The following is a 143,623-nucleotide window of genomic DNA, read 5'->3' as shown; positions in this document are numbered from 1 at the left end:
CCCCCCCCCCCATTCCAAGTGTTCTCTCTTTCCCTAGTTTTCCTTGTGCTGCACTTATCTGTGTAACTGCCATGTTCCCTCAATAAAATATAAGCTCCTTGCTTGTCATTTTTGTGCCCCTAGTCCTTAGCAGAGCACCTGATTCAGAGTTCATTTGAATTAGAGACATGGTCAGAGAATTAGGCAGTGCCACTGATGTTCCAACAGGTTCTCACCCAATCCTCAAAGCATGCCATGCTCTGAACAAAGCACACAGTTAATCCTTGGCAATTGTTCCCAAACCCTGTCCTGACAAGCCTGGCCATATATGCTCCACTTGGAAGGATTTGGGTATCAGCCACATTTCTGAATTCCCTTGACTTTTCTCACAACCCCACTTCAATCACTGATAATTAGATTTGGGGTCTGTTTCAATAGCAAAAAGAAGAACCAGGGGATGATGAGTGCAGTTCCAATGGTGGAAATTTAAACAACTCTAAAAGGTCACTGGACTCATCGTTTAATGACCAGTCTTGGTCACCAATGAAACACATTTCCCTCTTCCTGGTTGAGAAGTGGAGGGCTACAGGAGTGATATGGTATATAAGCTGTTAGATATAACTCAATAGGCTACTCAGTTTTGCTCATCTGTTTTTCTTTGTTTCCAGGGAAGTTTCTGTGGTGGAAGCTGGTGGGAGGCCAATTTCAGAAAATTTCTTTGCTAAAAAGTAAAAATGGAATCAATAAAAATATTTTTGTAAAAAATTAGGTCTGGGATTCTGAGATCATGTTATAAGAATGTTTGCTAACACAGACTCTTCCAACCTTTGAAAGATCTTGCCAATTTTAAACTTAATTTTGATCACTTGGGTCCAAGGAAAATTCTTGGACCTGGAATTTCCACTTGACAAAGAAATTAGCTAGCCAGATAAAGGGATCTGGATATAATTTTAAAGTCTAAAAAGAATGTTCAGATGAATATGTGAACTTCTCAATGTGGAGACTCCCACTGATGATGCTGACTATAGACTACCCATATTTCTTTCTCGTATGACATGTTTGTTTGAACAATAATTTGCTTTTTCCCATTATGTATAAAACAATGTTAACATTTATTTTTTAAATTTTTGATACCAAATTCTCTCTTCCATCTCTCCCTTCCCCTCTCCCACCTTAGATGCCAAGCAATTTGATATAAGTTTTGCTTAACTTTTCTCCACTTGTCCACATGTACCAGTACACTCCCCAAAGTTCCACCAATAGCTTGGGGCTCATCCTCACCTTTCCATGACCTTGCTGGGTGGGGGTCAGAATTTTAATGATTTTTTTTTTGTAACCTGTTAAAATCAAATTGTTTTTAAATTTAAAATGAATCTTGGGAAATTCGGTCCCCCAAAAGGGGAACCTAAGGAACCCCCTCAGAGACCATTTTCTGCAAATGTTCATTTGTCAGAAGAGGAGGCAGAGCCTCTAAGAGAGTAGAGATTTAACAAAGCTCACAGAGCTATTAAATGGAAAGCCATTCCTTAATCCCAGTTTCTTGGGTTGATACTCTAGTAGCCTCTCTCCCATGATGGTCATTTTGCCAATATGGCAACAGCGTCAGAAAGAGAGAGTAGGATCCTAGGATCCAAGACTTAAATGGAAAAAGAAGTCCTGACCATTTTACAAATAAGGAAATTGAGGCCAGAAAGGAGAAGTACCTTACTCAAGATCCCATAGCCATTGGAAATCCAAGACTCCAGAATCCGAGGGTGTGAATTATTTTAAGCATGCATTTACTTGGGCTCCATAACATTATTGAAAGAAACAATTCAAACTACAAATTACCAGTTTTCTTTGTGAATGTTAAAAACTCATTTGGGTGATAGCTTGGAGAATGCAGCCCCACCTTCAGATTCGGGAATCTGTTCCTGCTGTTCACTGACAATCTGCTTGTGGCCTCAGGACTAAAAAAACCGGTTCTACCATCTTGGGAGAAGTAGTGCTATTTATCAGCAAATAGGTGAACTCTCTGTACTCCTATGGGAAATGATTTGTCCTCTTTCCATAAAGTTTAAAAACATGCATTTAAATCTTCCCATAGAGGAGTTTTTCACACCTGCACCCTTTTTGGAGCCCAGTAGATATATAGATCCTCTACAATTTCAGGGTGTGTGTGTGTGTGTGTGTGTGTGTGTGTGTGTGTGTGTGTGTGTGGTGTGTGTGTGAAAAAGGATCCCAATGACTTCCTTGTAGGTCAGTGGCTTAAATCAAAGCCAGGTCTCTCAATGCCTACCACCCCATGACAGGGCGACATGAATGGGTAGACTCTTCCCTTAGAAACTGAGCCTGTTCTGAGGCCAGTTTTTGCTCGGTGTCATCTGTCCTCCTCTCAATGATGCTGACTTACTTTATAGGCCAAGGTGGAGCAGTGTGGGAACTAGGTCATGAAGGGAAATCCCTTCCAGGATCAGGAGCGTGCAAGGGCACAGCTACTATACACTTTAAACAGGCTAAAGGTGCAGGTACTAGTGAGCAGATGAAGAAGTAGAACCATGACCACAGAGAAAAGACTAGTCTTAGAGTCAAGAAGACCTGGGTTCATAGCCCAAGTCTGACACATGCTGCCTGTGTGACCCCGGGCAGGACATTCTATTCCTCCAGTACTTGGGACAGTGCCTGGGTTTGTTTATTGCCTGATTGATTGACCCTCTAAGATCCTAAACTTCCAGAACAGTGTAAGATGAGATACTATAGCATGAACAATGAGATTCCAAGGTGAGGCAAAAAGCACAACTTTGGCACCCTTTGCACTAGTGACTTATTTAGCTTCTTTGGGCCTCATCTCCTTAAAATTGGACTGCCCACTCCAGCTTCTGCCTCCAGCTACTCCAACTCCCCATTCCTCGTGACTAGAGGATGCAGTGATCTCACCTCCAGCTGTTAGAATTTTCTTCTTCCTTCCAGCTCTACCCCCAGGGCCACCTCCTCCAGGGGGGGTCTCTCTGATTCCTACAGGGGCCAGAGCTCGACATGCCTCGATTCTCTTCTCAAGGACAATGTCATTCTCAGAATGAACTCTATTGATAGTCATAGTCTAGTGAAATGTAAGTCCCAAGAGGACAGGTAACTTTGGATTCATCTGCAGGAGATGAAAGGACAACGCATTGAAGGGTCTTAAATCCACATGCCTTAAACTGGATTTCAATGACTGGCAGGTAAGCCCTCCTCAAATGGATTCTGTCTGATTTTCTCCTTTCCCAGAACATTTCCCTGATAGATATCTGCATCTCTTTTTCTAGAAGACTATTATGAAGAAATCCCTTGTAAACTGTAAAGGGCTCCCTTGTACTTGCGTGTCTGTCACTTCCTAGTTGGGTAACCCGGGCAAACCACCGAACTTCTGTTGGTCTCAGTTTTCTCATCTATAAAATGGGCATGGTAGCAATAGCACCTACCTGCAGAATGAGGTAATATTTAAAAAAAAACACTTAGCACACTGCCTAGGACTTAAAAGGCATTATGTAAATATTATTATCATCCATCACTGATAATTTTATACTTACGTTGAATACATATGTATGTTAATATGTGTCTATATTTATACATGTGTGTATATTCACATACCCATGTATTCAACATAAATATAAATTAAAATTAATATATGTCAATTACCCCCCCAAATAGAATGTAGGCTCTTGAGATGGGAAAATGCTTCCTTCTTTGTACCCATGTTCTCCACACCAAGGGGCCTACCTGTCACACAGTAGGAGCTGCTAACCCCTTGTTGATTGGTTGCTATAGAGACACAGAGTAATTGATGCTGTTTTTGCTGTTAGCGTTATTCTTTTTAACTAATATTTGGGGAAAGTCAGATGGAAAGGGTCCAGGCGTAGTTCACAATCTTCCTTTTTGGTATTTAATGTCCAATAAACTTTTATTCAAGTAGGTATGGTCATTTAATGTTCAATGAACATTCAGGTGAATAAAATTATTGTTTTTGTAATTGAATAAATGCATTGGTAGGCAGCCAGGTGGCACAGTAGATAGAGTACTGACCTTGAAGTCAGGAAGACCTGAGTTCACATTTGACCTCGGACACTTTAATAATTACGTAGCTGTGTGACCTTGGGAAAGTCACTTAATTTCATTCCCATGCAAAAAAAAGAGAGAGAGAATTAGGAAGGTAGCTCACCCTCTATAGATTCACTGAAAGCACCTTTGTGACTGCTCTCATAGCTTGCAGAACAATGGGGGTGACAAATGCATCTTGCCCTGTTCCCACATAGTTTTATTTTCTTCTGCTATAACATTTCTATCTCTTAATTATTGTTCTCAGATGTTTTATGGATCGGCATCATGTCCAGGTGATTGCTGACAGCAACCTGACTGAGACAGTGATGCTGACTCAACTACGACCTGTCAGTGACAATGCTAGGTGTCATACTGGATAGAGCATTGGCCTTCGAGAAAGGAGGACAGGAGTTTGAATCCAACCATGCCCTTTTCTAACTGTGTGACCTTGGGCAATTCACTTAATCCTGATTGTCTAACATCCAGGTCCATCTTTGGTCATCCTGATTCCTATCTGGCCACTGGACCCAGATGGTTCTGGAGGAGAGAGTGGAGCTGGTGGCTTCACACAGCCCCCTCACTCAAATCCAATTCATGTGCTTTTCATGGCATCACCTTCCTGATGTTGTGGTCTTCTTCAAAAATGAAGGACAAAAGCATTATTATTGTACAATGAATTCTCAGGGATATTTGGGAGGGTGGATTTAGAATTTGGGAGTTGTTCATTCCTAGGCCTGTGAAAGAGAATGTTCTGGATATGGATTTCTGATCACTGAAGGCAGTCTTTTTTGGATATTCAGTCAAGGCTGATTTTTTCCCACCTGCAACTATAAATTAAAATTTCCCCCATTTCTTTGTAAAATCTCCACCTGACAATCAGCTTCTAAGGGTCTCAGTATCAATGAGCTGGGCTTGCATTGCTATCATAAATGTCTCTGCTTCTAAAAACAAACAGACCCGTATGACTCAGTCACTTAGCAGAGGCTTCTGAGCTGACATGCTGTTTTTGTTATTTTTATGACAATTATTATTCCATATGGGAACTCCCTTCACAAACACAGATTACCACACAGACTTTACTCCATACTTAGAAAGTTGCCTGAGGCTCAACCAACTTGCCTGTGGTCACACGACTGGTAAATATCAGAGGCAGGACTCACACCCAGGCCTTCCTTCATGCAAGTTCTGCTTTCCCACATCTGCCTCACCCTTAATCAGTATGTATAAGGCCTAGAATTTCTGCTCCTGGGAAGACCTGTCTCTTCTTAGCCAAACTCAAACTTCCAGCAGGCATCACTTGTGGGTGATGGTGGCCAAAGTAAGAAATTTGGTTAGACAAACCAGGAGCCTTTAGGAATATTTCTCTCTATTTTATTACCCATTCACTTGCTTCTAAGGACCAGACTCCATGCTTTTCAATGGGACTAAGGAGGCAAAACCCAGATGAACCCAGGTTCTTCCCTTCCCCCTGGCTCTTGGCTGCAGAGGACTAGTGATAGCCTCCAATGGGTGCACATGCTCCTGTCCTCCCCCACAGGCCCCCCCAAGGTGGATGTGACCAGGAAGGAATGAAGACATGCTGTGGTTATAAGGACGGAGCTTGCACTGTTTCCTGTGCTGATGTGGAAACTGATCCTGCTTCTGGCAGATCATTGTCTTCCTTCTGTGCTTAGTTGGGTCCTTGGGTCTGTCCAGGTGGAGGTGCTGAAACCAGACTAAAAAATGAATAGGATTGCCAACCAAGCTCCCTGGGTTCTCGATGGTCTTGGCAGGACCTTTATAGACTCAATGTTAGTATTCACAGCCATTGAAACCCAGGAGATCATCTAGTTCTACTGTCCTCCCTCACATCACAAAGGATGAAATTCGGGACCAGGGAGGAAGTGATTTACTCAAGACTTCATAGTTGACAAGAAGCTTTACCTGGGGTGGGGTGACTTGAGCTTTGTACTAGAGGGTTGAATGTAGTGGGACTAATAGCACATGAAGTTATAGCCAAACTTGGAACTGAGGAGCAAGAAAAATTGTTGCTTAATGCCATCTCCTCTTCCTCCCTGATACTCCAAATGAGTCCCTTCCTAATCTGTTTCTACCTTGCTCACATCCCTGGCAGCTGCCTTCCATAGGGTTCCCATCATGGGACCCTGTGTCCCTAGGGCTGGGTTTGTCCTTTATGTTTTTGGTGGTATATGGCCCTTTAGAATTTTGGTGCCAAAGATGGGGACCTACCCATCTTCTTCAGCTCCAAATCCAGAAGAACTCCTTCATCAGGGTCTCCCATTCATCTGGCACAATGCCATTCATAAAGCAAGTGCTACTCAGGGACCCTAGGAAGTGACCGCTGCTAGCAGGGTGTCTCTTCAGTTGAAGTGAATGTTCATTTTTGCAGACGCAGAGACTGAGGGCTCAAAGAAAACTGAGGCAGAGATTCCAACAGGTTTCTTGTCTCTGTGTCCAACTCTTTTCATTGCACTCAGTTTCCTTTTTCTGTAAAATGAAGGAGCCAGGTTGACTGATCTCTCAAGTGTCTTCTGGTTCTAATGTTCTAGCATGAACTCTATGACTAAAATAGTGCTTGACTCACTTGTGATTCTCTTAGTTGTGCTGCCTTTGTGGCCTCAGAAAGAGATGGGACTGGTGCCTCAGGATGGCACCTGTTGATAGGATTCATGACCTTCAGGTGTTTGCACCAACTGGTAAGGAAAGGTCAGAGACTACATTCCCTTGACTCATCATCCCTTCATCCAATTCAGTCCAACAAACAATTTATTAAGGGCCAACTATGCCAGACCCTAGAGATGCAAAGACAAAAACAGAACAACCACTGCCCTCTAGAATCTTAGATCATTCTAGTTGGGATACAATATGTAAAATAAACAAGTAAATACAGAATAATAAAAAGGTAATTTGCAGCTGGAGAAAGTGAGAATTCAAGAAGATGGGGAGATCTGGAAAGACTTCTTGTAGGAGGTGGCACCTGATTTGGGTGAAGGAAGCAGGGATTCCTTGAGATCAAGGGGAGGAGAAAGGATTCTGCAGACATGGGGAAGATTACCTGGGCAAAGAGGGCAAGTAGAGTGTTGAGTACAGGGAGTGACAAATGGGCAGAACAGAGAAGGGGTAAATGGAGAGCACCAGGAAATGGCTAGAAAGGCAGGTAGGAGCCAGATGGCAGAGGGTTCTAGATGCCAGTCTGATGACCTCTTTCTCTTCTTCCTTTTCCTACTCATCTTTCTCCTTCTCTTCCATTTTCTCTTCCTCCTCCTCATCACTCACACCAAGCTTGAAATGGTTATAGTTAGAGCTGGAGGTGACCTTCAGGATGAGCTGGTCCAAACTCCTCATTTTCTAGTTCAGTGAACTGGACAGTCAGAGATGGGCAATGATTACCCATGATCCCCAGGGGCTATGTGACAGACGTCTTGGTCTTTACACCAAACCTTCTCCTTCTCCACATGGCTGTATCCCTGATCAGGAGAGGAAACAGAGGCAGCTTCTTACAGATCCTCCCTTCTACTCAGGAGTCCAACCTGTAGAGATCCTCCTCCCTTCTCCTTTCTTGGAAAGATTCTGTCAAGCTCTAACCTGTCCTTCACCCTGGCAACAAAACAGGAAGGACCTCATTTCTAAACACAATTAAAGGAAACAATTTCCACCCCCATGTCCATTCCACCCCCCCCATGTCATCTGATGCATTTTTGCCAAGAGTCACAAATAATTGCCCAAGTGACCTTGGGAAAGTCATTTAACTTAAGATGGTCCTCATTTCCCTTATCTGTGAGGTGGTACCGGACTAGGTGACCTCTGAAGTTCTTTTCAGAAGACATCTGTGGTTATATGATCTGTTTTATCTGATTGAAGACTCTCAGGTATTTATTCAACAAACATTTATTAACTGCCTACTATATACCCTCTGTAACTCTTATTAAGCACCTACCATGAGCCAGGTATTGTTGGGTGCTGAAATTAAATGCAACTGTTCCTGTCCTTGAGTTTATCCTCGTCAGTTTAGAACATCTGAGAAACAATAACTTTCCAATTAGTTTATGTTATAAATGGCTCATAAATACTTAGTCCAGAGCAATTAATGGTTTTTATTAAGACATCTTAATAAAAGAATCACCTCTTTATAAGGAAACTGGGGCACGAATCCCCAAAATGCTAAGTCTTGGACTTTTAATGGCTTGTCTTGGACTTTGAATGGCTTGTACTTCCTCCTCCATGCCAGTCATTGGTTGGGGTCACAATCTAATTGATACAAAGGGGAGGGAACAGTAATCTCTTTGAGCATGCTTAGATTAACTCTGAACTAGGTGGGGAAGAACTGATCTAATCTCAGGTTTTGATCAGGTTGAAGCTAAATCTTTTGTTTTACTCTCACATACCTGCCCATAGGCACCAATACAGGCAGACATTAGTCTTTGTAATATAAACTAGCAATCTTTCTTCACCTTCTTGTGGAAGCCAAACACCCCCATATTCTTCACAGTTTATGCTTCATAAACCTAGACTCTTCCAGTGTGGCAATTCCCTTCACCTAGACAGAATAAACTCTGCTCTGGTTTAACAGATTAAAGCCTGGAAAGTTACCCAAGACAACAAGGAGAGAATTGATTCTTTTTTTTTTTAGGTCTTTTTGGGGTTTTTTGCAAACCAGTGGGGTTAAATGGCTTGCCCAAGGCCACACAACTACGTAATTATGAAGTGTCCGAGGTTGGATTTGAACTCAGGTCTTCCTGATTCCAGGGCCGGTGCTCTATCCACTGCGCCACCTAGCTGCCCCTGAGATAATTGATTCTTGAAGTTAGTAAGGGTTACAGTCAAAATGTTAGCACTTGATTTTAAGACCTAGGAGCTCTAGCTACTAGGTCACACTGCCTTAACAATGATGTCATTAATATATATAACCCAGCAGTGCAATGTTTAGAGCAATGGTCTTGGGACTGGGAAGAACTGAGCTCAAATCCAGCTTCAGATGCTAAGTAGCTCTGCACTCCTGGAGAAGTGACTTAACCAGTTTCCTCAATCTGTAAAATGGGAATAATGATAATAATAGCACCTCCATGCCAAGGCTATTAATGAATCAAATGCGATAATGAATGCAAAGAGCTTTGGCAAATCTTAGATTGATCAGGAAATATTAGTTGTCCTTGAGTGTTTTTCTTAGGATTATTCGGAGTTTTTTCTTAGTTTTGCAACTTCCAGGGATTGGGAATCTACCTCAAGGTCAGGAAGACATTCGAGTCCTTTTTTTTTTTTAACATAACCTGGCAGAGTGCCAGGTCACTCTCTATAACTGCCAGTTACAAAGAAAGTACCCCCTGCTTTGGGAGAAAGACTTCTCTTCCTTTTACTGATGAAATCATTGATCCAGGAACAGCACATGCAGCTGCCACCCACTGCTCTCAGCAACTTCCTTGGGGATCAAAGAAAACAAGTTTTATCAGTGTTGCTCACAGAACAACCTTACTTATTACCTATAAGTTTTCTCAATTTTGTTAAATGAGGAGGGTCACTTTTATGGACTCTAAGGTCCCTCCCAGACTTAGAACTATGATGCTAGGATCTTTCATTCTTTCTAATTCCTGAGAATAGTCACCATGATTCCCCAGAATCTTGTGTTCCTCAAGCTAAACATTCCCCATTCCTTCAACAGCCTCTCTGTGGCATGGTTACAAGTTCATTGATCTTGTTTTTTCTCCTTGGGCTTTTTCCCTCATATTTCTTTTTCCTCTTTAAGTTATGAACTTTGGGAACAGTGTTGAGTTATGGATCCCCCAAAAGCACCAAGTAATGTTATCAACCATGCTGTGCTACTCTTCTTTGTTCATCAAAAGCATTTCCTGGACCATTTCCCCAGATTCTCCAAAAAAGCAAATCTCAGAAATTCCCAAATCTACTAACAATCAACAATAATTTATTTTTAATTTTTGCAAGGCAATGGGATTAAGTGACTTTCCCAAGGTCACACAGCTGGGCAATTATTAAGTGTTTGAGGTTGGATTTGAACTTGGGTCTTCCTGGTGATCTATCCACTGCAACACCTAGATGCCCCCATCAATAATTTGTGCTGGAAAATTGAATCTCATAAAGCAACCAGGAAAGGATTTCTCATTTCTGAGTTATCTTCTTTCCCCCCAAAGTTTAAGTCCCCTCAAAAAGGAACTGAGTTGTGCTAAGTATGGTGTGCAAAGAGAGAAGTTGATTTAGGCTACTCACCTGGGCAGGTAAGCTGAGCACTCAGTGATAAGCATAGATTCAGAGGGCCACCTAGTCTACCCCCCCCCCCCATTTACAGATGAGGAAACAGGTCTAAAGAAGAGGTTTGACTTGTCCAGGGTCACGAAGCTCAATGACAGAGTCAGGACCATAATCCAAAAATCAACTACCAAAAAAATGAACAGGGACATTCAATGAAGTAAGGAATTTTCAAACTTTCCTGATTAAAATAACCAGAGGTGAAGAGAAAATTTGATCTTCAAATACAAGACTTATATCTTGGTTTGGAAAGGCAAATCATAAGGGACTTAATGATGTTGAACTGCTCATATTCCTGCATGGAAAGATGATTGGATAATTCTTTGAACTTTCTCATTTATTAGGGCAGTTAGAAGGAGACTATATAGAAAAAGCAGGAGCAGGAGTTGAATTTGAAGGTATCATATTAAAAAGATAGAGTTAATGGGTGAATCAGGAATACACTGGGAGAAAGAGAAAGGAGAGGTAGAATGGGGTAAGATTTCACACAAGAGAGTCAAGAAAAAGCTTTTGCATTAGAGTAGAAGAAGGGGAAGGTGAAGAGGAATGAGTGAGCCTTTTACATTAGAATTGGTTCAGAGAGGGAATAACATACACATTTGATTGAGTATATACATTTCTTTTACCCTAGAAGAAAAAGGAGAGGAAAATGATGTGAAAAAGGGACTGGGTTGGTGGGGGAGAGGTGTGAAGGTGATAGAAGAGAAGGAAAATTGTGGGAAGGGGTAGCCTGATGCAAAACACTTTTGAGGAGGGACAGGGTAAAAGGAGAGAGAACAGAATAAATGGGGGTGGAGGAATAAGATGGAGGGAAATACAGTTAGCAATAGCAACTGAGGGGAAAAACGTTGAAACAAGTTTCTCTGATAAAGACCTCATTTCTCAAACATAAAGAACTGAGTCAAATTCATAAAAATTAGAGTCATTCCCCAATTGATAAATGATGAAGAGATATGAACAGTTTTCAGATGTGGTTATCAATGAAATCAGTTTAAATCATTTAAAAAATGATGAGTATTCTAACTCATTACTGATAGGAGAAATGCCGGTTGGAACAGTTCTGAGGTACTACCTTCTACCTGTTAGATAGGCTAATAGGACAAATGTTGGAAGGGATGTAGGGGAAACTGAGACATAGCTGCAATGTTGGAAGAGTTGTGAAATGGTTCAACAATTCTGTAGAGCAATTTGGAACCATGCTCCAAGGACTGTAAACCATGCCTACCCTTTGGCCTAGCAGTACCACTGCTAGGTCTGTATCCCAGAAGAGATGAAATATGGGAAGGAAAGAATCTATATGTATAGGGATGCTTATAGCAGCTCTTTTCTGGTGGTGGGAGATTAAGTCCGTTAAGTCTGGGGTCCCAACGGTGGGGGATGGCTGAACAAATTGTGGCATGTGATTGCGATGAAACGCTGCTCTGTTGCGGGCAGTGATGAACAGGACGCTGACACGAGCAGATACAATGGGAAACATGCGGGATACAAAGTAATAGCCATGTTGCAGGATAATCAGCCGGGATGATCCGCCTTCTCTCAGCCATGCTGTGACCCAAGACAACTCTGAAGCACGTATGCTAAAGAATATTATCCACCCCAAAGACAGAGCTGATGGTGATGGAATACAAACTGAAGCATACCTTTTTTTCACTTAATTTTTCTTGAGACTTTTTTTTTTGCCTGAAGGGGAGTTATGAATATTGTGGAAATGTTTTTCATGATTACACATTTTTAACCTATATCAAGTAACTTGCTTTCTCAATGAGGGGGAATGGGGTGGGAGGAGGGGAGAGAATTTGGAACTTACGATTTTGGAAGTGAATGCTAAAACCTGCTTTTTGAATTTAATGGGGGGCGGTAAATTAAATTAAACTGATGACCCTAGAGCAAAGTCTAGTCTACCCAGAGACCTAAGGCTGAGGGAGGGAGACCATGATAAGGACTAGTCCTGGGAGGACTGGGCCTGGACTCCAGAGACATTAACCAAGAAGATGACTCTCAGCAAAGAATGATCAGAGGATCAGAATTCCCAAGGGGAAGAGGCCATGGAGTCTAATGCTTTTTCTAATAAATAAGGAATTGAGCTTAGAGGAGGAAAGTGACTTTCCTAAGGTCTCACAGTTAATAAGCAGAATCACAGATTTAGGGATCCAGAGAAGAGAAGCCAGTAGTTCATACTTCTCATTTTACAGATGAGAAACTCAGACCCAGAGAAGAGAATTAACTTGCCCAAGATCATACAGATTATAGAAGAGATGACAGAGCTGGTCTTGTTCAGTCTCCTCCTAACAGATGGAGAAATTAAGTCCCAGGCGGGTTAAGTAAACTTGCCTGATCACACTTTGCTCATATTGTAAGATTACTGGAGCCAACTACTGTGATAGGATTTAGAGATCTCTTGTGACTGCCTCACCTTCTCTTTCCTTAATTATTCAAAACCACAGTTTACTCCCTGTTGGGACTGGAAGAAAAGCTCTTTATAAGCCTCAAGAAGGGCTTCAGAGGCAGCAGGGAAGAAGAAAGAAAAGGAAATGATGTCCTTGCTATGGGATGTCTGGGGATAAGAAACAGGCTGAACAATAGGGACCCTGGCTGACATTTCTGCATCACTATGGGGACTGCAAAGTGGTTCACATACACACTCCCATCTGATTCTCCGAACAATCCCTGGCAGTAGATGCTTCATTATTCCCATTTATTTCAGTAACTTGTTCAGCATCATACAGATAATGACTTGGAAGAGTTTCAAATCCAGGTCTGCCTCATTTTAGGACTAGAGCTCCATCTGGTTCTGCTATCAACCACCAAAGTGATGTGGGAGATAAGACTCTCCTCCCCTACCCCTGGGCCACATTTTCTCTAGTGGGATATAGGAGAAAGAATGCTTCATTGGGGGTTCAAATCCAGCCCCTACTCAGCAGTCTATGTGACTTGCAACCTTACTTGGATTCAGTTTCCTCTAGAGAATGAGAGGGTTGGGCAAAATGACCGAAATCTATGATCCTATGATACCCAAGTTACTTCCCATTTCTGATCTCAGTTTTCTCATCTGCAAAATGGGAATGCATTCATAGCATCTGACCTCCAGGGTTCTCCCCAGATCTAAATTTGAATCCATGAGCCCACAAGCTACTCGACCTCAAAGTCTCATTTCAGTTTTCTAGCATACTGAAAAAAAATATCCAATAAACATTTCAGTATAATATAAACAATTAAAAGTTTATTAAGGGCCTACTATTGCTGGTGACTAATTCTAATTTCTAAATATTGGGGATACAAAAAGAGGCAAAAGACAAACCCTGCCCTCAAGGAGCTTATCATATAAGGGGGGGAGACAATATGCAAACACACATATACAAACCAAGTTCTATACAGGATCCATACAGTGAGAGGGAATGTACTAGAATTAAGAGGGGTTGAGGAAGACTTCCTGTAGAAAGTGAGATTTTAGTTGGGATTCACTGTGGATAAAAGGAGCAGTCATGGAAATCCTGGAGACTGGGGTGGGGGTGGAAGGATGAAGAAAAGAAAATTGAGTGGAAAGAGAACCAGCTAGGACCTGGAAACATATCTAGAGCTCCCCCCCTCCCCGAAACAGGAGCCCTGACTATCAAAGGTAGAAGAGTCTAAATGGCCCAGAGAGATAGACCAGGGAGCCCTGAGACTTGCCTTGACTTCCAGTACTGACTAGCTGAGTGACCTCTCTTTGTATCAGTTTCTTCAAATAAAATGGATTTAAGAATAGCACCTGCCTCCCAAGGTTGTGGTGAAGATCAAACAAGATAATAATTGTAAAGCACAACATCTGGCAATACTGGATATTATATAAATCTTTCTGTCCTTCCTTCTTTTCCTCCCTCCTTCCTTTCCTCCTTTCTTCCCACCTTCCTTTGTTCCTTCCCTCCTTCCTTCCTTTCTTTCCTTCCCTCCTTCCTTTTCTCCTTGCTTTCCTCCCTCCTTCCCTTCCTCCTTCCTTCCTCCCTCCTTTCCTTTCTTCCTTCTCTCCCTCTTTCCTTATTCTTTCCTTCTTTCTTCTCTTACTCCCTCTCTCCCTTCCTTGCTTTTTCCTTCATTCTTTCTTCTCTCAATCTCTTCTTTGCTTCCTCCCTCCCTTCCTTCCCTCCCTCTTCCTCCCTCCCTCCCTCCCTCTCTCCCTCCCTTCCTTCCTTCCTTCCTTCCTTCCTTCCTTCCTTCCTTCCTTCCTTCCTTCCTTCCTTCCTTCCTTCCCTCCCTCCCTCCTTCCCTCCTTCCTTCCTTAGCCAGGGATAAGCTTTACAACTGCTCTAAGAGCCAAGAGAAAAATTGGCCCCTGGAACATCTCAAATGAGCTCAGTATGGTGGTTCCCACTGAAGGAAAAACAAAAGTTTGCTTGGTCCTAAGCCCTGGGCCTTAACTCAGACTGACAGCTGAGACTAGGCAGAGACGGGAAGAGAAAGCTCAAAGCAGAGCAATTCATCAAAGAAAAAGTCAGTGAAGAAGGGACCAGGTGCTCCTTCACACACACGTGACCTCTCTGTGATTTGGGTCTTTTTCTCCTTTGTTTTCTGGGGGGGGGGTATGAATTCAAGTGATTTGATTTCTGTTCCATATATCACTCTACTCGTTGCCTCCATCCAGGGGAGTGGGTAGCATCAGAGGGTCGTGATGGAACAGGCTGGGCTGAGGCTACCTGGGCTGCCATGTCTCCTCCCTCTCTGGGAGTCTCAGTCCCATAGACTTTCATCTAGAAGTGGCCTCAGAAGTCACCCAGCTAGTCCAGTCCACTGGCTTCACCCTTGAAGAAGATGACTGCACCCCAAGGACCTGCCTGGTTCAAAGTCACACCCTACAAGGTAGTTCTGCAGTTGCACTCAACTCACTTGAGAAATAAGGAAACCGAGGTGCAGACGGTTCAGTGACTTGCCTAGGGTGCCATAAGTAGCTAGTGGCAACAGTGGGACTTGAGATTTAAATATTAATATAAAGTTAAATTAATTTGAAGGGCAAGTGCCATAGTCTCTGGCACCATCCAAAAAAGCTCCTATTCTCCAGTATTCCAAAGCAAACTTCCTGAAACCCACAAAAGGGGATCCTCAATCCCGCCCTGAATCTATCCCAAAAGGAACCAGAGGAAGGGGCACTTCTAGGTCCTCTGAACTCTGGAAATGTCTCATTGTAGATTAGCACAGGGCGCCCCCTCCTGGCGCTGGATCGCTCCACGATCCCCACCATGTCCAAGGCCTTGGTCTTGAGCTGGGAAAGACACTCAGAAGCAGGTTCCCCTTGTGAAATCCCTCCTCTGTAAATTCCCAAAGGCCCTGGAGATGGAAGGAAGATGTCTCTATGACAACAAAGTGATAAGGAAGCTTGAATGTAAAGAGGCGAATGGCAGAGATTTAGATCTGGGTGAAACTAAACAACATCCACTTTACACAGAAGAAAACATGAGACCTTTGCCAAAGGAAGCCGGAGAAAGGGTCCTGTTTTTGCAGGAATGGAAGCGTGGGATTGACAGCCAGGCTAGCCCTGGCCTGCCTCCTTACAGGCCATCTGTCCGGGGTGGCATCCCAGTTTCCTCCACTAGTCCCAAGGTCACACACAGTAGCTATGGCCCCATGCTCAGATCTGGAGGATCTCCAAGGGCTGCTCTGTGTACACACCTCAGTCTCCATCCAAACTCATGGCCCGTCTAAGCCACAGCAGAGGTCTCGTAGGGGCACAGAAGTAAAGTCCCTTGGGCCATCCCCATAGCAGGGGGAGAGCCCATGCAGTGGGTGGTGTGTGGCCTTGGGACAACCCCTCTCTGAGGTTCAAATTCAACATCAATAAATCAGAAGGACAATTCTTTTGATGCATTCTGAGCTGGGCTGTTTTGTGCAAATGTCCCCAGTTTGGCTTGAAATGCCATTCTATACTTGATTTTGGAAAATTGTTGGATAGTTCCTCACTGCTGGGAGGGCCCAGTGCAGCCCAGTGTGCAGGATAGAGTTTGGCAAGTAGAATCAGAGAGACAGGGTTCAAATCCTGCCTCAGAGACTAATGAACTGCTGACTAGGAGGGAGTCATTTCCACTCTGGGCCTCAGCTCTGCCATCTGCAAACAGAATACATATCACTCGAGAATGGGAGATTCCAGCTTCCAGCTTTTTTATTTGTTAGTCAGTCATGTCAGATTCTTGATGATTCCATTTGAGGTTAAAGACACTGAACTGGTTTGCCCTTTCCTTCTCCAGCTCATTTTTCAGATGGAGAAACTGAGGCAAATAGAGTGAATTAACTCGCCCAGGGCCACAGCTAGTTAGTGCCTGGCATTCTATCCACTGAGCACTCAGTTACCCAGAAAACTCTTTACAATTCCCCAAAACACCTCACAAATACACAGTCTCCTCTCCATAACCCAGTGAAATCAGTATTCCATTTGATACCCATTTGTCAGCCCAAGCAACTGAGAGTTAAAGGACCTAAGTGACTAACTGTTAAACCATAAAACAAGGTTGGATTCAAAGGCAGATCTCTCCTGGTGCTCAGCCCAGTATCCCCCCACCTCCCAAAGCTGCCCAGAGGCTCCTCTGCTCTGGGTTCAATGGCTTCAGATGTCTTTAGGCACCCAAGTAGATGTCACCCTCATTGATGCTTGAATACTTTGTGAATAGCAAGAGGCAGCCAGACCAAGGGAATAGTGGGCAACTCGAACTCAGGACTGCCATCAACAGAAGGGGCAGGCAGTCTAGTCCTGGGGAACAGGATGAGGCAATGTGTAACAACTAGAACCTTCCCTGGATTTAACTCAAGAGAAGGAATATTTCCTAAGTAGCTCCTCCTTGCAAGACACTGTGCTAAGAATTGAAAAAGCAAAGATAAGCCAAGTTTGCCAAGCCCCCAATCGAATGGGGGATACGATACAGTGCCCCAATAGGAAATAAGCTAAATACAAAGTAAACGAGAAGGAGTATCAAGGGACAAAGAGACAGGAAATTGGACAATGGAGTCTGGAAGAGGGTTGGGGATCCCCAGAGAAAAAAGCAAGGTAGGACCGGATTCCAGGTAGGAAAGTTTTAAAGTGATATCGGTCCTCAATGATCTTTACATTGAGGTGACACAAAACAACAACAGTAATGGAAATATTTGGAGGATGAAAATGAAGACAAGAAGAAAAAGATTCATGATTTCCCCTTTTGTTCTGGTTCTTCTTTCACTAATAATGGAAATGTGTTTAACATGATTGTGTATGTGTAACCCCTATCACATTACCTGCTACCTTGGGGAGCAGAAGGGAAAGGAGGGAGGAAGAAAATTTTACAAAAATGATTGGTGAAAACTATCTCAACATGTAATTGGAAAAAAATTATAAATGAATAAATTATTCAATAATAAACAAAAGGGAAAGAGAGAAAGGCAAACCTGAAGCATTTAAAAATGAAAGGCCTGAGTCTTGCAAGTCCATCAAGTCTTCCATCTCCAGCTGGGTCTCATTTGCAATAAGGAACTATCCAACAATTTTTCAAAATCAAATATAGAATGACATTTCAAGACAAACTGTGGGACATTTGCAGGAAACAGCTCAGCTCAGAACACATCAAAAGATCACAAAAGAAGCCTCACACCAAGCACAGCAATAGAAATCTGTTTATTTAATTGGCCAGGCTCACCAGGGTTTTTCCCTCATTCCAGAAAAGTAACATACACAGTGACTGCAGTAATGGAATTAAAGATGAATACTAAAACAAAGTCCAATGCTGTGTGATGCTCACACTGTTCCGGAGAAAAACGGCCCCTTCCTTTCATTGAAGAGGTGGGGGTCTATGGGTGTAGAATGAGGCATACTTTCCCAGTCAAGGCTGGTATAGGTTAGTTGGTTCCCTATTATATAAGAGAAGGCTCATTGCATTGAAAGAAACAAAGGGAAGGGTGGAGATAGAAGTATATCTGGAAATGATTGAGGGTTTTTTAATGATGCAATAAAAATTTAATTTCAAAAATGATGCCAATTCAAAATAATGCAGTAAGCACTTATTTAGCACCTACAGTGTGCATGATATGCCAGATAATAGGAATACCGAGGAGGGGGAGGGGAAGTTGGCAATGAGTATTACCACAGTGTGGACCCTGCCAAGCATTTTTAGAGATATCATCTCATTTGATCTACACATCCTCCCTCCCCAGGTAGTCCTAGTCACTGGCCCCTCTTTACATGTACATAGAAGTTAAGCAGCTTGGCCAGGGTCACACAGCTAAAAGGCATCTGAGACTGAATTCAAACTCCGATTTCCCTGACCCCAGACCCAGCACTCTCTCTACCGTGCTACTCTGTCAGCCCAGTGAAAGACCCCTCACCCTCAGGAAGCTGATAATCCTCTACTTGGACAAAATATGCAAACAAATAAGCAAATATATAATAATTAAAGGAAGGAGAAACAGGAATTTAGGGGGATCCCTGTGGAAGGTGATCCAAGATTTGAGCCTTGAAGGAGGCAAGGAGTTCTCAGAGGCTAAGATGAGAGAGGCTCATGCCAGTTCTGAGGGATGACAAGAAATTCAGAGTTCACAGATGGCCAAGAGACCAGTGTGGCTGGTCCAACTAGTTCAGGAAGGGGAGCCACATGCAAGGTGGCCAGTCAGCTGGAGCCCAATTATGGACGGCTTTGAATGCCAAACTGAAGACTTGGTTTTTTAACCCAGAGGTAATAGGTAGCCACTGAAAGTTCTTTTTTTATAAGTGAATTTGTTGATGTCTTTTTTATCACCTCTATCTCCCATTCTATTCCTTCCCTTACTCAATCACATCTACACCAGAGTATGCTGTGGGTCATAAAATGTTTTACAGATAGAATTTTCTTGGAACCTCATCTCAACCTGGAGAATTAGACAGTTCAACTGTTATCACTCCTATTTCAAATATGTATAAGATGAGGTCCAGAGAGGTCAAATGCTTTACCCAGATGCTTTACTTAAAAATAAAAATGTAAATAGTTAAATAGGGCCTGAAGCACTCTCTCCTCTCCCCTTCTCAGATTATGGCCAAAATAGCAAATGGGAGCCAGAAAATGAGGCAAATCATTAGATCCCAGATTTAGGCCTGAAAGGAACCTTTAAAAACCATCAAGGCCAAAACCCTCATTATATGATGAGGAAATAATGGTCTTCAAAAAGAAAGGGAGCTTGTCTAACCAATATTTGTTGATTGACTATTTAAGCCTCCAAGGTCTCATGGTTCATTTGACCCAAACCTAGCAGGTTTCTTTTCTGATGCCAGACTTTCTCTTAATCAAAGGTGAAGTTCTTGAACAGAAAAACAAATCCTGAAGCCAATTCCTTTTTCACAAATGGCAGAATGTGCCCCAAAGTATTCTTCCCTGAGAAAGAGGGAGACCTTTCATCTGATCTTTGCAGCTAGCCTCTTCTGCTCCCATTGCCATCCATCAGCTCAACTCCTGCTTCCTCCAAATGGAAAACAGCTGTGGGATGCCACTCCCTACTTGTGGAGACCTTGTGCTCTGGTTCTTGAAGCCCCATTTGTTGAGATGGTGGCAATGTGCTACCTTCCCCAGTTCAGAAATACGGGATGGGAGGAGAAGCCTCCCAAGAGAGATAACCCTTATCCCCAACACTTTCTTTTCCTAAAAACTGTTCTCCTTCACAATCACTGAGAAGTGAGAAGGTTTTGGAGAAGCATAGATTAGGTTCTAGAAAGATGGCTTATTATATAGACCTGAATCTATAAAGAAACAAACAGTAATTGGGTCCAATCTATCCATTACTCAATGTTAAGCAAATGTTGTGTATCCCACGTTGTAGTAGTTGCTATTAATACAATAACAGAAGTGAATAGCTCCTGCCCTCAAGGAGTTTACATTCTGATAGGAGAGGCAGTGTAGATCTCTAAGTATATTCAGAATATATCAATCAATAAACATTCATTACCAGGTTCTTTATTAGATTTTGGGAATAAAGGGACATGATGAGGTATAGTCCCTGCCCTTGGGAAGCTTCCATTCTTTGGGGGGAAGACAATGTGCCACAGTGATACCAACAGAGCAGAGAAAGGAGGGTGAATGCAGATGATGACATAGCTCATCATCTCTGACAGGAGGCAGTTCATCACCCTTCTTCCTGGGTCTGGCTGCACTGCCTGCCTCAGCTTGGGCCTCCTTTCCCAACACTTAACTCAGTCCTTGGATTTGTTTATCCACAACCAAACCATGCTTTGGTCTAGCACGACTCCCTCCTGCAACCTTCACAGACTTCACAGATTTATAGTCCCCCATAAGGGACCTCAGAAGCTATCTAGTTTACTCCTTTCTTGAATAGCAGCCTCCTCTCCAGCTACCCAACAATAGGCATGAAACTTTGGCCAGATGAATTTGTGTGATGAGGAACTCACTCCCTTCTTCAGGAGGCAGTTTTTCCCACTTTGGGGCTGTTCTGGTTGTGATGCTGAAGCCAAATCCACTTGTCCATTGTATTCCTCCTTCTACTCCAGAAAGTGAAAGCAGAGTTGCTAAATCCTTCAATATTGAAGGATAGCTATGATGTTCCCTCCCCTCCCCCACCAGAGTCTTCTTTTTTCCAGGTTAACCATGTGACCCTTGGGTTCTATGATTTCCAGGTCCTTCTGGAGATATTGGCCATTGATCTCCAATTTGTCATCATCCATTCTGTAAGGTGATGTCAAGCACTAGGCTTGAGTATGATAGGAAAAGGGAAGAATACTTTGGGGCATGTTCTAGGCTCCCTATGGTCTCTGGGTTTTAATTTATACTATTCTCCAGGATGTCTGATGCCCCATTCCTTCAGTGGACATCAGCCCACACCTCCAGGGCTGGCCACATGGCCTCAATGAGAGCATTCTGTTGCAATCAGTGAAGTCCAAGAACCCACCATCATTTTTGTCTTTTCTTTTAGACTATCAACTCTTAGTATGTCTGAAGTTCACTACGACGCCCCAACTTCTTCAAAGGAACTATCTCTCTCAATCCAATCTGTATGTATGCAACTGATTTTTAAATTTATTCATAATACTTTATATTTATATTTATTAAATGTCATTTGTTTACATTCATTCAGCATATACCCAGTCAAGCTCCTTGGGAATTCTGATTCTATTATTAAATATGCCAACCAGCTTTGTGTCATCTGCAAATTTAAGAAGCGAGACATCATTCCCTCCATCCCAGCCATCCAAGTCCCTCACTCCAGGTTGAAGGCAGCTAGCATCCGCTGCTTATCCTGCCACTTCATTTGCCTTTCAATTCTCCATTTACCATTTTTATCCTGCCTTTCTTACTCAGATATCTTTCAGGGAAATAATTTTTGTGGAGATACAAATTGTTGATTATTTCTGCAGTTATAGCAACCCACTCACTTACTCACTCACCCACCCACTGTCCTCACCTCAGCAGTCACAGTTCCTAAAGACTCCTTAGCCCTGCCAAATGGCTCAGTGTCAGAAACTGCTAATATTTTATCAGTGGAAATGTCATGAAGGATGAAGTCCGACCTTCCCCTTTGTTGCTGCCTACTAAGGACCATGAGGACTTTCCTACTGATGGGCAACTGATATGGCTTATATATGTTGTCTTCCTTTAGGAAAATATGAGTTTGTGGAGAGCAGGGACTCTCTCCCATTTGTTTTTATTTACTGAGCTTAGCACAGTCCCTATTATATAGTAAGTGTTTAATAAATACTTTTTATTTCATTCATTCATTCATTCATTCCCATCTGGAAGTTCCCTAGGTCATAGCTTTAATCTCTTCCCGGTGCTCTGACCTAGAATGGTTTGCCATGCTAGGAGAGATGCTCAATTGTTGATTGTTTAGTGGGAACTAAAATTAAAATTAGGGAATTGTTCTTGAGCCTGGGGGATGCAAGGACTGTTGCAGTTTTTTGTTTCCTCGGTGCTTGGGATGGTTGGCTTTTGTCCTTCGTTATCGAAGAGGACCAAAACAACTTCACTATGTTAGAATCTAGTTGCAGAATGTTCACCTGTGACTGATCAGACCAATATGAGTTTGGAAGACTCAACTACAGATCAGACACAAATTCAAGTGACAAACAGTGAATGCCATTCTCTTCCCTAGGTCTCAGTCTCTTTCTCAGTAAAATAAGGGAACCGGCCTCTAAGGCGTCTTCCAACTTGATCGCCCTGATTGTAGGGATCCTAGCTCTAAGTCTTCTATCTGGTGAAATGATTGGGTGAGGAAAGGCTCTGGAGAAATGGTCCTGCCTAATTACTGGAGCTGGAGGTATATGTTGAATTGTCCCTGTGGTTAGGTCATTTTTGTTTTTGTAAATATTAAGAGAGTGGGAAATCGAGGATGCAGCCTTCCTGTCATACCTGCTGCTATGATTGACTCACCATCTAAGAATGATAAAATAGGACCATTCACCACTGACTGTAGGTTTTGTCTGCCAGGGTCATTTTGCCAATAGGAATACTGGTCCAGGACCCGAGCTCCCATACAATTCAGAGAAATCATGTGACGGGAGGCAGGAAAAAAGCCACGGAGCATTTTGTTTGACCCAGATGGTAACGTTTTGGGGTCATGAGTTGACAATGGCCTTTTCCTTCTCAGAACCAAAGGAAGAATCTACTCTCACTTCTTGAATACAACCATATAGAAAAATAATTTGCATTGTAATTGTGTGTGTGTGTGTGTGTGTGTGTGTGTGTGTGAGAGAGAGAGAGAGAGAGAGAGAGAGAGAGAGAGAGAGAGAGAGAGAGAGACCTCTTCCTAGTACACTAAAAGCTCCATGAGGTCAGGGATGTTGTCTTAAGTTATTGATGCAGATGCAAATAAGCAATTCAACTGTATCAGTCTTAGAAAGTAGACTGGGGCATTGAGAGATTCAATGACTTTCCCAGGGTCATACAGCAACAGGTCTGGAACTCAGGTCTTCCTGACTCAAAGCCATCCCAGAACCCATTAGCAATAGCCAGATACTTGCTAGTCTTTTAGGAAGCCCTTCTTCTCAGAGTGATCATTTGAGACCTTCCTGTCACCTTCATGTCCAGGAACTTTAGAGAACTCACAGATCTGAAAGGGACAACAGAGACCTGAAGGCAAGGTCAGCTAGACTGGATGCTTTATATCATAGGCTTAGAGGCTGGGAAAAATGTCTGTGGAAGTCTACACCTGAACAAAGTATCCCCTTGAAACATTACCAGTGAGTTTCTGTCTGACTGTGGGTAAACCCCATCACCTCCCAGAGTTTCTCGTTCAGCCTTGGTACAATTCCGATTCTTAGTTGATTTTTCCTGATTTAAAGTTGCCTTTTTCTATCTTCCACCCTCTCCCCTACTACCCCTTCCATGCAGAAGTCCTTCAAACACTTTGAAGACTGCTGTGGTTTCTCATGCCCCCCCCCCCAAGCCTTCTTGGATTTACTATCCCCTTCACCAGTCTCTGAGGGTGAGCAAACTGACCCATTTAAGCTACTCTGCCTGGTGGTCCTGGACACCAGCCCCACCTTCATTCCATCCTGTAGCTATTCAGTCATTTACTCAGACCATTTCCTCAGGACAAGTAGTCATTCCACTATCACTGATGAAGAAAATCATTTATTATAGAAACATCCCCTTTTTTGTCTGTCTTCCATGCTTCATCATACAAAGAGATAAACTGGCTCAATTAACTGAAACCCAGGCAAGCCTTTCTGCAGCATCACTTTTGACTTCACCCCTTCACCGTTGTATGAGTCAACGATCGCTAATTCTTCAATATTTTTCCTCCATAAGATTTTGCAGATCAATTTATATTCTAAATTGCTGCTTCCCTAAGCTGCTATATTTCTTGGCTTAGCAAGGGGATAGGGGTCTTTTGACCTCCTCGAGCTGGTAATGATAACGAATGATTAACTAATAAAATTATTATATATAAGCAACAAAAATAAATAAATTAAACTTATTTAATAAATAGCAACCATCTTATCGTTATCTATTTCTTTATCAGTTTGCCACATTCAGGAGCAAATAGCTCATTTGGTTAAGAAGTGAACTACTTGATGGGTTCCTGTTTATGGAGAGAAGAGAACTTAGTGGTCATCTGGAGCAGTTTCCCTATTTTACAAATGAGGAAAGTGAGGTATAAGGTGATGCAATGACCTACTCAAGATCACATAGATAGTAAAATGGCAAAGCCTAGAGGAAAACCCAGACTTCTGACTCAAGTCCACTGTTTTCTCTATACTGTTACCCTCCTAATTCTCTTTCTACTGCAGCGGTGACTGATTGTTTTATTATCTTTTTCCTAACCAATTATTGGTCTAATAGTCTACAGATGACAGATCTCCAAATGATGCATTTGTTTTGTGTTTCTTCAGAAGTCATCAGTTTCATTTTTTTGTTTTTCTGAAAGGAGAGGAAGAGGTTTTGGCCTGGTCCCAAACCTTCCAACTCGGATTTATTCGGGGTGGCTTTCTTGAATTCTTTGTCGAATTTTTGTAGCCTTCATCCCTGATGGTAGACTTTGATACCTAAGCAACAATTATTTCATTTAGGATGTTCCACCTCCTGCCTCAGCAGCTGCCCCTCTCCCCTGGTCCGTGGTCACATTCAGGAGGCACAATTTCACTGCTGCCTCTTAGACGCCATCCCTTTCTTCAAAGCTCAAAGGCCATTTTCTAATGCAGCCTTTTCTGATTTCCCCGGCTGCTAGGAGCAAGCTCAAAAGGACTTGGCATGTATTTTGTGAATGGTTCATGCTTCCATCTACTCACACGTCCTTTTCTTCTCTCCAAAGAATACCGTAGGCAGGACCCATTTTATTCTAATCTTGGCCTGTCTGATGCCTAGGTCTGCTAAACGATGGTCCATCGAGCTTTGAATGAATCGAACGATTCATTAAAAACAATATTGAACATTAATCCAGGTAATCCACTTTCCTTAGATTAATGACTTGTAATGAAATTAAAAACAAACAAACCTTTCCCCTCAATTCCTCTAAAAGGCGTCTGGGGATGAAGGCAGGGGAGGAGAGGGGTCATTCTGGAAGATGGACGGCCTAGGAAGGCACTGAGATCCTGTTGTGTTTTAAGAAATGAGAAACAGGATGATTTATGGGCAGACATCATCATTGACCAGGCTCTGTGCCCCTGGCCAGGTCACTTGACCCCATGGCCTTGCAAACCAAAGCAAAGCAAAGCAAAGGGTGGTCTGGTGGAGGCCTCGGACAAAGTGATGCGCAGTGAAAGGTGCCGCACCCGGAGGACAGTCAAGGCTACAAGAACCAGAAGTCTGTAAAAGGAGCGTCGAAACGCTCAAGATGCCTTCCTAAGGCAAGGGTTACTGGAGGACCGCAAAGCACTGTCCGGTGCCCGAGAGGGGGCCTGGCCCGTGCGGGGCTCGGCCTTTCCTCTGGCTTCTTTGTTTTTGTAAGGCCGGGGGGGGGGGGGTGGGTTAAGGGACTTGCCCAAGGTCACACAGCTGGGCCATTATGAAGTGTCTGAGGTCGCACTTGAACTCAGGGCCGGCGCGCTATCCACTGCGCCACCTAGCCGCCCTTGGGCTTTACTTTTCCAGGGCCCTTTGTTCCCTGGTTTGGGGTTTTGTTTTGTTCTTTTAAATGGTGGCTGGGGGCGGGGAGGAGAGAGAACGGATGCTAGTTCACTGAAGAGTCGAAGGAGGAAGAAAAGGCAGGGCGGGGGGCGGGGGGCGCCCCGGGGGGGCCCGAGTCCCCGGGCCGGGAAGGAGCCCCCTTGGCCGAGGCCGGCCTCTGCGCTCGGGGAGGCGGGGGCTGGGGCTGCCCCGGGACCGGGCCAGGCTGGCCCTGCGGCCCGGCACTGCCTTCTCCGCCGTGGGCCCTGGCGGAGCGGGAGCCCCCAGAGTCCGGGGCCCCGGCCCGCACCCCCCCGGCCCGCAGCGCCCCCGGCCCGCACCACCCCCCCCGGCCCGCACCCCCCCCCCCCGGCCCGCAGCGCCCCCGGCCCGCAGCGCCCCCGGCCCGCACCCCCCCCGGCCCGCAGCGCCCCCTGCCCGCAGCGCCCCCGGCCCGCACCCCCCCCGGCCCGCAGCGCCCCCGGCCCGCAGCGCCCCCTGCCCGCAGCGCCCCCGGCCCGCACCCCCCCGGCCCGCAGCGCCCCCGGCCCGCAGCGCCCCCCCCCCGGCCCGCAGCGCCCCCGGCCCGCACCCCCCCGGCCCGCAGCGCCCCCCCCCCCCCGGCCCGCAGCGCCCCCCGGCCGGGCCCACGGCTCCAGGAGCCCCTCCCCGGGGTCCCGCCTCTACCTGGCCCAGGCCTGGGCGGGGGGGGGGGGAGGAGGAGGAGGAGGAGGAGGAGGCGGGCCGGGGGCGGGGCCGGGCCCAGGCGGCTCCGGGGCGGGGCCGGGCCGGGGCCATTGAGTCCCGGGATCCCGGCCCGCAGCCCGCGCGGGGCCGGCTCTGCGGCAGGTGAGCGGCCGGAGGAGAGGGGAGCCCCGGCGGCCCCGAGGGGACCAGAGGGGCGCCCCCGCCCCCTCCCCTGCCGGGCCGCGGAGACCCCGACCAGGATCCCGCGCGGCCGGGACTGCGGGTGAGCGACGTGTGTGTGTGTGTGTGTGTGTGTGTGTGTGTGTGTGTGTGTGTGTGTGTGTGTGTGCGCGGGCCCGGGTCTGCCCTCACCCACGTGTGTCTTTGTCCCGGGGGGGCTTGTGCCGATCTCCGCACCTGCCCGGGCTGGGGGGGCGGAAGTGGGCGCCCGCTGACACTGACAGCTGCCCGGCCCGAGGGGACTTCCCGCCCCCCAGGGAGAGGGGCCGTTCAAGGTCACGGGCGCCCCGCGGGGGGGGGGCGTGGGTGTGCGACGGAGAGCCGGAGGCCCCGGGGCGGCCGTGCGTGGGGGGGGTGAGCCCGAGTGTGGCAGGCGGGGGGCCGTGGGAGCCGCGGGGCGGGGCGGCTCTGCGCCTGGCCCCCCGCCCGGGCCCCCCTTTCCAACTCCTCAGCCCGGGGGCCCAGCCCCCCCAGCCCGGAGTAAGGCGGCCTGAGCCCTCGGGCACCCCTGGGAGACACGGGGGGCCAGGGGGCTTGGGACTCGCCTGAGGGCACCCAGTCGGGCGGCCCCGGGGATGCCGCGAGCGCCGGGGCCCCAGCACAGCGGCTCGGGCGGCCCGGGAAGCTGCAGGCTGGCCCGGCGGGCCCCGGCCCCCAGCGCCCCGGCCCCGGGCCAGGACCTTCCTATTATGGGAGGAGAGTGTCCCGCGCAGCCAGTGAATGGCCAAGAGTTTTGCTGACTCCCCCCGGCCCGAGTTTTGGAGGAAGGTTCGGGGGTGGGTGGGGGGTTACACAGGACTTTCCAGGCTCTCCCTTTGCCTCGGTTTCTTTTTCTTCCGGCCAAGTAGAGCGGCTTCTCCTGTTCATGCCCTTTTCTTCCTGTCTTCCTCCTCCTCCTCTCCCTCATCTGCCTTTCCTCCTCTCCCCCTCCTCTCCCTTTCTTGTCCCCCTCCAGCCCGTCCCCTCCGTCCTCGGGCTTTGCACTCAGCTCCCAGTGCCAGTCCCCACCAGGCCGCTGGCTAGCTTTAGCTCCCACAGTTGCCCCTGGCACCTAGACTCTTCCAGCCGGAATCGGCCATCCTAGCCCTCATTTTCTGCAGGTGAGAAACCACAAGGGCCAGAGCTGGGTTCTCAGCTGCTTGGAGAAGCCCCGTCTCCAGTTGCCCCTTCTCCTCCCTCTTTTCAGGGTTCTGGGCTTATTTCAGTTGGCACCCCCTCCCCCTTCTTTAGTCTCAGGAGTGAAGTCCCTAAAGCATTGACTTCAGAGAGTCTCTTCCGGCCATTTCCCAGGTTGGATGGGGAGGTGGAGCCACATCCCTTTGCCCAGCGGGTCATTTAACAGAGAAGGCCACTGAGGCTCCGAGAGGGTGTGTGAGCTGTCCAAGGTCACCCAGCCACAATCACAGATCTGAAGCTTTGGAGCTGGAAGAGACCTGGGTGAGCCCCCAGCCCAAAGGACTCACGATGAGATGGCCAGAAGTGAACCCAGTCCAGGACTGGAATTCAGCTCCGTCATTTCTGCTCCCGGATGAATGGCCCTTCCTTCTGGCATGTGCCAGAGCACTTCACCAAGCTTTCGAAAGTCCACCCGGAGGTCTACTGGGCAGGCATTGCCATATGATGCCCGGCCCACCCTTTAGTGATGGATTGTGCAAATCACAGGGGTTAGGAATGGAGATTCTGGTGCTTCTATGGAGCCACCACCAGGAAGGGAGTATGACTTGGGTCTTCAGTACTGGGTGCTGACCTGGCTTTCGCCAGGGTGCTCATCCGCAGATGGAGAGAGAGTCCATCTGGCCCAAACCCCTGACTTTAGATGAAGAAAGTGACTCCAGAGAATTTAGGTGACTTGCCCAAGGTCATGGAGTGGATGGGAACCTGGGTCCCCTCCCACGGGAGCCAGGCCCCTCCATGGGAACACAACACATGGTTTTCTTTGTCAGAAGGGCTTCTCCTTGGGAGGGAAGCTGGATGCACTTGGAGCAGAGTGACCCTTCATTCCACCACCAGTCCCACCCCACTAGCTGGGGTTCAGCCACTTATCTGAGAGGCAAAAGGCCTAGATTCAGATTATTGTTAACATTCTCTGCCTAATTATTTTCAAAATTAAAAATAACCAAATATGCATTATTTTGGCCCATTGGTGCCGGTTGCTTAGCGACACAATCCAGGGTGAGTTTTTTCCTTTCTCGGTAACCTCTGCGTGCTCTAAGCACCCCCCTGTGCCGGAGAGAAGCCTTCTGCCCACCTCCCATCCCCCTACCCCTGCTTCTGCCAATGGATGGTCTAGTCAGGAGAGATACGAGTTCAAATCCCTACTCCGATACTTCCTAGCTATGTGACCTCTCAATCCTCAGTTTCTTCATAGGGAGAATAGGGTATAAAATCCTTTTATCCCTACTTAGAGAGAATCAGAGACAGACCATTGGCAGGGACCTCAGAGTCCCTGGGTCCAACCCCATCATTTAAAAATGAGAAAACAGAGGCCCAGGCAAGGCTGGTAGCTCTCCCAAGGCAAGGTCTGGTGAAGCCAGCACTTTTCTACCATGCCATGCTGACCACCCCCAAGGTTTCCTGAAGAATTTATTCAATTGAAAAGGTTGTAAAAATGCCGGAAATTTGTCCTCAGCCCCCCTCTTTGGAAAGCAGGGCGTTACTTGCTTGGAGATGAAAGCTATGGATGTGGTCCTGCCTCTCCCCATTGCCATTGCTAACATCAACATGGGCCATTCACATTCCCCAAGCTCTTTGCCTCCATCAACTCATTGGATCCCTAAAGTGGGGAGGGGTTACAGGCTCATTTGATGGGTAAAGAAACCAAAGGCCAGGGAAGGAGGGTGAGCTGGCTAAGGTCACATAGCTAGTAAGTCTCCAAGCATCATCTCCTGACTCTCAAACCAGGGCACTCTCCCCTATCCAGGGTGGGGGGGGGGGGAAGGGAGGAGCCAGAGGTCCTCACATCAAATCCTTCCTTCCTCTGCCACTCACAGATGACAACTGTGGGCAAGACACTGACCTCTCTCGGCCTCATTTTTCTCACTGTTAAAATAGGCTGCTTTTTATTGGGGGGCAGAGATCAGCCCAGTGGAGGAGAAGAGGAAAACTATTAAAGGGAGGAGCAAAGCCTAGATATAAGATTCAGCCTGTACAAAGGTGGATTAGATAAGAGAGGGAGAAGGAAGGATGAAATGGAGGAAGTTGGACAGGTCTGATGGGGCTAGCCTCTAGAATCTTGAATGCCTGGAAAAGAAATTTAATTTCATAGGCAACATAAGTTAGATCTGGAGTAGAATACTCTTGTATCCTCTTCAGAGCTAAGATTTTAGCCTAGCATTTGGTTAGATCTCTTATGCTGTTCTCATGGGCAAGATGACAAGATGTGATGGTAGATCACAGTCCATTTGGGTAGTGTTGGAACAGGCTGAATAGCTGTAATCAATAGGGCCTTTAACTGGAAGTTAGTTTGTTTTCAGTTTGCAAAGAGGTCTCCAGTGAAGTGCTGCAGGGATCTCTGCTTAGCCCTATATTGTTTAGGTCATTGTTATCAAAACTTGGATAAAAACATAAAGATGGAAGGCTTATTGAGTTGACAGGTGATGTAAAGACAGGGGATAGGTCACATATTGGGTAATGGAGTCAGTATCCAAAAAAGACAAGTCACAATCCTGATCTGAATCTAGAATGATGAAATTTCAGAGATCAATGTCAAGTTTGATACTTGGGTCTAAACAATCAACTTCACAAATCCCAATATAGGAAATGCATGACTTTGCAGAAGTTAGTCTGCAAAATAGCTGAGCATTAAACACAAGCCAAACATGAAGTTCAGTTGGGATTGTGGCAAGGAGCATGGGTTCTCAAAAGCTCTTCCGAGAAAGTACACACCCTGACTGATCTGTCATTGCTGAGAGCCTTCACGGATGAGCTTGGGGACAGACTGTGTCTACTTGTCAAAGACGGGTCCAGTAAAGCAAGGAAAGGTTTCATCACCAACAGGCTGCCCACAAGTCCTTGCTATTTCAGAGTATTTAGAATCTGGGAGGTGTCCTCTTACCTGATCAGAATACAGCTGATTTATTGTAGTTAATTCTGGATGCCGCCCTTGGGAAAGACGTTGATAATCTTGGCCTCATCCAGAAAAGTTTAGCCAGGATGGTGAGGGGTTCTGAGAATATGAAGTAACTGGGGCTGTTCAGAGTGAAGGAGAGCTCCGACCTGAAGGTCTTCAGACTGAACAGCCACATGTGATCTCCCCTCTCACCAAAATGGCCTACTTCCTGTTCTCTGTGGGAAACATTTAAAAACCTCCATTTTATAAGTTCTCTAGAATTATTAAGATGAATATTTCTTTGCTCTAAAATACCCTTTCTGGGGCGTCTAGGTGGTGCAGTTGATAGAACATGGACCCTGGAGTCAGGAGTACCTGAGTTCAAATCCAGCCTCAGACACTTAATAACTACTTAGCTGTGTGGCCTTGGGCAAGCTACTTAACCCCATAGCCTTGCAAAAAAAGAAAAAAGGAAGAAAGAAAGGGAGCTGCCTTCCTGCCTTGATGACTCTGAAGGAGAAACCCAAGAGGGGATGAAATGGTGGCCTGGTTATTCCACTATTTGGGAATGGTTCACTTCATCCAAACTCTATTTTTACATATTGGGAAATTTTTTTCTTTGTCATTCTCGTAGGTGTTACCTGAGAGAGCCATGTCTCAGAAAATTGGGCTCCAGGCCAGTTTGGGCAGTTCTCTCTCTCCATACTGGTTGAACTTGGATAGGCATTTCTGCTAGACGAATTGAAATGCAGTAGACAGAATATGGTAGTCATCATTTTTTTCTTCACCTCCTGAATCTCTGTGTTCATGCACTGGCTGTGCCCCACACCACAGAGGTACACTCACTTCTCCTCTGGCTCTTGGAATCCTCAGTTGTCTTCAAAAGTGCCTTGTGGTGATAAGGCCTTTCTGGATCCTCTCTGACACCACTATTCTCTCCCCCGAAACCACTTTGGTTGCATTTCTTATTTCTATGTTCATATTTTTAAAACCCTAAGCTTCTTGAGTACAGGATGGGCTTTGGTTTGTTTTTTCTGTCTCCGGCATCCAGCATGATCTACTTTGTATACAGTAGGTGCTTCATAAATGTATTTTGAATAAAAAAACTATCTTGAAGGAGATTTCTGTTCTCGGGTGGGTCAGACTAGCAGCCCCTCCCAACCCTGAGTGGGGGAGGGGGAGCTTGAACAGGGAGCCATTTTGGCCCAAACTGGGACCATCCTGGAGCACTCTTCCTATCCATTCCTCCTGTCCGTCGATAGGAAATAAATCCAGCACCCCCCACCCCCCAGCACACCACTCTCTCCCTGACTAGTGGTCCTAGGATGAAGGATGGTGTTGGCAAGAGGCATCTCGGCTCTGGGGTGGCAGGAAGAGAGATGATAATGAGGGTGGCTCCTTGGAGCTCTCGCTAACGGAGATGAGAGTGTGGGCAAGGAAATCCCGTTCCCTCCAGGAGAAAGTAAAACCTTCAAGAGAGGGATGATCTTACTCCTGTCTTGATGCCCCAAGCACTTCCCAATGGACCTGGAACGTGGGAGGGCCCTCAAAGATTTTATTAAGTTGACTTGATTGTTTAGGGGAGAGAAAAGGGAGCAGAGAGAGGGATGAGTCTGGGTTTGGATACAGGACAGCGATTTGGAACTAGAAGGAGCTCATCTCATCATAAACCCTTTCATTTTTAAATGTATTAATATGTATTTCTTTTTTCCTGAATGAGTTTTACCCACTCTTTTAAAATTTCTTTACACATTTATTTTTATAAAAGCAGTTTAACTCACTTCTGTTATGGATGAGAAAACTGGGACCCATGGAAGTTAAATGACTTACCCGAAATCACACCGGTAGGAAGAAATATCAGAATTGGTGTGGTTCCGTTGTTTCAATTGTGGCCTATTCTTGGCAAGATCCTGGAGTGATTTGCCATTTCCTTCTTGAGATCATTTTACAGATGAAGAAACTGAGGCAAACAGAGTTAAGTGACTTGTGTAGGGTCACACAGCCAATAAATGTCTCAGGCTGGATTTGAACTCAGGTCTTCCTGACTCCAGACCTGGCTCTCTTATTGCACTCGGCCCATCAGAGGCAACATTTGAACCCTTGTCCTCCAAACTTTGTGATTCCCCCAGAGCTCGTAACAGACTAAGCTCACCCGGCTGCTGGACTCATAATCTCAATATTTCAGCATTCATCCCTGTAATCCTTCGTTCTCCTATTTCCTCTTCAGGATTCTCTTGCTAATGTGGCTAAAATTGTCGTGTCCCCAGCAAGAGTGTAATGTCTACAAGAAGGTACCAATAATGATCAGACTGCAAGCCCCTGATCTCAGAGTCCTCTGAAGAACCTGGCAAGGGAGGGAGGGGAGATGGGCGTGCTACCCCCATTTTACAGATGTGGAAGCTGATGCCCAGGGAGGTGATGATGGGCCTTGCATACCAGAGCAGGTTAGCACAGGTAGTATTTGCCTCATGGTGTGCATCCTCCAATCTAGATTCAGAGAATGTTGGGCTAGAAAGGGCCTCAGAGGCTGCCGATATGTGACCAGTACCTGCCAGGAGGCTGCTACATTCCCTCCAAGCCTGTCCAGTCTTTGCCTAAAGACTAGTGATGGGGAAGCCATGGCCACCCCACTCCCATGCCGGGGAGTTTCTCAGACTTCAAGTCCAGATGGATCTTTCTGCATCCTCCCCCATGGGTCCTGGTTGAGCCAAGATGATCTAGACAGATCATGGCAGCCCCTGAAAGCTTCGGAGACAGCCGGCAGTCCCTCCTGGCTTCTCTTCTCCAGCTGTACCTCCTCAGGCCTTCTGTGGCCCCTCCCAACGCATTCTATTTCTGGTGAAAATGGAGAAACAATGTTTTATGGAAGGCCCCTGGGAGGGACCCCTCCTCCCTCACCCACACTGCCCGCCTGCCTTAGGGACTCAGTTGCACACCCTTTCCATTAGCCCTGCTGGTTAATGTACCGGGTATCAGACCCTCCTCCCCATTGTTGGAATGGCCTGTCTCCACTAATTCTGAAACAGGAGACCTGCCATTAGTCATTTTTCATTAACCATTCCTCGTGACCTGGCAGAGGGAGGGGGAAGCTTCCTGTTTATTCTCTCACCATGAGGGTCTGGAGAGAACCAGCACCCACTGTCCCTCTGGCTCTGGCTCTTTTTCTCTCTCTTTTTCCCTTTCTCTCTTGCTCTCTCTCTCTTGTTTTCTCTCTCTCTCTCTCTCTCTCTCTCTCTCTCTTGTTTTCTCTCTCTCTCCCTTCCCCCTCTTTTATGAGGACTGTCATTCAGATCACACAAAGCATCCATCCCTCTGGTTCACAGGAAGGGCCAAGGGCAGGAGAGGGCGGGCTTCTGGGTAGGATGGACCAAAATCACAGACTTGGAGGACTTCTGCGGTTTGCTTCGTCTTGCTAGAACACTCGCTCACTTCCTCTAACAGTTTGTCATCGTGTTGTTTTCCATGAGTGGGGGGCAAGGTGGGTTTGCTCCTCAATAAGACGCTAGAGATAACTATGACATGAAAAGCTCGTGTTTATTAAATGTGGAGCCTTAAGATTCCCAAAATATATTTCTTCATTATCTCCTTTAATCATCCCATTGACCCTCAGACGTAGGTGCCATGATTATTTCCTATATTCCCACTGGGGAAAGAGAGGGGAAGTTACTTTCCCAAGGCCACACGGCTAGTGTCGGAGGGGAGCTTCCAGCCTGGCCCTCCTGGCCCACTGCTATACCCATCCCTGCTTTATAGCCTCTGAATGAGGGCTGTGCAATGTAGGTTACTGGGTCCCTTAGTAAAATAGGGAAGGATTTCAGAGGGAGGCAGAGTACGCTGTAGGGAAAAGCTCTTGGAAGTGGGAGTCAGAATTTGAGTTTGTATCCGGGCGCCAAGGCTCACACACTGTGTCTGCTGAGCAAACTGCCGAATCTCTCTGAGCCTCAACTTTCTTATCTGTAACATGCGAATAACGTTGGTACCGCCTGCTTTGCAGGTCTGTTTTGAGGAAAGCCTACACATACACACACACACACATGTATATATGTATGCATGTATGTAGAAATAAATGATAGCTGTTCTTACTATTGCTACTGATGACTATTAGTATTAAAAGACCATGTCAGTTATTGTTACTGTGAGGACCGCAGCCCGCCCTGGATGACTCCTGTCTGCCAGTCCTATGGGGGAGGGTGGTAATAATTCAGAGACGATCTGCTTTCTTTTAAAAAATTCAGGCTGAAAGACAGCTCTAAAAAACGTGTAATGGAAAATTCAGAGAAAGAACTTGGGAGCCTGAATACAGACCGAAGTAGACTATTTTCACTTTTAAAAATGTCTTGTATGGTTTTTCTTTCTCATGGTTTTCCCCTTTTGTTTGATTCTTCTTTCATAACATGACTAATTTAGAAATATGTTTATCATGATTATACATGCAGGACCTCTATCAGATTACTCACTGACATGGGGAGGGGGCGGTGAGGAAAAGGGAAGGAGGGAGAAAAATGTGGAATTCAAAATCTTAGAAAAATTAAGGTTGGAAACTATATGTAATTGGAAAAAAATTTAATTAAAAAAATTAAATTAAAAACATCAGGCTGGTGAAACTTACAGACTTTCTCTGAATGATGTTTCCAGATAATTAAAGGTATTGCCAAATTTTCATTAGAGGTTAGGGAAAAAGATATAATTGTTTCCTTATCCAAGTTCACGAACCCCATGAAATCTTTCCATGGACCTCTTAGTGGGAGGGGGGGATGAAGTATTAAGGTGGAGACCCCCTGCCCCAGGGTCAGATTCCTTGGTTGGTCATCATTAGACTGTAAACTCCCTGAGGGCAGGCACTGGGTTTTTGCCTTTCTTTGTATCCCCAGGGCCTTGCATCCAGTGGGCAGTTAATAAATGCTGGTTGATTGATGAGATGAGTGGTCATAGAGGCAGCTCTTCATTCACTTGGGTTGGACTCGGACATCCAATTGGAGGAATTTGTTGGTTCTAGATCTGGAAATCTCACAATGGCACCTGAGACTTAAAATCTCGATGGATTGGGGTGTCATCCATGGGGTCACCTCCCTCCCAAACCCCCACACTTTCCTGTCCCATCCCAGGTCTTATCCAGAACATTCCTAAATCCCCCCTAGAGATAAAACGAAATAATATTTTGTAAAATGCTTTCCATATCTTAAAGGCCTATATGAAGACTACTTGCTTTATTGCTGTAGTTCATGGAGGGAAAGGGAAGGAAGAATCTCAGGTTCCCCAGGGACCTTATCAATCACCTACAAATATCTCATTTGATCCTCATAACAACCCTAGGAGGGAGGTGCTGCTGTTAGGACCATTTTACATTTGAGGAAACTGAGGCAAGCAGAGGTGAAGTGATTTGCTCAGGATCACACACCCAGTAAGTGACTGAATTTGAATTCAGGTCTTCCTGATTCTAGGAGCCCCAATCACCAGAAGACTAGTGGAGGCTGGTGGGAATCAAGGTCTGAAGTAGTAGGTGACCCCTGAAGTCTCTTCCCAGGAGCCTGAGATGATAGGATCTTTAGTATGTGAGAGCAGGCCCCAGCCAGACCCTCTTTAGTCTTAGCATAGTGCTAGGTTAATGTAGTTCATGACTGCTCTGCTAAGGCAAGGACTCAAAACCCAGTGCTTCCATTGCAGTTCCACTGTCCAGTGTTCAACAGAGGAATTTCCAAAAAGGGAGGTGCTATGGAGGCATCAGCACTTGGACTAAGGTAGCTGGGACTCACTGTGATCATCATAAAGAAATCCAGCTTCCTTATCTCGGGCAATTCCAATCTGTGGAGAGTAGTTGAATGTTGAATAACATCCATTAAAATTTTCCTAATGTCATCGAATTGATTAGATACATATCAGAGCTCGGTGGGATCGCCAACTGAAAGGTTATTTTTTGTTTAATTCAGTCTCTCTGCTTCACTCAATCATGTTTTTAATGTATTTCTAATCTTCTCCTACACTGAACAAAATTCAGAACATCAAAACATGTTTCTATAAAATCTTTGAACCCCATTTTAAAATGGTGGGTGCTAGCTTCCTTTTGGACCTACACAGTCCTCATGACTCAAAATGGCAAAGGTCTAGTGAGCTCCCTTTTAGAATGGCTCTCTCTCCTTTGGCAATGCCATTTTTAGTATCAAGAGAAAGAGCTAGTAGTGATCATCTATGTATTCCTGTGCAATTTGCACAATTTGGATATACTATGAGACCTTTCTCACCCTCCAAAAGCTAAGCCTCTAAATGCAGCTTTTCTTATGAAAAGTTTGAAACCTGGAAGGGACCTTAGAGACTACTGGCTGTTCCTCATTTTACAGAGGAGAAAACTGAGGCCACCACCCCCAAGAGGACTTGCCTAATGTCACATCACAGAAGGATGAATCCCAGGATCTCAGGTTTCCCAGGGATCTTTCATTCAGACAGTTGACAGAGTTACTCCTAAAACACCCCCAACAAGTGGCCATCCAACCTTAACACTATACCCAAACAATATTTTTACATTTAGTTATAGAAATTATTTATAGCTAAGTGGATTGTCACAATCAAAAAACTGATCCCCTAGTGGGCAATGTCTTGCTGACAAGGGTATTCATCCTTCAGTGGGCTGGTCCTTAGAAAGTAGACTTTGTCTGTTATTTGGACCCTTTTTTTAAATCCTTTCTAGTTTAGTCAAAACTTCCAGGGCCTAGGTGCTTCAGGAAAACCCAGGTCACCTCATCGTCCTTAGCTATAAGACAGAAACATGATTGCACCCAAAATGCACTGGGAGGAGATGACATGGTGTCTTTAGGGATTCAGAACTGCTCCCCAGCTTACATACCCTTCCTCTTGGGGATCTCATATGATTGGAGGTCTTGGAACACCACCACCTCCATGGGACACCATCAGTCCAAAGGGCAATAATAGGGAGATGCATGATAGGCACCATGAAGCCACAATCTATTTCCAGTGACGGATAATGTACAAGTGATGAGGCTAAGGATGGTTTCTCTTTCTTTCTTTTTAATCCGCTAGTGTGAATTCTGTCACAAGGCCTTAAACGTTGTAGGTACCATTGTGAAAGTTTGTTGAATGAATTTTGAATTCTTGATGAATGAATTTTGAATTCTTGATGTAGTTCAAGTCTAGGAACTCTATGTTTCCATAAGGAACATTGACTGGTCATGTGGTGGAGGTGAGGAATCAAAGATGGGCAGCCTGAAGGCTTTGGGATCCACAAAACCTACCCCCCCCAACCATGGTTGGCCAGGAGATAGATGGGAGGGGGCATCCCCACCAACAATATGATGTCAAGGACAGAGATCTCCAAATCTGAACTTGAGCCATGATTCACTGCAACAATCTCCTTCTGAAAACCTCCTGGATCCTACCTCAGATGCCTGTATAACCTTGGGCAAGTCTCCAGGTTTCATTTTTCCTGTCTAGAGAAGGGAAGGGATTGGATAGAATTATTCCTGAGGTCCCTTCCTACTCCAAACCTATGATCCTCATGACCCTGAGTCATCAGACAGAGCTTAAATTATATTTGGTACATTCTGCTCAAGGAGATAGGAACTTGTGTGATGCTTTAGAAGAATTCTAGCCAAACTGCTTAGAATGGGAGAAAAAAGAAGCTGTGGCATTTAAAGAAGGGATAAATCTTCAATCTTCCAGAAAAATGGGTGACCAGAAAAATTCATTTGGGGTAACCAAAGATCTGCTGAATTTTGCTATGGGACTCCCCATCTTTAAGAAGTATTTCTTAAACTTTCAGGGGAGGGTTTGTCCTTTCAGTCACATAAAGCCCTTCATCTGACTCTAGCCAGCCTCTTTCTAGATTGATGGTGACCTGATTCTCCTAGCTCGGGGATGACCCTGGAGTTGGAGAAGCCATCAGTCCATCCTTTGCCCTGTCCATCCAGTCCAAGTCGCAGGAGCTTCAATAAATCCCTAAGTCCGTCCATCCTTCCTACCACTTCTTAATGATGAGAAAAACTGAGGCTCAGAGTAGAATGGTGACTTGCTTGGAGTCACCCAACTAGCCAGTGGCCAAACTGGAAGTCCAACCTCAAACCTCTGAATTTCCTTTGGAGCCCATTTCTCTGACCCAGGGTGACTCCATGTTTCTGCTCCAGCTTTTAAAAAAAAAAGAGCATTGAGTAGAGCCTCCACCGGTGACCAGTCTAGTCCTTTGTGAGGTCTCAAAGGGTCTTGTAAATGGATTACCAATGGGGCTGGCACTATAGGGATGGCTATCTCTTTGGTATGTAATGTAGACTTGAGTTGCCTCAGACACTTAATAATGACCTAGCTGTGTGGCCTTGGGTGAGCCACTTAACCCCACTGCCTTGCAAAAACATTAAAAAAAAGAAAGATCAGGGACTGCCCTTCATGTCCACCTTCCTTCCACAGTGGGAAGAGGAGAAAAGTGAGTATTGCATAGTTGTCTCCTTGTCAGTCATCCCTTCACTCTCCACAGTCTGACACATGTCAGAGGACTCGATCGGAATCATAGGACTGGATTCAAATCTCAGCTCAGCCACTTTCTGACTACATCATCCCAAGATCAGGTTAACTCTCCAGGCCTCCATTTTCTCCTCTGTACAATTAGGACCTGGACTGGGTGACCTCTCAATTCTCCCCTGACTCCCAAAGTGGGATCTCGTGACTCGATTCCCCTTGACTCTTGAACCTCAGATCAATATTTCCGAGTGAGTCATTTCCCAGAAGCATCAAAGAGTGTAGAATGACTTCCTGAGGAAGTGGCAAGTCCCCATTCTGCTGGCAGGGATGAGACCGCAGACAGGCCTGGGAAATGACCTTTTTATCTAGAGGGCTCTCTGGCCTCACACAATCTTTGTTCTGTGTTTGTGCCTTTATATTTTGACTTTTAGTGTCAAATTTTCTTATCCTGATCTATTTTCTTGTTAAAGAAACTATTTTCCTATGACCAGGATACTAATGAAAAGGAAACTGGACAGTTTAATAACATAATTTCCCATAATGCTATTTATATTTCTATGTGACAGGAATCAGGAATCAGAGGGTCTGGTTTGGGTCTCTGACACTTCCAACTGCATGACATTGGCAAGCCAAGTTACAGCTCTCTGCCTCAGTTTACTTGTCTGTCAGATAAGGAGGTTGGTTTCAATAGCCTCAGAAATTCCTTCTTCCTCAAAGTCCATGATCCTATGAGATGAGCAAGAGGATGGGACACAGGGCTGAGCTCTGGTTTGAGAATCAAAAGATCCGGATTCAAATGCTGGCCTTGCCATTCACCAAGTAGATGACCTCAGGAGTCTCAGTTTCCTCATCCAGAGATGAGAGATCGGATTCAATGGCTTCTCCCCTCTAGTTCTCCATCCATCTCTTCCCTTGCCCCTTAGCTCACACACACACACACACACACACACACACACACACACACACACACACAGACACACACAGAAACAGACAGAAACAGTCAGAAACAGAATGGTCTACTAACCAGTTGGATGGTGAGACCCAGAAGGATGGGGCAGGAGAAGTCTTGAATTCAGAACTCACAAAGCCAGAAAGGAGGCCTTCCCTCTCCAGCCCCTGAAGGGTTGGGAAAGGCTGCAGGAAAAGAGATCAGAGACTGAACCAATGCTCCAGCTAGGGGCAGAGAGAGGGCCGGTGTGGATCTGGGAGGAGCTTGGGAGGCCAGTAAGTCTAACTCCCTCATTTTACAAGGGAGGAAACTGGGGCCGCAGATATTTTTATTATTAATTATTAGTAATGGCTCATATTTATACAAGTTCGCCAAACACTTCACAGTTATTATCTTATTTGATCCTCAAGACAGCCCTGTGACTTAAGTGCTTTATTGCCTGTATTTTATAGTAGAGGAAACTGAGGCAGGCAGAAGTGAAAAGATTTGCCTGGGGCACACAGCTAGTAAGTGGCTTTTTTCCAGCTTTGAACTCAGTTCTTCCTAACCCCATAGCAGTGACTCTATCCATGCCACCTTCTACCTGATTTACGTTAAAGTTTTTATTTTGCTCATGAATTTTGTTTGATACCAGTCAGGAAATTCGTACTTATGGGCTCTCTGGTGTAATAAGTTAGAACTTAGGTTTACAACTAGGAAGAGCTGGGTTCAGATTTTGCCTCAGATTCTTCCTGCCTCTGCAACCCTGCACAAGTGGCTTAACCTCTCTACACCCATTGATAAATGGAAGATAATAAAAATTGCAACTGGACAGTGTTTTGCAAATCTTTCGACAATCTAGAAATGCTAGCGATTATTATTACAAAGTCTTTTGCAAAACTTAAAATACTATTGATTTTTCTCTCATCCTTATCTTAAATTTGAAGGTGATTTGATCCCTTCAACTCTACAGAAATGAGACAAGAAAAGTGAAAGATAGAAAATTTGGAAAAAAATCTTTTCTCTCCATTGCTTTATCTGCAATTAGTTTGTCTTAGAATATATCAGAAACTTCCATGTCCTCCAGTCTCTAGTCTGGACTTGCCAATGAACCTGCAAGCACCATCTTCTTCCAAGGAATCATGACCTAACTCCAGGACAAAGAGTTTTCATTGCCCAAGACCTGACTTTGGAATTTGGGGGGAGGGAGTTCCTGCTGAAGTGTGAGAAAAATCCAAGTTCCTACATCATCAATTTGGCATCTTGCTGAACCCCAGCCAAGCAACACATAGTAAATTTGGAGTAAACATCCGAGGCATTCATCTCTACTATTTATGCTGGATCTGTGGTAGAACGTTCCCAGCTCATTTTGGTCTGATCAGCCACAGTTGGACACACTGTGATTTGTCTCAAACCTAGTCTTCTTCCATAATGAAGGACAAAAACCAACCAACCAACCACACCAATTTCCTGAGATTTGGCAAAGTGTCAAAAAAATTAGTGTAGACACCCCTCACTGACTTAGTGCTCCCATTCAAACCATGGGAGGTTTGCACTGATCACTTCCTCCTCTCAGGACACCTCAGAGCATTTGCTTTTCTCCCAATTGGACATTGACTCCTTCAGGGTCAAGACCTTTAAATGGTTGAGACAATTCCTGCTCTCACAGTAACTGGTGACCTATACCTTTGGGAATCTCTTTTAGACACCTACAGATGGATGAGTTTTCTTCCTTGTTAGAAATGTAAGTTCCTTGAAGGCAGGAAATAGTTCTTGTCTGTCTTGATTCCTCCAGGTACAGTGTGTCCATGATAGGGGCTTACACTGATCCATGAGCATTCATTAAGCACCTGGTGTATTAACAAGACAAAAACCTAAACCATCTCCACTCTCAAAGAGTACACATTCTATCAAAGATGATAACCCAGACATTTATAAGTCTATGTAGACCGATCATATTCAGAAGGGAGGTAAATGAAGGTCAGGACACAGGCATCACATAGAAGGAAGAGAAGAGGGCCCAGGACAGCCTTGAGGAATGTGAGGAACATGATGGCATCAGTGGTGTCAGATCCATGTAGAAATTGGGGGCCACTCAGCCATATAGGAGAGTCCTTATGGGCTACATATTGATTTAATTTTAAAATGTTATATTATCTATGTTTTGTTGTATTTCCATTTTGTTGAATACAATATTTTTTTATTATATTTTACTCTGATTTGGATCATACTTGGGAATACTGGGGGCCACCTGTGTCTTGTGTCTGATGTGGATGATGAGTCTGATAAGGAAATTGAGAGGGAATGATCCTACAGGGAGGAGAACCAAGAGACAGAATGAAGGAAAAAAGGGAGAATCCATAACCTGAAATGAAGGAAAAAAAGGAAAAATGAAAGGAAGGAAGAAAAGAAGGAAGGAAAGGGAGAGATAGAAGGAAAGAGAGAAGGAAGGAAGGAGAGAGGGAAGGAAGGAAGGAAGGAAGGAAGGAAGGAAGGAAGGAAGGAAGGAAGGAAGGAAGGAAAGGAGAGAGGGAAAGAAGGAAAGAGGAAGTAGAGAAGGCAAGAAGGATGGGAGAGACAGAGGGAGAAAAGGAAAGGGAAAAGGGAGGGGAGTGAGACTGAAGGTAACTCCATTTAGGTTTCCTCCCTAGAGTGGACCTGTTTCCACCGCCAGGGTCTTGCCTCCGGTTATTTGATCCTCCTGGCTGAGGAGTCTTACTTCCCCAAACCTGCCTGCCTGCATTCAGTGAGGCTGCAGAGTAAACAGCGGCCTCCCCATGGCCTGGTTTCCTGAGGTTCCAGACCTGAGTCAGCTTTCCTTCTGAGGCCCAAAGGCTATTTTTAGGTTGCCCAAGCCAGCTGGCCCTGAGGATGTAGACAAAAATCCCTGCACAGTGGTCGTTCCTGCCTCCAAGCCCTTTCTCAGCCCTGTCCTGTGGTGCCATCCCTCCTCTCCTCCCTTGTTCATCCATGTTCACCCCCCACCCTTGGAGGTCCAGCTCAGATCCACCCCCTGCCCCCACCTTCAGGAAGTCTTCTGGGATTAGCCCAGGCCATGACGGTTGGTCTCTCCCTCTCTAAGCATCCACTGTTCTCCTTGACCTCCATCAGACAGAACAATTCAATCCTATTCCATTGTTTATTTTCCTTCCTAATCAGCACTTGGCTTCAGAGGCCTTGTCTGAGAGATGAGGAGATGAAGGATGGATGAGCTGTGGAGTGATCAGGGAGGGGTGGCCAGGAAGGGAGAAGCCTCCCCCAGGTGCAATGGCAGAATTGAGCGAAGGCACCAGGAACGGATGGACAAGGGAGTCAGTGTCTAGGGTTGGACGTCTGTCATGGGAAGGAGAGGTCTGACTCGGTGGCTCGGCCCCGGAGAGCATCATCACGCCAAACAAATAGTCCACCTTGTGGACCAACTGAGGAGGTCTGCAAAGTTGCAGAGAGGCAAAACTAATCTGTTTACCAGGAAAATCACCCCCATAAATGGAGGGCTGCCTTTGGAGGCTGGGGAGGGCTCCAGGCAGAAGCCAGATGACTTGCAGGGTGGACAGGAGCTTCTCTTTCTGTATGGTTGGAGAGATGCATTATGGCTCATCAACTTTCTGGATGAGAATGGAGCCCCAGGAGGTTCCATTTCTCCTTTTCTGCCCCTGATAACCAGCCCCGGACCCGGTGTGGAGCAGACCCTTCCTTCAGAAATGTCAGCCGAGTTCGGTTGGCTCCAGATCTCGGACTGATCCTCCTCGGCTTTTGTCTTTTGTCAACAGATGCAGAGATCGAAAAGGAAGACTAAAGAGCTTCGTCCGAAGCCAGCCGGAGCGCCATGGATCAGCCCTTGACTGTGAATTCTCTGGTGGGTCGCCGGCTGATGCCCAGGATGCCCTTTGGAGAAGCCTGACCACTCCAGACTCCTATGCACAAACACACTCTTCCACGTTCACACAAATACTCACACCCATATTCATGCACACACACTCACATACTATCACACCCACACACCTATAGTCCCACACTCACAGTCTGACACTCATGCACAATCCAGTGACATGCTCTCTCAGACACACACACACACACTTAGAAAAATGCTTATATACATGGACACACTCATATTCTCTCACACACTCACAATACACTCACATGCACACACTTATATACACAACTCATATATACACTTGAATTTGCTCTCTCAAAGTCACATACTCATACATACACTCATGTTTGTTCTATACCTCACACCCACTCACACATACTGTCATATTCTCTAACAAATACACCTCTTATACACACATACTTACATATATGATCACATTCTCTCTCTCAAACACATAAAATCACACTTACACTCACATTTGTCCTGTTATACACACACCCACTCACACACTCCCATTTGTTCTCTTATACACATACACTCACACACACAGATAGTCACATTCTCTAACAAACACACTAACACACCCTCACATTTATTCTGTCACACACACACACATATATATATATATATATATATATATATATATATATATATATATATAAAAGCCCAGACCATGACCATGGCCCACACTTTGGGGCTGCCTAATAGAGGGCCCCTCTGCAGCCACCTGGCATCTTCCCATCTCTTTCTTTGAGGAAGTGATTAATAATGCTGCCATCTCACTAGGACTAAAAATAACAAGGCTGCTCTGCATTTTGCATGAGTCTGCTCATCATGGGAGCCTGGCCTTTTGGAGGGGGTGTTTTGGGTAGAAAAGGCTTCCATCTGCTAGAGAGGGAGTGCTGGGTACTCATGTCATTGGGTTCGACAAAGGTAGGAGACATTCATCCAATGTTCCAACAATCCTTGGAGCACTTTGGCCATTCTCCAACCCACTATGGGGCCATTTTTTTCATATGAGGAGTCTGGTATCTTTCAATGTGAAAGTCTGGTTCTCAGCACTGAGTTAAAACCCCCTGCTCAAAACAAATCTGGGCTGACTCAGTTTCATTTTTCCTCCCAGAAACTGTTCAATTTTTATTGAACTTCTAGTTTCTTTTTAAAGGATGACTGACTTCCTGCTATGGCCAAGAGTCTGTTGAGTAAAAAAAAACCTTTTAAATTTAGAGGTTGGCAAGAGACAGAGAGCTTAATGGAAAGATGGTGCTATTTGGAATCAGGAGAAATCTAGGTTTGAATCTTATCTCTGGTTCTTGATAGTTGTATGACCCTAAATAAGCCATCCTCACTCTGAGTCTCAATTTTCTCTTCCATAAATGGGGATAATATCTACATTACTCATTTTTTCAGGATTACTGCAATGCTCTAATGATAGAAAATTCCTCTTAGGACTTTGATTCCACTAAAAAATAAACTTCTTGAGGACAGGGGCTATGGATTTTTTAAAAATTTAATTTAATTCCTTTCAGTGATCAAAATTTCTATGCTTTATTGCTTCCTTTTTCCTTTGATCCCACTTGATTAACTTAAGCTTGCAACAAATACATCCAGTCAAGCAAAAGAATTCTCCCTTTGGCCCATGTCCACAAAGTAGATGGTGCCTTCTGAACCCTGAGTCCAGCCCCTCTGGGCCAGGAGATGGGCAGTGGACTTGCTTTCACTTTTGCTCTCCACATCCACTGAGACAGTGCCTCAGTTGCACATAGTAAGTTTTTATTTAATGTTTGTTGACCTGAATTACATTGGGTTTTCCATGTGGGAACCAATCTGGGAGAAAAGAGGATGAAAACACAGACTCTACAACAAGTGTTTTCTCAGGTCCCTTAAAGTTTCCTATAAATACAAGAAGGAAAGGTTCTAGTGCATTAGGGAAGCTTGTTTCTAGGGAGTCTGAGGCTACTCAAACAGGAAGGCTAGTGGGATGCTGATGATGAGGCTTGGAAGTCAGAATACAGAGAGGAGGGAAGGAAAGTGCCTTTATTAAATGGCTACTACCTGCCAGGTCCTGTGCTAAACACTATACAAATATTCTCACAGCAACCCTGGGAGGAGATACTCTTATTTTCCCCAGTTTACATATGAGGAAGCTGAGGCAAACAGAAGTGAAGTGACTTACCAGGGTCACACAGCTAGGAAGTGCCTGAGACTAAATTCGAACTCAGAGCTTCCTGATTCTAGGTCCAGTGTTCTCTCCATCGCACCATCTGGGTGCTCAGGTAGAGGCCGCAGGTTCAAATCCTAGCTTACTATGTTACTATGATGTTGGCTAAGTCACACCCCCTCTGGAACAGTTTCCTCATCTCTGAAAAGGAAGTAGCTCTGGGGGTCTCTCCCTTCTCATTTTAGATCTTGGTTCAGGAACCCTCTGTCAAGGCTTAGACGATTCCCCTTAGACAACTCATTCTTTTTTTTTCTTTGTCAAAAATTTATTATTTATTATTCCACCCACATGCAAAGATAAGCTTTCAACATTCATGTTGGCATCATTCTTTTGAAGAAATTCAGCAGGTGAGCAGATAATACAGTTGCAGGAAGAACCTCTGACATTGGTCTGTTAAAGCTTAGAGAGTACAATCCACAGAGGTCTCAATCTCACAAGAGCCCTGTGAGATAAGTGTCCCATTGTGGAAAAGAGAAAACTGAGGCTCAAAGAGATTAAATTTGCCTTGGCTTTGGTCACACAGACTTAGGACGTATCAAAAGTGAGACCTGAATTCAGGACGCTCTTGCTCCATGTCACAGCACTGGGTGACTCAGGTGGGTGATTTGGGTCCAAGAAAAGAACCCTTCCTGGATCCCCACTTAGTAAGACTCAGAAGATATTTAATAAATATTTGGTGAATCCTCTGAACCTCTTAAGACATCGTAATTCTATTCTGGATTTTTGGACAAACCAGGCAGGTTTAACAAGGGTGGACCACTGGCCTTTGTACCAGAGAATAAACAATTAGGAGTAGCACTTCCTTTTCAAGTAGTTTTCTAACCCACACCAACTACTCCCTATCTCTCACCTGGGCCCAAGCTACCAATCCCTGGAATCCATTGTCTCAGAACCCTCAGGCTTTTCAGGCTTCTGGAACCCTTCGCCCACCTCTCCTTCTTCATGGAGACACCTCCTCCTCAGATTTTGTGTTGGCTGTAATAATTCTGAATTATGACTAATTCCACTGGAAAGTAAGTTCCTGGAGGGCAAGGGCTGTTTCTCTTTCATCTGAATCTTTGGGACCAGACAGAGTGCCTTCCTTACACACAGGGCGTTCTTAGTAAAGGCCTGTTGATTTGAATTGGATTGGATTGAAGATCTGAACACCTAGCTATCTCCTAGAAAGGAACAAGATTTTAAAAACAGGATACACCACTTGCCCCCTTACACCTTCACCAACAGTGTACCTTTGATGGAGACATTGATCCCATGGGCTTGGAGTCAGGAGACCAGGAATCAGATCCTGGCTTTCAACTTCATACTTGCATGACCTTGAGCTAGAGGTCTCAGAGATGTCTCTGGTCCTTCATCGGAGCTGGGCGGGCTGACCTCCAAGCACCATTCCCTAGTTGAGCCTCCAATTCTGCTTCACCAAGGAGAAGGTCAGGAGTTCCATCATTACTGGACTAGCCATGATTCCTGTACCAAGAAAGCTCTGTTGCTTTGCAGAAAAAGTTAGCTGCTGGACCAGACCACACCGATGTGTCCCTGAGTCCTGAGGAACGTGTGCGGGCTTTGAGCAAGCTAGGATGCAACATCACCATCAACGAAGACATCACTCCCCGCCGCTACTTCCGCTCTGGGGTGGAAATGGAGCGAATGGCCTCGGTGTACCTGGAGGAAGGGAACTTGGAAAATGCCTTTGTCCTCTATAACAAATTTATAACGTAAGTCTTTTGTGCTTATCCTTACGGCTTGGACAGGGAATCAGGAGAAGGGGGGGGGAGTGTCTTGCCCTGTGTCTGTCGCTGGCTCACTGTGTAACCAGTCTGAGACCTCCCTCCATTTTCTCATAGCTGAAAATGGCCAGTGGGGCATGGGGTGGCAGCCAATGATGGGTGGCACCCAAACACAGTGGATAGAAGGCTGCTCTTGGCAGGATTGAATGTAAGCTGACCAAGGTCAGGAACATAACACCAGGGCTTAGGAAATGCTGGGTAATAGATCTCTCTGAGTCTTGTTTCCTTTGGATACACTGAATGCATTTCCTAAGTTATGTTGCTGTTGCTATATTGAGCTAAAGTTGGGGAAGCCCACTGGGTCCCTGCCACTGCTGAGAGGAAGCCTCATTACAAGTGTTGATTCGCCGCTGTCTCTGGAGCCCAGGCCCATCTGTTGCTTCAGCCTATTTGCTGCTGGTCTTCTGGGAGTTCCCAGACTAGGGAAGGGGCTAGGGGAGTCATTTAGCAACAACAGAAAAACACCTAGTCTCATTCCCAACTCCTGCCAAGGGAGAAATTAAAAGGGACTCACCCCGCTCTTGCTCGCTTCCTGACCATTGGTCTCTCCACCTGTGATCTCTCCACCTTTCTGCTGCTAATAATAATGCAAAATGCTAGAAAATGGATTTCTGATCATGATTGAAAGTGGGCTCTTTGTCCTGTGTCTGCCCACAGAGGTAGTTCTCAGCTGCCAAAGGAGAACCCAGTTGATGGCAATCCCTCCCATGTGGATTGACTTTTTTTTAATCTCATAAATGTGAAAAGGGGAAACATTCCTAGCCCCTGTCTCAAACAGCGGCCCCTTTTCCAACTTTGGGTTTCAGAAACAGAAATCTCAACTTGATAAAATCTGGTGGCCAACTCTGTTCTTGGCATTCCAAAAGGAAGTGGGCAAGATGGTACCCCAGCCTAGGATTGAGAATAACTAGGTCAGAGGCCCCAGTCTAGCCCTTTACCCATTGAATCACCCTGCCCCTGGCTTATGCCAGCACCCAGGCCATAACCTTGGCCCTGTTCTAACCCTTCCCTGCCAGTATTGAGCTAACTAGACTAACATCTCAAAAAACCCAGGAGAAGAAGACCAGGATGCAGGAATGAATTAAGCTTTTCATATATAAAAGATTCTCTTCCTTTCTTCACCACAATGCAAAAAGCTCTCTTCTTTCCTCTTCCAGCCTGTTTGTCGAGAAGCTGCCCAACCACCGAGACTATCAGCAATGTGCAATCCCAGAAAAACAGGATATCATGAAGGTACTGAGAGGCCTGGCTCTGTCCCCCACCCCCCTGCCCCCAACTCTTTAGTCATTTTGATCTCTCTGGCTACACATTATTACCTGGTTATTGGTGGGGCTTCACTGATGCTAACCATTCAGAGACAACAGGCATGGGGGCCACCTAGTCAGTCAGGTGGTGGGGAAGTCATCCTTTCATTCCTTTCTTCTCAGGGAAAATGAACCTGAGACACACACCAACAAGGATCAGGCTTGGCAGGCTGGCCATCTGGAATCATAGATGTGGCCCCATCCCTTGTGAAGGTGGCACTGGGTGCCATTCTAATTGTTAAGATAGCTGTAAAATTGAAGTGTGTGTGTGCCCAAGTCACAACATTTTTACCTGTGTGGACCTGGCTTTAGAGTTGGAAGGAGAAGGGGGTAGGGGTGTGGCTATGGGTCTAGGTCCTCTGATGGCTCAATGTGGTGGTGCACAGCTGACCCCATCCAAGGACTCTGCCCAGGCTCCCAAGCTCTGGCTGGTCTCCCAAGGTTAGAGAGACTTTGGGGGTGGGCTCAGGGAAAGACCTAGGCCTAAAGGCACTTGGGAGCAACCCTCTGGGCCCTAGAGGCTCATCACCACAACAATGGCCACCAGGGGATCCATGTTTTTCAAGGACAGCAATTCAAAATGCTTGGCTTATAAAGTTTGGAAGGCTTGTGGTGTGGGCTGGTAGGGAAAGCTCCCACACATCCACAGCCCGGCTCTCCAAGGTAAAAATCCACATTTGTCTTATGGTGAAAATTACTAGACATAGCCCCTAAAATAGCTAGGTCAGGCTGATGGGAACCCACCGTGCTCCAACGCTCTCCACAATGCGCACAATGCCAGTCCCCTCTAACATCCTAGATACGTCTCCATGTGTTGCCCAAGGTTCAGATGGGCAATGGTCTATTCAGAGATACAAAAGGGTCCAAGGGGGGGATTTGGACCTGGGTCTTCTTAACCCCAGGTCCAGCATTCTATTAGACAGTGCCCACAGTAGAAGAGCCAGTTGGCAAGCATTTATAAATTAAACACAGACCTATACTGGGTACTGGCCTAAGCCCTGGGGTACAGATAGAGTTTATGCTCCTCTCTGGTGTTGTTTGTACTCTTAAGAAAGACAAATTTTTCTGTTTGCCTTGGTATTCCTTGTCTCACTCTACTCCCCAGCTGTTGATCTGAAAGTGCTCTCCTGAAATCCCCACTAATCAATATTATATATATATTTTTAAAAGAAACTGAAGGAGATTGCCTTCCCAAGGACAGATGAATTGAAAAAGGATCTTTTAAAGAAATATAACGTAGAATACCAAGAATGCTTGCAAAGCAAAGTAAGTTGGACAGCTGTGTCGTTCATTGTCTTTTTCTGTGTCGAACATTTCTTTGGATTTCATTTCTGTGTGATGCATCTCTCCAATGTCCTAGGCATTCTGATGAAAAATTAACACCATGCTGATGTCAAACATCAATGAAAAATTCATACCCCTAATTCTCAAGAGCATTTCCCCTCAGGCTGTGGTCTCCATCTTTCTGCTGTAGCTAATACAGCAAAGTGTTAGAAAATGGATTTCTGATCATGATTGAAAGTGGGCTCTTTGTCCTGAGGCTGCCCACAGAGGCATCATTAGGTCAGTTGAGTAGAGATGAGTAGAGGGCACTCCTACCAGATCTGGGGTCAGAGTACATTGCTCAGCGAATGAGGTTTGGAATCTTGGATTGGGTCTGGTGGGTCAGGACTCAATAAGGTTGGGCATTGTTCTCTCTTTTATCACTTTGAGTCTGGGGTCTTGTGGCTGTGCTCCAAATTCTGCTGATACTCATCCCTTCCAGAAGGGAGGGGAGGCATCTTTCAGATCCTTCTCTAGAGAAAAAGCTGACTCCCAAACAGAGGAGAGAGAAAGACCATACCCAAGACCCCAGACTTCAGAACATGAATCCACCCCTTTCTTTCACATTTTCTCAAAGCATGTTCTATTTTGTTTATCTCTTTTGCTTCATCAAGGCTCTTGAATGCCATTACTGCTTGGTAACCCATTGGTATTGACTTTGAAAATGATTGTCCAATCCTTCCTGGACACAGTCAACCAATTAACCAGCATTTATTAAATCCCAACTATATGCAAAATGGTTGGCTTAAAAATACAAAAACAAAATTTTCCCTGATCTTAGAAGGCTTATATTCTAAGAGGGAGGTAAAAGTTGACATATTCGAACATACACAAAATTGAATATATAAGATGGGGAAGGGGGGGGGAGGAGAAGGCACTAGCAACAGGAAGGATTTCTTATAGAAAATGGTTCTAGAGTTGAGTACTGAAGGAAGCTAGGATTCTGAGAGGTGGAGGGAAGGAGATGTTCCAGGTAGGAGGGATGCCAAACAAAGGCATGGAGGTGGAGATGGAGATGAAGCATCCTAGGTGGGGAGCAGCAAAGTGGACCAGCAGACCAGGGAGTGTGTGAGAACCAAAATATGATTGGAAAGGTCAAGTTGGGGTGAGGTCCTGTAGAGCTTTGAAGACTAAAAGGATGAGTTTATAGCTAATCCTGGGAACAGGGAGCCATTGGAATTTATTGAGGTGGAGGCAGTAGGAGTAATGGCAGGATCAGACCTACACTTGATCAATCAGTTTGGTAGCTGTGGGGAGGAAAAGCAGCAGTGAGGAAGACCTCAAGACAGGGAGACCAATTAGGAAACTAAATAGTCTAAGAGAAAAGTGATGGGGCCTGAACCACTGAAGGTAGAGAAGCCAGATTGCCAAATTGGTTGAAAAGAGAGTGAAAGGAGTGGGTTTGGGGTAGTCCTAACAGATGCCAGCTGAAAGGTTGGTTTGTGTGAGACGTTGAGGTCACAGGAGTCACAGAGTCCATGGAAAGAATGCTTGGCTTTGAGTCTGAGGATCCGGAATCATATCCTGCCCCATCTTACTATGGTATGACATGAGCATGTCTCTCCTCGAGGTTCTCTCTAGGCTTCAGGAACCCATTCAAAAAAGAAGGATGTCATACTGATCATTCTTTAAAGCCCCTTCTAGCTCAAAATTTAAATTTAATTTTTAAACATTTCAATAAGCATTTATTAATTGTTCATGCTTTGCCCCAGATCATGTGGCAAATAAATATCTGAGGCCAGATTTGGATCCTAACACTGGTTTCCTGGCTGGTTTCCAGGTCTGAACTTTTTTTCCTTCTGATTGACCCCCATTCTAGAACACTCTATCTCCTTCACTCTGACCACTGACTCCCTGGCTTCTTTTAAGTCCCAATTGAGGTCTTCTACAGGAAGCCTTCCCCAACCCTTCTTGCCTTCTTTCTGCCAGTTATTTCTATTGTGTATGTATGCACATATTCCCACACATATATGTTTGCATGTTGTCTCCCTGCATTAAATGAAAAGCTCCTTGAGGGCTTTTTGCCCATTTTTGTATCCCTCTCACTTAGCACAGTGATCGAGACTGTAGGCACTCAATAAATGTTGATTAATTCATCGACTCCAAGGCTGTATTCACTGTACCATCACGTTACCTCTAAATCACGGATCTTGTGCTTTATCCTACACCTTCCGGGATTCCGACATTATATTTGGGGTTGTAAGAAAGTCAGGGGGAGGGAAGCAATAATGGGGGGAAATTGGAAAATTCAAAATAAATAAAATCTTTCTAAAAAAAAAGTCAGAGAAAAGTCAGTCAATCCAAAAGCATTTATTGAGTGCTTACTGTATGCCTGCTTCCATGATGAGTGCAAAGGCTACAAAGAAAATTCAAGAACAACTGGGCTCTCAGAAGTTTATGTTCTAATTGAGAGGTAGAGATTCCTGGGTCCCTACAAGAGCCATAGAGGGTCTATACAAGGTGGCCTTCAAGGAGAAGGCTGGCAAAAAAGAGGTGCTGAGAAGAGAGCCCTAAGTCCTCAAACATCGCTAACCGAGTGGTCCTCCACAGGTCAGCCCTTGTGTGAAGAAAGCTCCATTGGGCCTCAGGGACCTGGGTTCGAATCTAGACTTTGCTTTGTGAATTGGAGAAAAGCACCTCTCCATTCTCACCCTCAGTTTCCTCATCTGTAAATGAAGCAGGCTTAGGCTCACTCCCTTCCAGTTCTAAATGTGCCCTGCTGGAACACCTCTGATGATACGTGGAGTTGGAAATATTCTGCCAGGGTTTCTGAGGAGGTTTGTGGCCACCTGGAAGCTCCCAGCTCTGCCCCTTCTTGCCCCTTTTCCCTGGCACATCCTTGGAAGTCAGGGATACCCCTTAGAAAGGTATTCGTTGGCAATGCCTTTGTTTCAGAACAAATACAAAGCCGACGTCCTCAGGAAGCTGGAGCACCAACGACTGATCGAGGCCGAGAAGCAGCGGATCGCTGAGATGCGGCGGCAGCAGCTGGAGACGGAGCAGTTCCACTTCTTCGAAGACCAGCTGAGGAAGCAGGAGCTGGCCCGAGACCAGCTGCGCAGCCAGGAGGCCCCAGCCATGCTGTCCGAGCAGATCGATGGCAATGCCCTACCTTGCTTCTCCCCTCATCATAACAGTCCCTCCCTCAATGTCTTTTCGGATCCAGCTCCTAAAAGGGATGTGCCCACATATTCTGGCCAGTCACCACCGGTGAGCAGAGCCTTGAAGCCAGCTGCCACTCTGAGCGCTGTCCAGAGTAAGTCATGGGACATGACTGGCCCACCGTCAAGCCTGACCCTTGGCACCATATTTATGAAACTTTGGGTGGGAACTGAGTGGAACCTTACCTTCCATGGTGTACAGATACTTGCCAGAGGTGTCAAATACTGGCCAGATTAAAATATAACTGGGGAATATTCATCAAAATAAAAACAAATACAACAAGACACAAATAATGTTGATATATATGGTTTTCTAAGTCAATATGTGGTGGTAGGATCCTTAAGTGTGGTTTAATAGCCCCTATTTCCATTTGATTTTGACTCCGTTGGGATAGGCTGGCCATTTAATAATAGGCAGCTAACAATACAGGGTGGGGATGTTTCATGCTATGGATTGGAATCTCTATAATGACCAGACTGGCATCGAAATATTTTTACTTTTAAATTGAATATTCTTTCAAGACTCATTTTCTATGACTTCTCTCCAGGTTCTGGCCTAATGGGACCATTTTCTGACCCCGTAACTGCGCATTCTATCTCCCACCTTGGCATGTCTAAAATGCCCTCATCTCTGTTTCTTAGAGTCCATCACATTTCTCATGGACCATTTCCTACAGGAAGGCTTTCCTGATGCCCCTACCCATCAGTTCCTTCCTTCTCTACAAATTACCTTTCTTTCTTAGCTACTTAACTGTCCCTTCCCCCCACCCCCAGTAGAAAATAAAGTCCTTGGGGGGGGGAAGGGATTGGGTTTTTTTTGGTCTCATTGGAGCTTGGCATCCCAGGCTGGGCATAGTGAACAGTAAACTTGTCCTTTGTTGAATTGGAATGATCTGAGTTCCCCCAAAGCTCTTGCTATATCAGCTTCCTTTGTCTTATTAACTCTTAGACTGGGCTATCTTTAACATAAAATGAGATCCACTGGGGAATAGGATTGAGCTGTGCCTTGGATGCTCACTACAGAGAGTTCTGCTCCTGAGAATGTTTCAGAACAACTGGGCCTGGCCTTGAGCTGTTTATCTCTCCCTATCTCTTTCAGACCTGGTGGTGGAGGGTTTGCGATGTGTCCTGTTGCCCAAAGATCTTTGTCATCGATTCCTGCTCTTGGCTGAGTCAAACACAGTGAGGGGCATAGAAACCTGTGGAATTCTCTGTGGAAAACTGGTATGTGGGCTTCTACCTTTAGTCTTTATAGGTAGGGTCTCAGGTTTCAAAGTATGCTGCCATCACTCATGATTAAAATGAACACTGACCTCTCAATAGACCTTTAAGGTTGGCAAAGGGCTCCTCATGGATTTCCGCATCTGATTATGCTCACAGTCTTTCCTTAGATTCTCTGAGGGGTGAGGCATCACCCCAATTCACGTGCTTCCTCCCAGCATACGTATCACTCTCTATTCACATCTCCCCATCCTGTTGGACTCTCATTCCCATCCTCCCATAAGATGTTCTGGGGCTTGGAGAGCAATCGAATGGGCTGGAGGTATTCCTCGATTTCTTTCCTGGTGTTTTAAGGACTTCATTGGGACCCATCGGTTGCCTGTTGGTTAGTTTTCTCTCTTGCAAGACTAAGAATGATGCAGCTTATTTCCTTCATTAGTATATCTTGGGATCCGAGGAGGCCACATTGAGAGCCCAGGGAAACCTTGGAGGCAGTTGAGTCCAGCTCAGATGAGAGAGGGGCAAGGGTGACCCAAGGCCATAGGTCCCTTCAGGGCTAGATCTGTGTTCTGTGACCTTTACCAGCACCTTCAGAGGTGTCTCCCACAGAGACTACAGTTATCATTGAAGACCATGTCTTCAAAACCATCAAACCAAAATTTCACGGCTGCTTTAAGATATGCTAGAAGTATCTGTATGGGAGAGACAACTGAACTGGATGTTACAAGTGATGGGACCCTGAGTCTAGGCCCAAAAGGAATCTCAGAGGTCATGCCATCCAACCCTCTTCTTTTACAGAAAAGGAAACTGAGGACCATGGAGGCTAACAAAAATCACAGAAGGAATGAATGACAAAGTCAGAATTTGAATCCAGATCCTGACTTTAAAATCCATATTCTCTCCACCTATCTCAGATTAAGAGCACCAAAAATCAAGTTTATTGAGGATTTCAAAACTGCTGTTATCAGTATACTCTCCTCTGCTTTATGCCACTGTCCCTGCAGGATGTCCTTTGTCTGATGGGTTGCTGTGTCTCAGGGATTCCTCCCAAGGTGGCTGCTACTCATCCCATCAAACGAGTATTAGAGGCAGATTCTAACCCAAGGGCATTCTTCTTTCAGGTCCCATTCTCTGTCCACTATGCCAGGGACAAAAGCACATGTGAAGGCAGACTGTGTTCAGCCATCAATTAGCAAATAAATCTACTGGGCAGTTGTCAGAGTCCCTAGATTTCATCTTCTGGACAGCTTCTGAGTAGGATTCTAGGGCTTATCCTGACAGTCACAGAACACCCTAGGATTCCCTGGTAGGTTGTAGGCTGCAGAGATCATATTCTCATCATTATTGATATGATTACAAATAAAATCTTTTTTCCTGGGGAAAGGAGATGGTTGGAAATACTTCAAATCTATTATGAACATCTATGGCTTTCAAAACCAATTTCATAGAATAAAATAGCCTGGAAGGAAGGAAGAAGAAAATAATGAAGGAAGGAAGGAGGGGGAAAAGAAGGGAAGGAAGGAAGGGAGGAAGGAGGGGAGAGAGGGAGGGAGGGAGGAAGGAAGGAAGGAAGGAGGGGAGGGAGGAAGGAAGGAAGGAAAGAAGGAAGGAAGGAAGGAAGGAAGGAAGGAAGGAAGGAAGGAAGGAAGGAAGGAGGGGAGGGAGGGAGGGAGGAAAGGAGTTGTTGCTGCATAGCTATAGGTTAAACAGGAGGCTTACCCCTCAAATGACAAGGTTTGCCCTTTGGCAGCACTGTCCCCGGGCACTTTCTAGACTGGGATCTCACCTTGGCAAGGAACCAGGACAGCGCTCCTCTGCTTCCTGGGTGAGCATGCTTGCTGATGAGCACTTTCTCATGGACTTTTCCCAGACACACAACGAGTTTACAATCACCCACGTCATTGTGCCAAAGCAGTCGGCCGGCCCAGACTACTGTGATGTAGCCAACGTGGAGGAGCTCTTCAGCGTTCAGGACCAGCATAGCCTTCTCACACTGGGATGGATCCACGTAAGCTTCCCACCTCCCTACTCCATCTTCTGGGTTTTGTTCTCCATTATCCGTTTTGCCCGAGGGGATGTGATGACAAGATACAATCATGGTCTTCTTTGGGGTCCTCATGCTAATTACTTAAATAGAAACCCTGGAGAGGCAGTGTCCCACAGGTGGAAGAGCCTTGCCATCGAGAAAGACTTGGGTTTGAATCCCCCACCTTGAATTTAGTAGCTAAATGGTCATAGGCAAGTTACATAATTTCTCGTAAACTCTTTCTCTGTAAGGGGGGAATAATAACCCCAGCACCTTCCTCACAGGCGTGTAACAGAACCCGAGTCTCAATGGTGGGAGAAAACTCAGAGACCCTTGTCTATTCTGAGCCCTATCTATCATACAGGCCTGGAGACTTCCCCAGAACATGGGAGCCTCTGCTTCCCCTTTGGTTTGCTCAGTCCATGGAGAGGGCTAGTTTGAGCAGGACTGGCTTCCAGACCAACCAGTGACAATCTGAAAAAAGCATTGGCCAAGAATGAGTTCTTCCCAAATGCTGGGGGCTATTTCAGGAGGTAGTGAGCTCTCTCTCATTGGGGGTCTTCTCCCCTTTTTGTGCAAGGCAAATGGGGTTAAGTGACTTGCCCAAGACCACACAGCTAGGTAATTATTAAGTGTCTGAGGCTAGATTTGAACTCAGGTCCTCCTGACTCCAGGGCCAGGGCTCTATCCACTGCACCACCTAGCTGCCCCTCTTCTCCCTTTTTAAAAGCAGGCTATTGGGCACACTTATACTGGAGAAGGGAGTTTCCATTCAGGTCCAGCTTGGGCTAATGGACCTCTGAAGCACCTTCCAGCTTAGAGATGCTGGGAGGCTTATTGACCTTTGTTCTACTATAGAGGATTCTGGAGCTACTGTTGAAAAAAGGACCTCTTGTGTTACAGAGTGGGAAACTGAGACATAAGACAGTTAAGTGATCCAACCAAGGACACATAGACAGTAAGCATCAGATGAAGAACTAGGTCCCTGGACTCGCCATACAATGTCCCTGCAGGGCCATGGGAGTCAGCCTACTTTTTGAGGATGAGATCTTACCCAGACAAAGTCCTTGAGGGTGGTGATTCCTGAAGCAAGCCAATTCTGAACTGGAGTCAGGTGCTTCTCCTCATCTGTGACCTGAAGGATGTGGGTTCCTAAATTTGGACCTGCTCCCTCCCTGACTGTTCTCCCACACATTTCTGATGCAGCCATTTCTTCTTGCAGAGCACTTCTCTGCTGTGGCTTTGCCCTTCATCCACGGGGTGAAAGATAAAGCCATCTGGAAGTGCTGGGTGACTTCAAGGAACAATCACCAGAGACCCTCGCTGACCTTGTCCCTCCAAGAAAAATGGCCAATCCACAACATTCCCAGGCTCAATGGTCATGCTGCCCATGTGGAAGCCAATGCGCATGTAATGAGCAGCTTGGGATCGCCATTCAGAGATAAGGTGACCCTTCACGTTAAATCCTGAGCCAAAGACAATGTCATTGCCTGGGTGTATACATGTCACTGAAAAAGGCACGAAAGATCTTGATGTATTTTCCACTGGAAAAACAGAGAGGGTTGTGTTTTATTATTTATTTTTTGGCATGCTGTGATTTTTCTTCTTCGAGATTCCTATAAATGTTACCTCAGATTATCTTAGAATAAGGACATGTCGGAATGAATGGGGCAACGGGGGGATGTGCGTATTTGGGCATCAATACTAATAATCTCTAATAAATAAATAATTTACTATTAGGTTTCATATTAAACTAGTTTTTGACCAATTTGTATGTACCTCCTCCCCCAATGATGATGAATAAAGTGGGGGGGGGATTACATGAACAATTACGAACTAGCTCAACTAGTCTTCCTCCCTCTCTCCCTTCCTTCCTCTCTCCCTTCCCTCCTTCCCTCCTTCCCTCCCCTCCTTCCCTCCTTCCCTTCCCTCCTTCCCTCCTTCCTTCCTTCCTTCCTCCCTCCCTCCCTCCCTCCCTTCCTTCCTTCCTTCCTTCCTTCCTTCCTTCCTTCCTTCCTTCCTTCCTTCCTTCCTTCCTTCCTTCCATTCTGGTTTTTGCAAGGCAATAGGGTTAAATCACACAACTAGATAATTATTAAGTGTCCAAGGCCAAATTTGAACTCAGGCCCCTCTGACTCCAGGGCCGGTGTTCTATCCCCTGTGCCACCCAGCTGTCCATGTCTTCATTAATTTCAAGATTTTCACCTGAATTTATTAAAACAGCTTCCTGATTGACTTAGCCATTGCACTGTATGAAAATGACAGAGAAACTGCTCCCTTGACACATCTGTCTTCCTTCCCCTCTGTTCCCTCCTGCACCTCAAAATGAAGAATCTGCAGGGAGGGTTCTCAATGGAGAACCTTCCCTCTGGGAAGTTGTTGGTGTTTGTGTTTCAGTCTTTCTGGGCACCTTAAGGAGCATCAGGGTCCTGGGGGAGAGTTTCTGAAGCGAATAACAGTGGCGGGTCCCTTGGGGTTCTTGGGTTCCTGTGATCCAGCTGAAGAAGGACCAGGCAGCTGATGTACCCCACCTCACTGCCTGGGGCTCCCAAAGTGCCTCAGATTCCCTCATCCTCTGGCTTCATTCATTCTATGACCTTTTTGGACTCTACTTGTGGCTGATAGTGCCCAAGCTCCAGCATATAGAAAGTGGAGAGGAGATTGAGGCAGGAAGGAAGCAAGAAGTAGCTGGGAGGGGGGCAGGGGCACACTGGCCCTTCTGAACAGCAGTGAGCCAGGGCTGCTTCTGTGTCTGCCCAGCCCTGGGGGTGCCCATGAACCAAAGTTAGAGGCTCAGACCTCTTTCCTGGAGAGGTGGAAAGGCAAAGGTAGAATCATGGTGGATCTCTGAGAAGGAGATGGGGCTTTCTCCAGACTTTCTCCTTCTCTCCCCACAGACCCACCCAACGCAGACGGCCTTCTTGTCCAGCGTGGATCTCCACACTCACTGTTCCTACCAACTCATGTTGCCCGAGGCCATTGCCATCGTCTGTTCGCCCAAACATAAGGAGTGAGTCTGGGAGTCATCCATGGAGGCTGCTTCCCGCCTCAGAACCTGCTCAGAGGCCTGGCCCACAGGTGGCAGGAGGCAGGGAAGGGCTGGGGGTTGGGGGGGACTGCGTCCTCCCCTCCATTTTGTGCACATGACTGAGACAGCACTGACTGAACTTGGGGTCAGGAAGCCCGGGGTTGAAATCTGGTCTCTGAAACCTCCCCACTGGGTGACCTTAGACAAGAGGCAAGGAGAGGATGGAACAAGCAACACCTTCTACATACCACAGTGCTTCAAAATTATTCTCACTTGCTCCTACAACAGCCCTGTGAGGGAGGCCCCATTATTATATCCACTTGACAGACCAGGAAACTGAGGCAAGTAATAATGAAGGGACTTGCCCAAGGTCACACAGCTAATAAATGTCTAGTTCAAACTTGAACTCAGGGCTTCCTGACCCCAGACCTGGCACCCTTTCCACTATGCCCAGCCTCAGTTTCCTTTTCTATAAAGTGAAACATTTGGTGGTGATTCTTACCTTCCTGTGACCCTGGGCAACGAGCAGCCCTTCACAGGCTGCCCAACCAGGCTTACTGAGTTCACATCATCTCCCTTCAGCCAAACCAGCCCCCTCACCATCCCTCAAAATTACCATTCTATCTTCCATCTCCTTGTCTTGGTACAGGACCCTCCCCACACCCAACAGGCACTCCCTCCCAACTGCCCAACATTCTTTCAAGGAAGGAGCCTCCTAGAAGGCCCAGCCTCCTACAGGAAGCCTTCCCTGATCTCCCCAGTTGTCAGTGCTCTCTCTCTTAAAATAATCACCTACATCTTTCCTCTCTGTGTATGTCATCCTGCCCCTTGGAATGGGAGCCCCTTGAGGAAAGGTGCTATCTTTCATTTTGTCTCTGCACCCCCTCCCGCCCCATACCCAGCCTGGCACAAGTCATGCCAGCAGCCCTTGGAGGGTTTAAGGCAAATGCTACCATTGCCAGCCTTGGATGATTGTGGCCACAATGGATGCTCTCTTCTGAGCTGCCCTCTTTGAAAAGAGCTACCCTGGTCCTCCCCGCCCCCCAGGGTCTCCCTACCCCCCTTCCAAAGTTACCTTCCTTCTGTTCAGTCTTTGTCTTGTATGGATCTACTTCTCTACATGCGTACAGTCATTAGACTGGGAGCTCCCAGAAGGCACGCACTTTGTCGTTGCCTTTCTTTGTCTCTCCAAGACTCAGAACAGTGCCAGTAAATAAATACAATAAATGATTATTAAAAAAAAATGAGAAGGTCCCTGTCCTCCAGCAGCTTCTGCTCCATTGAGAGTCAGCAAAAGATTCCTAAGTAAATGCAACACATGATCTTCTCACTAAGTATTATCTGAGGATAAAAGGACCAAGGAAAACAGGTCCCTGCCCTCCTGGGGGGGTGCCTCCTAAAGAGGGGAGCAGCATGAGCATAGATAAGGCTGTCTTCTCTCTTTCTAGGACAGGCATCTTCCGACTCACCAGCGCAGGGATGTTGGAGGTCTCTGCTTGTAAAAAGAAGGGCTTTCATCCCCACACCAAGGATCCCAGGCCATTCAGTGTAAGTACAATATTGGGTTCCTATCTGGAGAAATGGAGGCTGGGGTGCTGGGAAGACCTGTGGTGACTCATGATCAAGTGACTTTCCCTCTCCATCAATCAAACAACTCTCTCTCTCTCTCTCTCTCTCTCTCTCTCTCTCTCTCTCTCTCTCTCTCTCTCTCTCTCTCTCTCTCAATTTTTCACTATCTCTAGAGCAGTAATGAAATGACCTCTGTAGAAAACCAACCTGTTAATGAAGCTTTCTTTTTCTTTTTTTGTTTTTTTTTTTCAAGGCAATGGGGTTAAGTGGCTTGCCCAAGGTCACACAGTTAGGTAATTATTAAGTGTCTGAGACCTGATTTGAACTCAGGTCCTCCTGACTCAGGGCTGGTGCTCAATCCACTGCCCCACCTAGCTGCTCCTATTGAGTCATTCTTGGGTCCCAGAATCCAGGGTTTCTTCCATTTGAAATCAGGTGATAAATGTTAAAAAAAATATTCACCTAATCAAATCATTTCACCCACTAACAACTTGCTTTCTCCCCTAGACATGCAAGCACGTGGTGGGCCAAGACATAAACATCACAGTGTTGGACCTGAGGTGATGAGACCCAAAGACAGATGGTGTCCCAGACTGATGCCCTGGCCCCAAGGACATGTGGCTGCCGAATTTCTTATGTTTTCAGAACTGATGTTTTATATTTATACATTTTAGATCGAATGGTTTGATATTTATTGCTTTCACACATTTTGCTGTTTTCTTTTGGGAACGTTCCAACTCAGGACAGAGCTCATGCTGATGGTAAACTGGAATCTCCTTGTGTACCAAAAATAATAAATTGGATTGCAAACAGCAACATGGAGATTGGGGCTTCCATGTGGGTTGTCAAAGGTTTGGGTGTTTTCATTGAGATCTTGGACATCTTCCGTTCCCTGGTAAAATGTTAGTCCAAACAGCTAAATGACATTTCTGAGTAAATATCCTGAACAGAGCTCCCATTACCTGTGTGATTGTTGTGGTCCTTCATTTTTGAAGAGGACTGTGATATCAGGGTTGGGATGCCATGATATACAAGTGGATGTAAGTGAGGAAGGACTGTGCCAGGTCACCAGCCTCAGTTTTTCCTCCAACGCTCAATAGGCTCAATGGCCAAATACAGATTAGGATGACTGGAGATGGCCCCCGATGCCCTTCTGATACCATTTTACTTAATCTCAGCCTTTGGAGAACAGCTCACAATATCCAAAAGATGAGCCCCCCAAAAGAGATAGTTCATTTTTATGAACACCAGAAAGCTTGTGTTTAGTGGGAAAACTGCAGAGGACAGAGGAGGGTTGGGACCGATGGAGGTAAAAAGAGACTTTGATCCTTTATGACGTCAGTCTTCCAAGTCTTTGATGAGTCACCATGTGGCAGAGGGAAAAGGCTGGATCAATTTATCCCCAGTGGGAGAACCAGAGCTGCCCCAAGTGGGATAGGTACTTCAGAGGCCCCAGATGGCCTTCATTACCCCAGATTCTTGAGCAGAGGATGGACGAACCCTAGTAGGAGAGGGAGTAGACAGAACCCACCTTCAGGGTCAGAGTGGCCCAGGTCTGAGGTTCTTTTTTTATTTTTATTTTAAGGCAATGGGATTAAGTGACTTGCCCAAGGTCACACAGTCAGACAATTATTAAGTGTCTGAGGCTGCATTTGAACTCAGGTCCTCCTGACTCCAGGGCCACCTAGCTGCCCCTAGATCTGACATTCTTCATTTCATTTCTGTGTGGCACAGACCCCTTCTCAGAATAACATTTTAAACTAAAATCCATCAGATTACAAAGAAATCTAATTATATTGAAATAGGAGCTCTCTCTCTCTTCTCTATTGACTGTCCCCGGTGATTTTGAAGACTGACCTAGATCACACAGACTGGAAAGCTCAAGAAGTGAAAGGGGCATAGGATCTTGTACCCAAAGAGCTCTTGGGAATGCTACTTGCTTGGGCCCATAGTCCCTTAAAGCTCCCCAGTGCCATCCTGGAGAGATCTCAGAACATCAGTCCTACTGAATTAGGTTTTGAGGAGAAAGGTTTTGCATCCCAAGTTGAGCCAATATGGCTAGCAAGACCCAGTTCTTTTAATTCTTCAACTTTCAAAGTAAATTATATCACATTGTGACTGGACCCAGAGTTGGCTATGACCTGAGAAGTCAGCACTGGGAGTGAACTAGCAGCTGGCAAGGATTCGGAGCAAGAGGCCCAGTGAAAATCAAATGAAAAGCAAAAAGATTCTGCCTCATGGTTTCCAGAGACATTGACCCAAAAGGGAAATGTAGGGAGGCAGATGGACCTGAGGTGATGAGACCCAAAGACAGATGGTGGAAGAACCAAGAAGGATAAAGTTGGTCTCCCCCAAGTAGAACCATTAAGATTGTGAACATCCTGCCACCCCAGTGATCTCTTTAAAGGGAGTGTGAAAAGACAGCCAAAATCTCAGCAAAAAGGGAGAATTAAAGGACTGGAAGATCAAGGGTGACTCCAATTAAGTGAACTTCTCAGTAGGGCTTTGTTAGAGTGGGTTCTGTAAAGTATGTCTTTGAAGGAATGCCAATAGGATGCCAGCTGAAAGAGGTCTCAACGGCCATCAGGTCCAGCCCATACCTGAATTCAAATCCACTCCAGAACATGGAGTCTAAGGACTTGAATTCTAATTCAACCTCAGTTGCTCAAGGGTCTCCATCCCTCTAGACCTCAGTTTCTTCATTTGTGAAATAAGAGGATTGAATCTGGTGGCCTCTGTGGTCTCCTCCATTTCAAAATCCTGTGGCCTAAGAAGATACTCATAAATTATAAAAATTTGCCAAAACAAGGTCCAATATTTATCAAGAATGAGTGTGTTGGCCAACCATCACCAATGGAAACCTACAGACATGTTGTACAGACACAGAGGACATAGAAATTTGGCAAGAGACCAGCTTTCTTAGGAAAATGTTCTTCCTGTCTCAGGAGCAAAAGTCTCTCTCTCTCTAGGGCCCTGCCTCTCATCTACCACACATCTATTTTGTATCTTTGTCCTTAAGCAGGAGCCCTTTGCATCTGACTAGAACCTGGTGAGTTATTTCTAAGCCTCCCATCAGCTGCTCTTTGATTCATTACTTTGGTGCATTTATGTTGGGAAGGAGTGCATCCTTCCATTGTTGAGAAGTGAGGGTGGGAGAGAGAAGGGACCTGATGCTATGACCTAATTTATTCCTTCTTTGAGGAACCTCCACAGGTTTCAGTTTTCTCTCCTGGGGAATTGTGAGCAATGCACAAGTTAACCCCAGAGCTTCCTTCCAACCTTAGAAGCTATGATCTTATGTATAAAAAAATGCAACAATTTCAAATGTAATAAGTATTAACATGACTGAAAAGTAAGAGATTAGAGGAGAGAGAGTTCATTTCTAAGTGGAAGGATCACAGAAGGCTTTACAGGGATGTGAGTTGAACCTGGAAGGAACAGAAGGATTTGGAAAGGCAGATGTGTAAGAAGAGGGTGTTCTAGACACAGGAGATGAGAGCACATTGAGTCAGAAGATGGCATGTGGAGGAGAGGTGGGCAACATACTTCCATGTTAGCCAGCACATTATCGTGATGACTGGCAAGTTGTCCTGATAGCTGGCACAGTGGCATGATGCCATTTTGATAGCTGGCAGATGGCCTCAATAGCTGCTATCACTGCCATGATAGCTGGCACATTATACTAGCCATCTCATCGCTATGATGACATGGTGGCCTGGTGATACAATGATAGGATGATGCATCCATAATAGGTAACACATTGTTAATATTTGGATCCACACAAGGTGGAGTGTTGCCCAAATGTACTAATGTGGAATCACCTTCCAAAGAACAAAAAGAGGGATGTGTCCCTGGATAAGAATTCATCTGAAAAAGATCTGAGGGAATGAGTGGACTGCAAGCTCAGTATGCATCAGTGGTGTGATCTGGCAGCCAATTCAATTACACAAGCATTTATTTGTATTGCTGGGATCACAAACAAGAATGAAGCAATCCCTACCTTCAGGGAGTTGATGCTTCAGAAGTGACATGTTCCTAGAGAAGTGGTATAAAATGCAAGCAAAGAAGTATCTGATAAGTTGGGAAATGATGGACCAATAACTACCAAGAGGGGCAGGAAATGTGCTTAGCAGGAGGCAGTGTCTGGGCACAGCTTTGAAGGAACTTGAATTGCCAAAATGTTGAGGTGAGGAGGAATGTGGGGACGTGTCCCTGTCCCTGTGCCACAAAGGTGGTCGGTCAAGAGAAGACTGCAGGGGATGGAGCCAAGATGGCAACAAGAAGGGATCAAGTCTTAGGAGCTCTCTGATAAAAACTCATAAACTAAGGACTCTAACTAAACTTTCGAGAGACAGAACCCACAAAGGGACCCAGTGAGGCAGTTCTCCTGCTCAGAGTAAACTGGAAAAGAGCAGAAAGGCTCTGCTCCCTGGGGTCGGAGGGGCGGCCCGCCAGAGGGGTGGCCCGCCAGAGCCAAAGAACTTCAGCCTCCCGGAGGCAGCCCCAGGGTGCTGGGAGCCACAGCTCACAGCAGTGGGGGAGTCTCCTGAGCTGCACCCCGGGGAGCACCGGGCACAAAATGGGGGAACAGCAGGGGACCTCTGCCAGAGTGAGCACGTGGAGCCCAGCCCTCAGGGCACACAGGGAGCAGCTTGGTCTTTCAGCAGCCCAGATCTGGAAACCCAAGCAGGTGGAGCCTGTAAGCAGGAGCCCCCAGGGCATGAGCCCATTGAGCTGAGGGAGGGGAGTGAAGAGAGACTGCAGAGCTCTGTCCTCTGCCCCTGGAACAGGACTCTGGGGCTCTGACCACATTCAGATCCTGATCGCAGTCTAGGCCCCCCCATAGAACAGCAGGCCCCCCCCACCTCAGCACCATGGCAGAGGGGGGCGCTTATGGTCATTCACAGACCAGGAGGGAGGACAGAACCTCACACACTGAGACCCTTGTGGGAGTGTCCCAAAACCTCAGGAAGCACCCCAAAACCAGGTCCAGGCTGGGAAAATGAGCAAGCAGAGAAATAAGAGGAAGACTATTGAGAAATATTTTGCAAATGAGCCCAAGAAGGATCAAAATACTCAGTCTGAAGATGAGGAAGCACAAGCTCCTGCATCTAAAGACTCCAAGCAAAACAGAAATTGGGCTCAGGCTGTGACAGAGCTCAAAAAAGACTTTGAAAATCAAATGAGGGAGTTGGAAGAAAAACTGGGAAAAGGAAGGAGAGAGATGCAGGAAAAACATGAAAATGAAGTCAGCAGCTTAGTCAAAGAAATCCAAAAAAAAAAAATGCTGAAGAAAATAGCATGCTAAAAACCAGCTTAGGTCAAATGGATAAAACAGTTCAAAAAGTTATTGAGGAGAAGAATACTTTAAAAAGCAAAATTGGCCAGATGGAAAAAGAGATAAGAAAACTCTATGAGGAGAACAAATCCTTCAGACAAAGAATAGAATTCAGGGAGATTGATGAATTTACCAGAAATCAGGAATCAATACTTCAAAACCAAAAAAATTAAAAATTAAAAGAAAATGTGAAATATCTCATCGAAAAAACAACTGATATGGAAAACAGACTTAGGAAAGATAATGTAAAAATTATTGGAATACCTGAAAGTCATGATCAGGAAAAGAGCCTTGACATCATTTTCAAAGAATTACTACAAGAAAATTGCCCTGATATTCTAGAAGCAGAGGGCAAAATAGAAATGGAGAGAATCCACCAATCCCCCAGAGAAAGAGATCCCAAAAAACCAACCCCTAGGAATATTATAGCCAAGTTCCAGAATTCCCAAGTCAAAGAGAAAATATTACAAGCAGCCAGAAGGACACAGTTCAAATATCGTGGAGCTGCAGTCAGGATCACACAGGACTTAGCAGCAGCTACATTGGAAGCTCGTAGGGCTTGGAATACAATATACCGGAAGGCAAAAGAGCTTAGAATGCAGCCAAGAATGAACTACCCAGCAAGGCTGAATGTCCTCTTCCAGGGAAAAAGATGGTCTTTCAATGAACCAGGGGAATTTCAAAGGTTCCTTTTGGAATGGCTAGAGCTGAACAGAAGGTTTGATCTTCAGATACAGGACTCAGGTGAAGCATGGAGATTGGAGGAGAGGGGGGAAATATGAGGGACTTAATGAGGATGAACTGCATGTATAGAAAAATGATACTGATAATATTCATATGAACCTTCTCAGTTAATAGAGCAGGTAGAGGGAGCTTTTATAGTTGAAGCACAGGAGAAAGCTGAATTCGAAGATAAAATATGGTGTAAAAATGGAGTCAATAGGAAAAAAAGGGAAATGGAATGGGAGAAAGAAAAAGGAGAGGGGGAATAGTCCAAGATATTTCACATAAGATTTTTTTATTACAATGAGCTATTGCAATGATATGGAAGGGGGGGAGACAAGGGGGAATGAGGGAACCTTTGCTCTCATCAGAGGTGGCTAGGAGAGGAAACAGCAAATATACTCAATGGGGTATAGACATCTGGAGTAAGAAGGAGGGGGGGCAGGGGGAAGGGGGGGATGTGAATAAAGGAGGAGAGGATGGACCATGGGGGGAGAGTGGTCAGATATGACACATTTTCTTTTTTACTTCTTGCAAGGGGCTGGGATTGGAAGGCCCGCCCAGGACCATAGGGCCAGGTGGATTCTGGGCCTAAGGGGTGGTATGGGGGCTCAGGGCTTCTTGGCCCCAGGACCAAGGATCTGTCTGCTGCGCCACTCAGTGACCCTACAGCAGAGTCAGAGTGAAAGGAGAGAGAAAATAGAGTACATGGTAGTGGAGAAATAAGAAAGGAGGGAGTTGTGATCAGCAATGGCAACGTTGGAAAAACATGGAAGTAACTTTTGTGATGGACTTAGCATAAAGAATGAGATCCACCCATGACAGAGTTGTTGGTGTTGGAACAAAGACTTGAGCACATTTTTTGTTATGATTATTTGGGGGAGGGTGCAGGGTAAGTAGGGCTGGGTGGCCTGCCTGGGGCCACATAGTGGGGTGATCGTTGGGTGTCTGGGGCCGGATTTGGGACCCAGGTGCTCCTGACTCAAGGGCCAATGCTCTGTCTGCCACCCAGCCACCCCTACTATTATTACTAGTTTATTTTATTTTGGGTCTTTTTTTTCTTCTTTTTGGTTTTTGCAGGGCAGTGGGGATTGGGTGGCTTGCATGTCACATGGCTGGGTGATTGTTGGGTTTACGGGGCTAGATGTGGGCTCGGGTGCTCGTGGCTCCAGGGCTGGTGCTTTGTCCATTGCGCCACCTGGCCATACCTACAATTATTACTATTATTTTTTTATTTTTAATTTTTTTCTCTCCCCTTTACTTTTTTCGCCCAAGCAAGTCTATCTATATTCATGGGAGGGAGGGGTATTTTGTTTACTTGTAAACAAGAATATTTTATTAATGTAAAAAAACATTTGTACAAAATGAGAATAAAAAATAAATAAAAAAAAAAAAGGGAAGGCTGCAGACTGGTGGTAAATACCGCCACCTTGGCCAGAACATGGAGTGAATGAGAGGCATTACAATGGAGTCCAGTCTGGAAAGATGAGTTGGAGCCAAATGACAAAGGGCCTTCCATACCAATGAGCATTGTACCCAAGAGGCCAGAGGGAGTAAGCAAAGCTTCTTGAGGAGGGAGACAAGATCAGAACAAGCTTTAGGAAGACCCTTTGAGCATCGGTGCTAACTTAACTTGCCTTGAGAGAAGCATGCTGTTCAATTTGGGGGGGGGGGAGAAAGAAAGAGAGAGTCATACCCACTCTTCTCTGCCTATCTTGGAGTGCCACATTCTGTTGTTGGTACCATTTGGAGGGAACTTACCCCAAAGAAGGGCATGCAGGAGTCAACTTGAAGAGAGCCAATTGTTAAATTTTCAAAGTGACTATTTACATCTCAGAATTCATAAATCAAGACTTGATTTGATTTTTTTTGGTTATCTCGATTTAAGATAGTGGTGGAGAAAATGCTAATAATGGAGATGAAATTCAAAAGCTGGTCATGTCTACTTTTCTTTTTCAAAAGAGAGATGGGGGTGTCTAGTTGGCATAGTGGATAGAGCACCGGCCTTGGAGTCAGGAGTACCTGGGTTCAAATCCGGTCTCAGACACTTAATAATGACCTAGCTGTGTGGCCTTGGGCAAGCCACTTAACCCCATTTGCCTTGCAAAAAAAAACAAACCTAAAGAGAGAGATGATTGTTAAATTTTACCAACACATTCCTGCCTTCAGATCATGTCACATGAAGAATGGTGATAGGACCTAAGCATGTTTAGCCTTGAGAAGAGAAAACACAGGAGACATGATAGTGCTAAAAAAGGTTTTGCAGGACCATCATGGGCAAGAGGAAATAGACATCTATTTAGGTTTGAAGGGAAGAAATAGGAGTCTCAGGTGGAAATGACCCAGGAGCTACTTCCAGCTCAGGGTTGAGACAAACCCCCTCATGCTGAGAGCCATCTCCATGTAGAATGGGTCACAGGAGGCTCCCCATTCTGAAAGTCTGTTTGAAGAGGCTGAAGACCACTTGGTGAGGATGATGGAAGTGGGGAGGTGACTTCCCATGCAGAGATCAATTGTGGAAGAAGAAGCTGGTTCTATGGCCCAAGAAGCCTCACTGAGGTTCAGGGGTGTGCATTGGTCATAGCCTCTATCTGATCTTGTGGCCTACAGCAATAGGCAGCTGCTGGGGAGCAGGAGCAGAAGAAGGAAATGGGGGAGCACGCCAGGGGTGAAGATCGGCCAGGCAGGAAGAGGGGAACAAAAAGAAACCAAGAAATTACAGAGGGCAGAACTGTCCTCTATTAGTGAGGCTAATTATACATTATGTCCATTGCTTAGGATGGAGGGGGAGACAAAGACTGGGACAGGGAGAAGAGAAAGGGACTTAGGGACCAGAGGTTATGTTCTTTCATACAATGAGATCGTGTTCTAAAATTAATCAATGGGGACTATGCGATATGGGTTCAAATTCTGTTCCTATTGCACTTTATTCATTGGACCATGATCATGACACTTCCCCTGAGGTGGCTTCAGTTTCCTCAGCTGTGAAAGGAGGGATTTGGACCAGAGGGCCACTGAGGCCCCTTCAGCCTTGAAATTCTGTAGTTAATGAAAAATAACATCCCTATTCACTAAAGTCATGTGGTTGGGTATTTTTAAATGGTGGGTTTGTGGGATTTTTAAAAAGATCAACATATGTTCAGTATAATGGCAACTCCAGGGGTGAGGGCAGTAGCAGTGACTTGGGGAAACAGGTTCAGAAGAGGGAGTGATGTGTAGTGGAGGAGACCTTGGAGCTGGGAGGACTCAGGTTACTTTACTACCCCTGACAGAGAGAGAGAGAGAGAGAGAGAGAGAGAGACAGAGAGACAGAGAGACAGAGAGACAGAGACAGAGAGACAGAGAGACAGAGACAGAGAGACAGAGAGAGAGAGAGACACAGAGAGACAAGAGACAGAGACACAGAGAGAGATACCCAGAGAGAAAACAGAGAAGGAGGGAGGAAGAGACAGAGACAAGGAGTTTCTTGCAGGTTCTCATGAAGGCACAGGGCTGTCCAAATGCCTCCAAAGGTCTCTTCCAAGACTGAAAGTCAATGATGCTGATTCCATCAGGGAGGGATTAACTTGACCCTAATCTCTGACTAAACTAGATGAATGTGCTTTCCAAGAATCATCCTGGCTTTGTCTCAGAGATGACACTGAGCTGCAGTGAACTCTGAGGACTTGGGCTCAAATTCCTATCTCTATATGTGGCTTAGACAAGTCACCATCCCTCTCTGGGACTCAATTTTCTCATCTGTAAAAGGGAATGTATTCTCACAGAGTATCTCTCCAGCTGAAACTCTGTCACCTTATCTATCCACCATCTGGACCAAGTGGGGTGTTCCACTTGTGAGTCATATCAGGGCAGAACAGTTCTGGTTCTGAGAGGCTCCGAGTTCTTTCCTTAATGAGATGCCGGCACCAACTGAGTGTTGTTTCCTGTGTTAGGGTTCTCGGGCTCCTTAGAAGCATTATCTCATTGGAGCCTACGAGGCCAAGACGGGTGTTGTTATTATCATTTTCAAATGACATTTGAGAATACTGTGAGTCAGAGAGTTTAAGTGATTCCGGATCACATGAATGCCCTGCGGTGTGCCAGTGTGGAATATCCTGGGGAGGGGGAGAGGGGAGAATGCTGCTAAGTATTTAACAACCGGCTCCAAGGCACCATGGACATTTTTTCTCCATCACTTTCTTAAGTCTGGACAATCATCAGGACAATAAACCGAGCTCTGATATAGCATCCACCCATTTCCAGGATGCGATTGCTCCTACTACAAATGGAAGTATCTGCTCTCTGGATGAGTTCCACTCCAGTACACTCCTGCATCCCCCCCGCATGCCATAGACCCCTGGGCCTCTTCCCTTTCATTTTCCCATCCCTAGCCTGAGGAGCTTCACTAACCAGGAGAATTTCCCAGCCCACATTAGGGACCTGCTCCTGTCTTGACCTTTGTCATTCTGCCACAACTCTGCCCTGATCCCACTGCCCCCACCCACCCCCTTCCATAGTGAAGAACCTAGTAGGAGACACTTTTCCTGGGTTCGAGTACCACTTCCATCTTGTACACGGCCTTTTCTACTTTCACGCACCCTCCCCCCAAACTACCTTATCTTGACTTTATCTGCATTACCTGTATGTATGTATGTATGTATGTGTGTGTCTCATGGAGACAGAGGACATTGATACAAGGAACAGAGAGAGTATACTAAAGTTACAAGAGTTCTGGATTCAGAAGAGCTGGATTCCAATCCTGCTTGTATCACTTCCAGCTATCTGGTTTTGAGAAAATCATTTACTCTCTCCTGGGGCAGTAAGGTGGCACAATGATTCGAATGCTGAACTTGGAGTCAGGAAAACCTAAGTTCAAATCCAACTTCTGACACTTACTAACTGTGTGACCCTGGACAAGTCACTTAACCTTTCTGTGCTTTAGAATCCTCAACTATAAAATGGGGATATTAACAGCACCTAAGTCAATGTATTGTTGGGAAGATCGAATGAGATATTTATATAACAATTATCAGTGTCTGTGTGAACCCTTAGTATTCTCTTATTCCCTTCTCCTTCCCCTCAAAGCCTCAGTTTCCCTATATGTAAAATGGGAGAAGGGAAACATCCTCTGAAGCCCTTTCAATTCTAGATCTCTGGAGACAGCTAGGTGGCACCATGGGTGGAGCACTGGCCCTGGAGTCAGGAGGACCTGAATCCAAATCTGGCCTCAGACACTTAGCAATGATGTATCTGGGGGAGTCACTTAAGCCCATTGCCTTGCAAAAACCAAAATAAAAATAAATAAATAACCCCCCCCCAAATCCAATTCTAGATCTTTGATCATCTGATTCTATAAAAGAAGCATGTGGAGAACCGCTCAAATACTCCGGTGTGAGGAGAAATGGACTATTTAAAAAGGTCCACTTGAAAACATGCTCCCTGTGAGGCTCAAATATTGACGGGAGGAGAGATGGGAGACAGCTGTGCATTTCCCCTTCATTTACCTATGACTATTTTTTAGGGTTTTAAAGCTTATAGCTAAGAAACTATCAAAGAACTATTTGGTCACAGTGGACAAAGATTATCTTGTCTGTCTTATATCAGACAGAACTATGAGTTTGGAGTTTCTCACCCAAAGGTACAAGTCAATGGACAGGAAGAGAGTTTGATTCTGAAGTCAGATCAGAAGAAGACCCCCACCCCCACCCCCAGAGGCTGAGAAAGAAGGTAATGAATGGGCTAAGCAGCTGGAAGAAGCAGAGAAAAGGAGCATCAGGTCTTGAGAGCCCTTGGTCTGGGCTGAGCCTAAAGCCGGACAGACTTGGCGGCCACTGCTGGGAGGCCACCGGATTGGAGCTCTGCAGCTTCTGGAAGCAGATTGGAGGGAAGCTGCCTCATTCCTGGCCCAGGAGTGGGTGAGCTGCCTGCATTGCTCTTAACACCAGGGCTGGCCTGCGTGGGCCTCTGCCCTGAAAGGGGGTAAGTGTGAAGAGACTAGAGAAGATCTCCACTGGCTTCTCGTTGAGATTGTTTCAGCAGCTTCCAGTCGAGGGAGCATCCTTGGAAAGGTGCCAGCTTCATGCTTAGGACTGCAAAAGAGTATGATGCTGCTCTTTTACTAAGATAATAATAGTGATGATGCTAATATTGATAATGATGATGATAAGCACCATACTGTTAAAATGACGATGATGGGAATGATAAGGACAATAATGATAGCATGATGATGAGAATGATAATACTGCTGAAATGATGATGATAAACTGTTAAAACGATGATGATAACAATATGGATAATGATGATGATGATGATAATACTGTTAAAATGATGATGACACAGATACTAAGATAACATGATTTCAGAGCCCCAAGAGGAGTAGAGAAAAGATTTCAGTGTTCAGTGAGAGACAGGAGAGGTGCAGCCCAATGGCACCATACCTCTTAGATGACAGGACCGGGGGGGCTGCTGTTTCCCCAGTACCCATCACTTCGTTAATGCTGGTTGATTGGTTCATTATGCCTGTGGCAGAGCTCATCCTAGCTGAAACTCTGATCATTCATAGGCTATTTTAATCAGGGAAATGAAGGGATCTTTAATGGGAACTGGAGCAACTCCGGAGGAGAAGGAGGAGAACCTTTTTTCCCCCTGGGTGAGCCAGTTCTTCCCTCCTCAGCAGCCACAGGTTGAACAAGCTCAATGAACAGCTAAGTTTTGTCTGATTAGAGAGAGGGTTTGGAAAAGCTACAATCCTTTGGGCTCTTTGGGGCTGTATTACTTATCCTTTGAAGGAGACCCACTCAGATAGAAACAACCTAATGATTTCCAGACATGGATGGCAAGGCTAGTACAGTAGAATGATTTCACTGGCACGAGAATTCAATATTTTTTTTCAGGATCAAATTCCAGCTCTAAGAGGGTTTAAGTGATGGCTACTGTGCAGGTCGTAGTCACAGTTGATCTCACTCTGGTAATTTAATGTTTGCAAAGTGAGTCACATCATCATCATCATTTTTGCAGCACTTAATGATAATGTGTTCTCATTCCCGTCTTGTGCCAACTGTGTGGATCAGAAGTAAAAGCACCACCACTACCCTACTCTTTGGAGGTAGTATGCGCCTTAGACAAGTCACTCCTCCCTCCACCTCTGTTTCACCATATGTAAATTAAGGGGTGTGGGCCTGGTTGTCTCAAGGGTCTCTTCCAGATCACAATCCTGCTGTCCTCCTGAAACCACCAGCAGGTGGTATTTCTGTGTTAAAGTGTCTGCCTGTGGTCTCCCCCTTAGACTGAGCTTCTTGAGAAAAGGAACTGTCTTTGGTCTTTGTATCGCATCATCATAGTGTCTGGCTCATCATAGTAGGTGTGCAAAAATGCTCATTGACTGACAACAAAGCACTAGTTTTAAAAAAATGTGACCTTGGGCCATATCATTTTACAGATAAGGAAACTGAGGTACAGAAAGGTTAAGTCACTTGACCAAGGTCACCCAACTAGTCAATGTTTGAGTCAGGATTTGAACACAGGTCTTTCTGATTCCAATTCTAGAGTCTTATCCCCTATCCCCCAGAGTGTCTCTGAGCCCACTTGACTCAGTGGTTTCAAGTATTCTGTCTAGCTCAGAACTGATGATGAAATCATCTCTATCATCCCTTCTAGGTCTAAAATGCCATGATTCTTTGTCCTTTATGATAGGAGCTACTACTGCAGGTTCCTCCTACTACATGTTCCCTGGTGTAGCCTCCAATCCAACACTGTCAATGCTGATTTTGTTTGTTTTTTTTAACCAGACCTTTGATTTCACTCAGTGAGGAACTCCCTTTACCAATTCTTTCCAGCAAGCACCAGCTCTGCAATCTGTTTGTGGAGAGTTGTTTGGGGGACCAAGAGGTTAAAATGATCTGCCCAAAGTCACGTGGCCAGTGAGTGTCAGAGGTCAGGCTCAAAGCCACATCTTTCTTACCCAGAGATCAGTTCTCTACCCATTGGACCACCCTGACTTTTGATACTGAGTTTCAATTCAAATATCCCTTCCATGCCCATTAAACTCAAATAATTTTTAGATCCTTTCTCCTGCCCTCGTCCACTTAACCAGGAAGCCTGCTGTGATATCCTTGTACCATGTGATCTTCTGTAGATACTCCAAAGAGGATTCAGCCAAAGGACCAGAAGCCTTCCTCTGCACCTGGGAGGGAGCTGTGGGCACTAAGACAGTATTTGGCTAGTCCAACTCACGCATCTGATAGAGTGGCCATTGAGTGGCCAGTCAGGAGCCTGAGGCTCTTGGTCCATCTCCTCCACTAGTTTGCTGTGGGATCTTGGGCCAAATTCCCAATAGCTCCAAACTCATGAATAAGATAAGTAGGAGGGGGGTAGAGAAGTTGGTATTATGGAAAGAGCAAAAGACCAGATCAAAATGCTAGTCCTTAGGGCAGCTAGTGGCGCAGTGGATAGAGAACGGACCCTTGTGTCGGGAAGACCTGAGTTCAAATCCGACCTCAGACACTTAATGATTGCCTAGCTGTGTGGCCTTGGGTCAGCCACTTAACCCCATTGCTTTAAATTAAAAAAACATTAGAGTTCTATTCCCACTCCTGTCATATTAACTGATGTGGATAGAGCACTAGACTGGAGCTGGGTAAACTTGATTTCAAATCCAGTCTCAGACAGTTATAGGCTGTGTGACCGGTCACACAAGCATCTTCATTTCTTGTCTTCCTCAGTTTCCTCATCTGTAAAATGAGATGGTTGGTCTAAGGTTCTTCAAGATCCAAATCTATGATTCGATGAACTGTGTGACCCAGGGAAAATCCCTCCCTCTCTCCCCCAGCCTCATTTTCCTGATCTGTAAAGAAGGTTGGGCAAGATGACTTTGCCTAAGAATGAACATGGACTAAGATGCTTTTCTGCTGCTTCCAGTTTCTACCTCTGAATTCCCAAGAATCGGTGTGGGACCCCAGTCAGCTCAGGGGATCCAGAAGTCTGGAGCTAACACTGAGATGCTACTGTCCAGTGAGTGTCATACCCCACACTCTCCCACAAGAGGGCACACCAACAGCAGTGGCCAAGGCCAAGGTTGGCAGGGAGCCATGCTGCCCATCCCCAGCCTTGTGGTTTGGTTTACTTAAGAAGGAGGCAGCATCCAGTGAGAGCCTTTATTCAGAATGTTTGGGAATGGAGCTGCAAGCGGGGATTCCTGGCTACATTCACAGTTGTGTGCAGAGGAGAGACAGGCGGCAAAGCGAATGGCCTTAAAAGCATTTGCGGTGGACAATGGAGGGGCCAGCCTCATCGTATTCCTGCTTGCTGATCCACATCTGCTGGAAGGTTGACAGAGACGCCAAGATGGAGCCACCGATCCACACCGAGTACTTACGCTCTGGAGGAGCGATGATCTGGGAAAAAGGATGGCAAGCACAGAGAGAGGCTTAGGGATGGAGATACAGGGCCCCTCCCAGAGGTCAGTGGGGTACATTCCAATGACTACTGGAACCGGAGCCAGGACCATTCTGGACCAGAGCAAGTTTCAATTTTCTTCTCTCTAAAAAGGGTTCTGGTTCTAGATCAATAACTCATCCAACCCAACACCCTTGTTTTACAAATGAGGAAACTGAGACCTGAGGAGGTCAATGACTTTGAATTCTGTAGGCAGCAAGTGGCAGAGAAGGGAATGAATCTCCAGCCCCAACTCCAAAACCAGAATTCCTTCCCCAGGACCAAACTGCAGCTGCAACTCTTAGAAAAGCAAACCCAGAGAGGTCCTCCTTCAGAAGTCTGTGGGCCACCCATTGACCCCTTCTTGACTAAAACATTCAGAACAGGCCTGAGTATTGCCCAAGGAATCATTCATACTCCCTGGGCCTCAGTTCCCTTATAGTAAATGTCCTCAGTATACTGGATTCAGAGCCTAGATGACCTCAAAGTTCCTTTCCTATTGCTCATATGAGGCTGACAAGGTTTCTGGGAATTTCCTTCCCATTCTGGCATGCTCCAGGTCTTTCAGGGTCACCTTGGTGGTCCTTGAGGTCTACTCAGGGTCTAGGTGGGGTTCTGTGGGCAGGAAATGAGGGGACAAAGAATCTTTCCCAATGTAAAGATTAACAGACTGTCTTCTGTGGGGGCGGGGAGGGAAGTAAGATTAGGGAGAATATAGTAAAATTCAAAATAAATAAAATCTTTCTAAAAAAAAGAATCTTTCCTTACCTTAATCTTCATGGTACTGGGTGCTAGAGCTGTGATCTCCTTCTGCATCCGGTCAGCAATGCCTGGGTACATGGTGGTACCTCCTGACAGGACATTGTTGGCATAGAGGTCCTTCCTGATGTCAATGTCACACTTCATGATGCTATTGTAGGTCGTCTCATGGATACCTGCAGACTCCATCCCTGGGAGAAAGAAATCACAGAGACCACATCATTGAAGGGATGATATGAGAAATGACAGGTTGGTGGGTAATGGGTCTTGTCCCAGAGAGCTCTGAAAAACAAGGATGGTAAATCCTTGCATGGCTCACCCTCCCCCCCCCCACACACACAAGCAATGTGCGAACCATCAAGCTCTGCAGAAATAGGAATCCTGATTAAACAATCTCCAGAGGACCATCATCAACATCATCATCATCAATAATAATAGTGAGAAGAATGGAAAATATGAGCCAGCATTTATATTGGGCTTATTACATTCCAAGCATCTAAAATGCCCAGAGGCTCTTACCGATGAAGGAGGGCTGGAAGAGGGTTTCCGGGCAGCGGAAACGTTCATTTCCAATGGTGATGACTTGGCCATCGGGCAGCTCATAGCTCTTCTCAAGGGAGGAGGAGGACGCAGCTGTGGCCATCTCATTTTCAAAGTCCAAAGCCACATAGCAAAGTTTCTCCTTGATGTCACGCACAATTTCCCTCTCAGCTGTCAACAAGAGTCAATCCTCAGCATTCCCGAGAGAGGGAAGCCCAAACTAAGATGCTTAATATTGACCTCTCTCTCCTTGCTCTCTCCCATCCTTTCATGGCTCTGAAGTCAAGGATTGGAGAGAGGGGGGAATGGGGGAAATGAACCTTGAAAGGAGGAAGGGAAATGATAGTGGCCAAGCTTAAACCCCTTCCCTGAACAGGTGGGCACCGATGGGTATGGAAACTGAATAGACTATCAGACTAAATTGATGGATAGATTAGTTTTGCTCAGTTCCTCCCTTTCCTGATCATCTTTTGTTGTAAAAAAGCACTAGGAGGGATGACAGTGCACAGATATTGGGGGATGAGGTGGATGCAAGAATAAGAGATATCAAAAGACACTGAATTCTTGTTTTAAAGTGGTATTGGAGTAGAGAAGCATCCCATACCAGTAGTCACAAAGGAATAGCCCCGCTCAGTCAGGATCTTCATGAGGTAGTCAGTGAGATCACGGCCAGCCAGATCCAGACGCATGATGGCATGGGGCAGAGCATAGCCCTCGTAGATGGGTACATTGTGGGTGACGCCATCTCCAGAGTCCAGCACGATACCTGAGGGCACAGCCACAAAGAGGGCATCCCTGGGGAAAGGTCCTTCTTCGGGAGGTTAAGACCAGCCTGAGCCGATCATAAGTCTTTATTTTCCAGATGGATCTTCAGATAGGGGTCAAGTTTTTTTACACATTGCAAACAACTCACCCTTCGAGGCTTTCTGATCTGTCTGTGTGGACAATTTGTTAATTAACATATCAAAACCCCTCTACAACTTAATAGACTAGCCTTCTGAATTTCTATGGTCAAAAAAAATTCATCCATTAGTCCTTGAATCATCCACCTAGAGTTGATATCCAGGCCTGGGAGAAGAGAGCTGACCTCTCTTGGTAGAATGGCCAAGAGCCCAGCCTACCTCTAGGACCCAATGGGCCATTAGACAGGCACATTATTGGAGGATTTCATGTGTAATGGTAGCCAAAACAACGATAAATGTTCCTTCTTTCAAACTGGGGCATCTGGGTCACCTACCAGTTGTACGTCCAGAAGCATAGAGGGACAGGACAGCTTGGATAGCAACATACATGGCTGGCACGTTGAAAGTCTCAAACATAATCTGTGAAAAGAGTACAGACTTTAATATTACACTCATTTCTATTAAAAATGTTGTTTTTCAAGTAAACAGGGGTTTTTTAACGAGAGATCTCGGAGATGAAATGAAAACTCCAGGGGAGGGGAGATGCTTTATCTTTTTGCATGATATGAGGTGCTTAATAAATAAAAATAAATGAATTGAATTCAAGAAGCATTTATTCAATGCCTACTCTTATTTCATACAGCGTACCAGGGGTTGGAATCATTTAAAAACTTTAATCGCTATCATTCTTGGGTTTGCAGTCAACCCAAAGAAGCAGGGGACAGAGAAGACACTCCCTTCCCAGTCCCCAAGCCTTGGAGAACAGAGATGTGGAGTTGGAGTGGAGACTTTTAAGTCAAAGTTTGCATTATGGCAGATTTCAGTCAGAGGCAGCAAACCACCCGTAATGGCTACCAAGCATTTACTTTCCTGTTCTAGGAACTGGAAATGCCCACCACACTCAGTGTTAGGTGGGGCCATGGGGTTAGGGCCAGCAAGCAGACTGTCTCTCTGCCCCTCCTCCCTAGATGAGCATGCCCTTCTCTACCTTCCCACAAGCTCCAGTTCACACACGCACACAGAGAGACACAGACACACACACAGACACACACACACACACACACACACACACACACACGGCCAAATGAGGAGCCCCTCACAGCAGGGTCCCAGACTGTCCTGTACCTGAGTCATTTTCTCCCGGTTGGCCTTAGGGTTCAGGGGTGCTTCAGTGAGCAGAGTAGGATGCTCTTCTGGGGCCACACGCAGCTCATTGTAGAAGGAGTGATGCCAGATCTGCCAGGAATCAAGGAAGAGAAAGAGATCACCCTTGTGATCACAGGAGATCCTTCCCAGGCTCCTAGTGGGCTGTAATTTGCCCCGCGTAATCATGGCATTCCCATCCATTCAAGACTTTCATGTAAAAAAGTACAGAGTGAAAATACGAACCCCATTTTATAAGTGATGTTGGTTCTTCATTTTGCGTATTAGATTTCTTGTTACAAGGCGGTAAGTTAAAGATGCAGAGAAAGGTGCATATTGTCAGACATGGCCAATAAGTTGACTAGTTTAACTTGGTCTTAACGCTTTTTTTTTTTTAACAAGGAAGTATTATACTGAAGGTGGGATCAAGCATTTTTTTAAATAATAAAACTATAAACTCCATGTGGGCAGGGAATTTCTTCTATGACCCCTATAGCACCCCCAAGAACCTTGTACATACCAAATAATCAATCAATCAATAATCATTTATTGAGCGTCTACCATGTGACAGGGACTACATTAGACACTAAAGGCAAAAAGACAGAAATAAAAAGTCCCTTTTCTCCAAGAGCTGAAGATTCCCATATTCTGAGAGTACCGAGATCTCTTCCTTGGAGATATTTTCTCTGATGAGGCAAATTACAGCCCATCCAATGTCCATCCTGTGCAACCCTCATCTGTGCCCAAGACTGAACACAGTGAGCACTCCAACAGTGAACCTTAAATGAAGACTCGAATGAAAGGATACCAGAGAGGGGTGAGTCATGCTCTAGGAAGCTAACTTTTCAATTTTCTCATGTACTTCACATCCCTCCCATCCCCAAGAGATTGCAAACTTCTCCAGTCTGTACCACTTTTGGTTTTGTTTCCCCCAGGGTCTAGCTTCATGCACAATTCTGAAGAGTTGCTTAAAAACAGCCATTGGATTGAGTTGAATATGGCAGATTTCCTTTAAGAAATATTTTCTGATTTCTTTTTTTTTAGTTATTTTTTTTTGGCAAGGCAATGGGGTTAAGTGACTTGCCCAAGGCCTCACAGCTAGGTAATTATTAAGTGTCTGAAGTCGGATTTGAACTCAGGTCCTCCTGAGTCCAGGGCTGGTGCTCTATCCACTGTGCCACCTAGCTGCCCCTTAAGAAACATTTTCAAATGATTTCACTATCAGCAAAAGGTTAACCCAGTGACTGTCCAAGGGTCACCCAGTCTGATGTCCCAGATGTCCATGGACTAAGAGCTAAAATAAATACACCTCCTCATAATGGACTGAGCTCTTGATCCAATGACCAGTACCTTCTCCATGTCGTCCCAGTTTGTGATGATCCCATGTTCTATTGGATATTTCAAAGTCAAGATTCCCCTTTTGCTTTGGGCTTCATCCCCGACGTAGCTGTCCTTTTGGCCCATGCCCACCATCACTCCCTGAGAAATACAAGACGGGAAGAGTCATTCTCTCCTAAGACTTGTGAATGAAGCTTAATGAAGCAACACATGGGATGAGTTACTAGCCCTCGATGCTCTTCTGGTGATGTTCCAGTGGGTTGATGAGACGCAGATCCTTCCTAATGGGGATTCTTGTGATTCTCCATTCTAGCTGTCAATGGCCCCAATTTATAGTGGGAACTAAAGGGAGCCAAGATTCCTGAGTGTTAGCACTCCTATGCTGAAGTGCGTCAGAACTTTTCTGTACCATGGTGGATAGACTTTGTGAGTTGCTCTGAACAAAATACAAGTCTCAGCTAGTGGGAGACTTTCTAGTTTCTAAATTTAGCTAGACAAGACCTTGGATGACACAGAGTCAAGTGTTTCCAGTTTGTGAAGATCTCCCGGGGAATGTGCTGCACTGGCAAGGCTTTTGAGAACTTGGGGACACCTCTGTATCATACTGAGGCATCAGTGAATGGCGGGGAGACCTATTTAAAATGTTAAGGGATATTTCAATTCCCAATTATGGAGAGAATAGTATAGTTCAAATGATATGGAGACATTGGGAATGAATTGACTACTGAGACAGAGATGGAGATAAAGCAGGTAGAAATAGATATAAGTGAAAGAGTATCCCCCCCCAGAAGTCTACACATCCTGTTGGGGGCTGGGGGCAGCAGCCCCTGTCAGATAGGATGAGTATTCAACATGGGTCCCAATTGTCATGGCAATTCTTTTGAAGCCAGTTATCTTAAATACACAATTGTTCTGCAATCAGCTGCACAGGCCATGGAACAATCCTGGAATAATAATCAAGACAGCCCAATAATAGATGAGTCTTTTAAAAGTACTCTAAGTCAGGGTTATAACCTAGAACTGAAAGGGGCCATTAGGACCATCCAATCCAGCTCCTATTTTTTACAATCAGCAAACAGAGCAAACGGAGCTCATGAAGGGTCAATGACTTGCCCAAGCCTAAACAGGTAGTAAGCATCAAAGTCAACATTTGAACCCAGACCTTGTGTTGTGGTCATCATGGCACAGAAATGTCCCCGGGTTCTTATAGACCCCTGTGATGTAAAGTAATGAAGTAAAAAAAAAGTATTAATCTAATTCCACCAAGCTCTTCCTTTAAAATATCTAGACTATAGGGAAGAGTGCTCAGATAGAACAATGTAGCACCATTCAAGGAGTAGGCTCAGGGCTTATGACTCAGATAGGTAGCTTCTGCTGAACCTGAAGGCACAGAAATACAACCAACAACATCCTTACCAGGCCCCAGCACCCTTGGATGTCATTCTAGGAGAAGTCATACAAGAAGACAATTCTCTAGATTCACAGAATTGGGCTATCTTCTCACCTTGAGAGTCTACCCGACCCTTTTCTTTCTCCTCCAGCCACTATTTCATTCATCATGCTCAGAGCTGGAATGGGCTGTTCACCTGTACCCAGGCAGGAGTTGCATTGCCTGTCTCCCTTAAATACCCAGGCCCTAGTGTGGATAGAAATGTTGCCTTTCCTATTCCATGGGAATTACCTTCCTTGCTGCACTATCATCATCAGTGAATAGAAATGAATTATCTTTCCCCTAATCATTTCTCTATCCATCTTGATTTCTTTTTTCCTATTTTATCTTCCCCCTCACAAATAAAATGACATTGCATGCAGCTATCTTTTGTGATTCCACTATTTGCATAAGTTTTTAGACTCAGTTCTTCAGGATGGGAAGTTTGATTCTGTAGCTCAGAAAGGTCCAAGTCGATCAGAGGAATATTTAAATGTTTCTGGTGGTGATAATGATGCAAGAATGTCAGAGAATAGAGAATATAACATGAAGTATCCTAACTAATCCCTAGATAACATGCATCTGACTTATGCTGACCTACCTCAAATGTGCCAACTGAACCCACATGATAATAAAAAACCCAGCTAGATAATGCCTTCAGACAGAAAATTGTAAAGCATCTGGGTGTCTACGGATGTTTGGGATCCAGATGCCAAATATACATATATTTCACAAAATCATGGAACCTCATATGTGGCAGCAAGACAAACTTGTTCATCGTCATCAAAAGATGTACCAGAATCCCCCTCTAAAACATCTCTGAGGAATGATCATTTGACCCCTGCTTGAAGCCCCCCCCCCCCAGAAGAAGGAAGTTGGCTCTAATTGCTAGGGCATTGCCCCCTCTGACATTAATCTGAAATCTGGCTCTTTATCCATCTCTGCATCTCCCATTCATAATCCAGTCCTTCCCTCTGGGGCCAAGTGGAGGTCACATTTCTACTTGGCTCTATTGCAATGTCTAACAACTCTCCACTCTTGCTGATGAGGAGAAGGCACTCGGCTCACCTGATGTCGCGGACGGCCCACGATGGAAGGGAAGACAGCTCTGGGGGCATCATCCCCGGCAAAGCCTGCCTTGCAGAGCCCAGAGCCATTGTCACACACCAGGGCGGTGCTGTCTTCCTCTTCACACATTTTCTCTAGTTGCTGGCTTCACACAGTCCTACCTGGGGAGAGAAGAAAGCCAACCCACTGAAGTGACCACCCTTAGAAGAAAACACCAGACCTACCCAGGTCTGCCCTTTTCATGACCGCCCAGGGATGATGGGTTAGACCTGAGCGTGAATCACTGCTGGGATTGAGCAGACCCTCACATCACAAACCCGGGAAGGGCCTGGGAGGTCAGCTAGTCCAATATGGACAGAATTTCACTATAGTACACTTGAGCACTGGCCATCAAGTCTTTTTGTAAAACTTTCCTGTGAGGGAGGAGACAACCCTTCCCACTGGGGGACTTGATGGATAGAACTGAGGACTTGGGACTTAGAAGACTTGGATGTGATCACTTACTGGCTATGGGAACCCAGTGACAAGTCCCTGACAGCCTCAGTTTCCTTATCTCAAAAATGGACAGAAGGATACTCCCCTCCAAGGGATGTTGTGGGGAAAGCCCCTTGTAAACTATGTCAGACTCTAGGAAAGACGTAGTCATGAAAGTGCTTTTAAAAACACCAGAACACAAAACCTGATTTTTCTTTTTCACTGATTCACTTTCTTTTAAAGAACGATTCTAAAAATAAAAAAAGAAAGAAAGAGAGGGGGGAGGAGGGAAAGAGAGAAAGAGAAAGAAAGAGAGAAGTGAAAGAGAAGAAAGAAGAGGAGAGAGAGAGAGAGAGAGAGAGAGAGAGAGAGAGAGAGAGAGAGAGAGAGAGAGAGAAGAAGAAGAAGAAGACAGAAATAAACGTTTAAAAGAAATAAAGAATCTCAAGTAAAGAATAATCCCTGATTTCACTGCTGCCTGGAGCTTCTGTTAGTAATGCAAACTCGCTTTTCCAATGCATATTGGCTCTGTTCTGGATCTTGGAAACTGGTCTGGGACATTGCAAACTGCAGGACCTGCCCAGGATCACATAGAAGAGATATCAAAGGAAGAATCTGAACCCAGGGCATCCTGATTCAGAGAGAGCAGTTTTCTATTCATTATGCCACATTACTTTCCAAATAAAGACTGAAGAAATAAGCTCAATTTAGCAACCAAAAAAAATCAAATTCATCTTGACAAACGATTAAGTTCCCATTAGAGGACATTCAAAGTTGAGATCAGATGCATTCCTTGGACTTCTGGGTGCACAGTCTAGTAGGATTCATGGGTAAAGCAGCTAGTTGGCTCAGTGGGTAGAGCACTGGCCTTGAAGTCAGGAGGATCCGAGTTAGAATTCAGCCTCAGACACTTGACTCTTACTAGCTGTGTGACCTTGGGCAAGTCAACCCTGACAGCCTCGCATCCAGGGCCATCTCCAATCATCCAGATTCCTGTCTGGCCACTGGATGCAGATGACTTGGGAGGAGAAAGTGAGGCTGAGGATGTAGTACAGCCCCCTCCCCCACTCCAGTCCATGTGCTTGCCATGGCATCACCTCCCTGATGTCATGGTCTTCTTCAAGAATGAAGGACCTTTGCATGAACTGATGCTGAGTGAGATGAGCAGAACCAGAAAAGCACTGTCCACCCTAACAGCAACCTGGGGGTGAGGATCAACCTTGAAGGACCCACTCATTCCATCAGGGCAACAATCGGGAACAATTCTGGGCTGTCTGCAAAGGAGAGTGCCATCTGGATCCAGATAAGGAGCTGTGGAGTTTGAACAAAGTGCAAGGACTATTCCCTTTAATTTAGAAAAAAAAAAAACCAGATATCTTATTGTCTGATGTTGTTACCTCTTAGACTTCTCTTCTTTAAGGACATGATTTCTCTCTCATTACACCCAATTTGGATCAAGGTACAACATGGAAACAAAGTAAAAACTGACAGAGTGCTTTCCGTGGGGGGGAGGGAAGCAAGACCGGGGGGGGGGGGTTGTAAAACTCAAATAATATCTTTAATAAAAATAAATTTAAAATAAAGAATGAAGGACCAAAACCCCATTATTATTATTATTATGTGTTGGGTCCAAAGCATTGTACACGGTCCAAGGGTGTGGCTGGGAACTAGCTAGCATGGTTGGGTCTGGCTGCCTGGGGTGGGTGCCGTTGGTGTTGGGCTTTGAGAGATAAGGAAAGAGGAAGCTGGTGAACACCAGGAATGAGGCCATTTTAGGCAAGGAGAGCAGCCCAACCAGTCCCTTCTGGGGAAGGGTTTGCTTATCTGAGCATCTGCAGTTCAGCCTTGCAAGGTGGAGCAATCCCCTGTTAGTCTGTGAGTGATTCAGAAGCAGAAATTGTTTCATCTGTAGTCTGCATCTCCCTGGTGATTAGCACATAGAGTGCTCATTGATTGACTGATATTCTTCCCACTTCCTTAACACCCCAAGGGTATAATGAAATAGGTGCAGTGTGGACTAAGTGAGGGCCAGAATGGATCACCTGGCCCATTCCCCTCATTTTACAGATGAAGAAACCAAAGGTCAGAGAGGGAAAGGGAACTGTCTTTGGTCACACAGCAAGTTGGAAGCAGAGTCACTGCTAGAATACATGACTCTTGACTTATTGCTCAAGACCCCTTTTCCATAATCTGAACAGGAATAGTAAAACTGCAGGTAAAGACAGTAAGGGGGGAAAAAAGGCCCTGCCGTGGCAATGTGCCATGGATCAAGAATTCCTGTCTGGGCAGGGCACAGGATTCCAACTCAAGAGTCGGAAGGAATCTCAGGGCTATATAGTCCAACAGAGGAGAAAACTGGGGGGAGGAGGGGAGCAGGAGTTGAATGACTTCTCCACTATCATACAGAGACTAGGCATCATAAGTGGGATTTGAACCCAGGACCTCTGGCTCCATAGTCAATGGTCTTTTCAATCTTTCTACCTCTCTAAGTAAAATGGGCTACCAACAGTTAGGTTAAGGTGATTTCTGGGAAACAAAATGTTTAGGAGTCCTTCAATTTCATGATTTGGGAGAATATTGGGATTTATAGTTCCAAAGAGTGGTTCCAAAAGGTTTCCAGAGGGAACCAGAAGCCTGAAGCTTCAGGGGCAAATTCCTTCACAAGTCAATAAAAAAAATCTCTTCTGGACAGTTTAATAATACAAGAGCAAAGTTTAAGAAAAGAAGAAGGAAAAGGAAGAAAGAAAGAAGGAAGGAAGGAAGGAAGGAAGGAAGGAAAGAGGGAAGGAAGGAAGGAGGGAAGGAAGGGAAGGAGGGAAGGAAGGAAGGAAGGAAGGAAGGAAGGAGGGAAGGAAGGAAGGAAGGAAGGAAAGAGGGAAGGAAGGGAGGGAGGAAGGAAGGAAGGGAGGGAGGGAGGAAGGAAGGAAGGGAGGAGAGGAGGAGGAAGAGAAGAAGGAAGGAAAAAGAAAAAGAAAAAGAAACATGGAGAAAGAAAAGAAAAAATAAAGAAGAAAGCAAAAAGCAGAGGTGGCTATCTTTATGGTTGAAGCTCTCTAAGTAGCACTCAATCCAATAAATTTTGAGTATAAGCACATTGAGAGACCATGTGGCCAGCCCTCTTAATGTGCCAGATACACTCTAGAAGAGGGGCTGGGGGAAACCTCCAACAGCACCACAGCCACTGCATACTCAAGTCTGAACAAGCCATCCCCCTTGGAGCATAAGCTCCTTGAAGGCAGACCCTTCTGTCTTGGTGGCCCAGGCATTTGCCACAGTTCCTGATACATAACAAGAACATAATGAATACTTCATGATATCTTGATTAATGAATGATAATAACAGCAACAACTATTATTATTATTATTATCATAATCATTATATCACTGGCGTTACTATAGAATAGTAGAGGCTGTGAAATCATTTCCATGTATTATTTCAGCTGAGCCTCAGTGCAACTGGGTGGGGCAAATACAACACATATCGTGATACCCATTTTCCTGATCAGAAAACTGAAACTGGTAGAATTTCTTTTTTCCTTTCCTTTCCTTTCCTGTCCTGTCCTGTCCTGTCCTGTCCTGTCCTGTCCTGTCCTGTCCTGTCCTGTCCTTTTTTTTAAGGTTTTTGCAATGGGGTTAAGTGACTTGCCCAAGGCCATACAGCTAGGTCATTATTAAGTGTCTGAGGTCGGATTTGAACTCAGGTCCTCCTGACTCCAGGACCAGTGCTCTATCCACTGTGTCACCTAGCCACCCCAAACCACTAGAGTTTCAATGCTTTCACCAATATTACCCTTGGAATAGGTGGCAGATCTAGGGTTCCAACCCATATGAAGCCGGATTCTTGTGGGGTGTGTTGCCCCTTGTGGGAGAGTCAGTCCATAGAGAAATATGGGGTATCTCCTGAATGTTTGGGGAGTTGCAGGTTCACATTTAACTTTAAAAGATCATTTGCAGGCAAGGCGCTGGACTTTGGAAAGACATTAGAGAACAGTGTGGGGTTTCCCTCCCCCACCAAATTGTCCTCCAGGGCCCTGCTCCCCTCCTGGATGCTCCCTACCTGGCCCAGGAGCATACTGGGAGATGGTGACCAGTTGACTTTCCCTCAAAAGCAAGGAGCCTAAAAAAGGCAGCCCTCCCTTTGAAGCGTACTCTTGTGCAGTAACATTTCTCACCACGTTCTCAAGTCTAGATACGAGACCAACACTTCCTCAAGTCCTGATTGGTCCAGGTTTAACCACATGCTCTCCCAAGGGTCATTGCCATGGCTCCATCCTGCGCCCAGAGCTGACCAACAGAGAAAGGCAGACGGGGAGGGGGGAGAGAGGGAGAGCCAGAGGGGCCCCTCCCCGTCAGCCGGGCTAAGCCTCTCACTTTGCAGATGAGGGAAGTGGGGTGGCCAGAGGTGGAATGGGATGTTCCCACCGAGAAGCTAAGTAGCAGAACCAAACGGGATCACACACACACACACACACATGCTAGCACACACATTGACACACATTCATGCAAACAAATATCCCCACACGCAGCTCCACGCATTCAAACACACATCACACCAACATTCATACACACAGACACATCCATTCACAAACACATGGATTCATATAAACACACACAGACACATTCACACATCCCTATACATATTGCCAACACCCATTCATACACATTCACAGACACACACAGACACAGACACAAACACACACACACACACACACACACTCACTCACACACACGTTGAAGACAGAACAACCCCAAAAGAAAAGCCCTTGTGGACTAAGGGCAGGGCCAAGCGTGGCTCCAGGCCGGGCATTAGACCCCAGCTTGGCTGCCAGGGCACTTTTCCTGAGCTCCTAGTCCTTCTCCCTTTGTAAACAGCCTTTGTTGCCTGGGGCGGGTCCCTGGGGAGGGAGCAAAGTAAGGGGGGTCTTCAGGAAAAATAGTGATATGGAAGCAAAAGATAGGAATACGTATTGCCCTCATTGGATTAAGAATGAGCACCACTCCCATTTGGGGGTCCCCTTGAGGGGTTCAGGGGGTTGATTCCACCCCACTGGCCCCCCTTTTCCACATGGGGAAGCTGGGGTTCAGAGAGGTCAAGCGATTTGGCCCAGTCACTCAGCGGGGGAGTAGCAGGGCATCCCTGCCCTCTCGGGAGCATCTGTAGCCACCCCCCATCTGTGCCCACCTCCTGGGAGCGGGGATCCCGGGGCCCCTCCTAGGGTCCCCTCTGACACCATGGAGCCTCAGTTTCCCCATCCACCCCAGGGGGCGACTCCCCAGGGTCACCCTGAGAGTCCCCGGAGGATGAGCGCCGGTTGTCACAGTTTACGAACCCCTTGAATGCCCCCTAGAGAAGGGGGTGCCCAAGGAGGCTGGTCCAGGGTGTTGAGGCAAGCTTGGCGGTGGGGGAGGGGCGGGGGAGGGGCCCAGCTGGTGGGTGGGCGCTCTCGGGCCCATCTCGACCCGAGGGAGCTGGGGCGGGTTTGGGAGAAGCCACTTCCTAATTAGGCAATCCTCCCTGAAATTGCTCCTTTTGGAACCAAGTTCCAGGTCAGCCCCTGCCAGAAGGCCCTGGGCGAGGGGGAGGGGAGGAGTGGGGGAGCCCGGGGAGGAGGGGAGGCTCCTGCAGCCCCAGGCTTGCCAGGCTCCAAAAACAAACCATATTTAGGCAAATTTGGGAAGAAGAAGAAATTGACTGAAGCCAGGGGCCGGGGCCTGGCTTCCCGTTCCGGCCTCCCCTGGCCTGGCCTGGCCTGGGCCAGCAGACCTCCAAGGACCCCTGCCGGGTCCCCTGCGGGAGGGAGGCACACAGGCTGGCCCAGGGAGCCCCAAGGGAGTGCCCCAGAGGAGAGCCCTCCCCGCTTCAGGGGAGCCCCACCTGTGGGCAGCACCCCCAGCCCACTTCAACCCCTCCCTTCTTTCTGTGGCTTGCAAAAGCCCAGGGATTCAGGTGGTTTTAGCTGGCGAGGAGGGGGGACCTTAGAGGCAAGGCTAGCCTGATCACCTTATTTGACAGATGAGGAAACTGAGGCTCAGAGAGGTCAAGCCACCCAAGTGCCCGGGAGAGACCTAGAACCCCAGTCTGGCTAGATGCTCCCCATCCGCAGGACTTCTGAACCTAGGGTTCCAGGCCTGCAAGGCTCCCTGGGCGCCTCATTCCATGGGCATCCCTCCTAGCAGCCTGGAAGGGACGGCTACCACAGCTGTTAGAGAGGGAATCGGGGGCTGCTGGCCCAGGGGCTCACCTGCCTCAGACCACACTGTAGAGTGGCCCGGGGGGTCTGAACAGGGCTTTCCCGTTCCAGACCCAGTGCTCTACCCTTGAGCGATGGTCCTGACTGGTCTCTAGGAGCCTCCTGATCCCAGGAGCCAGCAGACCTCTGGCACACAGCAGTGACAGAGCCAGGGCATCTAAGCCCCATGCCCAGAAACCCTGAGAAGGCCAATCCCAAAGCCACATGGGTGGAAGCCACGCCTGCCCAATCTGAGCTAGCAGGGCTCCCCTGGAAACCTCTGGCTGCCTCCAAACAGCTGGCTGCGTGCTCACGGTCCCGGCCCCAGGACTGCTGGCTGAACACAGGGGCTGACAGCGGACATGCTTGAACCGTGCCCCACACCCCCTGGCGATGGCTCAACCTCTCTGCCCCAAACCGGCTCGGCCTCCGACCTTGCCCCAGTCCATCCTTTGCTCTGGTCCCCTTCCCCCAGAGCACTCTCACCCCCACATCAGACCTGCCTGTGACTCTTGGCCCCCGGGGCCTCCCTGCCTCTGACCCCCTCCCCAGAGCCTCCCTGCCTCTGACCCCCTCCCCAGAGCCTCCCTGCCTCTGACCCCCTCCCCCAGGGCATCCCTGCCTCTGACCCCCTCCCCCAGGGCATCCCTGCCTCTGACCCCCTCCCCCAGGGCATCCCTGCCTCTGACCCCCCTCCCCCAGAGCCTCCCTGCCTCTGACCCCCTCCCCAGAGCCTCCCTGCCTCTGACCCCCTCCCCCAGGGCATCCCTGCCTCTGACCCCCTCCCCCAGGGCATCCCTGCCTCTGACCCCCTCCCCAGAGCCTCCCTGCCTCTGCCCCCCTCCCCCAGGGCATCCCTGCCTCTGCCCCCTCCCCCAGGGCATCCCTGCCTCTGCCCCCCTCCCCCAGGGCATCCCTGCCTCTGACCCCCTCCCCAGAGCCTCCCTGCCTCTGACCCCCTCCCCCAGGGCATCCCTGCCTCTGACCCCCTCCCCAGAGCCACCCAGGAGCCAAGCAGACAGTGCTCAGGTCCCAAAGTCTGTGAGACTGCCCACACGTGTGTAGCTCTGTCTTGTGAATCCCCCCCCAAGCCTTTCTCCTGCCTCAGCCCCCGGATGGGGGGGGGTCCCCGGGAGGGGTCTGGCCTCCCCAGAGCTGATCCCACTCACCCTGGCCGAGCTGGGCTGCTGGGCTTGGCCGCTCCTCAGGGAGGGTGTTTGTCCTGGGAAGCTGAGAGCTCTTAGGTTATATAGCCCCTCGGCCCGTTCTCCTCCCACCGGCTTCCCAAACAAGGAACAGAGACAGGCTTGAGCCTCGTGTCTCAGGCTAACACAGCCATATAGGGACCTCAGAAGCAAAGCCTCTCATCTGGGTGGCCCAGGGCCCGGGCTTTTGCTGCTGCAGGAGCACAGCTGGGCTGGCCCTTAGAAATATACTCCAGGCTTCAAGCCCACCATGCCTGGAGGCTGGGGAGGTGACCCCCGCTGAGGGGCACAGATGGGGAAGGGGAAGTGGGCCCCGCAGAGGCCTGGGGCTTGGAGAGGTTGTCCAGACGCCTTCTGAAACTTGGGAGGCTTCAAGTCCCAGCTCTAGAGTGGGGAGATGCTCCAGCCCACTCCCTTCACGTAACAGGACTCAGAGAGGGCAGAGACTTGTCCAAAGTCATGAAGACACACCAGACCACAGTGCTCATGCAGGGGAGGAACAGGGGGCTAAGCTAGACTCAGATTGGCAAACTTTGGGAAACTGAGTTTATGTTGGATTTCAGGGGAATTGGAATCCAGGGCAACCTCCAGAGTCAGCTGAGATAGAGGGGGGTGGGGAGGGAAGGGTGACATGATCAGGGCTGGCTGCATTGAAGGGAAATCACTGGGGCATTGGGTGCATTTGAAGCATTATGATAAATTGTGGAGCCCTGATTCCAACTCTGGTTCCAGCTCTTTCTATCACATTGTCTCGCCTGTCTTCAAAGGCCAAAGGTTTTATTCAGCCCCCCCCCCCCCAACTTCTGGAAGGACTGGAAGCAGTTGGTGCTTAATAAACACTAGCACTTATTTATATTCAGGTTCACCACTTCCTTTACTTATGTTGTCTCACTCGATCTTCCCATCAGCCCTATAAATAGTAGTACCTGGAAGCAATTACCACTCTGATTCCTGCTTTATAGATGGGGAAACTGAGTCTGAGAGAAGTTAAGGGATTTGTCCAGAGTCACACAGTAAGCCACCCTGGTCTCCCTGCCCTCATCCTACCCCCCCCACCCCCACTCCCAAGACAAGTGCTCTGTCCACTTAGTTGCCTAGTCATTATCAATTTTAAGACCACTTCAATCCCTAGCAACATACTCCAACACATGGTTAATCAGACATGCTTAGCGAATGTCTGGAGAAGGAAGCAAAGATCCCAGGGAGCCAGCTGGGCTTCATTCATGACAGATTTGCTCAGGCTCCAGTCATGTTGATGGATTGTCGTTCATCCTTCCTTTTCTAACAAGACCAATGACATCAAGGGGAGATGTGACCCCACATAAAATAGATTTAAGGGAGACAAAGTGGTTTAAAGCCAAAAATCTTACAGCCTCTTTCAGAGTCATCCAAGTCCATTGGCAAGCAAAAGTCAAGACAAGTGCCATGGCCCACGATGCAATGGAAGAGCTTGGTCATGAACGACCTTAGCATCTCCCATGACTGACCAGGCTCTACAGCGCCTACTTGCCACCTTCTGACCACTGGAACAACTCGTTGTCATTCTTCTGTTCCTTCTGGAGGAACTCACCAAAGGACCTGAACCAAGCATTTGGCAAAATCTTTGATGCTATTCTTGTTTAAAAAAAATGGAATGATATTCTCCTCTAGATGGGAAGATGACGGGTCTGGAGGACAGTAAGGTTAGACGGTTTCGACACTGCTGAATGGCCAGACCCAAAGAACCATAGAGATGTAGAGACAGATACAAGACAGCTTGGAAAGAGGTCTCCAATGGAGTGCCCCAGGGATCTGTTTGGCTCTTGGCTGTTTTTGTCAGTTATTTAGATGAAGAAATGGATGGTCTGTTTATCAAGTATGCTAGTGGTACTAAGCTGGGAGGGATAGTTAACACATCCAGTAACAGGGTCAGGGTTCAAAACTATCTTGCCAAGCTAGACACTGGGTTGCATCAAAACCAATGAAGCTTAGTACTGGTAGATTTAAGACTTTACTCTTGGTTTCAGAAAAACAATTTCACAAGCACAAAATCAGAGAGAGACAGAGGCAGAAGACGATGGCAGCGTAGGAGGGTTCAATCCATAATAATAGCATTTGATGTTGATGTTTTTCCTTGATTCTTTTTTTTTAGGGTATTTTTTTTTGCAAGGCAAATGGGGTTAAGAGGCTTCCCCAAGGCCACACGGCTAGGCAATTACTAAGTGTCTGAGACCGGATTTGAACTCAGGTTACTCTTGACTCCAGGGCTGGTGCTTTATCCACTGCGCCACCTAGCCGCCCCAGGCCCAGGGAGGTTACACAGCTTGCTCAGGGTCACTCTGCTACTAAGTGACTGAGAGGGCATGTAACCTGAGGTCTACCTGACAGGTTAAACCAGTGTGCTACCTACCCCCCACCTTACTGCCCACTTCCACGGTGAACATTGTGGGGGCAGCAGATTTTCATGCTCCTTCTCAATCCCAAAGTGAGTTTTATCCTGTCTCTCCTTGCTCAGTTGCTCTCAGAACTCTCTTCTTACAACTAAGTGTCCTTCTATTGGCTTTCTATGTATTCTCCTGCTACAACTGGACTTGCCATATCATGCTGAGCCCCCTCCTCTTTGATTTCTTTCGAGAAGTCAGTTATTAAAATCTGGATCTCTTTCAAATGCTGCCTTGTTAAGGCAAAGACATATTCCTTATTGAATTATTTCATCAAATGTACTATGAATTATGTATGATTTTGAAGTAAAAAAGGTTTGGGGTACCCCAAAGCACTGAGAATCCAACCAACTTGATTAACTCACATAGTAATTAACATTATGTATAGTCATTGGTGTGACTTCATAGTCTCAGCACCACATGTATTCATGCCTATGAACAGATGCTACTGTGCATTTATAATGATAGAACAGTGAACCAACATGCCAAGAGACTATTTTGCCTTCTCATGGAAACAAAACACAGCCATGTCTAATGGAACACACAACTTCCCACCCTATGAATTCAAGGTTTTATACCCCATTTGAATAAGGGAGAAGCAAAGCTACATACATTATGTAAGTCATTATAGATGATTTGGGCTGGAAAAAATGAAGAATGACCACAGAAAACATCCTAATTCTTCTGCCCTGATTCCTTCACAACAAAGGAAGGTATTAAAATTTGAAAAACTAACATGTCTATGAGGAAGCAGCTATCCTCTCATGCACATGTATGTTGAACACAACAGAGTTGGATGAATTCTTCAGGAACCAGACTACAGGACGTCAATTGAAAATTGAACTTTAAAGTTCCCAGAACTCAAAGGAAAATTCTATCAAACTCTCAATTCAAAAAATGTGATCTTTTATTAAACCACAAAATAAAGTCTTAAACAATAGACAAAATTATCAAAACTGGGTCACTCTTTTCTTTTTTTTCCCCAGAGTGATTAAAATGGCTTTTATTAAGATATCTCAACAAAATGGCACACCTCTCTCATGGTGGGAGAGAGGGGTGGGGAAATTCCAACCTACAGGTTCTTTTATGCACTTTGAAAGACTTTGTTCCTGCCCCTCCATGCCAGGCATAGGCTGGAGTCCCAAATATGATGGATGCACTGATTCCTATACCTTTTCCTGTTATACTAATGAGCAAGAACATTTAGATCTCCTTGAGCATGTGCAAAGGAGAAGGGCAAGACTCTAGGTTACTCTTGTTGAGGGTCATTCTTTTCTAAGGATGTTTTCATTAATTTTCTCATTTTTTTCCCTCTGGAGATTATCATAGCAGTGAGGATCCCAGTTCAATTTAGCAATAAGCTAAAATAGCCCATTTTTTTTTCTTCTTACCAATACAACAGCGCATTCATTTTGCACAAAGAATATAGAATTACATAATCTGAAAATAGATTGTAAGCTCCTTGGAGGCAGAAACTGTCTTTTACTTCTTTTTGTATCCATCCCCACTACTTATCACAGTGTCTGGAACATGGAACAACTTAATAAATGTTGATTGATTGACTGAAATGACAAAGTACATAAAGAACTGGCCTTGGAGCCAGGAAGACTAGTTCAGTTCTGGACCCACCCACATACCAGTTATAGGATATTGAGCAAGATTGATAACTGCTCAGGGCTCTAGCCAGTTCTCAGATTTAAGTGTCATCCTGCATTGATGGGAGGAGTTTACCCACCTGGAAGTTCCAGTCTCTGTCTTTACAGAAATTGATAGATTCTGTTTGGCCTTTTGCCTCCCATTACTGAACTCTTCCCAGCTGGCCATCTTTGAGATTGTTGAAAGGAATATTTGTTTTTTAATATATGTCTATAGTGACATTCTTTACATTTTTAAGAGAAAGAGAAGGGAAGTGCTTACCATGTACCAGTCAAAACATGTATCATACATATCATATATATATATATATTTATTTAAGGGCAGCTGGGGGCATAGTGGATATAGTCAGTCAGACTGATCTACCTGAGTTCAAATCCAGCTTCAGGCACTTATCTACTGTGTGACTCTGGCCAAATTACTTAACTTGGTTTGGTCTAAGTTTCTCATCTGTAAAATGATCTGGAGAAGGAAAAGACAAATTACCCTAGAAAACTCCAACTGGGGTCATGAAGAGATGGGTATGACTGAAATGATTAAACAACAAAAATGTGGAACTATGCTTTATGTGATTTCACATGTATAATTGATATATTTCTTGCCTTCTCAATGGGGGAGGGGATGGGGCAAGAGTGAAAATTTGAAACTCAAAATTTTAAGAAATTGATGTTATAAATAAAAAAATTAAAAAAGAAAAAATAAATTGGTCTTAATAATAGACTGGCAATTAGATTCACTCTTTTAAAGGTATTCTTTAGTACACCAGAGAATTTGGGCTGGAAATATGACCAAAGACACATTAATGTCTTTCTCGTGGGAAAAATGATTTAATGAATGAAAAACACATCTATTAATAACTCTCTATGTGCAACTCTCTACTAAGCATCCTGAATATACACATATGACAAACGAGTCAGTCTCTGTCCTCCAAGAGCTTCCGTTCTAATGATGGAAGACAGCATTGAAAGGGTGGGCAGTATGAGCAGTTTGTACTGACCTGGCAACTGATGAAGAGGCCTGGTTCCATGCAAGCAAAGGTAAAAGGTCATGTCTCAGATCCAAGCCCACCCCCCGCCCCAGTCAAAGCCCAGGTTCTGATAGGAGGGAGAGGATGAAAAGGCTCCGATGGAGCTAGTCCATGTTGATAATGGCTGACAAGAGCTTGGCAAACCTTAGTCCTACATAAAACAAAAGCTTCTATTGACTGGCTAAGGAGTTGGACACAGAAGTCACTCAGTTCTAAAGTAAAAGTACAGAATTTTGTACTGATTTTCTTCCCATTCTCTTGCTCACCCTTCCTTGTCTAACGATTGCTTCCTTTGCCTCTTTGCTCTCCATGGAGCATCTCCTTTAAAAAGTCAGTTTCAAAAAAAATCCCAGTTTCTTTCCTGGAGAAATCTTAACTGAAGTCTTCTGACCTAATCATAAGGGCAAAGAATAGGGGGCAAAGCCACAACTTGGAAAAACTGCTCCTTGTAGTCTCTGTTTCTACTACTTTGGAAGAAAAGAGATCAGAGTCCCATGTCTCCCAAGTGCCATCTTGCATCCCCAGTACACAAACATCTAAATGAGACACCAGCACCTCCATCAGTCCAGAAATTTTAAACCTGACACAGAGAACTTTCAGCAATATAGCCAAATTTCCAACGGTAGAAGCAAGGAGCTAGACAGAAGAGGCAGCAATGCCTCCTTAATATTTTTGTGCTACCATCTATAGGGGGCTGAGTAGTGGGAGGGAGGGTAGGGACATTAATCTGAAAAAGACCCCTGAATAAGTTTTCATCCTATCCTTTCTCAGTTGGGGCTGATGGGAACATTAAGTCCAAGACAATGCTGATCACTGTGAACCTTAAATCTCTCCTCCCATTTTTCTTTTTCTGTAGGCTGAATCATATAATGAAGAATGGGAAACTTGGGTTTCTGATATTATCTCTAAAAGAGAATTAGTTTCCCATGTGCTTGGTTAGAAGTATTGGAATGGGGTTAGAACATGAATGACATTTCTCTGTCTATAGTTTCTTATTTTAGACTGTGAATCCCTTAAGGTCAGGAACTGTGATTTTTTGTCTTTCTTAGACATTGCACATTACCTCCTCATTGGATGTCCTTTGGCTGAATGGTAAAGGAGGGCGAAGGATACAATGTGCAATAAAATAACATGAGGATGGCCCTGGGCCCGGGCCAAGCTAGATAGGGTCCCAGGAAGACACTTGAGGTAGTGAGCTGACATGGCCCAGTTGAAGATAACCAAAGAGCTAATGGAATCAACAATGGCCCTTTCCCATCAGAGAGGACCAGAGGATCAGGGATCTAGAAACAGAAATGTCATTGTTGGAGAACATTAAAACAGACTCCAATTTTATATGGTTACACTTTTTTTTCCTGGATCTTCTGGATCTTCTTCCTCACTTTATAGCTGAAGACAGAGAAACTGAGTGGCCTCCAAAATCTCAGAGATTGCCAGTATGAAGTCTCTGACCTAGAGCTTTCCTCCTGCAATCACAAATCAAAATTCAAAGTTTGAAGTTTTAGGGAATACATTTGTTGGGAGGAGAGTATAGACCAAGTCAAACCATGCCAAATCCACAACAGAAACTTTAATTTTATTTTTAATAGTTTTCCTCCACTTGCATATGATGAAAATTTTATCATTCATTTTTGCAAGGTTTTGTGTTCCAGTTTTTTTTTCCTCTGTCCCTCCCCTCCCTTATTCTGAAACTAGTGGACAGCTTGATATAGTTTGTACATGTGCTATCATGCCACACATATTTCCATATTAGTCTCAGTTGTGGTATAAGAAGCAAATCAAAAGGGAAAAAATAAATGCCAGAAAGAATAAAGTAATTGAAAAGATATGCTTTGATCTGCCTTCGGAGTCCATCAGTTCTTTCTCTAGATTTGGATGGCATTTTCCTTTGTGAGTCCTTCGTACTTGTCTTGGATCATTGTGTTGCTGATTTATATCAAAGATCTATGTATGTATTTGTGCATGGATTCATGCAGAAAGAAGTTAGAAGGTAAGCAGCAGAATGATGGGTGATGTTCAGGGTGCTAAGGATGATGGAGAAAAGCAAAATCAATCCCTGCCCTTGAGGAGCTTAGGTTCTAATTGAAGAGACAACAGATGTGTAAATCAATACACAAGGTATGTGGAAGCATCTCTTGACATTGTTAGACAACAATGGGACCCATCCATTGATTCTCCCTCTGCCTCTACCACATAACTGATCGATTTCCTTTTCCAGTCCTTCATCTCTCTGATGCCATCATCCTCCCCATCTCTTCTCTTGTTCAATTCTTATGGAACAAGCTCTGCAAAAACTACTTACAAAATACCATCTCTCCCTCAGTTGCACTCTACTTACAGAGACCATCTAACCCTCCATTAACCATTATGGGACCTTTAACTTTAACCTTTTGGAGACTTTGGAAAGAATTCTGCAACCCTCAGACACACAGCATCACTGCAAATCATTGTTTCTCAAAAGATAGGCTTTTACTGGAGGGAGTCATTAAAAACTCCACACAGTCACTAAGACAATCCACTCCACCTTGTTCCCCTGCTTCAATTCTGGACTCTTCCCATTGACCTTTTATAGTGTCTGATAGATCTATGGGCTGTCCATCCAAATCAAATATTGGATAAAAGTCATTCTTCATCCACTTGGTTCTTCTCATGTGGATAGTTAAATAAATACAGTCACTTTGTGTCTAAAGTAGAATCTTTATCTAGATCATTCTGACTCCAAGTCTAGTACTCTATCTACCACACTCAAGCCTCTGCTACAAGGGTTCTTCCGTGCTCCTCCCCCTGAAGTAAATTCTTCTACCTTCTGGTGCAAAGAAGTAAACTGACTTCACTGAATTTGTTTCTGGAGAAGACTCAGACCTCAATTTGCATTGAAAAAGAGAACACACAACAGATACCAAGGACAGTGGATTTTAATGGGAAGACCTGGATTCAAATTCTGACTCTATCCCTCACTTGCTGTTTGATTCTTGGATAAGTCACTTCACTTTAGTCTCAGTTTTCTCATCTACAAAATGGAGCACTTGAACTAATGGAGTCATAAGGTCCCTAAGTCTATGATAACAGATTATAGCCAAAAGCAAGACCTATTGACTTGAGACAAACCATTTCACTGCTCTGAGCCTCAGTTCCCCCTCAGCATTATGAGAGATTTGGTCAGGAGAGTTCTAAGGTTTTTTTTCCCAGTTCTAACATGCTTGTCTCTCTAAAGATTGATCCAGGTAGAGTTTTTCTTAGAAAGTTTTTATTTTGAATGTCTGATGCTAACCAGGCAGGATATATGTTTCACAAACTGAAAATAAATGGCTGGACAGTCCCATTAATATTTTCATTGACTGGCTAGAGATTTATGGTTTGTTAGCCCCATCCAAGGCTGTCCAGTGAAGGAAAGCATTTAACTGAATGAGTTGTATTTGTATGACTATGCAGGAGAGCGGCCCTAAGCCAAGACTGAGCTGTCCTAATGGTTGGGCAACTGGGCAGGCGGGAGTGTGGATGACTCCACTTGAGGCAGGACATCTGGAGGCAGGATTCTGAAGCTTAGCAGCCAATCACGAAGCCAAGGAGGGAAGATCACCCTGGAGCCCAGAGCAGAAACTAAACAATCCAGCGATGAGTTAGGTTCAGCGTGGGAGCATTCATTGTTCTTCGATGTGGCTTTCCTGTTCAACCGGAAGACGCCTGAGTGTAGAAAGCAACAGAGCTATAACTAGACCTGAGACAAGTGGTTAGATGGGTGTCTTGCCTTGGTTGCAAAACCTTGACTTCCTCATGGGGGTGGGTCCCAGCAACCTTGGGACATGGTTGTGAGGCCAGGATTGGGGGCTTACCAGGAAGGGGAAGAGTAAAGTAATAAAATGATAATTGCTTGAGTAGCTGGGTGGGGCAGTGGGTAGATACCATATCTACAGTCAGGAAGATCTGAGTTCCAAAATTGGAACTCAAATGACCTCAGACAGTTAACCAGTTGTGTGACTTTGAGGAAGTCACTTCACCCTTTTTGCCTCAGTTTCCTCATCTGTAAAATGAGTTGAAGAAGGAAATGCCAAACCACTGTAATATCCTTGCCAAGAAAATCCCAAAACAGGGTCACAAAGAGTTGGGCATGACTAAAACAACTGAACAGCAATAGATAATAGCCTGCATTTATTTAGGGGTTTGCAATTTACAGAACAATTACCGATAGTGTCTCATGTGATTCTCAATACAAGATGGGCATTCTTATTATCCCTATTTTAGAGATGAGGAAGATGATTCTCAGGCCACACCGTTTGCGACTGTCTAGGGCAGGCTTCAAATTATTCTTCCAAGGAGAGAAGCCTACTATCTGAGAATTTTCCATTTTAACTGTAAAGGTGTGGTCTTGTCAGAACTTGGGTGGGCACATTAACAAGATGTAAGATTATTGGACCAAGAGTCCCTTCTGGCTTTGAGTCACCGTATTGACACATGAAAATCTCAGGAGTCCAGTAAAGGCAATGCCAAAAAAATACCTTTTCTCTACCAAATGGACAGAAAAGAGAGACTTCGAGTTTAAATCCTGGGGAACTATGAACCCTGGAGTTATTTGCCCATTATCCAGTTTCTTTCCCTAATCTTCAGAGATGAACATTGGACACATATCTTAGACAATCTCCATAAGTTAGGGTAAGGTCTCCAACCAATGTACTGAACCAATTAGTGCTTGGCGGTGGATTCCTCTCAATCTTCAGGCTCTGGTCTGGGAGTTAGGAGACTTGGGTTTTCATCTAGATGATCTCTTAGGTCTCCTCTGGTTCTGTTATTCTTTGATTCTGTGGTTACAAGTGCTAACAAAAACTAACACAGAGAGAGACTCGAGCAAGTAGAGATGCTTAGTTCACTATGGGGCAAATAAGGAGATGAGGGGAGAATGAGAAGAATAAGAAAATGGGAGCCACGGGTTCTGGACTGGAATCCTGGCTGCTCACTTTCCTCATTTGTAAAATAAGAGATGGGACTAGATTGTCATCATTCCCTCATCTGCCCCTCACAAAAAACTAAATCGACAATCCCTGAAAATGTGATTCCATTTTAAAGGGGAACTTAATGGAAGAAGTGGGGGCCAGGTTTTTATAGAGGAAAATCTCTTTCCCAAGGAACAGCCCGGATGCATCAATCTGACTTTTCACTCCCTGTCAGGAAACACAGAGAAGAAATTTGGCAGAGGGGACCTCATGCAGGACTTGGACTGGCGCCAGAGCATCCTTCAGTAGTTTTCTTAGACATTCAGAGGGAGCTCCACATCCCGTTTAAGGAAAACAATTTGAACAATTCCAAGCAGTCTCTCAGTGATCTCATTAAGAGGCCTGGCACGGAAAACATCCCAGGTTTTTAGGAGTCTGAGGTTTTAGGTTGTTTCTGGAGCATTTGGAGAATGTGGGAGGAATCTGAGGGGACCTTCCAGTGGCCCAAAGGGTCACAGCTGTGAAATTGGAAAATGGCTAAAATGGCCACACATTCCAGAAAAATATGGGAGTGATCGTGGCAAATTCATGGGGTGGGGGAAGGTGTGGCTGGGCCAGGAGGTGCTCAGCATGGTAGGGAAAGGTGTTCTTCAGAATGGGGGGTGCTCGATATGGTGGATAGAGGGTTCTCTTTAGAGTGGGGGAGGGGTGCACCAAGGGGTGCTCATCATAGGAGCGGGGGAGAGAAGGCTTATTGTACCAGGGATGCTGGGTGGGTCACTTTAACATCCCTTGTTGCTTGGGGTAGTCACTATTTCTGATTTTTTTAGTATCTCTAAGTGCTTAGGACAGCTGTGGAATACAGTAAATGCCCAATAAATACTTTTTGCTTGCTTGTTTCCTTAATTATCTCCTTTAGTGAGAATAAAAAAAGAGGTTTCAATTGAAAAATCCAGTTTCTGGCTTTCCTCTGTCTTCTTCCCCTGGCTAAAACCAGACTAGACAGAAGTAGAAAGGTGCCCTAATTGAAGTCATAAGACTTGGATTAGAACAAAGAACCAGATTTAGAGGTGAAATGGACCTTAGTGAACACAAATCCAAATCCCCTCATTGTACGACTGAAAAAAAGTGAAGTCCAAAGAGAGTTAAAATTTTGTAAGTGGTGCAGTAGATGGACTGGAGGAAGACAAGTTCAAATCTGGCCATATGATCCTAGGCAAGTCAGTTAAGCTCTGTCTGCCTCAGTTTCCTCAAATACAAAATGGGACTAATCCCTGCACCCATTCCCAGGGTTTTACTGAGGATCAAAATGAGATAATATTTTCAAAGCTTCTGACATATAGTAGGCTCTTACTGAATATTTATTTCCTTCCCTTCCCTTTCCAAAAATGAGGTAGCTAAGGAGTAGAACAGCAGGACTGGAACCCAGATTCTCTCCCTCTAAATTCCTGTTTTTCCACGATGCTATACAGATACTCCCTCACAGTCTGAGTGATCCTGGACACATCTTCCCCAAGACTGAGCCTCAGTTTCTTTCTCTGTAAATGCGGAGGCTGGGTCGGGTAAGGTCTCAGGCCCTTCCTGCCTAAGAGTTGTGACCCCAGGCCATTGAACCAGGAAGGTGAGGCAGACCCTCAGAGTCCTAGACACGAAGCAGACCCTTGGGCTTCATCTTCACATTTCCCCACATGGTTGAATTATCATAAGAGAAAAAATCCCAGAACCTGTGGCTTGTTATATCAGTTGTTCCAAAGAGAAGAAACTTGAAATGTAAGTGGAGAAACAGTTTGGTTCAGAGATTAGGCCTGGGAATCCGAGGACCTGACTCTGAATCCCAGCCTCTGGCAAATCTGGGTAATTTAGGGCAAGTCATTGTGCACAGTTGCCTCTTTTGTAAAATAGTGACCAGATATGTCTAAGGCCTCTGGCTCTCCTGGGATGTAGTCTCTAAGAAGAAAAAGTCTTCCATTACCTTTTACTTCTAATAGAAAAATCACTGGAAGCAAGAATCTGCTGGAGCCACAGGGAGCTCTGTGTTTTGGCAGAGTTCCCTTACTGGGTCAGATCTAATCTTTGTCCTGATCCAGAGAGTGTTCCCAATTTGGGATCAAACCCCCATTTTAGGAAGAAGTGGATGAACATCTTGAGTTTTCCTCTTGAACTGAGAACAAAAGGAAAGACTCCCTTAGAGTTTGAGAAAGCCTGAAAGGATCAATTAATGAATAAAGGCAAAAAAAAAAAATGCCTTGATGGTCATCACCCTCCACCCTCACTCCTAAACAAGGAGGAATATTGGAATAATACCCCCAAAAGAATGGAGACAGATTCCCGGGAGGCCAGGTGGGTCAGTAAGCCCTTGCTGAGAACCCAGATGCTTCTCAGCTTCTTACTCTATGTGGGAAAAAGGCCAGCTGCCCCACAGACCCTGCCTGGATTCAATAACCAATCAGCCTCTGGGGTCAGCCCTGACCGGGATGGTTACTTTGGCATCAAAGTGAAATCCACATTCCTTTCTGTTTAGTCCATCCAAGCCTGTCCTGCTCTGCCCTTCCAGTTTTATCTTTTTTTTCCTCCCCCCGAATGGACTTCATGCTCCAGACAAACTGGATGGATGATCCACACTGTCCTCTGCACATGCCTCCTCCTCTCTGCCTTTTTTTCTATAGTCAGATTTCCCTGAGTGTGGAATGCCCCAAACCATCTTTGAAGGACTCTCTAGTTTGCTCTTTGGTGAAACTTTCTCAAATCTGCTGCATGTGGTCATGACCTTGATTGATTGGGCCCTCAGAGTCTTCTTTCTACACATTTACAATAAGGGGTCCATTCAATAAATTGATAAATCAGTCTGCCCCTCTTAAGAGTAATTAGCTTGGCAAGATGAGACTACCTCTATTTAAATAATCAAAAGGTATTTTTAATTAAGTGGGAAACATCCTTGATCAAATTAGAATCCCCCCAGGACAACTACAAATATGTTCATATTGGGGAAGGAGGCTTTGGTCACGCCCTGTGGGTTTTATCTAAAGTATCCAATCAATTCCAAACCTAATGACTCAAATATGTAGCAGCAGAAAGGAGAACCAAACTCCCAAGAAATCAGGTTTTTTATAGGAAAAGAAAGTGCCTCGGCCTCATTCTCTTCTTCCTCCAACTTTGGCTAGAAGACGGCCTTGTGACCTTTGGAACATTAATGCATTTGGATTTTTCATCAGCCTCCAGCCGTGTCCCTGGGTCAGCAGTATCTGATAGGTATGTCTGTATCAAGACAAGGAATAGGTATCCTGTATCAAGATAAGGCTAGGTATCCTGAGGAAAAATTTTATAAGGAGGGAAGCCGGAGTTACCACCACGCTTAGAGAGAACTTGGTGCGGATTCTTCCCATGGAGAAGGTTGATAGCAGCTACAGTTACCTCCTCCCACTTGGACTTTCAACAGGAGCCCACTTTCCCCTGGACTCTGCATATAATTTTTGAAAAATGTGTCACTATCTTTTCTTTTTTTGGAGGGGGGTGCCAATTTTTCTTACTCTTATTTTTAACTTTTGTTAAAAAAAAAAAAAACTAAGTCTGGTTTACTAATGCATATCAAGTGATAATCATGAAGGGAAGCACCCCAGTGGGGGCTCACGAGCTCAGCCATTAGAAGTCTCCACCCCATACGCCCATTGCTCAGAGATACCCCTATATTCTTATATGAGAGCAGCCACCCTGTAGGGGAACCAGTCTGTCCAGGAGCAATGAGAGTGAGTCTAGAGTGCTTACACACTACAAATTGTTCAAATAATATTATGCACGGTATTATCAATGTTTGTATCTTGTTTACTAGGCTGTACAAGTGTCTGACTAGTCATTAAATCCATAAAGGTAGGTACTATATGTGGTCCAGACCCATAACCTAAGACGCCTGAAGAATAAACTTTGTAGATTTTCTAGTGTTCAAAAACTTTTCTGGAAAAAAAAAAATTTAAAAACTCTTCTGGTTTTGGACTGGACATCTAGGAAATTCCAAGGAAGGAAACTCTCTACAAAGCATCTGAGTGCCCCTTTTGAACTAATCTTTGAGAGCTCTGAGGGGAACCAAGAGGTTAACTGACTTGTCTAGGGTCCCCCAGCCTCATGTGTCTGAAGTGGCACTTGACCCAAGGTCTTCCTGACTCCAAGCCTGCTTCTCTAGCCACTAAACCATATTGCCTCTCAGCGCCAATGAGTGTAGACAGTGGGTATTTAATACATGTTTATCCAGTGGAGACATTCTGCAGGCAGATTCAGGGACTAAGGGATTATACAGTATTATTCAGTGGATAATGGACTTAGAATTTAAAATTAGAAAGGGCATTAAGGGTCACCTCTTCTAGCCTCCCCATTTTATAGAAGGGGAAAGGATAAAAGGGAAGGTCTAGGTCAGAATTGTTCACATTCATTCAGGGAAATGGTTTAAATCCAGATCCTTTGGCATCAGATTCACTAACACTGCTCCTCAAAAATAGAAACTGAGACTCTAAGGGAGGCAAAGTGACTCTCATCCATAATAGTGGCACAGCCAGGATCTGAACTCAAGGCCTCTGACTCTTTGCTCACCATGATGGTGACTCTCCACTGGTTCCCCAGTTCCTTAGAGTGCTGGTTCCTTGACTGGGTGATTCTGTTTAAGATGGGCTCGTTTTTTTTGCCAGAATAATTAAAAACATCTGTAGGATGATCTCAGATGAGGCTATTTTGAGAAAATTTTCCTGACTTATTTAGGGAAACCATTGATAAGAAGCCTGAGATAAGATCAGCTCTTTGGGTGGCAGGCTTCCTGCGGCACATTTCTGGCCTGGTGTTGGACCACAGTTGGCACTGGTGTTCTCTCTAAACAGAGTTGCTCTCCCAGGCCTGGGGGTGGGGGTGGGGGAGGCTCTGGGAATCTCTACCTTGACTCAAGACTAATGGGTCAGATGTTCTGAGCTTCTGGTTCCTTCAGCTATTAATTCAATCCAACCCATTCCAGCAAATAGTGATTAAATTTATACTGAGGCAGCTTGGTGGCCCACTAGACAGAGTGATGGGCATATGACTTGAGTTCAAATCTTGTCTTTCTCCAGCTGTGTGACCCTGGCCCAGTAATTACACCTCTCTCTGCCTCAGCCTCCTCTGTGAAATGGGCATGATAATAGCTCTTGACCTTAGTAAAGAAATATTTGACATGCTAATAGGGGAAATGAGAAGTTGTGTGTCCATTGACATCCTGGAGATGGTAGGAGGAAGGTAAAAAAAGGGCCTTTGGGATCAAACTAGTGATCTTGCTGCTTCCATACTTGATTTCCATTCATTTTATTTTTCCTCTTAATTTTACAGTTTTCCCTTCCTAATAGCTACTCTGGTTCCAAATCCTAGAATCTTATGGAAATGAAAGGGGAAGTGTTCTCTATGTATTTTTTTTAACTATAACCTCCATGCTGAGGCCAGACCTCTTTGAGGCCCATGGCTATTTCAGGAGGAGACTGAAGCTCTCAGAAGAGGCCTTATAATAATAATAATAACATTAAAATCCCAATTTTAAGATTCTTTGATTCCAGGTGACTCCATTCTCTGAGCCTCAGTTTCCCCATTTGCACAAGGAGAGGCCACAGGATCAAAGATGCAGAACTAGAGGGAAAATTAGAATTCCATATATATATATATATATACATATATATATATGTATATATATATATATATAATCTCCTTATATATTCCTTATATAGATAGAGAAACGGAGACCATGGGGAGGAAGGGTATTGCCTAGGAGCAAATCCCTAGTGAGGTCAGATCCGAACTCAGGTCTTCCTGCTTCTATGACCATCACTCTCTCCACTGCAGCCCATAGCTGACTGTTGGATTACATATCGTTTTTTGTCTCATTGGACTCTCTGCCATTGGTATTTTCTGTCTTTTGATGGTTTGTTTGTTCAACCTGTCTTACTCTCCATGACCTCATTTGGGGGTTTCTTGTAAGTGCTTGTTTGCCATTTCCTTCTCCAGCTCATTTTACCAATGAGGCAAACAGAGTGAAGTGACTTGTCCAGAGTCAGACAGGTAGAAGTCTCTGAGGCTGAATTTGAACTCAGATCCTACTGAAACTAGGTCCAGTGCTTTTTCCACTCCCCCTCTGACATTCACTGATTCTTTGAAGGTGGGAATTCATGGCGACTATAAGTTGACTCCAAGACCTTTCTCTTCTCCAAACCAGAAGGACGGCTTCTCCGGCACTCCACGTTCCCTGGCCCTTCAGTTCAAGAAGAAGGGGGGGCCGGGGGAAGGGCAGTCCATCTTCCATCCAACAGAAGTGGCTGGGCAGCTAATTTCCCAATCCAATAGGGAATCCCTTGCAGCCTTCCATCCCAGGAGCAGCATCCAGGGACCAGCCAGGGCACCTGGTCAGTGTGGGCTCCAGGCTGGTACCAGGGACACCGTGTTTGTTGTTAGGATTCCATGACACTGGAGGCTTGTCTTCCCCCTTGTGCTAATGTGAGTCGCAGCTTGGGGACAGTGAGTCCTGAAGAATGTTTGCTCTGGAATCTGTGGACATATTTGTCCATGTCTGGCTTTTCTGGGAGAGAAGGGCAGTGTCTGGAGGCTGCCTGGGCTTTCTGGGGAGGCTGGGGTGAAGGCAGTCCCTACAGGCTTGTGGACAAAGTCCCTCTCCCCAGTTCCTTGACTTTATAAGGACTTTAGAAGGTCCTGGTGGACCTTCCAGCTGCCCACTCCTGACTGCCCTGGAATGAGAAGAGCTAAAAATGTCCCAGGCTCCCTCAGACTGAGCGGTTTCAGTCTTTCTACTTGGAACCAAGTTGGTAAAGGTTCTGGTTCCACTTTCTGTCACCCAACTTCACTGATGGTTTTGAAAGTGGTTTTTTTTTTTAAATTCTCTGAGAATGCAAGGAGGATGGCAGAGCACTATGGATAGTGAGAGCTTTTATTATTCTGCAAGACATCATCACTCAATTAGACAGGGAAAACTCCCTTGGTTTTCCCTGTTGGATGAGGCAGGCAGTGGGTGCCTCTAAACCATCAAAAATAAGCCAGTGAAGACTTACAGAGTAGATGCAAGATGGGGGTTGGACCTCCTTTGGAAAATGAGGGGATTGAGCAAGATAAAGTCAGAGAGCCCTTCTCTGACATTGTGGTTAGACTTTAGAAATGAATAATTTAGTTGGGACATGGGGAGAAACTCTTAGTGAACTGGGTAACTGGGGAAGAAAGACCTAAGATGATGTGCTCCTTTTTTACAGACATGTTAATTCCTCAAGACCAAAGAGTAAGCTTAGAATGCAGGCTTCTGCTTTTGTGTGGAAAGGAAACACAGTCCTTAAAACATCCTGAAGGATTAAAATAGAATTCTGAGATGCCCCACTTCCCCCCCTCCAATAAAGGTCTTTTACTCCAATTTTGGATGTTGCATTCCATCATTTTTAATGCAGGAAAATGTCATTAGTTTTGCCTTTAGATGTGATTTCCATAGAGGCAAACTTTCACTAGACCTATTTCCTTATTTCATTCTTTGCTTTTTAAAGTATTTATTGATCTCTCTTTTCTTTTGTATCTTCCATATTTCCAAATATGTCTCTCTCTCCTCTCCTAAGCAGAGAGAGGAAAAACATCCTTTAAACTAAGATGATACTCAAGAAATCATCTTTATATCAAAAAGTAGATAGATAGATGATAGATAAATAGATAGATAGAAAGACAGAGAGATAGAAAGATAGATAGAAAGATAGAAAAAGGAAAGACAGACAGGTAGAAAGAAAGAAAGATAGGATAAAAGATAGAAAGAAGGAAAGAAAGATAGATAAATAGAAAGATAGGTAGAAAGATAGAAAGATAGATAGACAGATAAAAAGATATATAGATAGAAGGAAAGAAAGATAGGTAGAAAGAAAGAAAGATAGAAAGAAAGAATGATAGAAAGATAAATAATATATGGATACATGGCTAGATAGATGTATGTCTGCGTGAATTCAATGGGTATGAGAAGCTGAGGATATCACTGACATTTATTCACCCTCTTAGGTTTGCAAAGTGCATGACAGACATTATTTCATTTGATACAGATATACCCCCATTAAAAGCAACATGGTAGAATGGATAAAGAGCTGGCCTCAGGGTCAGGGGATCTGGGTTCAAGTCCAACTCCTGAATCATATTCCCTGTGGGGTCCTGGGCAAATAAATCAGCCCAGTGCTCAGTGTTCCCAGTCAATACTCAAAGTTTCAGAGAAGACAGCTCTCTGCATTGGTAAAGGGAGATTCCTGCACTAGAAGAATCACCAATCTGGAAACAAAAAGAAAATAGGAGGCAGGTCTTACTATGACCTCTACTTTAAATTGAAGAAACTGAGGCTCAGAGAACTAAAGCAATTTGCCCACGTGAAATTTGAATCCAGGCATCCTGCCTCCAGGACTAAGACTGTCTTCTAGTTCACTATGCCTCTTAATGGCAAAGGGTGTGCAAAAAGAGATGAGGTGGGGATACAAGAGGCAAGGGAAGGGACAGCCAGAGGAAACGTAGACTGTGAGGGGCTCAATGGAGCAGACAGGAACTGAAGATGTACATAACACTGGCCTGGCTGTCCAGAAGTTCATAGTCTGAGTCCCGCTCATTTATGTATCTAACAAGAATGTGTCAGTCCCTAGTGTCTGTCCAGTCCTATACCAGGAGCCAGGGATTTGGAGAGAAAAAAGAAGCAGCCCCTGATCTCAGGAGGCTTACATTCTCCAGGGGGAAAAGGTGTCCTCAGAGAAGAAAATTCAAAGTGAATAGAAAATATATGAAAAAGCATCTACCTGGTAGTTGGAGGATCAGGAAAGGCCCTACACTGGAGGCAGTGTTTGTGCTGAGCTTCAGGATAGTGTAGGATTGGTGTCAGGGACAGAGGCAAGGTGCGGGTACAGCAGGGTAGGTCTTCTCTGCACGGGGACTGGGTTTTGCATAGACCTGGGAACATTGGGAATAAAGAGCAGTAAATGAACCTGGAATTCTGAGCCCACAAAGGGAACCAGTAAGCCTGGAATGTGAAGTTCAGAGAGGGACTAGTGAGCCTGGAATGGAGGTGTTCAATAGTGTGGATTTAACCTTAAGATAGTTGGAAGTGACTGGGGGTCTGGGAGAGTGGCGCCTGCCCCTCTAGCTGCACAGTTCAGTTACCCAGTGCAGGCCACTAGATATGTCCAGGGATCCCACACTGGGATGGTTTCCAGAACCCGCTGAACATTGACCTTCATCTCTCAGCCATGAACCAAACAGCCTCCCACATTCTCTTCGCAGAGACTCATCATCCTCATCAAAACAAAAGCTTAGACTGAGATCTTGAAGGATTTAAGTTCTGCTAAAGAGGAAACAGCGAATCATGGATGTGGTGAGACGTCCCATGCCTGGCGTCCCATGCCTTCTGATTAGTCCTTGGATGGAACATCATACTGGAATGCTTTCCAGACAGATGACTTCTGCCATTTTGTGGCCTTTTAATTAATTTACCCTTTGTGGAGATGGCATGAAATATAGGAAGGAGCAAGGGAGTGATGTCAGAGAAGCAAGGTCTGACTGATTTTGTTTCCAACTGTGGAAGCCTTCTCCATTTCCCAGAAATGAGCTAGCCACCAGACCCAGGAATGAGAGGGGTGAGAAGTAGGAAGGACTCAGAGTCAGAATCGTTTTGGTTCCAATTCCCACTATCAGAGCTTCCTAGCTATAAGACCATGGTCAAATCATGTCACTCTGCTCCCTCAACTGTAAAATGGAATAATGTTTGTAATGTGTTTTGTGAACCTTGGCTTGCTGTTCATATTAAAGGTAATCAGATGATATCAGAGTCCAGGCCACCAACCACAAAAATGACTCAACCCCTACAGTCCCACTAAGCAATGCTCTCATGGCTGAGCAATGGACATAGCAGCTGAAGGACTTAGGCTACTATTCTGAAGTCAGATATAATGTTCATGATTGACCCTTGAAACAAATTCAAGTTCTGTGAGAATGGGGGAACAAATCCAGAGATGTCAGTCACTAGTACCTAGGAGTATACAGGCTTCTTCAGTAGCTGAATCAGGACAAAATTATCCTTCATTCAATCAAAAAGCATTTATTTAGGAAGCGTTTACCAGCTCCAACCTAAAGGTAAATTAAACCCCTGAGATAGTCACCAAAATGGACCCCAGACCACGTTCATGTTTCGTTTCCTCCAAGTTTCCAGTTAATTTGGCTGTTGATCATGGACTCAATTGGGAATCGAAGAATGCCAAAGGAAATACCTTTCTTTCTTCTTCAATTAGCTTCATGGAGCAGTAGGAGATTCATACTGGTGCCCACAGAGTGGGGACTGCAGATCTGGGGCCTCTTGATTTTACTAACATAGAAAATACTGGTCTGAAAGGGCCCATTGAATCACCCCTAGGGGAGGGCATATAACAGAGTAGAAAGATGAAAAGCCAGGGGCCAGTGGGCACAGGCTAGCTGGCTGACCTTGGGCAAACTCCCTCCTCTGTGCTGCAGAATTCTCATCCACAAAATGAAGGACTTGACCTGGCAGATCGCAAAGGTTCCAAAGATTCAGGCCCAGTTCACATCCAAATCCTGAGGTCTCTTTCCACAGGAACAACTTGGTGACTACTGGGGTACATCAAGTGGTTAATAAGTGACATGACTCCATTCTCCTGGATGCTCCCTGACCCTGGCACCCTTGGTGTTGGGCACTGACTGGCCCTGGGTCCTCTCTGACCTCCATTGAAGTCACAGTTTAACCTGACACATCAGGGAAGTCTTGGCCAGTTAGTCCACCTCAGGCAGGGTTCCCTAGGATGGAAGGTTTGGGGAGTTGGAGGGGGGCTAAAAGGAGGGAGTCGGGGTTCAGGTACTGGGAGCACAACACATCAAGACAATGAATAGTAATCACACAGATAAATTCCTGAGTTGGTTGGCTTTCTTTAACTCCCATCTTTTTTCTTCTTTCTTATGGAGAAAGATTTTTCTAGATACAGGTTAGGAAGTGATACATGGAGGAAAATAATCTTGATGTTCTAGTGGATGGCATCAGTAAAATTCAATATTAAAAAAAACTCATAGCACCAATCGCAGTACTGCTCTTCATCAAACCAATCATTTCATTGGAAGGATTTTCTTAGAAGTCCAACATTTTGAAATGAAAGGGACCTTCAAGATTACCTTGTCTAGGCCTCTCATATTACAGATGGAGAAACTGAGGTCAAGAGAGGGGAAGAAGCAGAGATAAAGTTTCTATGTGTGGATTTGAGCAATGGTACTAATGGGGAATGACACATTGAGGTATTCCACAGGATAGGTCCAGATAAGATAGAGAGAAAAAATAAATGATTCTCTCTCTCTCTCTCTCTCTCTCTCTCTCTCTCTCTCTCTCTCTCTCACACACACACACACACACACACACACACACACACACACACAAATATATACCTTAAGTTATTTGATGGAATGATGATGGAAAGTAGCCATTGACATGAGTTACTGTACACTGTGTAGCTGGAAGGCTAGCCTATGGCACTGGACTTTCAATACATATCTTGGATGGACACTAAAGATGAATAATGACTTGGGCCAAGAACTACATAAAAAAGTGGCCACAGAATTGTATTTGGGAAATAGTCAAGGCTTCCCACAAATCCCACAGTACTTTTCAACACAAACACAAATCTTTTTAGCACAGATGTTCTCTTTGTGCTCATAACAAAATCTCCAACAAATCAAGATGTCAAATGTCTCAAAGGTCAAAGAAGAAACTGATGATGGATACGAGGAGCCCACTTCCATTGATGACCCAAGAGCAACAAGTGACATCAGGGACATCAGGATAAGCAAAATGCACATTTCACCACAGAGCATGCAGTAGGGAAAGTCAGCTGAGAGCTGCTATATGAACTAAAAGAGAGTTTCCACATTAAGGAGTTTGTGGATCCATTGAAAATTTGAAGGATTCTTCTAGGGATGCTCTAGTGACTCATGGATCACCATAAACTCCAAAGAATCAAATGCTCCATGACCCTCAGGGTGGAATCCTCACAGGTCAAGGGGATGGTGGCTTAGGCAAGATTTGGACAGCAGGGGGCAGTCAAAGACAAATACACTGTTAAATGGATGTGCATCTACAATGATATCTACATTCATACACATATATGTGTATACACATACATACACACATATATATGTATGCATGTATTTGGGCAGTTAGGTCCAGTGGACAGAGTACTGGACCTGAGATTAAGAGAACTGGAGTTCAAATCCAGCCTCAGATACTTACTAGCTGTGTGACTCTGAGCAAGTCACTTCATCCTTGTTTGCCTCAACTGGAGAAGGAAATAGTAAATCACTTCGATATCTTTACTAAGAAAACCCCAAATGGGGTTTCAGTGATTAGAAACCAATTGAAAATGACTCAATAACAATAGATATGTATTTCTATCTACATATAGATGGCAGCAGTCTATTGGCTTTACAAGTACAGTTAGCTTGGTTGTGCTCAGAAGAGAAACTGGACTGAAGGAAAGGCCTCTGGTTTTGCCAGAAAGGAAAAATGTTCAGATACTCTGCAACGCATTGAGTCAGTTCTCCGTTCAGACAGTTCAGTGGATGACAACCTCCCTCACCCCATTTCCAGGAAGGTTAGGAAACTGCTCAACTTTAAGCTGAACTCTCAGGGCAAAAAAAAAGGTATTCAATGGAGGGGAGGGGGGGATTCAAAGATACCAACAACAATGACAACAGCAGTGCTGGTCAGCTCTCAATTATTAAATGGGGAGCTTGGAAATAATAGCAGTTACTTTTCATGTAAGACTTTAAGGTTTACAAAGCACTTTGCAAAGACTATCTCAGTTTGTCCTCACATCAGCCCAGAGAAGTTGGTGCTACTGTTTTTTAAATAAATATTTTGTTTTCCAATTATATACAATAATAGATTCTACCAATCATTTTTACAAGGTATTAAATTTTGAAATACTTCCCCCTCCCTTCCCTCTTCCCCCTCCCCCCAACAGAATGCAATCTGATAGTCTTTACATTGTTTTCATGATATGTACAGATCACTGTTGAATGTGTTGAGAGAAAAGTATATCCTTAAGGAAGGGAGAAAGCATTAGAGATAGCAAAATTATGTAATACATAAGACAACTTTTTAAAAATTGAAGATAATCATCTTTGGTATTCATTTAAACTCCACAGTTCTTTCTCTGGTTACAGATGGCATTCTCGATCACAGATCCCCTAAAATTGTCCCTGATTGTTGCACTGATGGAGTGAGCAAGTCAGAGCGATCATCGCCCCAATGTTGCTCTTAGCGTGTACAGTGTTTTTCTGGTTCTGCTCATCTCACTCAGCATCAGTTCATGCAAGTCTTTCCAGGCTTCTCTGAATTCACATCCCTCCTGGTTTCTAATAGAACAATAGTGTTCCATGACACACATAGACCACAATCTGTTCATTTGTTCCCCAGCTGATGGACACTCACTCAACATTTGTTCCCCAGCTGATGGACACTCACTCAACTTTCAATTCTTTGCACCACAAATAGGGCTGCTGTGAATATATTTGTACGTGTGAGGTTTTTACCCTTTCTCGTGACCTTTTCAGGATACAGACTCAGAAGTGGTATTGCTGGATTAAAGGGTCTGCACCTTTTTACTGTCCTTTGGGCATAATTCCAAATTGCTCTCCAGAAAGGTTGGATGAGTTCATAGCTCCATGGTTGGTGCTACTATTAAGTTCATTTCTCAGATAAGGAAACAGAGGCAGTCAGAAGTTAAGTGATTGGTCCAAAGTCATATAACTGTTAAGTTGTTGGAGGTGAGAATTTGAACTCAGGGCTTCTTGACTCAAGGCTCAGCTCTATTCCTAGAAACTAAGCTGGAATCACCATATCATTGAATTTTTGAGCAGGAAGTTCTCTGGGAATATCTTTGGTCCCTTTAACAGTCAAGCAAGAAGACCTTTTATATAACATATGCACCTAAAACTCAGAGGAAGGGCATCTCACTACCTCTCAAGGCAGTCCATTACAATGTGGGCCAACTCTCATGCTCACAAAACCTTTCTTGAAATCAAACCAGCATCTTCCTTGCCCACATTGTTTGGTGTTTTGTTCTGAGGGACCTCCCTACTCCTGCTACCATCCCTCTCATTGTAATCTATCCTTACAAAATCTTTTTTTTTTTAAAGTAACCATCACACTTGGCTGACTTACTTGCAGTCCACTTAGACCTTCGGATCTTTGTCAGCCAAACTCAGGTCCAGTCATGTCTCCCACATTGTGTCCATGAGAAGCTAAGTTTTTTGGAACCCAGATATAAGATTTTTCACTTATGTCACTTAAATGTGGTCAATTTGTCTAGTCTTTTTCTGTTGTTGGGTCCACTGATATAAGGAGTCACCCCTTGTTTGTGACATTGGAGAAGGCGAGAGGAGATGTGCATGTTGAAAATCAGACATTTTTGTACAAAAACTAGGGTTTATCTTGATGATATTTTGGGAACTGCATAGAGAAGCTATTGGCTGGCTTCCACCTCTGTTAACGCAGTTGCCACAGACAATACCCCGAAGTGCCTATGAAAGAAGTAAATTACAGCCACTGTCCTCGGGCTGGCTCCCTTGGACCATGAGGGATGGAAGAAGAGGCTTCCAGGTTCCTCACCAGTCTGCTTTCTTTGGGGCAGAACCTAGTTTTACTTCCCCCAAATCTATGAATAAAGAGAGCCTGGACCCAGGAGCCAAGTGAAAATTCACTATGAGAGTACAAGAGGTCAGCCTGGGAGGAAAGAGCTGGGATTAAGTCCAAGGACAGAACATTATGATCACAGCCTGCAGTTTGGGTATGTCTGCCATGACAGGCCAGCCAGGGAAGGCAAAAGGGCAAAGCAAACCCCATCCAACAACTAAAGCGGGGAGGAGGCTTTGTCACTGCGAGAGATGCTATCTAATGGAGAGGGGGCAGGGGCTGAGAGTTAGAACACAGGTTCCTATCCTGCCTCTGATAAAAATATGGGGGGGGAAGAAAGAGGGAGAAGGGACAGAGGCAAAGACAGAGAGAGAGAGAGGAAAACAAAGGGGGACAGAATGAAGGGGAATAGGATTGAGAGAGAGAGAGAGAGAGAGAGAGAGAGAGAGAGAGAGAGAGAGAGAGAGAGAGATTACGTGACTTAACTTTGAGTTTCTCTTCTTTCTGTATTATGGGTCTAATGATAGATGAGGTCAAAAAGGAATGGTCTTTGCCAATGTAAAAAGCTTGCTGTTATTTGCCAAACTGCAATTCTCCTCAGAAGAGGCCCTTTTGTTCCTCTCCACTTTGCTTTAGCTCACATTTCTTCAGACACCAGACTGTGTGTAACAGAAATTCCCAGGTTCTCACACAAGACACTTTCTTAAGAGTGCTTTGAAATGTTTAATTGTTTAAATGTTTAAAATTCACAATATTTTTAGTTGTTTGTTCCTTTGCTTTAAGGGCAGGACCTGAGGCATCCCCAGTCTCTGCTAAAGCTTGGCCTCAGAATCACAGGCCTGGGTCCAAATCCTGCCCTGGACATGCAACTGCAGAGTGACCCTGGATAAGTCACATTCCCTGTTGGGGACCCCAGGAAGCCCACTGATGACAAGTCATGGTCAGATAGCTGAGGAGATCTCGCAGGACCAGAAGCATCCCAGGGAGGATTTGGTTTGGGCAGGAGGAGCCTCCTGCTCTCAAAGTCAGTCAGTTAACCAAATCCCACCCCCTCCAGGAGGATTTTCCAGATGCTTCTCCACTCCAATAGCTTCCTTCCCTTGGTTATTTCGCCTTCATCTTCTTTGTAGTCTTTGTCCCTCGTGGCTTCCCCATGAGTCTGTGGCAGGGACCAGCTGGCTTTTTCCTCTCCGCATCTCCACTGCCTAGCAGAGGGCCTACTAAATGATGACTGATTGACTCACAGTGTAGTGGCGGGGGGAACCAATAACTATGCCAAAGCAGAGATGTACCAAGTGGGAAGGAAGCTGCAGAATGAAACCTTTCCTGTGCAGGGGTGCGAGAGATGTGTCTGAAGGAGGAGAGAAATGCTCTGCAGTGGAGGGGAGGAGAGAGAATCCTCAAGGGAGAGGGATGGCCAGTGCAGGAAGGGAGGAAGGTGAAAGGCCCGAGGATACTGTCCTGGAAGGGTGAGAAGAGATCGGCTCTGAAGGGCTTGAAAAATTCAGGGGAGGATTTTAGATTCGACCCTGAAAGGAAAGCAACAGGCACTTGGTTTAGTACAACTCTTATCTTATTTGGTCGTCACAGTGCTTGGAGTTAGGAACTATTGTAATTTCCCATTTTACAATGGAGGAAACTGAGGCAAGGGGAAGTAAAATAGCTTGCCCAGGGTGACTCAGCCAGGTAGCACTTGTATGTGAATGGAGATCTTTATGACCTGAGGGCCATTGCTTTATTCGCTGCATCCCCTTGATGTCTCCTGGCAGAAGGTAAGAGGGAGCCATGGCATTTTCTGAGTACGGGTGTGTGATAGGGGTGGGGCGAGGGCATCAGTCAGATCTGCAGTTTAGGAAAATTCTTTCAGTTCTTGAGTGGAGGAGGGATGGAGAAGAGGGATTGAGAAGAGACTTGAGTTGGAGAAACCACTAAGAAAGCAATTATGATAGACAGGGAGAGATGGGGGTGGGGGCGACACCTGGGCTATAACTTCGATATCTAGAACCTCTCTGACCTGCCCCAATTTTGGGGTAGCGGCATGTCCTGGCTGGGGGTCCGAGTGTTGGAGCAGGGTGCCAACAGGCATTGTGGCTCAACACAATTGGGTTCTTCCCAGTCTAACCTGTTCTTCCCATTTTCCTGTTTCTGTCAGAATTGCCCCCCCCCCAGCCCACCTAAGATGCACAGATCATTCCCCTGCTCTAAATCTTTCAGTTCCCTAATTCCTATGGAATAAAATATAACGCCCCCTCTTTGGGGTCTGTAACTATAATTTCAAAGGCCTAAGGAACCCCTCCTGAGGAGGAGGCTCCCTGAACCTGTTCCCCTGGGTGCCTTCTCTGCAATGGCTGGTGTCCTCTTAGCACATTATCTGAGGCGGACAAAGAAGGTAAGTGATTGGCTCAGATCCCTCAGACGGTACCGTATGTCAGGGGGAGCTCCTGAATGTGTTCACCTGCCCCGTTCCTTCCTCCGGCTTAGGGTTCCCAACAATCCACTTCTTTCCCTTTTTATCATTAAATTGGAACAACCCTCTTCTCAAACTCTACCTTCCCACAACACTGACCTGCTGAGCAGGTCCCACTCCTGCAAGGGATCCTCCAGGTCCCACTGCCGAATGGGATCCAGGGACAACCTGAAGGACCTCCCTCCTGAGCCCAAACTCACAGCTTCCTCACCTCCTTCAACACTCCCTCCATGCAGCCTGCCCTGATTTTACACTGTCTTTCCAACACACCTCCTTCTCTCCTCTGACACTGCCCCTCACCCCTGGTGTAGGCCCTCTTCACATCCCCTCTGGACTATGGCACCTGGGGGTGGAGTGGGGGGGGTAAATCTGCCTGCCTCAAGCCTCTCCTCACTCCAGTTCATCCTCCATTCAGTCACTTAAATGATTTTCTGAAAATACAAAGTATGGTCTCGTCATTCCCTCCATTCAATAACTTTTAGTGGCCCCATTACCCCCAGGAGCAAACATAAAACCTTCTGCTTGGCATTCAAAGCCCTTCATAACAGGTTCCCATCCTACCTTTCCATTCTTTCACCTGACTCCTCACATTTGCTCCTCCATCCAGTAACACCAGTCCCAAGATGCTCCACCTCTCAACCCCAGGCAGATTCTCTGGCTGAGTTTGAGAACGCTCTCCCTCATCCCTTCTCTCTGACTTCTTTTTAATCCCAATTAAAAGCCCACTTCCTCCAGGCAGCCTTCCCTGAACTCTCCTAAGTCTATTACCTTTCCACTGGTCATTTTCTCCTCCTTATTTGCTGTCAAGCTTACTTGCATGGTTCTTTGCGTGGTGTGAACCCATTAGATTATAAGCTCATTGAGGGCAGGAGCTGTCTTCTGCCTCTTTTTGTATCCCCAGTGCTTAAACACTGGTGCCTCACCCACTGGATGCTTAAGACATTTCCTTGATTAATTGATGGCTTCCCCTAGATAGTCAGTTCACTCTCTCACCACCTTGCTCACTCTCTCCTCATTGCTGTACATTCATTTTTGTCCCTACATAACACTATAAGCCTTCCACATGCCCAGCTCCTAGTGCCTCCCCTAAACAACCTTAGATGTTGGACCTATTCTATTTTCTAGACACATTATACACCCAGAACCTGGGTTTGTTTGCTAGATTAAGCACTCACTCCTTGAGGGCAGGGTCTTTTGGTTCTGTGTATTTTTGTATTCCCAGCATGATGGTATGATGCCCAGCTCACAGTAGGGGCTTCATAAGAGACAGAGGACCAGGAGAGGTCATTATGCCAGTCTTCTACTTGATGAAAGGTTCATTGGACATTGAGCTCAGAGAAGACTTGAGTTGAAGGGACAAGATCCAAGTCCTCAAGTTTGAGTTTGTTCTGTCTTGCCCCAGAGGGCAGATGGAAGCTGGCGAACAGGGGAAAGCCTTCTAACAACCAGACCTCTCCCAAAGTGGAAGAGGATGCTGAGGGAAGGATGTCTTTAGTCAACTAGCACTTAGGAAGGACCTACTGTGGGCCAGGACTAAGCCAAGGACTCAGCCATGACCAGTGGTTGGAAGTGTTGTCAAAGAGAGAATAGTGTTCTCTTGTCCATCAGACTTCATACCTTGGGAGGCCCTTTTAAATCTAAGATTCCACAGTGTTATAATCCCCATTACACAGGAGAAACTGAGGTTCAAAGACCTTTGGCCGCATAGCTAGCAAAAGGGGGAGCCTAATTCTTCTGACTTCAAGCTCAGTGCTCTCCCTCTGCCCCAGGGAGGCAAATTGTCTTTTTTGCCCTAAAAGGCTTCATGGAAATTGAGTCATTTATTGTCTTGTACTGGAACTGAAAATGCTTCAGTTTCTAGGCCACAGCTCATGATGGGTTGGAAGCCGGAGCTTCAAATAAGAAATCATGGCCAATAGGGAATCCGCCGCATCCTCCGGCCCCAAGGAGCAGCCCCCATGGGCATGGCCCACACATGTCTCCATGACAAAGGGAAAACGGCAGAAAACCCAGAGCCAGGGGAATGAAGATATCGACATTTATGGGCACATTCTCCTGATTGGCTGCGAGAGGCAGCAGGCCCCTTGCCAACCCCCTCCGGCTCCCTCACGGAAATGTGCTCAGTCTGCTGGAAAGGGCTCTTTTTTCCTTCTTTTTTTCCCGAAGAGAAGAATTTATTGACGTAGGCAAAAGGCAAGCTTGGTTCTGCTAAGGGAACAAGGACTGGAAAGGCAAAATGACTCATGCTAATGAGCTGCATGGACCTCCCGAGCCCCTCCAGTTAGTTCATCAGGAATTACAGAGGGTGCCCTTCAAAGTCCCAGTCCATGAGAAATTAGCAACAGGGGCAGCTAGGTGGTGCAGCAGATAGAACACTGTAGGACCTGAGTTCAATTCTGGCCACAGACACTGAATACTTTCATGGTTATGTGACCTTGGGCAAGTCACTTGCCCCCATTGCCTTACAAAAAAATACATTAAAAACAATTTTAAAAAACTAGGAGGCCTTATTATGGAGAAAGGGCTTTCCCTCCTCAACTCTAGCTGGGAGAATCCCTCCCTCCTTCCTTCCCTGAGCACAACTCAGATGCTGCCCCATGGAGGGACTTTTTAGCTAAATAGGTATATATTTATTTAAATAAAGTTATTTAGGCTTTATCTTCCAAATAGAAGGCAGGGTCTCTCTCTCTCTCTCTCTCTCTCTCTCTCTCTCTCTCTCTCTCTCTCTCTCATTTCTCCTTTATCTCTCCAGTCTTGCCCCAAAGCAGATCACCAATAAGTGTTTGTTAAATCGACCTGAATTCAGTTAGTTATTAGATGCTGTCTAGTCATATATGGACTTTTTTTTAAATCTTTCCTTTCCTCTCTCTTACTATTGCTGCTGCTGCTGCTGCTGCTGCTGCTGTTGATGATAGCTACACAGGTGGAAAATTAAATCTGGGAAGTATTTGCCATACTTTGCCTCATTTGGTCCTTACAAGAGTGGCTAGTGTCCAAGCTGCCCTTCACGGAGGGAGGGAGGACTTGAATTTGCTTCTCGGGGCTGATCAAGGAGAAACCTTCGGTGGATTTTGTACCACTTTACTAAGGAGACTCCCTTTTGGCCTCCCCACTTGAAGAGAGAGTGAGCAAGGTGAAGAATGAGTAAAAGCTTCGTATTTATTATCCCCATTTTATGAATGAGGAAATTAATGCTAAAGAGTTTGAGTATGATCCAGGATCTCATCAGGAATAAATACCAAAGGCAAGATTTTGGTCCGTCTTCCTGACTCCCACCCACCAGATGACCAGACGGCACGGCTTCTCCAACATACAGGTTCTCCCCATTATACAGAGTACTCTAAAGTCTTAATGCTGAGAGACTTTAGGGACAGCTTCCCTAAGCCCATATCATCCTAAAATCCAGCAGGTAGGTAACTTTACGGAGGGGACCCAACAACTGCCTTCACCAACTTTTTTTTCCTAATTGTCCAGATTAATCATGGAAATGGAGCAAACGGCCTTAAATCCAGTCCAATTCGAACAGCGCTAGTTAGAATTTCCAGAGGCTGAAATGGATCCAAAACCATTGCAGACTTTTGTCTGGATAGGATTTCCCCTTGCAATAAATAGCTCTGACTATAGCACAGTGAGATGAGAGCCGATGAACCCTGAACTTTCTTTAATTAAACTCTGGAAATAGTACTTTCTCTCTGGAGAAAACCAAATGATATTGTAGAGAGAACCCCGGACTTGTGGGCATAGGCCTTCAGTTCAGATTCTGGCACTGTGACTTGTTAGCATGGACAAATCATTTCCTCTATCTGTGCCCCTCCTGTAAAATGGCGTTCTCAACTGTTGGGCTGTGAGATCCTTTCTGTCCTTAACATTCTGTGTTCTGGTATTTGACTTTCCAGAGTTCCTTTCAGATCTGATCCTTTTCAGAACTGTTTTAAGATTTAACCTCCATGATCCAAGGCCTCTTCCACCACGGATGCCCTATGTTAAAACAACATGCATATGGACAGTCTATGCTCCATTTCTTATATTCTAGCTTCCCGTGCTCTTTCATTTCTGACATTCTATGAATGAATGAACGAATGACTGACTGATTGAATAATGCATGAAGACTTCTGCCTCTAACATACTGCCTGGTCTACCCTGAGCAAGTCCCTTAAATTCTAGTGCTATAGGACAGAGAAAGCCAATGCACAGCCCACTGCCAGTTCAGCTGGAAAAGGGCTATCAGTGTCCAATCTCTTAGCCTTCCAGGGGATCTTCATAATCTTCTAAAGAATTCAAAAGGAAACAACTTAGCTTCCTGGCATGGTGCTGGTAGACTGCCCAAGATGCCCAGGTAAACCACAATGGGGTCAGCTCTGTAGCCCTGCAGTCTGGTAGTCAGTCTATGATCTCTTCTCTCCACATTTTCCTTTGGAGTCTCCCAAACACTGAACCACCTCTGGCAATACTTGTGCCGACCTCATTTTCAATGGGTCCATGCCTAGAAAGTATCTGCTCTGACAACTCTCCTCTCTAGTTTCCTTTCACTCCTAGGCGGGTCAGGAGGATGATTCAAGGTATTGGTACCTGAGTTCCCTTCCTTTGTCCTGAGGCTGGGTCCTCCTGGGTTCTGGATCCAGTCTGACAATGGGTCTGGCTTCATGTCAAGCAACGGATGGCAGATAGCAGAGGATCAGTCGTAAGGCAAGAATACTCACCAGACCCAAGGTCAGATGGATTATGTGTCTTCAGAGTTCCTTCTGACTCCCTCCAACGTTCTGTCATCTTTCCATTTGCTCTTCTGACTTTGTGACTTTCCATAAGCAAACAGCTATCTACAGGATAAATAGGAAGTAGTTAACAGAGGAAAGACACTGGCCTTAAGGTGGGCTTGAGGAAGGCTTCCAGTAAAAAAAATTTTTTTAGGTTTTTTTGCAAGGCAAATGGGGTTAAGTGGCTTGCCCAAGGCCACATAGCTGGGTCATTATTAAGTGTCTGAGGCCAGCTTTGAACTCAGATACTCCTGACTCCAGGGCCAGCACTCTATCCACTGCACCACCGAACTGCCCCTCCAGTAAAAGTTTTTTAAAAAGCATTTTGCTTGAGACTGAAAGGAAACTAGAGAGGAGAGTTGTCAGAGCAGAAACTTTCTAGGCATGGACCCATTGAAAATGAGGTCGGCACAAGTATTGCCAGAGGTGGTTCAGTGTTTGGGAGACTCCAAAGGAAAATGTGGAGAGAAGAGATCATAGACTGACTACCAGGCTGCAGGACTACAGAGCTGACCCCATTGTGGTTTACCTGGGCATCTTGGGCAGTCTACCAGCACCATGCCAGGAAGCTAAGTTGTTTCCTTTTGAATTCTTTAGAAGATTAAGAAGATCCCCTGGAAGGCTAAGAGATTGGACACTGATAGCCCTTTTCCAGCTGAACTGGCAGGCATCCAGCCTCTTCTACAGAGAGTGCGATTCGGACGGCACTTAGACACTGGACCCCTTACATTTTCTAGACACCATGAGGTCTACTTTATTTATTTATTTTGGGGTTTGTTTTTTTTTTGGCAAGGCAGTGGGGTTAAGTGGCTTGCCCAAGGTTACACAGCTAGGTCATTAGTAAGTGTCTGAGGCTGCATTTGAACTCAGGTCCTGCTGACTCCGGGGCCTGGGCTCTATCCACTGTGCCACCTAGCAGCCTCAAGGCCCACTTTAAAGAAGGCGCTGTGCTCTCTGTGTGAAATAGAATGGCAGGAGCTCCAAAGAAATATGAGATATCTACATTTAGATCCCTCTCAGCTTCAAATGTCTGTGGATGGACTCTTTGTGTCCAAGGTATAGAAGAACCTTCAGAGCGACCAGCCATAGTCAGACACCTTGTACTTGGACCCCGATATAATGATGTCAGTTTGGTCTTTTGAGAAAGGGCAAATGAATGTCTCTGACATCAGGGTGGAGCTGGGGGCGGGCAGGGAGAGTTTACTATGTGGTCACTTGAGAATAGACTAGTTTCACTTTTCTGTTCTGTAAAGTCAACTGTAATTGTCGTGTGTCTGGTCCATAATTTCTCTTTTGTGTTTGGGGTTTTGGGGGGAGAGTGAATGAAGACTATGAAAAATATCTACTCTGCCTTCCTGTGACCCTCCTTGATTGTCTGTCTGTCTGTCAGCAAAATCTTCCAGTCGCTGGTGTCCAAGCTGCCCTTCATGGAGAGAGGGAGGACTTGAATGCGCTTCTCTGGGCTGATCGAGGAGAAGCCTTTGGTGGATTTTGTATCTCTTTACCAAGGAGACTCCCCACTTGAAGAGAGAGGAAAACCAGTTTCCCATCTCCTGGTGATAACCCAAGCTACAAAAGAAAGTTCAACTTGGCTTCCTTTCTCTGTTTTGATTCCTCCCACTAGAATAGGAGCTCTTTGGGGACAGAGACTGGCTTTCATTCTGCTTATATTGGTGGCCCAGTGGATAGAGCACTGGTCTGAGAGTCAGGAGGATAGGAGTTCAAATCCAGCTCCAGCCACTTGATACTTACTAGCTGTGTGATCCTGGGCAAGTCACTTAACCCTTAACGACTGCCCCACATCCAGGACCCTCTGCAGTCCTCCTGATTCCTATTTGGCCACTGGACCCAGATGGTTCTAGAGGAGAAAGTGAGGCTGGGGACATAGCACAGCGCCCCCCCCCCAATCCAATTCACTTGCTTGTCATGGCCTCACCTCCCTGATGGTGGTCTTCAAAAATGAAGGTCAAAACAACAAAACATTGGTATTCCCGGTGCTTTGGGAGAAATGAAGCTCATTGGTCTTTAAGCATCTTTGCAGTGGGCTATGTTGCCCTCTAGTGGCAAAAGAATTTCTCGAAGGAAGAAGATACTGGAATTTTTGATCCTCTTGAGATTTAGAGGTGAAAAAGGAAACTCAAATGACTTTTTTTTTTAAACAAGGCGATGGGTTATAAATGATTTGCCCAAGGCCACACAGCTAGGTAATTATTAAGTGTCTGAGGCTGCATTTGAACTCAGGTCCTCCTGACTCCCAGGACGGTACTCTATTGGCTGTGTCACCTAGTTGCCCCCACATGAATTCTTAACCTGTGTGTGTGTGTGTGTGTGTGTGTGTGTGTGTGTGTGTGTGTGTGTGTGTGTGTGTGTGTGTCTGTGTGTGTGTGTGTGTCTGTGTGTGTGTGTGTGTGTGTGTGTGTGTGTGTGTGTGTGTGTGTGTGTGTGTGTGTGTCTGTGTGTCTGTGTGTGTCTGTGTGTGTGTGTGTGTGTGTGTGTGTGTGTGTGTGTGTGTCTGTGTGTGTGTGTGTCTGTGTGTGTGTGTCTGTGTGTGTGTGTCTGTGTGTGTGTGTGTGTGTGTGTGTGTGTGTGTCTGTGTGTGTGTCTGTGTGTGTGTCTGTGTGTGTGTGTGTGTGTATTTTCAGAATATTTTTAAATGCAAAAAGGACAATAACTAGGAATTACTTTTATTTTAATTTTTAAGTGAGATTTGATTTTATTTTTCCAATCCCATGCAAAAGCCATTTTTCAATATTCATTCATTTGCAAATTTATGAGTTCCACATTTTTCTGCCACCCTCCATACCCTCCCCTCTCCCCATGGTGGCGAAGTCTGGTAAACGTCGAACATTTTCAATCGTGTTGAACATACTTCCGTATTAATCTTGTTTTGTAGAGGAATTCAAATTAGGAGAAAGAAAAACCAAGAAAGGCAGTAAAAAACATAAAAGAAGTTTGAAAAAGTGAGCATAGCCTGCAATCAGACTCCATAGCTTTTCCTCTGGAAGTGGATGGCGTTGTCGTAGCAGGTCTCTCAGGGCTGTCCTTGAACTGCTGGCTGGAGTTGCAGCCATCACTGTGGATCATCTCACAGTGTTGCTGTCAAAGGGTACCGTGTTTTCTTGGTTCTTCTCACTTCATTCTGCATTGATTAGGAATAATTTTAGTAAGGAAATCAATTCTATTAAAATACTGTAGTTACTGGGTATTTTTAAAGCATCGTTCTGGTCCCCAGATTATGAATCTCTGATAAAAGATCAGCAAAACCCAAGTGCCTGGGGTGGGGGTGGGTAGCTAGTGACTTGCCTAACGTCCCCTGAATCCATTCAGCACAAATTCATTCAGGGATTGGGATCCTCAAACACAGTTGGAGTCTGAAGGGGGGGAAAAGGGGGGCCCAGAGGACAGAGGAGAGCAAGAAAAGCTTTGTTCCCTTCCCAATTCCTCCTCCAACATCCTTACAAAAATCATAAAGGCATTCTGTTTTTCCTCTCTGTATCAGACCCTATTTGAAACTGAATTCAGGCATGACTTTCTGTATTCTAAATAGAAGCCCACTGTTTCACTGTGTTTTATAATTTATCTTAAAATGTCCACAGAGGGGTGGCTAGGTGGCACACTGGATAGACCACTGGCCCTGGAGTCAGGAGTACCTGAGTTCAAATATGGCCTCAGACACTTAATAATTACCTAGCTGTGTGTCCTTGGGCAAGCCACTTAGCTCCACTGCCTTGCAAAAACCTAAAACACAAATTTCCAGAAACCATACTTAGTATCTTACAGGGAAATGATATTCAGTGTAGCCTCAACCAGGACCCTGGTGATCCTTATTTCTGAGGTCCCTAGACAAAGGACAATTTCTTCCTTGTAAGGAGGGTGGGAAAAGGGAGCTATGGAAGGTCTTCACTTCTTCCCCACTTAGGATCCTTCTTTTGGGCAGCTGATGAAGGCAGAATGCCAGTGAAAGGCTTCTGGCTTGGGCTGGTGTGATAAGCACCACCATGGTCTGTCTCCATCCAACTACATCTGGTCGAGTGTGTCCAGTTCACAGTATAAGCAGCTGGAGTGTCCAGAAATGGGCAACTCGAATGATGGTGAAGATCCTGGAATCTATGAAGCATGAGTATAGTTTGAGGAACTGGGCATGTCTAATGTGGAGAAGAGAAGACGTGGGGATGGATGGCCATGCTCAAAGATTTGAAAGGTTTTTATGTAGGACAGAGATTCTGTTTGGCCCTGCAGGACAGAAGCAGGAGCAGAGGGCAAGGGGGGTAGGGTTGTTGTAAAGACTCAAATTTAAACTTAATGTCCAAGAATCCTAAAAATAAGAGCAGCAAGGCTGCTTGGAGAAGTGGTGAGCACCCCGTCATTGGAGGTCTGCAAGCAGAGGCTGGTTGGTCAGGTTATATGCAGATGGGGGTTAGAGTACATGAGCCCACTCTTAAACCATATGATTCGGTCAGTCTTTGAGGCTCTGGCCTCATACATGCCCATTTATAGGGCAAAAGGGGTGAGGAATTTCCAACTTCTCTTGGGCAGGTCACAAAACCACAGGCCAGTGACATGTGAACGTTCATCACAGAGCAGTCCAATGGGGGCCTCCCTTACGCAGACTCTGAGTTTACTCACTTCCTAGGATGTCCTTCTTAGGAGAATGCAAACAATACCACCTCACCCCCATAGTGAAATCACAAAACCTCAGGGTTGGCAGGGACCTGGGGAGGCCATGCTGTCCAACCCCAACTTGAACAGGAATCCAGCCCCTTCGGGAAAGTCCAACACCTCCAAGGGTAGATTTCTGTCTTGGATCTCCAGAGTCTGGCCAAGCCTTGGCCCGTGGGATGTATTTAATGGCTATTAGGTGGAAATCATGGAGGAGCAGATTTGCCAGTGAGCAGCCACATGCGCCTGGGAAGGGAAGGGTCTCTCTTCCCACAAAATGAGTTGGGGAAGATAGATGATCTCCCTTACCCTTCAGGAGCTGTTTTCTGAGTGTGCCTCATTTGGGTTTATTTTTAGATGCATGTGTATGTAAGCAGTTGTGAAACATCCCAAGGAAAGATATGGTTTCTGAATAAGCTTCCTGGCCAAACACTTGCTTTGCTTCCCTGAAGAAGTGGACCATGGAAGGAAAGTGGTCCCAAGGGAGCCCCATTTCTGATGAATATTCTCTAGCTTTGCACCTTCACTCACAGTGCTCAGATTTAGGTGCATTCCTCCCTGCTACCCACCCACCCACTTGTCCCGGCCCATGCCCTCATCTGGCTGAAACTTGACTTTGTTTAGGCTCATAGAGCTGGAGCCAGTCCAGCCCCTCACCTGGGGAGTAAACTGAGGCTCAGAGAGGTGTGGGAGTGACTCCTCCAAAGTCCCACAGGTAGCAGAGGCAGGCTTTAACTTCCAACTGGGGGCTTTCCAGACTTTTCTTCCCCCTTCCAGTCTATTCCCTAGATCTCTATTCATCTCTCTCTAAGTCTCTTATTATTTAAGGCCCCAGCTGTCGGTGGGCTTCCTTCCTCCAGACTCTCTACACCAACCATTGCCTGGAAGCAGAGGCAGACATACACACCTGCATCTGTAGAACAATCATACACAGATACAGCACAATACCATCAATCTGACCTATCTATACAGCACAGCATATCCGTGTTTGTAGACACATGCACACACAGATCAAAATATGTATGTTACAGTATAATATACATTCTGGACTCAGAAAAACCAGCCTCAGCCACTTAATAGTTGTATGATCCTGGGCAAGTCATTGAACCCAGTTTGCACCACCTTCCCCATCTGTAAAATGGACTGGAGAAGGAAATGGAAAATCACTCATCTCTCTCTGCCAAGGAGACTTCAAATGGGGTTATGCATAGTTGAACACAACTGAACAAAAGTAGTCATATTCAATAACTAATCTAATTAGGAAATATCATATAATGTAACAATATAATCTAATAAAACATAATGTAATATTGTATTTCATTATATTATTATATATAGTTCTGCACCTAAATTTATCAGCTCTCTGTTCCAGACAGAATATTCCATTATTGGTCCTCTGAAATCATGGATTGTCATTGCATTAATCATAGTTCTTACAACTTTCCAAGTGGTTTGTTTTTGCAGTGTTGTTGATACTGCATGAACTGTTCTGGTTCTGCATAATTCATTCTTTATTAGTTAACAAAAATCCTTTAGATGATCCACTTTTATATATTGCTGTTATGGTATCAAGTGTTCCACTTCAGTTCATTTCTCTTGGCATCACTTCATCTAAGTCCTGTGTTTCCTTGAAATCAGCTATTTTGGGCCAAGATAGTAGAGCAAGCAGTAAATTATTCTCCTCCAAACAATATAAAATAGCACCCTCAGATAAATCCTGGAACAGCAGAGCCAGCAAGAAGACAGGGTGAAAGTCCCAAGAAACTTGATGCCTGGCAAGCAAGGTTGGTCTCACTGGGGTAAAAGGGGAGGGCGAGCCAGGAAGGAAGTGTCCCAACACACCAGCAGCAAGCCCCACCACAACAAACAGCAGGAGATCCTGAGTGCCACACGGAGCTGGCCACCACAGCTCCTCCTTGCCTCCTGTGCCTCAGCAGAGTCAGGGGCCTGGGCAGACTGACTCCAAGGACTGCCACAGGCTTCAGTGCAGAAACATCCCACTGACCTCAGGGCGCCAGATACTATGACTGGGATCCCAGCTCAGCACCAGACAAGCCGCCAGACCCCCAAGCAGGGCCAGCCACCCCCAACCCCTTGGCAGCGCCAGACCCAAAGGTCCCCTGTGGACCTCAGGGTAAGCAGCACTTGGCCCAAGAAGCCTAAGACACACACACACACACACACACACACACACACACACACACACATATATATATTACAATATAATATACATTCTGGAGCCCCCTCCACCCTGGGAGCAGAGCTCAAATTTAAAAGAAAGGAAAAAAGATGAGCAAAAAACAAACCAAAGAATCTGACTGTTAAAAGTTATTATGTTGACAGGGAAGATTGAGACACAAACTCAGAAGAGGAAAATGATGTCAAAATGTCTGCAGGCAAAACCCAAAGAAAGAGAGGAAGAATTAATGGTCTAACAAGATGTGTGAGCATTACAAAATGTAAAAAAGATAATTTTGATTCTATTAAGTTAAAGAGTTTTTGCACAAACAAAACCAATGCAACCAAGATGAGAAGGAAAGCAGAAAATGGAAATAATCTTACAAATATTAGAAAATACTAGAAAACTGAAACAAAATTATAAGAATACAAAGGACTCATGAAGGAAAATGCTATCCATATTCAGATAAGGACCTGATGGATCCTGAGCACAGATCAAAGCCTACCTTTTTCACTTACTCTATTCATTCATTTTCATGGTTTTTTTCCCCTTTTGATCTGTTTCTTCTTACACAATTTTGACTAATATGGAAATGTTTTACATGATAATATATATATATATATATATATATATATATATATATATATATATGTATATATATATATATATATATATAACTGACATCAAATTTCCCACTGTTTTAGGAAGAGGGGAGAGAAGGGAAGGCGTAGAGGGAAGGAGAAAAATTTGGAACTCAAAATCTTGTTAAAATGAATGCTAAAAATATCTTGACATGTAATTGGAAAAATAAAATACTACTCAAAACGAAAGCATCTATTTTGTCATTTCTTATAATATGATAGATTTTGTCACATTCCTATTTCATGACTTATTCAGTCATCCCAGTTTTTTTTTACCACAACTAAAAGACCTACCCTAAATATTCCTGAACCCTTTTCTCTCTCTTTGATCATTCTTGTGGAAACGCCTAGGATGGCATTGCTGAGTCAGAGAGCATGCTCTGTTTTTGACCATCATTCCAAATGACTTTCCAGAAAGGCCATCCACATTCACATATCCTCCAACAATTCTCCATTGTATCTATTTTCTCACAGGACCTTTTATAGTTACCATTTTCCTTTATCATCTTCATCTCTCTAATGGGTGTGATATGTAATTGTAAAATTGCTCTTCATTCAGAATCTAGTTTTTTCCTTTGGATGTGGATGGCATTTTCCTTACTAGATCCTTGAATTTATCAAATAATAAAGTATTAGATATATTTATTTCTACATTGGGTTTCTAAACTGTTTCCTTGAGCAATATCTCTATTCTTCATCAGTATCAAATTATACTTTATAATGTGAGTTGAGAATTAATGGTGTGAGGCCTCCTTTATGCCTATTTCTTTTTCACTATTTCTCTTGATTGAGATTTTTGACCTTTTCCCTTCCATATGAAATTTGTTATCATTACCACTACTACTACTACCAGTAGTTTACTACTACTACTACTACTACTACTACTACTACTACTATTATAACTACTACTATAACTACTACTACTATTACTACTACTACTACTACTACTACTACTACTACTACTATTACTACTTGTTGCCAGCCTTTGACAGGATTGTATATCTCTCCTCCATATAAGATGTGTCCAAGCCAGCCTGGTTTTCTTGATTTTTCCCAATTATGAAATTCAGTCTCCCACCTCCGGGACTTTGCACAGGCTGTGCCTTCTCTGGTTACTATAACCTCTTGGAATGCTTAGCTTCATTCACATGCCACCTCCTATAGAAGACGTTCCCTGATTCTCCTCCTTGTCCCCAGTTTTTTGGATTCACCTGCTCTGGACCAACTTGGTCATTTACTTGTCTGTGATCCTGCTCCACACCCCAGTGGACTGTGAGCTCCTTGAGGAGCTTATTTTTAATCTTTGCATTTTCAGTGCCCAGAACTGTGCCTGACCCATAGCAGATGCTTAAATGATTCTTTTGAATCAAGTCAAACTGAATGTGTGAGAGGCCAAACCACATGGGGAGGGAGGCACCCTTTTCTGCTGATGAGTCAGACTTGCCTGGGGAAGCTTCCACCCTCCCTGTGTGACCTTCCCCCAGACAACTAAGCATGCAGCAAACTGGGTCTGTCCAGGGGTTGGGTATGTAAAGGCTATTTGTATTTTCCATCCAAGTGGCAGCATGCACTAGAAATACCACCAACAGTAGGGTCCCAGAGTTGGCTGCAGAGGCAAACTGGCTGAGGCAGGAAAGCCTGCAAGTAGCAACAACAAATTAGAAATCCCACAAAATGCAAATATGGCAATGGCTTTGGAAGGAGGGCAAAGAGATCTCCAGCTTAGAACAGCCGTGGGCCTTCCCAGCAGCTTCAGCTGGACAAGACAGGAAGACCAAACAAGTTAGAGATGGGGCAAGAGCCAGAAGCCTGAGCTCTCCTAGACCTCAAAGGTCCCACCTAGTTTACATTTTGGAATCAGAAACTCTGGTTCAAATCCTGCCATCAATACTACCCTTGGATTTAGGGAACTTTTCGTGACCCTGGGCTCTTCCTCAGTGAGAATCACCTCTGAGATCCCTGGAACCTCTAACCTTTTGATGCTGTGATCCAGTAAAACAATTTCATTGCCCTCAGTTTCCTCCCCTAGATCTCTCCCAGTTCTCACTCTCTTATCTCAGTCAGCAATGAAAGAGTTGATCCATTATGGGATAAAAAGAACTGAATCTTTGGTGTCAGGTACTGATGGGTTTCCCAGCCCTATGACCAAAAAGGCAGCATTGCACAATGGTTAAAGTACAGACTTGGAGTCAGGAACAAATGGGAAATGAAGGGAAGCTATCTGCAGGTATCTGAAGAGTCCTTCTAGAAGGGCCCCATGGAAGGAGGAAGGATTGTTTTGTTGATCTCTAGAGGACAAAACCAGAAGCAATGGATTTTGGGTCTAAAGGGGCAAATTGTGTCTTCTATCAATGAGGGGTGTCCAGGGGACATGGCACGCTGCCTTGGAGGTGATGGCTTTAAGAAATGCTGGACAGCTCCTTTCCACATGTGGAATAGGACAAGGTGGGCTCTGATGTCCCTTTCAACACTGAGTCTGGGATTCTTCTCTGAAAGGGGATTCCTGGCACTCTGAGCCTGGAGGAAAGGGAAAGGATTCACAAGGTAATGAGGGGTGAAAGAACCCCTGGAAGTCTCTGAAGGAGAATGGTAGCAATCATCATGTAGGAGGTAGGACCTACTTGGGCCATTATCTCCATTTGACAGCAAAGGAAACTGAGGCTCATGGAGGGCATGTGACTCATCCAGGGTCAGCCAGCTAAAACTCAGTTTCCTCATCCACAAAATAGGAGTAATATGGTAAAAAGCTTCTACCTTTCCAGCCTGTTGTGAGTCTCAAAGGAGAAAACATCTGAAAAGCTCTTTATAAACGTCCATTAGTCTACTTTCTCCTTCACTTCCTGGATGTCTTCAATTTTAGTCAATTGACAAGCAAGCATCAGGTACCGGCTGTGAATCAGCCATGTGCTAAGCACTGAGGCTACAAAGACAGGCAGAGTAAGCCTCTGCCCTCTGGGAGCTTACAGTTTAATGGGGAGACAGCCTGTGCACAACTCAGCCCAACCAGGATCAACTGGAAGTCATCTCACAGGGAAGGTCCCTGTAGCTGGGAGCCAGGAAGGGCCTCTTACCTGAAGGCAGCTTCTGAGCTGAGTCTTCAAGAAAGTCATGCAAACTTTATCATTCGTCAGTGTTTTGTTTTATTTTTTGCAAGGTAATGGCATTAAGTGGCTTGCCCAAGGCCACACAGCTAGGTAATTATTGTCTGAGGCCAGATTTGAACTCAGGTACTCCTGACTCCAGAGTCGGTGCTCTATCCACTGAGCAATCTACTTGCCTCTCATCTGTCATTTCTTAAGGTCACAGAAGGAAGGAGCCTTCAATGCTCTTGAGTCTAATTCTGAACAAGATTCTCTGATGGAGCCCTAGACCTTGCTTGCAGACTCCCAAAGAAGGGGAGCCCACTAGAGGGTCTCACTATAAGAGTTAAGGGGTATCCAAGAGGACTTCATTCACTCCCATCTAGCCAGAGATATGGGTGGGCTCAATTCTTCTCTGATCACATTTTTATATATTTCCAGGGTTGTGCTGGAACCAGTTCATGCTTTGGAGAGCTGATTGTTAAATTTTTAGGGTGGACATTGGCACCTCAGAAATGGACAGATGCTACAAATCAGGGCTTAGTTCATTGTCTTCTTGAGTGTCCAGACTTAAGAAAGTGATGGAGAAGATACTGATAATGTAGATTAAGTCTAAAGTATGGCATACCTACTTTTTTCTGGAAAGCTGATTGCTAAATATTTGCACACCCTTGCAAATTCTCCTCTACTCTTGGACAGGCACAAAGAAAACCTGTGACTGCACAGTGAATGGTGGAAAACCAGAATGCCAGGAAGGATTACATGCCCTGGGAATGCCCTGGGAAAGATTACATGGACCAGCCTCACTATCATGATAAGTGTCTAAGGTGTGGCCTTTGTGATGGAGAACATGGTAAGTAAAGTCTCCACTTGGAATGCTTATCCCCTTCTTGCAATTCAAGCCTGCAGATGGAACATGCCAGTCAGTTCAGTTTCTTTACCAGCTTCATGGACCAATAGGCTCTGCCATCCTTAGGCTTGCATTCTATTATGGGCCTGAGGAAGAGGGAAGGCCATAAATATCTGCAGATAAGTCAAATAAGAATGTATGCTGCAAATGAACACCTAGAAGTTTTGGAGCTTATGTTAATTAAAATAATTAATTAGCTCTATGTGATGTGTGAGGGGTGGGCTAGAGGAGACACAATTAGGGGAACCACTAAAGGCTCCTGTGGAGGAAGGGCATCTGTGGAGGAGAGGAATATGAAGGATAGAGTGTCAGCCAGTACAGGAGTGACCATGAACTGGGGCTGCTGGAGAGAAGTCTAGGATGGGAGTCTAGGCAACCGGAGAAAACCAAAAGACTTTGAAGGGAAAGGGTCTTAACCAGTGACTCATGTCATCCTCTAGGGATAGAAGATCCTCCAAAAGGAACATGATTTCCCTGAGTTTGTGGGCCCCATTCAGACAGTTCAGCAGCAGCATGGCCCAGCACATGGGACAACTCTGGTACCAACTCAGAAAAAAAAGGGAAGAGCTTGCTGGGTGCTTTGCCCCACATGGCCTGTCTCCCCTCTTTCCTTCAGTCTCCTGTACTTCTGTTTCCCAATCTGTCTTCATGGGCTGGCTGAGGGGAGTACTAGCCCAAGAGTGAAGCAGATGCCCTCCTCTGAGTCAGGAGCCAGCATAGCCACCTGGCACTGACCTCACAGAGGCAGAAGATGACAGAGGCTCAAGAGTCCTGCAATTAGTCATTCAAACAATAGGCATTTTTAAATCACCTACTGTGAGCCAGGCACCACTGTGCAGTGATGCCCTGGGGAGAAAAACCAAATGGTCTCTAGGACTCCTCTAGGAGCTTCTACAGATGCTACCTACATACACATCTTCTTAGACACATGTGTGTGGGCATAGAAATGTAGAAATACAGAAATTGGTCATGACCTGGCCCCTTCCAAGTTGCCCACACATCAGTTCCCTCCACCCTTTCCACCAGAGATTCATCTCCCTCCTCCAGGCCTTTGTCCTGGCTGTTCTCTCCCCTCCCTGCTCTCTTCTACCTCCTGGAACCCCTAGCTTTCTTTGCTACTGCGCAGCGGCCACCTTTGCCTGCAGTTTTTCTTCATTCCCCCAGCTACCATCTTGTTTCTACTTGGCCAATATCTCATACACACCCACGTATGCACATGGCATTCACCCACAAGCCCCTTGAGGCCAGGGAATGGTTCAGAGCTGGCACTGTATGGAAGCCTGGAACACAATAGGCTCTTCCTGAATGCTTGGTGATTGATAGGCAAGGATAGATAAGAAAAACGTCATGGCTTACCACAAAGAATTGTCTTCTTAACAATTCCACATAAACAATTTGGCAAACATTTATATTTGTAACTACTACATGCCAGACAGCTACTGCCAGATGCTAGGGTTACAAAGGTGGCCCAGCCCCTGCCCTTATCTTATCCTGACAGATACAAGGCTAGGCGAGATGAGACAGAAGAGAAATCCAGACCTAGATCTCCTGGAAGCTTTGAGGAGGGAGAAAAGTCATGCAGCCATGGGGGGTGGAGGGAGGGTGAGGGAACCAGACATGGAGGAGGGAGTGTCCAGCTAAGCTGGAAGCAAAATGCTTGAGATTTTGTAGGTGGGCCCACTTCTAGGGCAAAGGGAAGGACTGCAGAAATGCACTAGGCAGGGGAGGGCAGCAGGTGGTTTTCCAGTCTAGCTGGAATATGGAGAGCTTGGAAAGGAGTCTTGGGAAAAGTCAGTAGGAACTCGGTCAGGGAAAGCCATAGGGACTTCCTAGAGATTTTTAAGTACAGCGAGATGACCCTAGTGATGGTGATGGTGATGGTGATGGTGATGGTGATGGTGATGGTGATGGTGATGGTGATGGTGATGGTGATGGTGATGGTGATGAGAAAAGATAGAATCTGAAGATGTTCCGGATAATGATGGTGAACCCTGTGGAATTTCTTTTTAGGCTTAGAAGTCAGAAAGAACTGTACCACCTGTCAAAATGTCATCTGTGGGTGTGCCAAGAACTTTTTTTGCAACACCTCTGACTGTAGGCACTGTGACCTGTGGACTCAGTAGGTACGATGCTCTTCATTTTTCAGTCTAAGACTCCCTAGGTAAAATGAGTTCTCAAGGGGAGTTGGCCAGAGGCCCTCCATACAGGAGAATACAAGGTGGGGGAGTAGGACCTCATTTCTCCTCCTAGTCAAGCTAGTTCTCATTTCAGAGTCTGTTTCCTTGTCTAGGAGATGATCTCTCAGGCCCTCTTCTCATAGAGTTCCAAGATCCTAACGTCATTGAGGCAAGGGGTAGCATGCAAGAGCCTCCATCCTGAAAGGTGGGATGGCAGAAAATGCTACCAAGAGATCCTGAGGTCAGCCCCATCCCCACCAAGACCCTGAGGCAACAACTTGAGAAGCAGGTCAGGGGGAAAGTGGCCATTCTCACTAACCTCTTCAACCCTTCCTCTTTGCCCCACATCTCTACCCATCCCTCCCAATGCTACCTCTATGCAGCCTGAGGTCCAATGTCACATAAGTAGTTAGTATAAAGTATCTGAGGCTGGATTTGAACTCAGGTCCTCAAGACTCCAGGACCAGTGCTCTATCCATTACTTCATCTAGTCACTTAACCCTGATTCAGTTCTGGCCACTGTACCCAAATGGTTCCTGAGGAGAAAATGAGGCTAGTGGACTTAGCACAGCCCCCTCACTCCAATCCAATTCATGTCCTTGTCTTGATCTCACCTCCTTGATGTCCTGGCCTTCTTCGAGAATGAAGGACAAACACAATAATAACTCCATGCAGGAACCCTGAGCTGGAATTCTCATTCTTGCTAGAGACTTTACCACCTTGCCCCTAGGAATAGCTTCCTGGGTACTGCCAACCAGTCGCCCTAGGGCTACTGATGGTGGTCTTGAGTGTAAACCTTATGAGGGCAGGGGCTGTTGGACTCTCGTCTCTGTGTCCCCAGAGCTGAGCACCAAGTATTTGCTTCATCAATGCTGATCAGGTTATTTGCTGATTGATTGAGTGAGGGAACTTACTTCTCGGGGATCCTGGAGCATGGTGGTGCTGGAAGAATTGTGATGGGGAAGAAAGACGATAAAGGGGTGGAGATGATTTTGTTTTTTGTCATTGTAACCCTCACCACCTGGAACACTCTGAATGAATGAATGAATAGACTTTTATTGGTTTAAGATTCCTTTAAGGAATGGATTGGAGGGGGGAACCTACAAGCATGAACTCTCATTAGACCTATTAGTATCTATAAAATATGGGGGCACAACTATTCCTACCCTTCTGGATTTTTTTATGATGTCCGCACTTTCAGGTGTAAGCATGGCATCCTTGAGAAATGCACTGAGAAGAGAAATGTCATTTGCCAAGTCCAAGGTAATGCATCTTTTCCCATTGGACTTTTCCCTTCTCTATCCCCCATCCCCAAGAACATTCCAGGAAGAGGCAAGGGTTGCATTGACATCTTGGAGGAGGGAGGAGGGGGAATTTTGGAATAGCTGGTCATTCAGGAAGGAGTTCTTGCCTTCTGCAGAGCCTCTCAGAAACCCCACAGTAGGTAGTGAGTTTTTTCCAACCTATAGCTTCCTTAACTTCCAGGCAATAATTTGTTCTATGTCCTGGTTCTATTGGTACCGGTGCTGCTGCTGATCAGGGCTTTAATTGCCTGTTATTGTAAGTTCCTTGTTTTTTCACACTGGCCCCAGAAAAGACTGAAATGACATGATGATAATAATAATAATAGCTTACTCTTTTTTTTAAGTTTTTTTTTTTTCAAGGCAAATGGGGTTAAGTGGCTTGCCCAAGGCCACACAGCTAGGTAGTTAAGTGTCTGAGACCGGATTTGAACCCAGGTACTCCTGACTCCAGGGCTGGTGCTTTATCCACTGCACCACCTAGCCGCCCCAATAGCTTACTCTTATATTCTAATTGGCAACGTGGATTAGTGGATTGTTCTCCCTGCACTGTCAATCATTGATGCTTACTGAATGGGGAACCAGGGAGCCTTTTAACTTTGCTGAACCTCAGTCTCCTCATCTGTAAAATGAGCATTGCTATTCATCTCTTAAATTCCTTGCAAGTGGATGAATGAGGAATTTTTCTGTCAAACACTCTCCTAAATCTAAGGTTAATTGGGGAAGTCTCAGTTACTAGATCAGTCATTTACTGACATCTGGAACCTAGCTCTAGGGTTCTAGATACAGATCCTCATTCCTCAGCCCTAAGAAAACTGAAACAGGAGTTTTATAGGCCTGTAGGATCTAAGATTAATGGAGAGATAAAAAAGACCTCAGAAGGCATCAAGTACACGCCCTCATTTTAGAGTTGAGAACACTAGCACTCAGAGTTGGTAAACATTTGGCTCAAGCCAGTGAATATCAGACAGGATTGAATCTAGATTTTCCTGACGCCATGTCCGACAGCCTCTCCACTGCCACGTTGGACTAACCTGTCCTATGGGGATGAGTGGGTGGGAGTGTGGATGGATAGGCAGTGGGACAGTTTCCCATGTGAGTCTTTAGAGAGGCTCCAATTCTATGTGATAAGTTAAGAGGCAGTTTTAGATTCCACCAGTGACCAGAAGACAGAGAGCTCAGTGTCCTTTCTAAAAGAGTCTTGCTGGGGAGATGCAGACAATTTAAAATCAGGGACATTTACAAATGCTGGGGAAAGCTTGGTTGCCTTGTCCTCTGAAAGTTCTCACTTCTTGTCTTGATTATTGTACTCTGCAACACAGGAGGATCGAAGGGGATGCTCTCCAAGAGCCTTGCTGCCCCTTGCTTTGGTATGTCTCAGAGACAAAGCAAACTCTGCTGTTCTATTGTCTTTTTAGCTTACAAAGGAAAGAACAAAAAGGTTATCTATGCCGTTGAATATAAAAATTTGGTAAGTATTCACCATCGTTAAAGGGCAGAGGATGGGTTCAGTCCTCACATCATTCACAGGGGAATAGATAAAGCACAATAGGATGGATGGACCAGAGTCTAGTCAGGAAGCTCCTGGCACCCCAATCTAACATATGATTAGCATTTAATAGTCATCCATTGGGGCCATTTTGTTTTTGCCTTTACCAATGAGGTAGAAGACATCTTAGATCACCTCCCAAACTTTTATACTTTTCTTACAACCTGACCAACTCTATCAGCAACATCTACCCACTTTCTGGTCCTTTGGCATCAAGAAGAGCAAGTCTACTCCACCTTGAAGACCCTTAAGTCACATAAAGATCCTTATTTCCTCAGTCAAATCTCAGATGAGTAAACAGTGCCTGTCCTCTTCTGGGTGTCTTCTAGTATCAAGTTCAGATTATGTCAGATTAAATACAGGACTCTACACATGGTGTGATTATGGTAGAAGACAACCAGACTGTAATTTCCCTTGTTCTAGAGCCCACACTGCTATTAATGTGACCTAGGCTAGCACTGACTTTAAGCTATCATGCCAATATTTTCATTATTAAGTTTGCAACCCACCAAAATTCTCAAATCTTTTTATACAAAGAAGGGACAAGCTACATTCCTCTCATCCTTTACTTGGGATCATAACTTTTATTACATCTGAGTATAGAACCTTGCCTATGTCTCTTGAATTTTATCTTCTCAGATTCAGTCCATCTTTCCTCTCTTTTTGGTACTAATTCTTTTATTTGATGTTTTAGCTATCACCTCCAGGTTTGGGTAATCTGAAAATTTGACAAAAATGCCATCGATTCAAGTCAGTGACGAAAGTGTTGAATATTTAAGACCAATGAGTGAATTAGCAAATCATTAAATATTAAGCAGAGGGGATAAATTCAGAAAGTGAGATCATCTCTTCTCTCAAGAAGCTTATGTTCTAATAGCAAAGACAATCACATAGGAAATGGTGTCCAGGAGATTATCATCTCAAGGATAGTAGCTTGATCCAAAAGCCATCAATTGACATACCCTTTCCAATAACATTGGTTTATTAGTACTGTTTGATGATGTGGAAAACTGGAGAGATGGAGGAAGGTGAGGCATTGAGGAAGATGGCAAGAAATATAATGTGGGGGTGGGGGTGGCTAGGTGGCACAGTGGATAAAGCACCAGCCCTGGAGTCAGGAGTACCTGGGTTCAAATCCAGTCTCAGACACTTAATAACTAGCTAGCTGTGTGGCCTTGGGCAGGACACTTAACCCCATTTGCCTTGCAAAAAACTCAAAAAATTATAATGTGGGTCATATATAAATATCATGATGAGATGTAAGTCTCAGTATGAGCTGAGAATGGGCTAAGTTCATTTGAATTTATTCAGTGACCAATCAAAATGATTCAGCCCCAAGATGAAAGTTCCAAAATTAAGTAGATTATCTTCCACAAGTACCGAGACATGGATTGTAGGGGTCCAAGACAAAAGATATTCGTCTATGAGGGGAGGAAATTTGGCAAAATGCAGGTGGCAAGACAGCTCAGACAAAAGGCAAGGAGGTCAAGTTGAGAAGTTTTGACCATCCTTTGGGGATGGTATGTAGAAGAGATTACTGCAGAACCTCTAAGACCCAGTACAATTTGTAAAATTCTATAATACTGTGATATGAATTTATTCTAACACCCTTCTTTTTTCCCATAGGAACATATTCCTCTGAGTGATAAAGGTAAGACAGTATTTTATTTTCGCAAAAGCAACAGATTTCTGAATTATTGCTTGCTCCTCAATTCTGCTACACCCAATGCCTTACTCAATAAAAAATGGTGGTATGCCCCCAGTGGTTGCTAAATGATTGTTTGCTGAATTGAAATGATACCAGCATTATAAAAAAAAGTTTTTTAAAGACTCCAGAACTCTGATTAATTCAATGACAAACCCTAATTCTCTAAGAATGCTGATAAAAAGGGACAGCTAGGTGGTGCAGTAGATAGAGCAATGGCCTGGGAACCAGGAGGACCTGAGTTCAAATCCAGCCTCAGACACTGTATAATTGCCTAGCTGTGTGACAGCGAGGTCACTTAACCCCACTGCCTTAAAAAATTATAATTAAAAATTCAAAAAATAATGCTGATAAAATCTGTTATTCATCCTCTCCCAGAGAGAAGATGAATGCTAGAAGGAGCATGAGCTGTCCATTTGGGAGATGGCCAGTAATGAAATTTGTTTTGTTTGCATTATGGTTTTAAGCACTGTGTTATCTTTCTTTTTTCTTTTTCAATGGGATGGGGGAGGAAAAATGTGTATTAATTGAAAGGACAGGAGCTGGGGGATGGGAAGGGAAGAGAAAGAGAGGCAATGGGTTGACTCACTGGAAGTCATCAAATATTGCTTGCTTGTCCACTTGTTGAGATGTTATAAAGGAGATTTTTGTTCAGACTATCCTGGACCAGATATCATGAATGCAGAACTGAACTCAGGGTTCAAATCCCACACCAGGAATTTAATAGTTGTGTGACCTTGAAACTCACTTAACCTTTATGTTCCTCGGTGTCCTCCTCTGTAAAATGAGCAGGTTGAGGTACCTATTCCAAGCCTAAGATCCTGTACCCTCTAGGGTCGTCTTTGACTCTGAGATTCTGAGGCCAAGAATCAAGTGAAATGAACTCCAACAGTCTCACTACATCATAGTCACACTTTTTCCCTAAGGGGAAGGAAGAAGGAAGGAAGGAAAGGAGGGAGGGAGGAAGGCAGGAAGTCTTTATAAAGCGTCTCCCATGTGCTGGACACTGAAATATGGGCTTTACAAATATTGTCTCATTTGATCCCCATAACATCCCTGTGAGGGAAGTGATTCTAGTCCCCATTTTATAGATGAGGAACCTAAGGCAGACAGAAGTAAAAATGACTTCTCTAGGTTCAAACATTTGCTAAGAATGAAAGTGATGCTGGATTTAAACTCAGGTCTTCATTACCAGTGATTCCCACTGGGACACCTAGATGTAATTAAAAACAGGTGGGAGGGAACT

At 45.3% G+C, this 143,623-nt stretch overlaps 2 protein-coding genes across 3 annotated transcripts; one reads left to right on the top strand and one right to left on the bottom strand.

Moving 5' to 3' along the window:
- Nucleotides 1-26,679: 26,679 nt before the first annotated feature.
- STAMBPL1 (STAM binding protein like 1) lies at nt 26,680-62,633 on the top strand. 2 transcript variants are annotated; one of them, XM_074232235.1, is made up of 11 exons: nt 26,680-26,775; nt 43,939-44,024; nt 47,755-47,972; nt 49,202-49,277; nt 50,519-50,614; nt 53,567-53,927; nt 54,932-55,056; nt 56,924-57,061; nt 59,977-60,089; nt 61,556-61,655; nt 62,184-62,633. In XM_074232235.1, exons 2-11 carry the CDS (start codon nt 43,995-43,997, stop codon nt 62,238-62,240), a joined length of 1,314 nt encoding a protein of 437 aa, XP_074088336.1. In that variant the 5' UTR covers nt 26,680-26,775; nt 43,939-43,994; the 3' UTR covers nt 62,241-62,633. The 2 variants fall into 2 exon arrangements, with proteins under 2 accessions (XP_074088336.1, XP_074088337.1); XM_074232236.1 differs by lacking the exons at nt 26,680-26,775; nt 43,939-44,024 and adding an exon at nt 44,732-47,276.
- Nucleotides 62,634-76,854: 14,221 nt separating this feature from the next.
- Nucleotides 76,855-92,304, bottom strand: ACTA2 (actin alpha 2, smooth muscle). Its single transcript, XM_074232234.1, has 9 exons — nt 92,200-92,304; nt 84,328-84,488; nt 81,843-81,971; nt 80,475-80,585; nt 79,685-79,769; nt 79,052-79,213; nt 78,427-78,618; nt 77,917-78,098; nt 76,855-77,108 (listed from the first exon to the last, which is right to left on the bottom strand). Exons 2-9 carry the CDS (start codon nt 84,454-84,456, stop codon nt 76,965-76,967), a joined length of 1,134 nt encoding a protein of 377 aa, XP_074088335.1. The 5' UTR covers nt 84,457-84,488; nt 92,200-92,304; the 3' UTR covers nt 76,855-76,964.
- Nucleotides 92,305-143,623: the final 51,319 nt, after the last annotated feature.

Source organism: Macrotis lagotis, chromosome 4 (genome assembly GCF_037893015.1).
Source record: "Macrotis lagotis isolate mMagLag1 chromosome 4, bilby.v1.9.chrom.fasta, whole genome shotgun sequence".
Classification (NCBI taxonomy): Eukaryota; Metazoa; Chordata; class Mammalia; order Peramelemorphia; family Peramelidae; genus Macrotis; species Macrotis lagotis.
The sequence above is the reverse complement of the archived record's forward strand: the minus strand, read 5'-3'. Positions and strand labels throughout refer to the sequence as shown.

Excerpts from the sequence above, each read along its gene's own strand:
- STAMBPL1 (XM_074232235.1), top strand. The coding sequence starts at position 43,995 with ATGGATCAGCCCTTGACTGTGAATTCTCTG. Across the intron at positions 50,615-53,566 it reads AAGAATGCTTGCAAAGCAAA|AACAAATACAAAGCCGACGT; the intron begins GTAAGTTGGACA and ends CCTTTGTTTCAG. Across the intron at positions 53,928-54,931 it reads CACTCTGAGCGCTGTCCAGA|ACCTGGTGGTGGAGGGTTTG; the intron begins GTAAGTCATGGG and ends TATCTCTTTCAG.
- ACTA2 (XM_074232234.1), bottom strand. The coding sequence starts at position 84,456 with ATGTGTGAAGAGGAAGACAGCACCGCCCTGGTGTGTGACAATGGCTCT. Across the intron at positions 81,972-84,327 it reads TGGGCCGTCCGCGACATCAG|GGAGTGATGGTGGGCATGGG; the intron begins GTGAGCCGAGTG and ends TGTATTTCTCAG. Across the intron at positions 78,619-79,051 it reads CTATTCCTTTGTGACTACTG|CTGAGAGGGAAATTGTGCGT; the intron begins GTATGGGATGCT and ends TCTTGTTGACAG.